Source organism: Pseudorasbora parva, chromosome 13 (genome assembly GCF_024679245.1).
Source record: "Pseudorasbora parva isolate DD20220531a chromosome 13, ASM2467924v1, whole genome shotgun sequence".
NCBI lineage: Eukaryota > Metazoa > Chordata > Actinopteri > Cypriniformes > Gobionidae > Pseudorasbora > Pseudorasbora parva.
Genome location: NC_090184.1, coordinates 40,686,830 through 40,826,415, shown reverse-complemented (window position 1 = coordinate 40,826,415; position 139,586 = coordinate 40,686,830). Strand labels below are relative to the sequence as shown.

Below are 139,586 nucleotides of genomic sequence, written 5' to 3'. Positions count from 1 at the left end.
GCACAGTAATGGCAAAGCACGCCTGTTAAGGTGACTGTGCCTTTGCCAGAGCCTTTGTTTCATATTTCTCATTTTAAAAGTCCAATTCAAGATTTCATTATTCAGAAGAGTGGCCTTCTAACCAGCTGGAGAATTTCAGAAGAAAACCACCGAGCAACCTTCTCCGCTTCAGTACCAAAGGTGCAAATAAACAAAAGCACAGCACTCCGTGAAATCAATCAGGGGAGCCAACAGGTGGCGGCAGTCCAATCCAAAATTTGCATTCAATAGCACAATGAGGAACATAACCTCGGCCTCGTTTTCTAAAGACTCCATTAGCATTTGAGTGAAAGCAGTCATGGGATGACAAGCGCGGCGTTCCCCCATGTGTTTTACCTTATGTGACCGCAATAACTCAACTTCAGACACTTTCACGCTGACGGAATCACACTCAGATGGGAGGCCGTAGCCAATTTAAAGGTGTATCATATGGTTTTATCCATGTTTTACTTCTGAGGAAGTGACTAATACTGTTGAAAAAATGATCAAGACTCATATCAGTGGCCTAGAAACAGCTCTTTTAATGTACGATTAGGTTGTGGAGTATATCCTGCAAATTCATGTAGCAGCTTGCACACCTGCTTCGTGTCATGGCCGCATTGACAATTTTGTCAGTTTTTTTTTTTTTTTTTGTCCTCAAAATGAACTTCCAAAACGTCATTTTAAAGCTAAGCTTGAACCATTGTTATAGTGAAGCTGTAGGGTAGCTGCTTAAAGAAGAGTGATGTTGCTACCTCACAACGGAGAAATGTTGTGTAGCAGTATTTCTGTAAATGTAATAGAATGTAAATTGTGACGCAAATAGTTTGTCATTTTTATCCTATATTTGTTGTTATATATTATATATATATATATATATATATATATATATATATATATATATATATATATATATATATATATATATATATATATATATATATATATATATATATATATATATTTGCTTGGTCATGTCTTTCTGGGTTTTGGTTCTTTTACTATTGTAGCTGTAAGACCTTTGAAACAACTGAAATAAAGTTATATAATGTGGTCAAGTCCTGCCTGGATCTACTTTAGCTGTTTTATGAAAAAATAATTGCACACCTTGCAACGCTGGCAGCCAAAAAGAATCAAGAACATTCCAATACTTTTTTTCTGCAAGAATGTTAGCCAACCGAGAACCATTCCAGAACATTAGCCAAAGTTTTGAGAAAGCACAATACAGACAACAACAACAAAAAAACTTTTTTAAAACGAATACCCATTCACACATCCACACAAACGGCTAAAACACTGTATTATTATTATTATTATTCATGCCAGCAGGGGCGTAGATTATGGGGGGGATGGGGGGAGGTAACCCCCCCCCCCCCCAATATTCAAGTCCATCAGTTACAACCCCCCCAATATTTCAACATGAAAATCACAGTAGATTAAACGAAAAATATGTAGAATTAATTTATTTTGTCACAAAAATCTTGTTCATAATCAAATATGACTGTCATAATAAACCAGACAAAAATACTCCCCCTCCATTGAACCGATTGGTAACACCCAACCAGAGTCGCACCTTCACCAAAACAACGCGAGTGGCGTTTGAATGGGAGAGCCACGGGTTAGCGCCAAAAATGAAGAGAAGCGCTGCACAGCGGACTATAATTGCTGGTCAGAGAGGGATGCAAAAAAATTAAGCTTGTAGCCTACTGAGAATGAGGTATGAGAATATTGTGTAATATCTAAGTACACATGACATCATATATTTAGCTAGCTCATCCATTTCGATGTATTTAGCTATAACTATCAGTAAAAGTTACCAAAACAGCTGTCTGCTTTTCTAGTTCATTTTTCAATAGTGTTTGCAATTATCACTGACAAAAGTATTCACATCGGTGTTTGTTTTCTTCCTAAATCAATCTGACTTTTGAACGAATTGGATGAATGAACGATTTTAGTGGCTCACTCATTTAAACAGTGAATCGCTGCCGCCTACTGGCGGTTTCAATACTTAATGAGTGATTTTATGAGTGCTTATACACAATTTTCATATGATTACGATTTTTTTTATAACAGATTCTAGGTAAATATACCAGCAGGGTAGAAAAGTCAGCAGAGGGAGAGGAGCAGGTGATAAGGTAAAGAAAAACAGCAGATTTGTAAAGTTAGGCTATATATATATATATATATATATATATATATATATATATATATATATATATATATATATATATATATATATATATATTAGGGGTGTAACGGTTCACAAAATTCACGATTCGGTTCGATACGATACACTGGTGTCACGGTTCGGTTCGGTACGGTTCGGTATGTTTTAGATACAGCAAAAAGAAAAAATTGGCAGAAATTACCTTTTTTTATTATTATTTTATTAAAACTAACAAAGTATGATTTTTTGTTGTTGTATGATTTTACCCATCTTCTATGTAGTTACAGGAATCAGACATTAGCTCTTTACATTAGCGTGTACGGTGCGTGTTGCGTTGCGTGTGCGTTGCAGGAGCCCCACACCCTGTAGTGCTTTACATATGCTGCGTTTGCAGTCCGCAACTGATCCGCTGTTGCATATCACAAACACAGCATTTATTCATTATTTTTTTATTTAAAATCCAAAAGTTTTTACTGAACATGCCTCGTCAGAATTCCAATTTTCTTTGTTTACTCTTTAATAGAAGTCAGGTTACGTAGCCTACTACATTTAAACAACATTTTATTAAATTCATTTATTCATATTTATACTTTAGATTTAGCTCACACAAGTGGCAAAACATTTAAACATAGGTTATAGCCTTAAATCACAAACATTTTAAATTAGAAACTTACAGCTATTCAAAAACAGCCGACTCTCGTCTTTTCTTTCGTTTTTACACCCTTTTAAAAGAAATCCTGCAGGTCAAAAAGAACTTTGCTTTTCACCTCCAAAAAAGTACGAGTGCTCTCAATTATGGGCACTTTTTTAACCTAAATGCCAGGTAAGGTGTCGTTTTGTTGCTTTACTTGAGAAAAAAAAAAGCCATGTGTTGACTTTGAAACAAGAGTATATTTTAAATGAGATGCATCTGTGGTGAAATTACTAGATTTTCGCGTCAGTACATGTTTATTTTAATGCGAACAATGTTCTATCACTTTAATGCAGCAACGCAGCGCAGCAAAAAATAGACTCGGTACGAAAACGATCCGTGCACTGCTGCAGACGCAACGCTCCTGGAACAGACTGACGGACAGCACCCGCGTGCAGTTTGAAAGCTGTCATCCGTTAACATGGGTACGGGAAAAAATACGCACCGCACACGCTCTGCAGACGGAGTATGTGTGAAACGGGCGTTAGGTCTCATATCCGCGGCTATAAATGGACCACTCGCCGCGGTGATGTCTTTTGCCATTTGAATAAGTTGGAAATGTCTGTCTAAATGCTGCGGGGATAGTTTGTGGGATATTTTGTGGCTGATTCTCCTTTTAATCGTCTTGTCGGCGTAAAGACAACAAGATCGTCTTGTTGTCGGCTTTGATTGACATGACATGAATTATTACCGCTGCTGTACCATCAGCAAATGCGACATAGCGTTGTTTTTTAATCCATCAATCTTGCCAACACCATCATAGCTTACCAAGAATCCAAAGTTCTCCCAAACACCAGACCTGTTGGTTATTGGAGGATCTTCTATTTCTGGTTTGTTAAACGCAATAGCCATTTTGCCGCGAGCATTCAGCGCGTAGCCTACTGAGTAAGCGAGAACCTGACTGAGCAGCCTAAAACATATTTGGTGTTTTTTTTTTTCTTTCACTTCGGCGGTGTCAGGGGCATTGCCCGTTATGTCGTTTTGGTTATTGGGCTACCTTGTTGAACGCATATTATTATATTTCACACACTTTTTTTATTTTCCAAATCTAATTAATTAGTCCAAGAACCGTTCGGTACATAATGCGTACCGCGTACCGAACCGAAAGCCTCGTACCGAACGGTTCAATACGAATACGCGTATCGTTACACCCCTAATATATATAAGCCAATATAATATAATATAATAGAGAGAGAGAGCGAGAGAGATAAATTATCCAATAACAATACACATAAAAAGATATATATATATATATATAAAATATATATTTTTTTATATATATTTTAAAAAAATACGCAGCACACCAACGTTCAACCCCCCAATATTCGAACCAAATCTACGCCATTGCATGCCAGCCCAGTAGTTGGCAGTAACTTTGTAAAGAAACACCACTTGCCTATAGACTAAACACATAATAATTATGATTTCACCAATTCACAAATTGACGATAATGGTATTGGTTAAAAAAAAAGAATGAAATCATTTTGAATCCCTTTTTCAAAAGTTTGCACTTTCAGGCCACCAAAACAGTTGTTGGTTAAATGAATGGCCAAAACACAAAAATAAATAAATCAGTTTTTAGTTGAAAACAAATATGCCTGAGAATGCATTGCTGACAAAATATATTTTTGCATGACACTACATCCACACCAGTAGGTGTCAGCAGGTCCAAAATGAACACTTATCAAGTACTAAATGCAGGCAAAAACTGCTTTGAACAGTAAATACCAGTTTGTTGGTAAGTGCAACACAGAACATTATTAATCACATTTAAATGTTTAATCTGCATGACCCATGGATCTTCCCCCAAGTTTATCTAGGACATCATTTCTTTCTTCTGTCGTCTTGTGTGGCATTACATTCAGTGTTTCTCACATTAAGCAACTAAAACAAAAAGAGGCAGAATAAAAATTATGTGTTTATGTTTTTTTTTTTTTTTTTTTTATGGCAAGTGCAGAGATTGTCTCATTTCATATACGATGCTGCAAAAAACATTACCCTACACTTTATGCAACAAACTGCAACATACAAAAAATAAGCATATTGTCACAAGAACAAATAAGTTCTATTGAAAATAATAATATAAAACGCATTATTTATTAATGGTATATTTTTTCTATTCACTTGCCAAGCCTCATTGGTTGCTATAAAGTATAGTGTTGGTATAAATCCCAACACCACTGTCAATGAAAATGTATTCTGCAAACCTTCCAAATAATGTTATTAGCTCTTCTTAAAAAAAAAACACAATTTCAGCATAGAGCTCTACAAAATATTTAAAACAAATCATTTCAGATAATAAAATAAATATTGACATCACTAATTAATGCCTTCTTTTTAGAAAATTAATTTATTAAAAGCTATGAAATATCTATGAGTTAAATTGGTGGAATGTATGCTTCTGGAAATACTCCATATGTTGTTTATATGAAAATATATTTTGGAGTCAAACTGTGTCAAGCGTCTCGAGATGACTCATGAACTAATGATTTTCTGAGATTTCCTGTCACCATTGAGTCTGAATCAGAGATGATTGAAAATACTAGTGTTTTAAGTTTTAGAGAAAAGAGACTGCTACGTGTGGATGTTCTTTAAGGTCAGACGTTAGATCAAGTCGTGAACACAACGAAACCAAAGCACGGAGTTATTCCCAAAGCATCACAGCATATAGAAAACAGTGAAGTGCGGTCGCATCCTCTTTTAATCTTGTGTCAGTGTTTTCTCACTAATGGACTGGAGTTCACTGGATGAACTGTTTCATTATAAAACCACAACAAAATGCTTTATTTCCACTTAGGAAGAAGAGATAAGGATTCTTAAAGCTCATATCTCAAGGTCTTCGGGGAAAACAACATTGAAATGTTCTTTATTTCCTAATCGGCACCAATTATCAGTAGCCGCTATCTCAACGATTAGCTGTGTAGCGCCTGTCAGCCTTGAAGCAAAGCCTACGAGGAAAAAAATCAAGATGACGAGAACATTGCTTTTGTGTTAGAAATGAACTCAATAACAGAACTCTGGTCATGTACACCATTAAAATCTGAAGGCTAAATGCTTTATATTACTATATTAATCATTTCATTTTTAAAGGGAATACATGTAGAATTCAGAAATTGGCAGTTAAGTGAACTGCAGCGAAGTCTTGATTTTGTTTTTGGGGTATACTAGAAATGCATTCATGCTTGATTGTTCAAAAAACATTTTTACATCATTACAGCACATATCTGGCTCTCTCTTCCCAGTGGTAAAGACTAGAAGTGATGATCACACCAATATCTCGTCATTTAATTCATGTATTTGCATTATTAAAAATAAAGGTTCTTCTTTGGCAGGGTGTATGGTTCCATGAAGAACCTTTAATATCAAAAGAACCTTTCCATTCTTTAGATTTTAAAATGATTAGGGAAAAAAATGTTCTTTAAAGAACCTTTCACAAAACGTGAAAAACGTTCACTGTGAAAACCCATTTTCCATTCTTCCTGGCACCTTTATTTTTAAGGGTGTGGGTGTAGGTGTGAATAAAACACAATCTGGTAAGTAGCAAATGTATTTTTTATTTTTTTTTATCGTGAGAGTTTGCCTCACTTCCGCCCGCTGCTGTACCCCTCTGTAAAATCCAATAGCTGTTCTTACTAAGACTTTTTAGTAAGCTTTACTTAATGTACAATAATTTGTTGAACTTTCTTAAAACAATTTAGTAATCTGAACTATTTGCATTTTATGCCTGTGTTACTTATAGAAAACCCAAGTAAACTTTACTTGACTGGTTTGAGTACCATCAAACAAGCGGCCGGGCAGGCAAAGTGTTTTTAACGCGGGGCCATTCTGGGAGTACACTTCCTCAGATCACAGACAGAATTAAGTTGACAAAACTCAAATGGTTTAAGTAAGAACAACTTAATAGAATTAAGGCAACGAGTTTGTACAATTGAATTAAGTTAACTGAACAAATGAGTTCTTACGGTGCAACCACCCTCCCCAGTCTGGCTCATATATGCGTTACGAAGCCCCGTCTTACGAAATACTAAATGTGCAATTCATGTATCCCAGCCCTAGTCAAATTCTAAATCTAATTCCACATCTTGTGGGGGGTAGGGAATGGTTACAAGGAGTTAAATTTCTGTGGGAATAATTTAAAGATTCAACTGAAATTCCTACTCATGAATGAGACCCGCTTCCTCAGTTCTGGATTGTGCACACACATTCACGCTCACCTCATGTGTTTGTCCTCAGAGGCTCGGTGGTGTTGCCAGGGTGATCATATCAGCAGTTCCACGTGTAGCTGTGGGAGTTTGAGGAGGCATTGATGATCAAAAGAGCTCTTGAGTGGCAGAAGACTTCATCTGAGTCTGTGTACGCACATCCATCGCCTACAGTGACAGCAAAGATTGATTCTCCGTGTATTGTACATGTTTTGTAGTGATAATTAGAATCTGAGCAGTGACGGCAAACAAGCCGATTCCCCAGCGAAACAACAGCGCAGTATTTACATTTTTACATCAGCCTAAAGTTGCATTTCCAAAATAAACATTACTTTAACTGGCATATTGGCCTTTTGGGCTTAATATAAAATATAAAATACAGGTGCATAAAAATATCTTTTTGCAGATCACATTTGTCATGCAATATTCAACATAAGACACTTCAGTGCAGTGGTTCTCATTTATATTTGCTCTTTGTATTAGGATGGTGCCAACACAGTGCCGATGTTTATTAAATGTAAAGAGAGTTATCATTAAATCAAACACGAAATGCATTAATATTACAGTGAATTGCACAGGATAAACAAAATGCAAAATGACTCACATAGCCAGACTGAGTAAGTAAACCAAATCCATAAACAACAAGTGTGATGTGTCAACCTATCACAGAGAACAAGCACTAAAACTGAAAAAGTATTAGTCATATTTTCCAACATGTTTCTAAACAACAGGGGTATTTTCACCAAAATAACACGCGTGATGGACGCAGGACCTTTTTAACTTCAACACGACACAAACGCTGGAATCCGCTCTCTTAAATGTTGATTTAAATACAGATGACTATAGGTAGCTATATTGTATTTTTTTGTATTTAGCATTATTTTCAATATCCAAATGGGAAGCACTGCTTTTCTGTGGACACTATTTAGAGTCCTCTCAAGGACGCTTTGATTCAAAATGGCTGATTGAATCCACTTACTTGCTGTGATTCTTTGAACACACTTCACAGTAGATAACCCAAAGGGAATGAAAGCTGGACTGCCTGCACAGAGGCCATGAATCACAAAGCAAACATGCCAGGTCTAAATAGGCGGGTCAGCACGGGTTTCACTGAGTTTGTGATTCTCTGTGATTGGTGTAATGCTGTGAGGGGGCGGAGCTTAAGAGGAAACACCTGTTTACCTGCTTCAGGTGAGAGTGTGAGTTGAGGAAACAGCAGAGAAAACAACTGATAGAACTGCCGTGTTTGTTGGATTATTTTTGATATCGGTTGCTCTATTGAGAGGTAACATTTTTCACAGAAATGTCTTATTGTGTTTACATACGCTTTATATGAACTAAAGAAGCTTGTTGTGAAGTTGGTTGTAAAGTCGGACTTTGCTCTTTAAAAGAGCTGAGAAATGAGATCATTGCCTGCTCTGAACTCCATTAACTAGTTTTCTGGCTTATTTAATTTCTTGTGACGCTGAAATGATTATTGCAGACAGTCAATAAGCAAGTGCTCAAAGAAGGCTCACTGAATCAAAAGCTGTCTGATTTCATTGTGTACTGTATTAAACTGTATTCAATGTGAAAGAACTCTCTTCCTCAAAGTTTTAATTACTGTGTTTTATTGGCAGCTACACTTGTTCCTTAAATGATTTATAGACACACTGATACAAATCACAATTTCAGTGCTTTGAGATCTTAACAACTCATTCCTTTTTTTATTAAACTGGTGTTTCATACATTATAATGTTTGAGTCACACTGTACTAAACGCCTTATTTGCCAATCTCTAGAGTGACTTACAGTAAATGACAATAGTGATAGGCGAAAATGTCAGTCAGGCTGGTAAATCAAACTGTGTTTGAGATATCTGGATTCAAAACCACCATCAAAAATATCCAATCACGTTTGCCATCTGTTAGTGCACAATTTCTGTATTGAAATGTTTGTTTGAATTTAGTAAATATTGTGTTAATACATTTTACATAAAAATCTGCATAATGCATTAAACGTTTTTTTTATGAATTTATTTAAATATGATTACTGTTATTCAAATTGTATTTTATATAAAATTATTTTATTTTTATTTTTAATTTTTTTTTATTATATGTATATATAATAATTTAATATATATACACTGTAAAAAAAATTTGTGGTGGTTTTTGTTGGTTTAACTTAAAAAAGTAAGTAACCTGGTTGCCTTAAAATTTTGAGTTTATTGAAATTAAAAATTTGAGTTGATACAATGAAGGAAATTAGTTTAATAAATAGAAACTCAAAATATTTTTGTATCTAAACCACATAAAAAATGTGATAAATCATGAAAATAGCACAATTTGGCATGTTTCACTGCGTCATCAGAAATAACACACACATAATTACCCAATATGCTTACAAAATCTTTTAATAATATTTTAATAAAGGTTGTCGAATCTCAAAAAATGTTCATTGTATTAACTCAAAATTTTAATTTCAATGAACTCAAAATTTTAAGGCAAACAGGTAACTTTTTTTCTAAATAATTTTTTACAGTGTACAATAATATTATTATTATTATTATTACTATTTATTTATTTACACTATAAAAATACATTAAATATATTATTCAGTATTAGTATTGGCCTTTAAAAATATATCTGATATATATTGAAATCAGTATATATTTTAAATATTGTACTTGTAAGTCCATCTGTGGTTACTGACTTCATTTTTCTGTGCCATATTTCTTGGCATTTCTTCTTTACTACTTCAGAGTGATTAATGATTTGTTTTACACCTCTGAATCGAAACTTGAGACTTTCTCATTCGAGTTGCACTAAAATGACATTTGAATTTGCCATAACGGAGACTCTTATCGGAATCATATGACTCACACTTGCAAATGAGGTGTCCAGTCAGTGAGGGACAATGACAAGTCTGTGTTATCTTTTTTTCAGGTTTTCGGTTAGAAGTTGACGTTTGGCTATGAGCAAGTTTTGGATCAACTTCCCCTTACCGCTGGCTGCATTATACATCATTGCAGCGAGTCTAAATCATGCAGGTGTGTGAAATGCTTGTTCTATTCGTTTATTTAAGGGTCTCTTTGAGGGTTTTCTGCATTAAAGGTCACTTTTCTCTTCACTTTGTGTGGGCTGTATCGAGTTTCGACGGCAGTGTGACCATGGTATGCATAAATTAACCCTGCATATTAAGAAGTTCAATGCGCTGGCCTCCCACTCCGCTTTATGCAAATTCAAGCTCTGAATGTTACTGGTGCTGAGTTTCTACTCAAAAGTACGAGATGTAGCGTGCACAAAACAATATTGTTCATTATGTGTGAGCATGAATCGTAATACAGTAAGTGCATTTAAATTATAGTGCATGAAATGCATGATTTTTGACCATATGTCAATGGTATCACAGGGGTCTTACCAGCGGTGTTGCTCAACACATTCATGCTTGGACTGTTTATTCCAGCGGAGAGGAGAGGCGATCCGTAAATCACAGACACTCCCTGCGTTTTGTGTGAAAGTGCATGCTAACAGCAGTGTCATAGTCGTCTGACGGTTCAGTGTCATAGTCTGCCTGTTGATTGGTAACATTACTGTGATTTTGACAGCAGCGGCCTTTGTCGAAGCTTTAAAGGGTCAGTTCACCCTAAAAGGAAAATTCTCACCCTCATGTTGTTCCAAACCCGTAAGACTTTCACTCATCTTCGGAACACAAATGAAGAACTTTCTGATGAAATCTGAGATAATTCTGTCCCTCCACAGCTACGCAACTACCAATTTGTCTCTTCAAAAAGTTTATAAAGAGATAAAACTAATCCATATCAAGTGAGCGGTGTAGTCCGAACAGACTTTATATGATGAACAGATTGAATTCAGGCTTTTATTCACATAAACATTCATCAACTCATTCATTCTCATGTTAAGCAGCACGTTTGAGCTTCAGCGAGAACCAATGAGGTTCATTTTCGTGTTACGCAGCACGTTTGAGCTTCAGCAAGAACCAATGAGGTTCATTCTTGTGTTACGCAGCACGTTTGAGCTTCTGCAAGAACCAATGAGGTTCATTCTCATGTTACGCAGCACGTTTGAGCTTCAGCGAGAACCAATGAGGTTCATTTTCGTGTTACGCAGCACGTTTGAGCTTCAGCAAGAACCAATGAGGTTCATTCTCGTGTTACGCAGCACGTTTGAGCTTCAGCAAGAACCAATGAGGTTCATTCTCGTGTTACGCAGCACGTTTGAGCTTCAGCGAGAACCAATGAGGTTCATTCTCGTGTTACGCAGCACGTTTGAGCTTCAGCAAGAACCAATGAGGTTCATTCTTGTGTTACGCAGCACGTTTGAGCTTCAGCGAGAACCAATGAGGTTCATTCTCGTGTTACGCAGCACGTTTGAGCTTCAGCGAGAACCAATGAGGTTCATTCTCGTGTTACGCAGCACGTTTGAGCTTCAGCAAGAACCAATGAGGTTCATTCTCGTGTTACGCAGCACGTTTGAGCTTCAGCAAGAACCAATGAGGTTCATTCTCGTGTTACGCAGCACGTTTGAGCTTCAGCGAGAACCAATGAGGTTCATTCTCGTGTTACGCAGCACGTTTGAGCTTCTGCAAGAACCAATGAGGTTCATTCTCATGTTACGCAGCACGTTTGAGCTTCAGCAATCTTGAATGTACAGTTTTTATTGAAATATTCTGCTTGGTGCAGTTAATGTAATGCTATGCCATCTGTGGAAAACATTTTCTAGTGATGTATGGCTTGGGTAATTCATCACATGGGAGAAGAAAGTTATTACCGGCCAAATATCCAGAAGCACCGTTCAAGTGCACTTTTAGCATTTTAAAGAGCCGATGGATGGAGTCGGCATCAGTGGAGTGATGCTGTACAGTCCAATTTGCAACAGTCTGTATCATCCTCCTCACAACCAACACTCAGTTCCAACCCACGAGATTGAAGCATGGAAATGGCACCTAGCAGATTTTCTAGCACAGGCAGAATGTGCTAATAAATGGCACTATTAGCGATCAGGGTTCATTATAGAAAATCCTCCTCTTGACCAATTTTTAAAGTGCACATCATGGAAAGCAGGATTGCTTGTGCTCTTTTAAAATGAATGGTGTCGTCACTCCTTCCTCAGACCAGTCATTGGAAATTAAGCTGCAAAAATGGTCCAGAAATCATCACAGTTATGATGTCACAACTATGCACGTTAACACATGAGCACATATCAAAAGGGCTATTCGGTCAGCAACTAGGTCTGTTCTGATTGAATAAATTATGCAAATAATAAAATGCAACAAACCATATATTCTTGAGTAGTAAAGATAGCACACGACTTTAAGCAAACTATTTGAGAACCAAGCAAAACTAAAGTCAATGAAATATCACAAGTTGGATAAAACAGGTGTTTGTAAAATGAATGGTCATTCACCTATTATTCTGTGAATGATATTGATATTGAATGATATTGTGAATGATTATTCTTGAATCATATATTCTCTCTCTCTCTCTCTCTCTCTCTCTCTCTCTCTCTCTCTCTCTCTCTCTCTCTCTCTCTCTCTCTCTCTCTCTCTCTCTCTCTCTCTCTCTCTCAACCTTTAGCTCTTACGTGGGCTATGCAGGTGACGTCCACAGGACCACAGACAGTCAAGAAAGCTCAGGGGGAGAGCTTAACTTTGGGCTGCACGTATACGATGGATGCCACAGATGTCGGAGACCTGGACATTGAGTGGACAGTCGTCAGTCAAGACATGACCCAGAAAGATGAGATGGTGAGAGGACAATGAGAATACAAAATGGATATTAAAGTGGTCATGACATAGATATTTTTATCTTATATGTTGAGGTTCACTTTATAAAGTATTTTGCACACAAAAAAACTAAGAAAACACACACAAAAAAATGTCAGCGACACCATTGTCAAAGCAAAACGACTCAAACGCTGTATTCTGCTGTCACTTTATAATAAAACACTACGGGCCTGTAGACTGAACATGTAATACGCATGCACATGACCTCCCTGTTTTCACAAATTTGTGTTTTTGTACATTACACAGAGATAATACTAATCTATCTTTTTCAAAAACATGCATTTTGAATCCCGTTTCAAAAGACTGCGTTTTCAGGCAACCAAAACGATGTTGTCATGTAGATAAACAGCCCAAAAAAGGTTTCCATTTTTTTGTTGCAAACGGAGCCTGATTCGACCACCGATCTCACAGTCGAATCTTCATGGTTGTTATGAAACGAGGATCATTCCATTTTGGCAATATGGGGGTGCTCAATATTTTAAAGACGTGACACGGCGCTGAGCTTCGACAAAGTGAAGCCCAGCGCCGCACCTTTAAAAGTCGAGCACATTGTTTTCAATGAGTGTACACACACCGGCGGCAGCATTCAGCGCCTGTCCATGGCGACTCAGGGAGTTGTTTAAAATCCTGACGCGCCACAGAGCGCCATTTCAAGGTTTTATATTAAATTTATATTATATTTCCTTCAAATCGTCAGTGTAGATACTTATTTCACCCTGTGCTACAAGATACACTCATCGTGCAGCTCTTCTGTCAGAAGTCGATTCAAAATTGAGCTTGTAATGTGCGCGTCCGGTGCGAGATGCCTGAGTCGCGGCACTGAGCTTCGATTGCGTCCGGTGTGCGACCCCCTTTAGGCACAATCGGCTTAAGAACTTGCATGTAAATGCACTCAAAGTGTTTTTCCTCTATAGGCAGCTATTTTTGAGGTTTATTTATCAAAATGTTCTTTTTAATATATTTGTGTGATGTTCTGTATTTCGATCGCGGCTTTAAAATGTTATGAGAAAATGTTTTACGAATGTATTCACCACATTACATTTTGTTTAAACCTAAATAAGAAAGCCATTGTCAGTTCGTCTGTCAGTTGGCAGGCAGTTTTGGTCGCTTTATTAAATGTTGTTGCTGTGTGCAGTGTGTAAAGAAAAAGATAAATAGCTGACTAATGTCATGCCCCTCCCAACTCCCAACCCATTCACACACACAAAGATGATTCGACGATCAGTCAACCATAGAAAGATTCGACAATTCTGATTCGAATGTGTAAATCCTTAGTCGGGGACACCCCTAGTTTACATTTAAGGGACCTCTTATATGTCAAAAGCTCAAGGAGACATAATTTAAAAATATATATAATATATAATTTTAATATATATTATTATATTTAATATATATAATTTTAATTTAATTTTAAAGTATGTCTCCTTGAGCTTTTGACATATAAGAGGTCCCTTAAATGTAAACTAGGGAATGTAAACTTAAATGTAAAATATATATCTATCCCAAAGCATCACACTGCCTCTGCTGGCTTGCCTTCTTCCCATAGTGCATCTTGGTGCCATGTGTTCCCCAGGAAAGCAAAGCACACGCACCCGTTACCCAAGAAAACGTGATTCATCAGAACAGACCATCTTCAATTGCTCCGTGATCCAGTTCTGATGTGCCCACTGTTGGTACTTTTTGCGGTGGATAGGGGTCAGCGTGGGAACCGTGACTGGTCCATATGTAACGGTAGTCACTGTGAAAGTAAACCTCACTCATCTGTCCTCAAGACTCAAGAGATGCTCTAGTGACTGACGCTAGAGGTTGTAGCCTTTAGCCTCCTTATTAGAGGTTCCGACTCTCATGGCGGCGGACCGGGGTTCAAGTCCTGCATGGAGCGGGTGGTTCAAACAGGAGGGGTTCCACATATACGCAACAAACTGCGATACACACCTTTCTATCATAACCAGCATTAACTTCTTCAGCAATGTGAGCTCCAGCAGCTCATCTGTTTGATTAGACCACATGGGCCAGCCTTCGCTCCCCACGTGCATCAGTCAGCCTTTGCCGTCCATGAGCCTGTCACTGGTTCACCACTGTTCCTTCTTTGGAGCACTTTTGATAGATACTGACCACTGCAGACCAGGAACAGCCCACAAGAGCTGCAGTTTTGGAGATGCTCTGACCCAGTCGTCTGGCCATCACAATTTGGCCCTTGTCAATCTCCCTCAAATCCTAACACTTGCCCATTCTTCCTGCCTCTACCACATCAACTTTGAGGACAAACTGTTCACTTGCTCCCTAATATATCCCGCCCACTAATGGGTGCCGTGATGAAGAGATAATCAGTGTTATTCACTTTACCTGTCAGTGCTCATAATGTTATGCCTGATCAGTGTATATATATGACATAACATAATAGAAAATATAAAAATGAAACAACAATTCAAACAAAAAAGAAAATAAATATAAAAGTTATAAAAACTACAGTAGTACACTGTCAAGCTTATTTTTGGAAGATACTATTTCGGTTTTTCTCCTTTACATGTTAATGTAAAGAAAAGAAAAAAGTTTTCAGTGTACATAAATTAGGTTAAAATAACATCGCTATTACGAGACACTATGGGACATTTGTTACACTGCAAGACCATTTAAAAAGAACTAGTGAAGGAATGAAGGTGATTTTAAAAATGCAAATAATGCATGCTGTGCTGCTTTTCTTGATGTAACATCTGGTGTTTTTGATAAGAATGTAAGAATGTTTTCTCAGCTCCATGGAGATCACAGTCTACACCTGATCAATCGTATATCATCTTGATGGATTTTGTAATTTTCCCAACCTTTCTCTCTCGTCCAAGCTGCTTAACCTCAGGCTTTCCAGGGATGTGTGTGGAGATTTGGAGAAATCTGTGTGTGCGGTGTATTAGAGGCTCCGTCTTAATGACGGCAGGTGGTTAGACCTGTTATATTAGATAAGGCTCACTTGTCCACCATCTCACTGAGCTGGGTTTCTCTCTCTGACTGTCTGACAGATCTTATCCTACACTGGAGGGAAGCAGTATCAGCTAGGAAACCCAGACCTGATGAGTCGCTTCAAGTTCATTGGTGACCCGAGCCGTGGTGACGCTACGGTCACCTTCTCCACCCTCAAGGTCTCGGACACGGCCACATACCAGTGCAAAGTGAAGAAGACCCCCGGTGTCGACTCGAGGAAAGTCACTGTAGTAGTGCTGGGTGAGGACGTGCACATTCTCTGTCTCTGCAGACCAGCTCTGCTACTCTTATCAAGCTGCTGGGTTTCTGTTTTTCCGGTTCTCTTCACCCTAGCATTCCTCGTTCATCCAGACGTTCACAATGACATGAGTGGAATGGCAGGTGGGGCTGACACTTTTTGTTCACGCCCGCCTTCTGTTTTCCTCTGCTAACCTCAGCCCAACCCCTCACCTCCTCTGTCTAGAGACTCAATGTTTTCCACCTTCTGGGAAAACTCTGCTCAGTGCAGTGATCCTTTACAAGCATTCACAACGTGCCCACATCTCTTAAACAGACACACGCAATTTTACTTTCACTTTAGACATAATCGACTGTGTTTATATATGTTAACCTTCTGTGTATTAAAACAGTAAGACTTAGTCCAGTTATCACGTGTGTTTGACAGGCCTTTAGTGCGCACGCTCAGTGCATATAAAACAGTGCATATAAAACAATTTATGAAATGTTTAACCGGCAAGGCTTTAAAACGCATGGAAATAATTAACTTTTGTGATTATGGATAACTATAGTGTTCCATGATTATAACTCTCTGACACCAGCATTTCAAGCGTCGCTAAACACCCCATAACTTTAGTGCATATGATTGGATATTTGCTCATATCAGCGTGTAGACTCTTAGAACACTATTCATAAGTGTGAATTGATCCGTGAATGCCGTACCGAACAGTTCAGTATTATATTGAGAATTGTGGCATCCCTACTTCGTATTAATATTTTGAATTCGTTTTTATTTTTATATTTTCCATTTACATTCTAGTTAGTTTTGATCATTTATAGTTGTGCTTTTAAATTGTATTTATTTATTTTCAATGAATAAATGTTTCCCCAATCATTATTACATATGTGGGTCTTTAGTGACCCGGATCTATAGCACAGATTGATCTTTAACTGCTGCAATAACATAAAGCTCTCCTATGGAGCCCCTAAAGAGACATTTTAAACCGTCTGCGGCACGAGGTATCTTGCGTGATACCCAGGAATTTTGAATATTCCGATCTAATATGATTTATGACCTGTAAGGTTTCCAGAATAATAATCATACACTGTTTGATAATAGGCCAGAGGAGAACTGGCTGAGTCTGGTTTCTCCCGAGGTTTATTTTTCTCCATCATGCCCTGATAGAGTTTTGATTCCTTGCCACTGTCGCCTTTGGCTTGGCCTGCTCAGTTGGGGACACTAGAATTATGATCCAAGTTATTCAACTAAATATACAAATGAACTCAATTCATCACGTCTTATTTCATTCTATAAACTATAATACTGATCTGCCAACATTGTCGCTATATGATAAATTAAAATAAGCTGATAACATCACTGTTTTCTCCAGAACGACTGTACAGCTGAATCATATTTTGTTGCAATATTGTCCTGTTTAACACTGTGAAACTGCTTTGAAATAATCCTCATTGTAAAAGCGCTATATAAATAAAGTTGACCTGAATTGACTTGACATGTTGGAGGAGACGGAAGAAAAAAAAAAATTTTTTCCCGATTTTTTCCCGAACCCCGATGTGTTCGCTCGCAAAAACGTTTGCGCTCCGCAGAGAAACATTGTGTTCGCTCGCAGAGATCTCAAGGTTTTGTGAGTGAACGCAAATTTTCTCAGGGGAACGCACCACCACCACCATGTCCCTTTAGGTGTCCCGTACTCTCCTGATATTTTACTAACAAATACAAAAGAATAAAATCAAACGTATTCGATTTGAACAGATGTTTTTACCCTCATCACTGTCATCATCAGAGCTCATACATTTAACATCTGGCACATATTTGAGATCTCAAACTTATTCTCAAAATCAATTCAAATCAATATTTTGCTTCTTCACCATCGAGTGACAGTGACACTAATATTTGAGCGAGTCCACGATACCACCACAAAACAGGATATGCAATGAGGAAAAAGTGTAGGACTTTTATATAAAAGATATTTGCGCAGGATTACCAGTTATCCAACACAAATTTCTTTAATGGGTGACAATAAAAGTATTCAAATATAGGTATATATACACATTATCTTTTTTTAATCAAATTGGCTACAATGTCTGATCACTGTCAAAAAAAGTAATTTCAGAAAAGGTACACAAATAGTAAAAATACATAAAATACATTACAATAGACAGACAGACAGACATATGGATTATATTACACTATATTGCCCAGGCTTAGTGCAATTATTACTGATGTTGCAGGCTCATAAGAGATCAGTTTGTTTCTGCATCAGCCATGTGATTTTTGTCCATGATTCTGATCGTTTTTCTTGGTTTCTTTCAGTACGACCTTCGCCACCTAAATGCTGGGTGGAAGGTAGCGAGGAGAAGGGCGGAACTGTTTCGCTCCGCTGCAAAACCTCCCAGGGTTCATCACCTCTAAAATATGCATGGACGAAAGAAAGTGGAAACATGCCACCAACCGCAACACAGAGTGAGTCCCCACCCCACACAGCTCTAGTGCAACACTACTCGGTGAATACTTCAAGTGAAAGCTTAATATTTGGTCCCGCTTGAATAACCTGCAGATTCAGGCCTGTGCGTTGTAAAGCCAGCTGCTGCAGAGGAAAACAAAAACATGTTTGAGCCTCATAGCAACCAAACAAGTTTTACTGTGTGTAATCTGCCGTAAATAACGCCGCCGGGCCTTTTGCAATGGCTGCACATTCTGAATGACTCTTTTGTTTGAAGGTCCCCTGACCGGAGAGCTGCTAATCACAAACCACAGCGAGAGCTACACTGGGAAGTACCTTTGTGAGGTCAGCAACGAAGTAGGCGTGGAACGCTGCACATATGCACTTCAAGCACATAACCGTAAGTATAGGTGGATCCTGGAACTATTTCCACAACTAAGACACACTTGACGCATGAATGTCAGTGCATTAGACAACATGTCAAGTGCCATTCATCTGGCATGAAGCAAGAACAGACATTTCACAAAAGAGTAAGTCTGCAAGGTTGTCTAGCTTTCACCAGACCAAGCTTTCCAATACAGAGTCTGCTCTGTATTTTCTACTGCACAAGAGGCCTGATCAATGAGCATAGTTCAAATGAATTTGTACTCAATTCTCAACTTCTCTATCAGTCATTGTGTTAAAAGTCCCGTTCTTCGCGATTCCATCTTTCAAACTTTAGTTAGTGTGTAATTTTTCTGTTAGAGCATAAATAATACCTGTAAAATGATGAAGCTCAAAGTTCAATGCCAAGCGAGATATTTTATTTAACAGAAGTTCCCTTTCAAAGCCTACAGCGAACGGCTGGTTTGGACTACAGCAGGAAGTGCAGGGATGTAATGACGTCACTAGAACCGTTTGTTGACTAACCCTCCGCCCACAAGTACACGCAAAATAGGGGGCGTGGTCTTGTTGCTCTCTCACGTGGAGAAGAGCGCGCATTCAGCGCTTGCATCTCCCCGTTATGGTAAGAGGCGGGACCTTTCTGGGCAAAGTGCGCTAAGCTGCTGTCCAATTACAACACGGGAAGCGCTGGCCCAATCAGAACTCGTTAGGTAATTCTGAAGGAGGGACTTCATAGAACAAGGAAATCATCAGGCCGTTTTTAGGACAGAGGAAACAGCGCTGTACAGATAAGTCAATTGTGTGAAAAATACTGTTTTTTTACACACGAAACATGAAGTCATGTTATTTTGCACACTGTAAACATAATCAAAGCTTTGAAAACACGTGAAGAACGGGACCTTTAAACCTGCCAATAGCGTGCCAATCTCTGATTGGTCCCCACAAATTTTTAACAAATATGAAAAAATAATAATAGAAATATGTACGGTTTCCAGCCTGAGCTGCAGGGCAAAATCAAATCGCTGGGGTTACCCAGTCTATCTGCAAGGACCAGTGTTGGGGAAAGTTACTTGCTTTACATTACTTTTCCGTTAATTTTTCTCACCTGAGCTCGGCTTGTTTGTTTGTTTTTGCTAAACAAATGTTTCCATTTTTTTTGGCAAATGTGAAGACTCTTTCACACCAAAATTGAAATGATAATTAAAAGAATATAATGCAAGTTCTTAAACACTTACTTATAAAAATAAAAATCTAAAGTCATTTTTTGGTTTAACTGATCAGCAGCAAGTACACCGGTCAATAAAGTGATTAAACAAATATTGAACATATTTAATAATTGGAAGTTTGCATAAAATTCTGATTTAGCATTTCACTGATATTAATCATTTTGAGAAATTCTTAAAGCTGCAGTATGTAAGTGTTTGCGCTGTAGCGGTTAATAAACAGAACTGCATGCGTCTTGCAGAAGAACATTGCAGCCGGATCTACTTCTCTCTGTGTATGTCTATGGCGAGTCACGCAGGGACTGTGCTCCTCCGCAGCGGCTCCTACCAGACCGCTCTGAAATAGTCCCAATATAAACACTTATTATATGATTCAGAGTAAGACAAACCCACGGTTTGGAAAATGGATTCATGTTGTACATTGCCATTATACAATTTTTTTTGTACAATTATTTACAAAAGTTTTTACAACTTTTATAAATCTTGAACACAAAAAAAGAGTTACGGACAGCAGCTTTAATCTCACTTAAAGCTGCTGTCCGTAACTCTTTTGTTGTGTTCAAGATTTACAAAAGTTGTAAATAAACTTTTGTAAATAATTTTTTTTTTGCCTGCTTGCATTAAGACTGAACTACAATAACCCTCCTGTTCACGCACAACACCTCGGCACTCAAGATTCTCTCAACATGAGGACAGGAGAGCTGTCCGTCAATACATGGGGGAAACAAAGTAACTTGCGTTATATATTTTGCGTCATTTAACTTGTTGTAAATTTAAAAGTAATGTGTTACTTTACCAGCTACTCAAACTGTTAGTTACTTGATTAACTCGAGTTACCCCCAACACTGGCAACCTGTGCGAAGCCGAGGATTTTTAAAAATGTTTTTGAGTCTCACCGAGGTTGCATTCATTTGATCAAAAATATATATATTCTGTTTTAAAATATTTTAAAACGTAATTTATTCCTGTGATCAAAGCTGTATTTTCAGCATCATTACTCCAGTCTTCAGTGTCACATGATCCTTCAGAAATCATTCTTTGCTTCTATCTATCTGCTGCTTTTTTTAAAGAGAGAAGAAATTCATTTTTTTCTTTTCTTCTTCTTCTACATTTTTATTTGACAGTTAAGACATTTACAATGTTACAAAATATTTATATTTCTAAAGAATCATGTGACACTGAAAAGACTGATGCATTAAATTCAGCTTTGCATCACAGGAATACATTTCAATTTAAAATAAAACAATTGTAATATTTCATAATATTATATATTACCGTTTGTACTGTATTTTTGATTACATCAGGTAAGAAAAAGCCTTGTTGAGCAGAAGAGATTTCTTTCAAAAAACATTAAAACTGGTTTTCAAGGCAGAAAACCCCCAGCTGATTTAAAGATTTTGTGCAACAAAAAAAAAAGACTTAAAAAGTTGTTGAAGAGAAAGGTTCCTAAGACTTTTGAGACATTTTTAATATATTATTTTAAGTGCTTAAGTATCTAAATACTTGAATGCAAGTTATTTGCTCTTTATGCTTATTGAACCACTGGAGAAATGGAGACATCCAGTCATTCTCCTGTGTATGCAGCACATTTCTGTTCAAGGTTCGTATATATTATACTCGGGGTGACTGCAGTAGCATGTTTATGAAGGCCATTATGCAGCATGTGTCCTTACAAAGTAACAAAATATGCACACACAAAAATGCTTTCAAATGAAGTGTGTCTCAGGTTAAGAGTGAGCCATTTCTGCACATAATCTGTTGTCTATCTTTATCGGAATCTTTTTTCTCTAGCAACCAATAAAGCGGGAGTGATTGTGGGAGCTGTGATTGGTGCTTTGCTGCTGCTGCTCCTCCTCCTTTTGCTGATTTGGCTCCTGATTTGCTGTTGCAACAAGCGTCGCTATGAAAAAGAGGTTGCCAATGAGATCAGGTGAGATATATTTAAAAGAATTTATCAAATAGTTACGGATGTAACTGATTATCAAAAAGGAAGAAAATAACAAGTAGGATGGAGACATGGTTCTATGCATCAGTTGTCGATTGTATCTTTAGATGTGGGCGTTGCTTTAAAAAATGGAGGTGGATAAACACGAGAGGCGGAGTTTAAGCGGAATAAATGAGTCCTGCAAACATCACCAGAGAGAAGTCTGTCAATTACAGTGAATGGTCTAGTTATGATATTTAAAAAAAAAAAAAAATTTAAATTAATTAATTAATTAATTAAACTTATATGAATGGTTTACAATAAAATATATACCATGCACTTTGAAAATAGATTTAAAAGCTGACTTTAAAGAGAAATTCCACAGATGTGAGGGAGGCAAAGTCGCAGAGACCAGAATGTCAGTGTAGCTTTAAGTTGGACTCCTTTGACTTGAGCCAGTATGAAAGCACCAATAAACACATTACATAACGACATTAGCAACTTAGTGGGAAGGTTTTCATGGGCATAGTCATAGTACTACAGAATACTATTTTCATTGGATTTTGCAAGCATTTCAGTGGATTTTCACCGCCCAAAACTATTGTTTTTGTTCCTACAATAATTGTGAAACGTAATTATCAAATATAATTTTAACGTTTGAATGGAAATGACGATATTACTGTTTCCGACTTGTAAAAAGTGTTGTACAACTTGTAAACTCAGACATTTCTGTACCATGTGATCGCTGAACCACCTGACCTGGTGTTGATAGTGTTGCCGTAGAAATGCATAATTCCAAGGATGGAGCTCAGAAAAGAACATTGCATGTTGTCATCTAGCAATAATAATAATGACGTGGCATGAAGGCAATGTCTCAACAGTGACATAAGCAGTCTCACATTTCAAGCTCAAAACAAGTTTCCCTTCACCAGCAGAAGTCGCCTGCATTCTTTTAGTGCATTGTTAAAGAATTTCTCACAACAAACCTCATGGGTAAATACCTGGCTGACTAGTCAGCAATACTGGTACCTTGTAATTCATCAACCGCATCCACACCCAGTGTTTATTATACAATACAATTATATAGTACAATTTAATAATTGTAGGGATAGTTCACAAAAAAATGTAAGCTCTTTCATTAATTACTCACTCTCATGTCGTTCCAAACCCATAACACTTTCACTCATTTTCGGAACACAAATGAATATCTTTTTGGTGAAATCTGTGAGATTTCTGTGACTCCATTGACAGCTACGCAACTACCACTTTGACACTTACAAAAGATTGTAAAACTAATTCATATGGATTAAGAGCTTTAGTCCACATTTTCTGAACACACTCAATCTTTATATGATGAACAGATTTAGCTTAATTTAGCTGAAACATGATGAACCTGATGAACTTCACTTGTTAACTTGCAGAAGCTCAAATTGCCTGCGTAACATAGGAGAAATTAGTTTTACGATCGCTTTATGAACTATATTTATATTTATATATATATAATGTATATATACAATTATATATCAATTATATATATATATGTGGCTAACACCATGTGACATTGTTCCTTTCCTCTACCGTGTCTCAGGGTGGATGTCGCACCTCCAGAGAGTCACTCAGGAAGCCGCAACTCCAGCTTCCGTTCTGTAAGGAATTACCACGTCCACCCGGGGATCTATTACACCTCTGTACAGAAAGACGACGTCACACGGGCCGGATCCGGTCGCAGCAGCACCCACACCGAACGCAGCCGGGTCCAAAGGGAAGCCAGTATGCTTGCGTCTGCTTACAGGCCTCCGCTCCCATATGACAGCAAGTACGGATACCCCGTATAACCACTGACATCCTGCCAGGGGACACTGCACTCAAAATATTTAACCCGCTCAAAAGATGCAATACTGTGCAAGACTGTGGCAAGATTTGAGGACTTTAATACTGCACAGGAGAATATTCACATTTGTGAATTCTCTTAATGTTCGGGATAGCTCTTCTAATATATGTGTATAGTTGTGTTTATGTATTTTTGTATAATTGTTTTTTTTTTGTATGAAGTATTTACATAGATGATGGTAATTATGAATATATTAAACTAACAAACCTTTTAATTGTATTATAACTTAAATAAATCCATCCTTTTAAGATTGAAAGTAAAACATTTAAAGTACCATTTAACTGGTTAATGTTTACTATGGCTGTTTTTTTTTTTTTTTCATTTTGATTAATGAATTAGCCTATATAAAAAATATTATTTTATTGTAATGAACCTCTACTTTTCTGTCAGTTCTCCACTATCCTAAAAACGAATGCAATGCATATTATGGTATAAGCAGTGCCACAATGGGTAACAAAGCCAAAAAGCAGAGCGGCTTACAAGAGACAAATTTAATTTACAAACTAATAATAAAATTAAATTTTAAAAAATACAGCCAATGGAATGTGTCTTGTGCCTGATTTACAGTTTTTCCCAGATTTAAAGTCATAGTGCGATTTGAGTTGATTTCACAGTATAATGGCCACAATGACTCTAATTTGCTTAGTTTCAGACTGTTTTAGACTAATTATCCGTGCACGTGATTTTTCTTTATTTTTTTAAATCATATGCCCTTAGTGATGTATATCTGAGTGAAACATCTTCTGAAATGAGGAAATCAAATCTAGGACGCGACTGGACTGGGACTGGAACCAGGACTTTCGTCTTTGCGAATTGATTGGATTGTAGGAAGTACGGTGTTGCTAACTAAATGAGGTAGATCTGAATTGGAATTGGTCAGTTATTTATAGTCCCACACTCCGCCGAGACTCACGTCATGAAGAGAACAGATGCCATATCAAGGGGAGAGAAGGTTAATGTTTTTACAATTGGACAAAAATAGTCATTTTTAACGAATAAATAATTTACAATAAACAGTACAACATTCTGTAAAAAAAATAATAATACATTTTGATTTCATGGTGACTTTAAACAAAATAACCTCCTCTCTCTCTTGCAGTGACATCATCTCTGATGTGTTTTTTTGGCGCGAGGGCGGGGCAACCAGTCACTGACATGAGATCAACCAATAGCAAACCCCAACCATCCAATCAATTACCAATAGTGAAAAGCAAGTCCCGCCCAACATTTTTACTTTAAAGGGGACCTGTTGTGCAAGATTCCCTTGTATAAGGTGTTTGAACACTGATGTGTGTAGCAGCTGGATTTGTACAATGTCTGCACCAAAGAGGCATTACAAGTGTTGTGTTTTGGGGTGTACCAGAGTTTCTGCCATCTGAGTCACTGAGGACATTGTTAGATTTAATTGTCCCAACGAAAATTATTAGGGTCTTATGCGCTTGCGCTGATCATTTTGCACTGGACTGCATCACAAACTAGGGTCTTTTCAATATTGGATTTTCAAAAAAGGTTGATTCTGAAAGATGGGGTAATACCAACGCTTTGTGCGTAAACTTCAGATCCAGGTAAAGTATGCAAGTCGTACCTTGTATCCCGCCATGCTCACCATCTGAGTAATTAATAAACACACATTTATTATGCATCAGATGACTGGACATATGTCTGAACACCACATTTTCAGTGTGGGATAGTCATGTTTTGTTGTTGCAGGTATGCTGGAGCATGAGCTCTCCAAGCTCCGCCCTCTTGAAAGATGGCCGTGATCACCAGCTTATTTGTATTTAAAGGGTCACACAAAAATGCTAAAATTTTAAAATGCTACTTAAATGCTGAGTATTTTAAGCTAAAACTTCACACACACTCTGGGGACATAAGAGACTTATTTTAAATCTTGTAGGGGCATAGGTCCCTGTTAACTTTGATTGCCGGTGTGCCACAAGGATGTGTGCTAAGCCCCCTCCTTTATGTACTGCTCACTAATGATTGTCAAGCTACCCACGAACCAAACATTCTGGTTAAATCTGGCATAGGGCTCATATCAAACAACAGTAAAGCTACATATAGTTCAAAACCTGACAGCGTGTCAGCAGGTCTTAAACATAAAAAACCCAAACATCTAAGACCAAAAAAGACCACTAAAAAGATCACCCACAGTCCAGTAGCTATTAAAGAGGTGGTCGTGGAGAGAGCTACACGTTCCTGGGGGTTACCATCACACAAATAATCTCTCCGGTTTTGAAAAAACTGCAGGTATAGTAGGCAAAGCACAACAACACTAGCCTGACAAGACAGACCCACATCCAGATGTTTGGTCTGGAAACTCACCATTGACAGCTCAATCTGAGAGGCGGGATAAACGGTTGTCTTTCAAACTCCCTCTGCACGTGATAGGATAGCGCTACAACCAACCAGAGCAACGAAGGTGAAGCAGAGCTCGTTGATAGATTAAACATTCACTGTATCCAGTCGGCTAAACTCCGAAGACATCTTCCCTTTTTAAGAATGACTTCAGTGCCGTTCTTTGTTCTTTTCTCAGAGAAAAGCTTAACTCCAAGTCTTCCAGAGTCGCGGTCAGAGCTGATTCGAAAAACTCGGCCGTCGTCATTATGGCCCCGCCCACCGACTATACACGATGTGATTGGCCCGGCAAGAGTTGGGCGATAACAGCTCAGATGGGTATTGAGAGTTGCTAGACGACACTCGTGGGCAGATTAGATTTGCTGCCGCTAGGGTGCGTCTAGATTTCTAGGCTACAACAACGCCTCTACTTTCTGAGAAGGCTAAGGAGATCTAACCTGTTGGTCAAATTCTGTATATGCATTATAGAGAACATATTCACTTATTGTATGACAGCTTGGTATAGCTGTACCAAAGCTGCCAAAAAGCCCTGCAGAAGGTTGTAAAAACAGCACAGGGAATTGTTGGCACTGAACTGACCTCATTTGAGCACCCTTCATAAGGCTCACTGTTTGAAAAGGACCAAAAACATCATGGACATCACTCACCCTTGTCATAACTTGTTTAAGCTCCTCCCATCAGGCAGGCGATTTAGATCAATCAGTTTACGCACAAGCTAAAATTATTATTTTTTTATTTTCCAATGGCAATGACTATGTTAAACTTTCTCTCGCGTCTGACCACTTGTACAATAATGGCTATGTTGGTTACTTAACGGTCTATTAACACTGTATATGGCATTTTGCCAATATTCTAAGCAACTTTAAAGCGGCAGTTTGTAAGTTATGCCTCTTTGTCGCCATTTCTGTTTGAAACCTGCAACTGCAGTTAGTTGTGTAACTTTTATCTGTACATGGTTTGTGCTTTGGCACAGCTCCCCAGCATGGCTTAATCTAATGTTTAGAGTTTGTGTGGCTGTCATTCATTGACCGCACCGGTGTGGATACTTTACACCGGAATCACAGTCTTGGAAGTATGACCAAAATAAGAATTTTCACTGGAAAATGTCATCAGAGTATGTCATTATTACCAAATGAGTAACAGGTCAGTCACTGTTGTTCTGATCAACTGGGGGGGGGGGGGGGGGAAGCATTACTAATAATCATAACAATCCAATTGTCACTGATGATCTTTCTGGATTACAGTCCGCCATCAAAATGATACATTTAAAGGTGCACTATGCAAGTTTCCGCCCACTAGAGGTCGCCAATTCAAAACAAAGGCGTAGTTTTATGACGCCAAGTGTGAGCGCAGTATCTTGGGACATGTGGTCTTCACTTCACAGCCGGTGGAAAACAGGACTCAGGCAGAAATCACGTTCATGGATGCGGTTATTAACGTTACTGTAGTGTAAAGTAGAGCAGGACCGAGTGTTGTGGAGCTGAGGACGGCTGCTAGGAATGATTGTTACACAAACGCACGCCTTGCGAGAAATGGGACTTTTATTATGACGGGAAGGAACACAGTTGCCGGGCGCGCACACTATTTCCCCTTTTCCGGTCATTGGTATGAGGTGATGCAGCTCTTTTTATCATATTAGATACATTTAAGTGTGTTGAAAATTATGTTATGAAAGTTATGACGTTACTCTGTGCGTTCGCTCAGCGGCTGCTGTAACACTTGTTCACACTGCTAAGAGAAAAGCACTTCTGCCAAATAAAACCGGAAACCGAGGCTAACGAAGATATGATGCAATTGACAGGCAACTCCCTCAAACGCTATGCGAAACGTCCCGGTTTTCTCACAATTTACAAATAGTTGGAAACATTTGGGATATTGTAAGTATTCAACTGAACAAGATATATAACACTGGCCTAGTGGTTTTTGGATATTTTACTGCAAAAATACTACACAGTGGACCTTATTTATTCTAATTTGGCTGTAAGAAAAGGCTTAAAATGATCCACCACCTGCAGCATCCTTACATGTGATACTACTACTAGCTAGACTCCTTTTTTAAAGGTGTCATGAACTGGCTTTTTTATTTTTTTAAATACTGTTCTCTGAGGTCAACTAATGATGTTTGTGTGTTTTTTATATTCAAAAACATCATCATTAATAAGTAATAGGCTATTTTCTACACTGGTTTTGAGGCTCTCTCCTGAACGCTGGGTTCTGATGGGTGTGTCACTGGAGACGTAAAGTAAACGCCCACGGCTAGGATTGGATTAGATTAGCATATTTAATGAGCTTCTGCTCCGCTGTCAGTTCAGTTCACATGAAGCTTGGAACATACTCTGCAAGAACAAAGAAATGTGTTCGTTTTCTCGAGGTGGCAAGAACAAGAACAACGTTCGTTCAGCCAAGTACGTTTCATACTTCACAAGAAAAGCAGGTGCCGATCATCTGTGTTTCTCCACGTTAACCACGCCCACTTTAATTGTATGACCAATCACACAATAGTTCTCGGATACCCGCAAGACAAACGTTCTGCTCAGGCGATGTGTCGAGAACAAGCTGCGAGAACTCCCTAATCAGGGCTGTGAGAACAAAATGACATCGTTTTGTCCTCGCAGCCCTGGGAGCGAGAACTTTTTTCTCTGTTCTTGTGGAGTATGTTGCAGCCTTAAGGGAGGGATTGTTTTGAAAGCGGCAACCTGAATGATTCTCTCGACCACATGGCTCATAAACGTCTTTATCAAACAAACACAATGATTTATTTCTCATCCACTCGCGATTGATTTATTTTTTTATTACTCTGGCCTCCCGATCGGTAGATAAGAGCGAACCACACACATAAGCGGACGCCCGCTCTGCAAATATCAAGTCAAGAGAGTGAACAACGCAGATCAAGAAGGAATGCCATTTCACTTTTTAAGATTCATCGGCCTGCCGACAGGATTACGTTTGGTAGCCCGTCTGGAAAACACATAGCCCTGGGACATACATGTCCGATCTGATCGGTTCTGAACCCGAATCGCACAGAACCAACAAATAAGGGATTATTCAGCCTGTGACAACATGCTATATGTTCTATATGTCACCTAAACATAATCAATACAATCTATAACAATGCAATACTATCACATATAAAAACATGTTTTACTCACATAAGTGTGCTGCACCATTACTGCCGGATCCAATATAGAAGGCACAGCATTGTGTTTTAATCTCAATATGTCTGTAAATCCAGCATCGACCTGAGACTTGTTTACAAACGGTTATCTTGCTATCTTCAGCGTGTTTATCACATGTTTAGCTGCACGAGGCGGTGGGCGGGGCTACAGAAGCGCGGTGGGCGGGGCTACAGAAGCAGGCGTACACATTTATCTGTGGAGGCGGTGTTCACTCTTCTAATACGTCATTGATTAGAGAGCCTCATTTTCTGGGCCTGGTGTCTATAAAGCTTTTCGTTTACAAAAAATAAGTTTTTAGCCCTAAAAATTACAGGATATTCTTATATTACCATGACTTTTTATATATCAAAAGCTAAGGGAAAGTTGATTTCTCAATTCATCACCTCTTTAAGTATATAGACATGACGTAAAGACAAACGGCACCATGCTCGAATTTCTTGTTGAAAGCTACCAGTACCACTCAAATTATAACACATTATTACAAGCTTACCGTGGTGAAAAGGTAATGAGAGTTTTAAACACTGGCTGATTATATACTTGTTCAAAAATGGCTTTTGGATAATTTTTAACCACAAAAAAAAAAAAAAGGTCACGCACTGCAGCTTTGATTACTTGTAGCCTACTTTGTTTTATTTTAAATGGACATTTTTCTCTTGAATCTAGATTTTAAATGTACCTTTGGGGTTGTAACAAGCGTAAATAATTTGTGCTAATGACAATAAAGTGCTTGATCATGCTTGAACTTACTTGCACAATAGCAAACCCCAACCATCCAATCAATTCCCTGTGGAAAAAAATTAAAGGGGGGGTGAAATGCTGTTTCATGCATACTGATCTTTTTACACCTTTAAAGACTTGGATTCCCATCCTAAACATAGACAAAGTTTCAAAAACTAATGTTGGACGTTTGATGGAGTATTTCTGTGTTAAAAATACTCCTTCCGGTTTCTCACAAGTTTCGGCGAGTTTTTTTCGAGTATGGGTCTACTTGACGTTAAATAGATCGGAAGGTCCTTGTATGGGCTGTACGGGCTCTTCTCCCGGAAGGGTGCGCACGCGCGTGACTAGAGGGAGAGAGAGGAAATGCACGCTGTAAACAGTCTCTCAGGTGCAGATCCAGTCATCCGTGAACACTTATGTCGCGCCGCGCTCCACTTTATTCCTATGGGTGACGTCGAGCGACTTCAACGCTTCAGCACAGCATTCCGGGAAGGCAGCGCTGCATTTGAACCGATTTGAACGCAGAAATGACGGGAGGCTTCAAGGCATCGCTTCAGTCGCGTCGCAAAGTGGATTTCCACGGTCACTGCTGTCACAGGACTTCACCAAATCATACCAAAGAAGTGTGTTTTTGACAGAGCGGTCCTGCTTTGGAAGATGCCGGTGAGTAAATCAACTTCAAATGTCTCTGCTATTGGCTACCGTCGCATGAGTAAACATCAGTAAACGATACGATCGCGTGCTTCGTCATTCAAATGCGCTAACGGTTACTCCATTGTTGTTCTGTATAACGTTACACTATTCTGACTCTGACGTGCAAAACCGTTTTGCTTGCTACCTCTAAGGTCTAGTCACATACAATAGTCCATAAACCGAATCATGTCCTCATAAACTGCACACAAAGGCCCCTAAATACAGTACATACCACAGAGACGGACATCCTGATGTTGCCGTTTCTCCTGTTCAATTTATTTCAGCCTCAGATTTGATTGTGGATCATTATCTGTATTAGCTGAGATAGATGGGTTTCTCCACGCTTGAGGACGTCACCGTTTTGCCCGCTTGTCATTCTTTAGCTCCGCCCACACGATACGCCTCCAGGCGCTCGGTTTTTTCCGGAAAGACTCGGTACAGCCCATATTTCTTTTATAAATATGATAAAAACTAAAGACTTTTCGGAGATATGAAGGATGCAATACTACTCTATAGGTACTCAAGATTGAAATGAGATTGACTGAAACTGAGTGTTTCACCCCCCCCCCCCCCCCCCCCCCCCCCCCCTTTAAGTCTCGTTTTAGAATCAGTCGCAACTTCCGTTTCATGCACCTTATAAACATTTGGGCTGATTTTAGAGCATTTGTCATGAGTCTCCTGGAAACAAGGGCATGTTTTCTGTGTGAGTTTGGAATGAGTTGAAAAAGTAGTGTTGTGTGATCTTCAGTTGTATAGCCTAGTGATTGATGCCCAGTTTTTCTCTGAAACGATTTACAAAGTCAGCACGTGTTTGATGCATAGTGTTTTAAAATCTGTTCAGATTTTAGATGTCGTGTAATGTATTTCAGCCCAATTTTCAACGCCGACAGGTGTTTTAAAAGCTGTGCGTGTTGTCGTGTTGTGTATTCCAGCCCTAAGTTTACCTCAGACAGTTGATGTAAAATTATTTGCTGTGTAGCCTACTGTATGCCAGCGATTGACTCTTGTGTAATGACATAATATATTAACTTCTAATTCATATTCAATGTTTTTTTTCTGCTGCCATAATTTGGATTATTCTCCAGTTTGCGTGGTGTTGTTTGCATTAGCAAAGCCCTCCGTTTCTAATACAATGTTTTTTTAGTTGCCGGCTAACTGTTTTTCCCTTGTGATGCACCTGCACTGACGAGCGTTCAGTTCAAATCAGCTCTGTGATTTAGAGATGATGAGAAGGAAATTGTTTGCTCTGTTCGATTTGCATCTGCGGGTCAATCAACGCATGGCAGCCTGATGGCAGCGAAAGCATTGTGCAAGAGCGCCCCCCAGCTGCAGTGCACCATCCTCCATGACCTGACCCTCTCGATGCTCTGTTCGGCACCAATCCATTTTTTTCTTTTCCACTTTTCTCACAGAATTGTTTGACTAATAACCGCCGATTATGGGAAAATGGGCCTGGACAAAGGAATGAAAATAAGAAGTGAGGGGGCGAAAGATGAAAAGATATTTGAAATGAAATTAGTGCATTTACACGTTGTGTTTCAGGGACACAGCCTACACAGTGTTTGTCTTTGTTACAGACTGCAGATGAATTTACATTTAATTGCACAAAGTGAACAAGATTTTCATTAGGGATGAAAAATCAATATTCTGGTTCAAAGAAAATAATATCCTTATAGAGAGCAGTAAGATTTTACCTTGCAAACCACCTGCTATATTTTCTGAAGAAAATGTGAGTGAAAAATCATTGCTATTCTGGTTGGTTGCCAGGATGCCATAATACTTAGGTGTTTTGAGTCAAAAAAAAAAAAAAAATGTTTCATCACTTGCAGTTTGGAAAAAAAGGTGCACCAGTCCTTAAAAAAAATTACAGAACACCCTATGGCATGATTTGTGTCATTATTCATGTCTGTAGCACAAATGTTGCAGGATTAGTTACAGAACCTCATATTTCAGATGGACAGTGATTCACAGGGACAATTACATCAAAACTGATCTCAGTCCAGCAGATTGACTCAAGTGCCTTCTGTAAAGAGTGACTCTATCCAATAAGGATATTTAATTTCTGCTCTGATAGATCAGGTTTTATCTCCTAAATGATTGTTTTAATGTTTCATTTCTGTTCTTGAGCATACTTCCATGCAGTAGGTGAAAAAAGTATGTTACAAAAGAAGCATGTCCAAATCCGCAGTATTCATAAGCACGTTACTTCCTGCGAAAATCTGAAGTGTGCATCTGATGGATAGGCCTACTTTACTATCCTGCGGTAGAGGATTTATGAATGGCAGGGAAGCAACACAACCATGATTGTACTTTAGTATGTCTGGATTACATTCATACTACACACCAGGGCCTAAAACTAACAATTTGCCAATGGCCGGTGAGGTGACTAAAGATAATTTACCAGCCATAAATATGTATACCTGTTTTTATAAAAACAAGCAGTAAATGACACCAAAGTGAATTCATGATTCTCTATTCCAATCTCGATACCACAGCTAAAACTACTTTTTCTGGCTATCACCAAATGGACTGGACTGCATTTATATAGCGCTTTTATTCAAAGCGCTTTACATTTTTGCCTCACATTCACCCATTCATACACCGACGGCGATGTCAGCCATGTAAGGCGCCATCCAGCTCGTCGGGAGCAGCTGGGGTTAGGTGTCTTGCTCATGGACACTTCGACACTTGGTCAGGTGGAACCGGGGATTAAACCACCAACCTTCTGGTTTGTAGACAACCTACATGAACCACTGAGCCACTGCCGCCCCCGGACCAAGCTCAGTTTAAAATTGAAGATTGTTCTGGGGAGTCTGCTCTGTATTTTCTACTGCACAAAAGGCATGATCAACGAGCATTATTCACTGTATGGACTGTATGGTTCAAAATGGCTTCCATATATCTGTCCATTGTAGTGAATGCCATGCATGAAAGCGTTAAAAGCAAAAGTACAAATAAATACAATATAACAGATACAACCAATAAGACCACAAGAGGCATGATCAACTGGAAAAGACCCATCGCGTCATCATGTTAAACCCGCCAATAGCGCACCAGGTGGATAAGCCAGTCTGTGATTGGTTCCCACAAAAGTGTAACAGGAGCAGTAGAAATTAATGTACAGGTTTCCAGACTGAGTTGCCGGGCGAAATCAAATCACCGGCAGATCAGGCTGGGTTTACCCAGTCTAAAAACTACTAGCCTATAACTAACAAAAATGTAAAACATTTATTAAAAAAATAAATAAATAAAATTGATCCAGTCTGGTTTTCGAGAATAAAAGGATTAATAATTAAATGGAATCGTAGACAATACTTTGGGGGTCCGCCATTTGGTGTTTGGGACATGAAACTTCAATGGTTCAAAATGGCTTCCAAATATCTGTCCACTGTAGTATACGCCATGCATGAAAGGGTTAAAAGCAAAACCACAAATAAATACAATATAAAAAAGATACAAAAGAAATATAAAGCGCTTTTCAGGTCGGTTCGACAGTAGTTCTCAGGTACAGATTTAATAAAGCTAGCAAAAGTTACTCAGTCAAGAGCAGTGTGTTTTATTCTCTGTGCTCTTGTTTGATTAATGTTCAAAAAAAAAGCAGACAGCCGCAGGAAAATTAGGCTACTTTAAGAGTAAATGCACAGATCTAATATACTGATACTGTACACATGCATTCACTTTCTCAAATGTTTCTCAACAAAACATTTATCAATTTATTGATGTACTTACTGACGTTTGTGTTGTTGCTGTTTGTCCTTCGGGAATGATGTCACTTCCTGGTAGAAAGACATCTGTATGACTGATTTTAGTAAAGGGATTTTTACTCAGAGGGAAACAGACCCACACATGAAAAATCTATAAATGAAATAACAACTGAAATATGTTTGAGCATTAAAAGAGAATAATGAAGGAACTATTTCCTATAGCTGATTTTCCATCAAATATATTTGAGCATAGAAGGAAAGTAATGAGAGAAATGGAATGTATTTTAATAAATAGCTAATACATTTTCATGTTAGAAGTGAACACATCCACAAATTAAGACAGTGAACTTACTTAAAAATAACCCTGTGCTTAGTTTAAAGTTGAAAAAGTTAATTAAAATGAAAGAATATTAATTGACTAATTCATATGATGGAATTCTGTTTGAATCACTTTCCTGTTTATCACTCTTTACACCGTTTTGTATAAAGTGCTATAAAGTAACTTGATTTGTCTTTAAAAAAAAAACATATATAAGACATATATGATAACAGCATGAAAATGTACCATTAATCTTATCTTATCCAAAAGTGACCATATAGCTGTCCAAGTAAATAAATTCTGCATGGTTCTACATGTACAATGGTGATTTATTATTTAATACCCATTACAGCTTCCATGCTTTATGAGATGTTCAGGTGCACAAACAGAATATCGTAGGTTCTCCTGATTATCCGAGGCTTAAATCTGACGGATCTGTGGGTAAAATGTCAGGGTCATGTAAGTATTCTCACTATCAGACAAGAGGCAGAGAAAAACGACTGCTGGGTTACTAAGGAAACGAGAAGATGTTTGGCCCAAGGCAAGGACTGCTGGAGCCTGGAGGTGTTTGAATGATTTCAAGAAAAGGAACAAGAAAGCACCAACGTTCTTCAAGAGCAACGCGCTTACGTGGCCATATTATCACCTGCATATTAAACGTGAATATTCCAATTAAGGTGCGTCGTGAAGGCCAGACGAGCTGTATTTGTCTTGTGAATGAGGTGGACGTCTTTCTCAGGACTCCATCTTCTCATTACGAGTCTCGGTGGCGGTGTGTGTGCTAGTCAAATAAAACCTCTGGGTGCATTAGCACAGGAAGGACGGGTGAAGAAGGCAAAGCAGTTTGTCCACCACAGAATTTGGCTTGGATTTACATTGAGCACATCTGAATAATTTTACAAAATGATTTCATAATGACAACAGGAGGTTTGCGCAGGTGCCTTTCAACATATGGCAAAGGAACAAGGATTAATATAGGACATACTAAAATCTCAGCCTTGTTATAAAATTATGTCCGGTGTAGGAAAATTGGCATCTTCGCCCTTTAAATACGATTAAAAATGAGCTAAACATATTGCTTAGTTGTGCTTGGAGTTATTTGTGATCAATCAGTTGCCTCAAAGTTAAGAAATGTAAAGTTTCATTAAGTTATTTTTTAATTAAACATTTTAATTGCTCTGATCTTGAAATATTTGAGTAAGCTAATTCATACATTTTTAAATTTTCAAACTGCATTGATTTGAACCTTCAGCACATTAAAGTCCATCATGGAATGTTCTTTTTTTCTTTCTTTTTTGACTGGAGAAAGAAAGAGATGAAAATTTTGAATGAGTTGAGGGTGAGTTCATTATTAGGAAATATACATTTTGAAGTGAACTAATCCTGCTCCTGGCGGGCTACCCTCCTGCAGATTCCAGTTCCAAACCTGCTCCGACACACCATATCAAGCAGCCCTGAACACCATGATTACCTGCTTCAGCCTTCAGGTGTGTTTGATTCAGGTTGGAGCTCAAATCTGCAGGGTGGTCGCCCTCCAGGACCAGGGTCGGACACTCCTGCTTCAAGGGATGTCGATCAGTGGTCCTCAAACCTGTCCTGGAGGACCCCCAGCCCTGTCTCTCTATATCTGACACACCCATTTCAGATCTTGCAGTCTCTACTAATGAGCTCAAGAGTTGAATCAGTTAGATGAGGGAGACATACAAAATGTGCAGGGCTGGAGCTCCTCCACCACTGATGTAGATCCTGCAGAAATAGGACATTAATACTGTATGTGCAACAAACATATACAGCTATTAAAACTTCCCACCTTTTTGGCCACAACTGTGTGAATCATTTAACACAGTCACTCTGAGGTTCACTGTAAGAGAGACAGATTTGTTTTGTTTCCCCCATCTCAGAAAAGAACTTGTCGCCCCTAATAACGCTCACTAACTGGACTGTACAAATGCTGTAATCATCAACGTAAACACAGATTGTTGTTAGCAAATGAAATTGTGTCTGACAACATAAAGCTTTGCATAAAAAAGGAAATAAATCTTGATGAATGAATACTGAAGCAGAAATATTCCCTTCAGCCTCTAATAGCTATTTGAATTGTACCGCAATGTCTGGTCAGCTTAGAGGATAGAATGACTAGTCATGCTTCTGTGCCATAAAAAACACTGCTTTAAATATGGTTATGGTCAGCATATGGAAATTGCCCTTCAAAACTGGTGTATAAAAATCACTTGTCTATTGTTAAGATTTTTCAGCACCAACCATAGCAAATCAGCTTCAATTTTCTTCCTAAAAAAATTACTTCGGAAAATAAAAAATAACCATGACAACAGAACATCTTTTCCTGGTATTTTATCCCCTAAATGCACGAGGAGCTCAAGCAGTGACCATGAGGGAAAATATTTGAGACCTGCGAAATAAGGTACTGAAATGTTCTTTTTGAAGGAAATGTGACTGACTGTATGTGTGTGCATGTTCACAGGGACAATGTGTGTGTTTATGTTGAATGTATCAATGTTGTGTTAAATGTAAATTCTACTTTTTTTCTTATTTGATTAAATTAAAGCACACAAATGTGACCCTGGAGCACAAAACAAGTCGCACGGCATATTTGTGCAAAAAGCTGATATTGATCTTGAGTGCTTTGGTATCTTTACTGTTTGTGACCAGTGTTATTCTGATTATGTATGGTATATTTTGGATAGGCTCAGGATTTCTATATTTTTTGTCATTTTGTTGTCTTTTAATTTGTAATTCTTTAAAAAAAAAAAAAATTATGAGTGATTCGGCTTTAACCTTTTATTTCATTGAGCTGCCAACATTTATCATTTTTATTTTTCAGGTTCAAATTTTTAAAAACGTATGTGCTCATATTGATTCATGCATCAGTGTTGTCTCATGTTTCTCCAAAAATTCCTTTGAAGAAATAAAAAAACAAATGAGTGAGTAGTTTTAATCCAGTAAGAGAGCTATAAAACGAGCAGCAGACTTTGGTATATTTTAGTATATACATACATACATATATACATACACATTATATAATGTATATATATAAGAACCAGCATTAACTTCTTGAGTAATTTGAGCTACAGTAGCTCGTCTGTTTAATTAGACCATACGGGCCAGCCTTCGCTCCCCACGTGCATCAATGAGCCTTGGCCGCCCATGACCCTGTGGACGGTTCACCGCTGTTCCTTCCTTGGAGCACTTTTGATAGATACTGACCACTGCAGACCGTGAAAAACAAGAGCTACAGTTTTGGAGATGCTCTGACCCAGTCATCTAGCAATCATAATTTGGCCTGTGTTGCTAAAAACAAAATGTTCACTTGCTGCCTAATATATCCCGCCCACTGGTGCTGTGATGAAGAGAGTTATATATATATATATATATATATATATATATATATATATATATATATATATATATATATATATATATATATACATTACTAGTATTTATTAAGGTTTTGAATAAGCTTTTATTTTTATATTTTCAGTTTTCCAGTATTTATTTTATTTTATTTAAGTTAACCTAACATTTATATTTTATTTGATTTTAGCTTTATTTCAATTAACTTTTTTTTTTTTTTTTTTTATAAATTTTACTTAACAAGAAATACACTGTTTGACTTATTTTCTATAGCTCCAGAAGGTCTTTTTAGGAGAAACATCTACTTGAGAATGTAATCTCATTGAAGATATTTTAAAGAGATCTCCTTTTCTTTCCTATGTTGAGACCATCAGTCTGGCCATCGATCATGCTGTCGTCTGTGGACAAACTCGCGGCCTGGCTGCTGACCGGCTTCTTGGCAATTCTAACCATCTTCTTCAACATGTACTTGCTTCTGGTCAACCACAGAAGCTACCAGAAGAAGCACAAGCTCAACCCTGCCGACTTCATCATCACGGCCATCGCTCTGGCCAGCATCTCCCAGCAGGTTCTCACTTACTTATGGCAGACGATGGATATTATTGACACCGTGTGCCGAATCAGCTTGACAGGGGCCATCCTGCTGGTGCTCATCTTCAGCATGAAGCTCATCATATTCTGGAGCACGGCGTTCCTGACCTTTTACTATGGCACAAAGCTGGTGATGGAGCCCGTCCACTGCTACACACGCATCCAGGAGGCCATCGTCAAGCACGTCCACACGGCCCTGGCAGTGATCTTCGTGAGCGGCTTCGCCAATTGCATTCCCCTGCTGAGCGTTCTCACTTATTACAACGGCACCACCCACGGATTGGGCGACTGCGGGTCCATCATGCCCACCGATACGACCGGACTCGCCTACGTCTTCTATTACGTCATCATCTCTGACATCATTCCAGGCATCATAATGGTCAAATGCAGCATCTCGATCTCATACCACCTGGCGAAACATCTTCTGGACATGAAGGCCAGCTCCAACGGTGCCCACGGGCCCAAGTTAGGCACGCAGATGCGGGTCATAAAGATGACCCTGAGCCTGGTGATCGTGTACATTTGCTTTGTGGCCGTGGACATCTACACACAGATGACGGTGGTGCTGATGAGGAAGAACACACTCGCACTGACCATTCTCTTCGCCAGCATCTACACCACGGTCAGCGCGTTTGTGCTGGTTTACGGGAAAAAGAGCTACTGGAAGGAACTGATCGCCTCCTATAACCTCTTCTTAGATGAGTACCCTTGTTTCAGCCGCATGAAGGTCGAAGAGGTCGTGCACGAGCATGAGCACAGCCACGGGCACTAACCGGAGTTAAGGCCCGTTCACACCAAGGATGATAACTGTAACAACAAAGATATTGTTTTTTTTTTTTATTCTAGATATTAAAGAATGACAGAGTCCACAACTGCAGCGATGGCACAGAGAAACCTTGACTGCATATCAGAATCTATCCTGCTTTACGAGCTTGAGCATTTAAAGGGAAGCTATTATGTAAAAATCACTTTTACATGGTGTTTGAATATAAATGTGTTGGCAGTGTATGTACACCACCACCCTATGATGGTAAAAAATCCACCCACTCCTTTTTTTTTCATCCCCATAAATCATAAGCATAGACTATTAAAAAAAAATATGAACGTAGTGTCCGTGACGTCACTCATAGGGTTCTGAAGTGCAGTTTTGAAGAGTAAAGTAGTGACGAGCTGAGCGTTGCACGCCGATCGAGCATCAGAAAACAGAAAATGGGCAAAGGGGAGGGACATAGAGACAGAGCGTATTTAGGCTACGCCCACCCCGGGGGGAAAACAATCCAACGCTCTCCATTGACTTTTTATTGCGTGAGGCTACCTCCGTGTCATTTCGGACTTATTACAAAAAGCAGAACCATTTCTAAAAGATGATATGTGACAAGGTGTACAGCAAACAAGCTAAAAAACACATACCTACGTTTTTATAAGCTGTCGACCCCAAAAAACGAGCATTTAAGGAGATAAAAGTGGACACAGACAATAAGATGTGAAGCTTCAACAGGAAGAATAGGTCAATTTTGGGATCCTGACACTCAGTATGGCTACGTGTGCAGTAAACATGTTGTCAAATATCCAAATGTCAGTTTTATATATGATATTTCCTGTTGCTGATTACTTTCCCCTCAGTGTAGTTCTCAGTGTAATGTAGCATCTTGCGCTCTGTCTTAATTGCCTGTATTCACTTTTAGGTCTTTAAACACTAGTTTTTTTGGGTCCACAGCTTATAAAAACTTCTGGGTTTTTGGTTCTGGGTTCTTTAGCTTGTTTTCTGTACACCTTGTCACATATCAGCTTTTAAACATTGTTAGATTTTTTTAAATAAGTCAGAAATGATAAGGAGGTCTCTTCCCGCAATAGAAAGTCAATGGAGACGATTGGTTTGTAAGTCACTTCCATATTGGCTTCAAGAGAAACTGCGGGAGGTTGCCGCTTGATCATAAGCAGTGTCTCAGAACAAGCTGTTTGCAGATTCCTGGTAAAGTGATGTCACATTTCACAGGCCCCGCCCACGAGTGTTGATTGACACTGCCGTTGTCATGACACCGTATTAGCATAGACCCCGCCCTCAGAGAGCAGTACAGTCCGTCATGTTTATCTCCGCCTGAGAATTTAACAGCAGCACTCAAGAAATGTGTTTTTAATAAAGCTACTAAAGTTCATTCAGCCAAGAGCAGTGAGTTATTTTCTGTTGATCTTTTGTTATTTCATTCATATTAACAGCAGATATTGCAGTAGGTCCTGTATATTACACTGCTTTCAAATGGTAAATGGTAAATGGACTGCATTTATATAGCGCTTTCAATAGACCCTATGGCCATCGAAAGCACTTTACATGTTGCCTCACATTCACCCATCCATACACTCATTCATACACCGACGGCGGTGTCTGCCATGCAAGGCGCCATCCAGCTCGTCGGGAGCGGTTTGGGGTTAGGTGTCTTGCTCATGGACACCTCGACACTTGGTCAGGTGGAACCGGGGATCGAACCACCAACCTTCCGGTTTGTAGACAACCTACATGAACCTTTCACTTTAGTAACATTACACAGATCTAATATACACACCACACAGGATTTCTGTATTGCTGCATAAGTGCACAGACTAACCAACTGTTTTCATGTGAACTTTGTGTGTTTCTGGCATAACCTTGTGTGCCTTTGACAATTTAATGGCAATAACACATGAAAGAGAACTAGACAAGTTTAATAGCCTACTTACAGACGCGCTGCCATCCAGCTCTCTGTGATGATGAAGAACTGCAATGTCACGAGCATGTCTATGATAGAGATGACCATCAAAACAAACAGATATCATGTTTCAGTTTTCATTCACGTGAAGGCTCTGCCCTCTTGGGCCAGCAGCTCATTTGCATTTAAAGGAGACACAGAAAACAGCTCATTTTCTCAAACCCCAAAATTGGCATTTTCAAAATGGTATATTAAATGATCTGTCAGGAATTTTGATCTGAAACTTCAGAGACACTCTTTTTTATATTAAATTTTGTAAAAAGGGACATACAAAACTGCAGCATGCTTAGAATAGCTAACCATGTGTGTGTTTCCCGTACACCAACGCTGAACCGCCATAGTACAATGCATTATTGAAGAAATCAACTAGCTAATCACGACCGATTCCTATGGAAACTTGTTTCCGCCACAGAATATAATATTTTAAAATATAATTACAAGTTTTTCTCTCACAATTGTGAGTTTATCTAATATACTAATTACTAATATAATCATATAAACGTGTCTTTGCAAGTTATAAAGTCAGAATTTCTTGAAATTGCGAGCTTATATCTCGCATCTCTGACTTTATATCTAGCAACTGCATGTTATAGTCAGAATTGCAAGATTAAACACAATTTTGAGAAAAATATTGCAAATGCGACTATCACACAATTCTGACTTTATATATTAATTCTGCTATTTTCACAGAATTACAAGTTTATATTTTACAATTCTGAGTTTATTACTCGCAATTGCAATATAAATAGTCAGAACTTTGAGATAAAAAGTAACATTAACGATTGTGATAAAGATAGTTCTAAAAATTGTTCTAAATATAAAGGAATAACAGTCAACACCACGACTATAGCGATAACATCACAAACAATACCTTTGGAAACACTTTTTAACGACAAAAACATTGACATACTGTCCATGTCCAGAAAGGGAATAAACACATCATTAAAGTAGTCCATATGTGACATCAGTGGGTTAATTAGAATCTCTTGAAGCATCGAAAATACATTTTAGTCCAAAAATAACTAAATCTACGACTTCATTCAGCATTATCTTCTCTTCCTGGTTTGTTTTCAATCCATAGAAAAAAGATTCAAATGGTAATGAATCAGCGGATTGATTCATGATTCGGATCGCATGTCAAACTGCCAAACTGCTGAAATCTCGTGACATTGGCAACCCGAATCATGAATCAATCCACTGATTCATGACCGTTTAAATCTTTATTTGAGGTTTGAAAACAAACTAGAAGAGAAGACAATGCTGAATAAAGTCGTAGCTTTTGTTATTTTTGGACCAAAATGTATTTTCGATGCTTCAAGAGATTCTAATTAGCCCACTGATGTCTCATATGGACTACTCTGATGATGTGTTTATTCCCTTTCTGGACATGGACAGTATAGTGTGCATACACTTCGATATGCTCTCAGACTAAAAATAACATCTTAAACTGTGTCCTGAAGATGAATGGAGGTCTTACGGGTGTGGAACGACATTAGGGGGAGTCATTAATGACATTAATTTCATTTTTGGGTGAACTGACCCTTTAATAAAACAACAAAAGAGAGAAAACCCTTCACTGCTCTTGAATAAAAAATATTTAAAAAAAAAAACTTTAATACAGTAGTTTTTAACTCGTTTCCTATGGCTCAAACAGTAGAGCATGGCTCTAGCAATGCCAAGGTCATGGGTTCGATTCCCAGGGAGAGCAAGAATTGACAAAAATGTAAAATGTGTACCTTGAATGCAATGTAAGTCGCTTTGGATAAAAGCATCTGTCAAATGCATAAATGTAAACGTAAATGTACTGTACATCTCTGAGTTGTCAATGTAAATCTTTATATATTTATTTATTTTATATTATACAATACACTAGGAATGTGTACAAGGGATTTTTTAAGTTAAGTTTTAAGTTTAAGTAAGGTTTTTCAAGTCTTTTAAGTAAAATAAAGAAAGAGTATTGCATTATAAACATCTCCTCTTTCTGTTCCTGTCGCATAAGAATAGAATAGCAAAAAACCGAACCGAAAACCGTGGTTAAAAACCGAGGTTTGTATTGAACCGTGGACTATCTGTTTTGTTGCATCCCTATTCTATATATTAAAGAATAGCAGAATCCATACCTCAAGAGAAACATTGACAGCCAATCAGAATCCTGCTTCACGAGCACGAGCATTTAAAGCGGAAAACGACAAAACTTTAGCGAGCTTAGAATAAACAGCACAGTATATGGTCCTCTGATGTGGATATTGTAATAATTTTCTCTATAGCGATCATTCCTGGTGTGAAAGAGCATTTAGAAATGTTATAGAACCTCGTGTAGCTTTTTGCTATTTTAAGAACTTAGTCACCTGAGATGTGCGATTTTATAGCTCACATTCTTTGAGGTCTGAGCAGCATGAGATATTTTTGTATACATTGTGTTGCCACGAAAGTTTGCACAATCCTTCTGCTCTACTAGTCCTTGGAGATTCATGTTAACACAACTTGTCAAAGGTTGACATGAATAAAGTATAAAAACATTCATTCCTTTGCCTTTTGTGTAAAGAAACTCTTTTGTGGACTGAAGCATGCTGCAACGTCTTCTTTCAAAGTGTATAGCATTTCACTGAACATTTCTTCCTTTTTTTTCTGTTAAAAAAAAAAGCATCACAGCAGTTACAATAGTTAGACAGACTGATTCATGAAGCTCATTACAGCACAGAAACATCCATGCTATTTTCTAGACTTGTTGACCGAGACTGTGGGTTGTATTTGCATTATTACTATTAAAAAGACCTCATGGAATAAATTGTGGGTTCATAATTACACTAATTTCTGCCAAGCAAAGCCAGCATTTGAAGTACTGGATGCACTCACGTACGCACACACACACACACCAAAAAATTAAATAAAAAACAATCAGTTTTATATCTGATGTGCAGAAAAGAATGACTATAAAAGAGTAAATACAAAACAACAGACAAAGTCTGAATGTCAATGTCATTGAATGTCATATAACAAAATATCAATGCATTTTTGGTGGAATGTTTTTCTTTAAAGGTGCTATTTTTCTTTAAACTAAATGCCACTTACCACTAATGCTTTGACATTTAAACATTTTAAGTGTGGCGCAAGTGTTTAAATACTAAAACAAGTAATACTAAATTGAATACATTCTATCTATCATAAATATAGAATATTTTTGGATGTATTTAATCCAATTATAGTAAAAATAGCAATTTTGTGGTATTTTATTGCACTTATACAAAGTTTTCCATTTTAATATATTTTAAAATGTAATTTGTGATGGACTGAATCTTAAATGATCCTTCAGAGATCATTCTAATATGCTGGTTCGGAGCTCAAAAAGAAAACAATTCTTACTATCAATTATGAAAACCATATTTTTCTTAAGGATTCTTTGATTAATAGAAAGAGCAGCATTTGTCTTTAATGTCACTTTTGATTAAATTTAATGCATCCTTGCTGAATAAAAGTATTAATTTCTTTTTTCTTTTTTTATTAATAATAATTATGGAGTCTGGGCCAATTCCACCTCTCGTCATTGACATTACTGGCCATACGACATTACCTGAGGGACCACATTTGAATGAATGTTATAATTTGTTATAATTTTGTCCAACGTGAACATGCTTCTAAACATCCAGCATCTGTTAAACATTTTAGGTCTTATAGAAGACAGACATTATTAAAGGGTTAGTTCTCCCACAAAATGAAAACTCTGTCATTAATTCCTCGCCCTCATGTCGTTCCAAACCCGTAAGACCTTCGTTCATCTTCAGAACACAGATGAAGATATTTCTGATGAAATCTGAGAGCTCTCTGACCCCTCCATACACGGCAATTTAATTAACACTTTCAAGGTCCATAAAGTTATTCTGCCCTCACACTCACTCTCTTCCCAAAGTTAGACAGATAGATAAACTCCTTCAACTCGTAGGCTTGTGGGAGAATGCTGCTTTATTTCACACCACGATGTTGAAACGGAGTGAAACTACAGAAAGGAGATGTAAATAATGGAGCTGCTTAACGTTAGTTATCTCCAACAACAAAACACTAATATAAATTAATTGTATATAGTTCTTAAATGTCTAAAATTCTGCAATGCACAGCTTTAATATAATACACTGAATACAAATGAATCATGAACTTGCTTTCTACTGAGGATCATAAGATGAAGGGCTGCTTTCTTCTGTGTTGAACTAACTTTAGCTGATGCAATTAACTGAATTTAACTGTCTAGGAATGTTACCATGGCAACAATTTTTTAAAGAAAGCTACATAGGCATTTGCCTGGTCCTACCAGACTCTCGTACATTTCATTTGTACAGAGAGACTGGCCACTCTCCATTGACAAGCGTTAACTTCCTTGAAGGCCGGTACTCTGTTGAAGATTAAAACTATTTGCTCTTCCCAGAGCCGCTCTGGATCTGCCATAACCAATCGCTAACGTTTGGTCGTGACTCATGACCAAACTATTGCACATCATCAACGTCAGCGCTCTCAGCCACTCCCTCTGTTTCAATGACTGGACCGGTTCAAATATGACCGGAGAAAACCAGAGAATATACCGCAATCCCAGACGGAGTACTGAAGGAATATGAAAATTGAGCAGAAGTATGTAGGAGGCCGGAGCCAGGCCAATAGGCCAATGTCACACTTCCTGCTTCGGGAACGGAGCAGGGAATCAGAACTTCCGGTCATTTCTAGCAACAATAAAAACAATGGCAGCCTCCGCCCGCAGTCGGATTCAATAGCAAACACTAAATAGAGCCTTTTCACAGACCGTGATGATGCGTTTGAACTGTCATCAATATTGTAAATCCTGCAATCCTTGTACTATGTGTACTATGTACATTTATAATTCTAATACTTTGTATTATGTACCTTTTGCACCAAATTACAAAAAAAATTACTGAAAGGGTTAGTCCTGTCAGTTCTGAAAATGAAAATCCTGTCAATAATTACTTACCCTAATGTCGTTCGATACTTCATCCGTCGTTCGACACTTCATCGAACAGATGAAGATATTTTTGTTGAAATCCGATGGCTCAGAAAGGCCTTCATTGACACCAATGTCATTTCCTCTCTCAAGACCCATAAAGGCACTAAAGACGTTACAAAGCCCATCTCACTAATGTGGTTCTACGATAATTTTATGAAGTGACGAGAAGTTTCGAACAGTTATGAATCAGTGTATCAATTCATGAATCGATACGCTGACTCATAACTTTCGAAACTTTATTTTGAAATCGCCCATCACTATATAAGTCGTTATTTCGGTTTTTTTTGCGCACAATAACTATTCTCGTTGCTTTATAAAATGATTAGGACCACATTAGTGAGATGGGCTTTGTAACGTCTTTAGTGCCTTTATGGGTCTTGAGAGAGGAAATGACATTGGTGTCAATGAAGGCCTTTCTGAGCCATCGGATTTCAACACTAATATCTTCATTTGTGTTCTGAAGACGAACAGATGTTTTATGGGTGTCGAACAACATTAGGGTAAGGAATTATTGACAGAATATTAATTTTTAGGTGAGCTAACACTTGAACTACTGTTTCTAATTCAGTGTCTATGAGAATGTTGGGAAAAATCGTTTTCTCTTTTCACTGCCGTTATATTTGCTCTTTTTGAAAGTTGTGAAATCATTATCGTGGCATTTTTCATTTGCTATTTAAGCAAATGGGGAACCCAAAAATATATTCAATGTATTCTCTCATTCAACGCTATAAAAGTTGACCTAGTTATGGCGACGACTTCTCTGAAAAACAGGTAAAAAAGGGTCTATAAATGATCTATAGGACAAAGGCAGTAAAAATTTAAAATCATCCGTGTCCCACTATGATGATTATCACAGAATTATTTTTGCTTATTTTGTTAGTTTTTTTGCACACAAAAAGCATTCTTGTGGCTTCATACCACAAAGGTTTATTACACGGCGCTGTGAAATACTTGATTCTGATTGGTCAATCGCGCATTCCAGCGGTACGTTATTTCCAGATAACACCCGCTCATACGGGTACTACGAGTTAACTTGACCGGTACTACTTCTATGCTTAACGCTGGTGCCATCTTGTGGCTTAAGCAGCCGTGGGTTACAATGGAAGACTTCAAGGCAGGTGTCCTTTATAATGTTTTTAATATAGATCTTTTTCTTACACAAACGCATCGATTCGAATCAGAAGACTCTATTAACCCATCGGTGTCGTGTGGAGCACGTTATTTGACAGACAGCTGCATTTTTTATGGACTTCAGACACCACTACAACAACTGCTTGGATTAACGTTAGCCTGGACTTTTTAAATATAACTCAGATTGTATTTGTCTGAAAGAGGAATGTCATATACACCTACGATAACTTGAGGGTGAGTAAATCATAGGCTTGGTTTCATTTTTGGGTGAACTAACCCTTTCAGCATTTATTTTCAACATTTAGCAAGGGCATATGGCAAATCTTCAGCAATAGATAAAGGCTTAAAGCACTGTTTTTCTTCGCGGAAGCTTTGCATAAGAGCTAATAAAATATTTAATCTCAAGACAATATTTTGTGTCTAATAATTATTTATTTGAGACTAGTAGCCGTGTAATAAGCGGGATAATGTACACCCAGCCGGTTGTTACCGCAGAATAAACCCCGACAGAGTGATCAGGACCCCGACGCGAAGCGGACATTATCCCTTACTTAACCACTGGAGTCACATGGATGATTTTAACTATGTTTTTTCACTACTGTTCTGGGCCTTGAAAGTGTTCATTAAATTGCTGTTAATGGAGGGGTCAGAGAGCTCTCAAACTTCATCAAAAATATCTTCATTTGTGTTCCAAAGATGAACGAATGTCTTACAGGTTTGAAACGACATGAGGGTGAGGAATTAATAACAGAATTTTGGGTGAACTATACCTTTAAGCTAATGATATAAATATATAAAGGTTATTATCTCCGTTTTCTCAGATTGAAAAACCAAGGATCTCCTGTTCTGAAGGCTGATTTAAAGTGGTGTTACCATGGAGACATCCATCAGTGGAATGTAAGATTAAAGGCTATTTAGCAGTCAATCATTTTACAGGCTTATACAGAGACTATGGCGTTCAAGAATCGAGTAACAAGCATTCATCCAGAAGTGCACAGCACGTATTTAAGATTTATTCTGGCATCAAAAACGAACATCAGAAAATCATATTCAACAAAATGAAATAAAAAATTTGAAATAAAAGCCACACGATTTGCCTGTCTAGAGGATACTTGACTTTGTGTGTCTTGTATCATGCAGCACAACAGAGAGAAGTATCCTTTAAAAAAAAAAAAAAAAAAAAAGAGTGATACCTTCTTCCCAGGCGAGATGATTCCCCCTGTAATCTCCAGCCTGAGGGACGGAGAGGTGCTTTGATCTGCCGCTGCGTCCACTCACACTCACAACCTCCATTTCTGGCCGCTAAGAGAGAACAGATGTCTTGTGTATAATGTCATCCTGGGGCACCTTAAACTCACTAGAGAAGCAGTCATTACCTTCTGGACAGGGCTCTGGTGACTTGAGAAGAATTTGACAATGTAAATAAAAATATTTGGGACTTTTTATTCAAGCAAAAGGATACAGTGGACCATTACGTATTTGACACTCACCGCTGTGTTTAATCACATTCTTGCCTTCACAAGTGCATTGCAGTGTGCTCATTTAAAGAAATATATATAAATATTGTTGTCAATAATGGGTTATAAAAAGTGAAACACACAGACACACACACAGACACAGACACACACACACCTGAAGCAATGGGCGGCCTTTTTTTTGGTCTGTAGAGAAGTTTGTCCGTTTAGGGCTACTGTAGAAACATGGCGGTGCAAAATGGCGACTTCACTGTAAGTGGACCCGCGGTGTGTGTAGATAGAAATAGCTCATTCTAAGGTAATACAAACATAACGGCTCATTATGTAAGGTCTTTATACACCACTCAAAACAAAGTTATGTATATCATATTGCATTTCTGTCAATAGATCCTCATAAATATTACACACTGCACCTTTAAGTTGATTCTGAATACTGATTTTTTTTGTGTTGTTTCTTGTATAAATCAAGGATTAGAAGTAAGTGTGGACAAGGACAACTACGTTTTTAATAGGAATTTGTATTTTATATGCCTATTGAAAGATAAGAAAACTAATTTTCAACGTGATTATTTGAAAAACATGAAAATTTGATTACACCAACAAATATAAAAAGATTTCTTACATTTTTAAATTTAAATAAAACAAGTTTCAGAGAATCTCAAACTGGCAAGTTTAAAAAGAAATAAAATAAAGATTTATTTAGACTAAAGGGTGTTTTAACCTAAATGTATTAAACTAAACTACATTAGTGAAAAAAATAGTAAACACTGATTCAAGGTTTTTTTTGGCACTTTTATTCAAACTGGAGTGCAAAAAATCTCAAATAACAGTTTCTGATTGGTTGCAGGTGGCAAAACGATAGTTTGACTGCAAAAATATAAATAATTTACCTTAAAAACACATGCAGTTACTAAACTGAAAAGTGTTTGAATGTTGAAATGATCCAGGCCGGCATCCCAGTGTATTTTCCGTTCAGAATGAAACAAATGAAAATGAAAAAAAAAACTAACATTCATTCAAATCTAATTTAAATTACAGTTTCAAGTTTAAATAATATTGTCAAGAAAAGAAAAAAATCTACATTTGCACCTAAAATCCCTTTATAAAAATATTGTTCTGGTTTCCCTGGATTTTCTAACATATTTGTTCTGATAATTTCATGGATTAATACCGAATGTACAAAACGTTTCATTCAGAAAGAGAATTTCCCATGTGCACATCAATTACATATTTCCGCATTTGGGAAAAAAAAATCTTAAAATACAAAACTATGCAAGTTTTATGCAAATTACATTACTATAAAGAACCATTACAAACAACATTAATGCCATGTAGTTTATACCCAGTGGACTTTAACTGTGCAGACAAAAAAGGTCCTGCTATTCTGATGTTCATACGTATAAGCAAAAACCTTTACAGTTAATAATTTACACATCGAAAGTTGCAGCTGCATTCTATGAAAATGGAAGAGATGCATTTTGAATCACAAAATAAAAATCATCTAAACATCTGTTTCAAATAAAGAAATTTAAAAAAACATCATGAGCAAAAGTTACAGTATACAAATACAGCTTTCCAATACAGTGCACATACTACGGAAGTGATATTCTGACTTAAGGTACATGCCTTACAAAAAAAACCTTAAATCTGACTTAGTGATCGCAAACCTTCCTAGCTCATAGAGGAGTATATGTTGCTCCAAACCAGGGCTGTCCCAAGCACCTATGCAAGATATTAGGAAGCATTCCTGAATTCATGACTGATCTGCTTTTTTGTGATCATGACAAGACATTTTATAAAACTTGCATTATTTATACTGCATTTTCTACCACCAAATTTAGTTTGTAGGCTCTCTTAAATGTTCAGAGTTTTTCATACAAATGTAGCACAATCAGTCTTTTCTTATTTATTGGTTCAAGAAGTTTAACTTGAAATGGCATGAACGCACAACTCCATAATTATGAGCAATGTGCAAAGTGAATATGTGCACCGAGGAAGTAAAAACTTCAATAACTTTAAATATCTCTATGTGTAAGGCACAGCTACAGGTCTAGAATAAACTAATAAATCCAGTGATGTGAAGTCGATTTGAACATCCAACAAACAAACCAACCTTTGGTCACGTTCCTGTCCAGCAGTGATGAATAAATACACACTAGAGGTTCATTTCCAAATAAAAAAAAATAGCATTTTATCACGATGAAACTGCTATTTTGCTACAAAAAAGGTAATGATAACCTTAAATCAGAAATCATCAGAAGATTCCAGACCATGACAAAAACATCTCTCAGCTCAGAATATCGTAAAATGGGAGCAAGTACCGTTCAGAAGTTTTTCTCCAAAAGTCGAATCGCAGTAATTTGAGACACGGTACCGTGGGCGTCAGGAGAACCGGAGTGTCTTTATTGCGTATTGCTCTCATATGTGGGAAACATGGACTTGCGTGTTTTGGGTGGCGGCGGCGGAGGCTTGATTTCAGCTTTCATCGGCAAAGGAGGCATGAACTATGGATGAAATAAAAGAGGAAAAGCTTATTATGAAAATTAGCATGTTTATAGCTAATGATAATTATCAAAATTCAGATTATTGAACCTGATTTACATACAGATAAATAACTCAACAATGCAAGTAACCGTGTTTACAAGACCAGGTGTTTAAAAAAAAAAAATTGGACGTCAAAGTAAACATCCATGTATTTCACTGTTTATTATGCGAGTTGTGATGTTAAATAAAGCATTAATAACCCCAGAGAATTTAAAAATGTCAGCTGTAAACTTGCCTCCTAAACTCTCCTCTTGTATTTAAAGTTTCTACAACTTCACCACATGTCCATTGGCTGCATGAGATGAGAACACTTTTTTAATCCATTTTATTGCCAAAGTTTTGTGACGCCTGCCTTTACATGCACATGAACTTTAATGACATCCCATTCTTAATCTGTAGGGTTTAATATGGAGTTGGACCACTCTTTCAGCTATAACGGCTTCAACTCTTCTGGGAACGTTTTCCACAAGGTTTAGTTTAATTACATTTTTGACCATTCTTCTAGAAGAGCATCTGTGAGGTCAGGCACTAATGTTGGATGAGAAGGCCTGGCTCGCAGTCTCTGCTCTTAATTCATCCCAAAAGTGTTCTATCGGGTTGAGATCAGGACTCTCAGGTGTAGGTGAGTCAAGTTCCTTTACTAACTCACTCATCCATGTCTTTATAAACCTTGCTTTGTGCACTGGTGCGCAGTCATGTTGGAAGAGGAAGAGGCCATCCCCAAAGTTGGAATCTTGAAATTGTCCAAAATGTCTTGTTATGCTTAAGCATTAAGAGTTCCTTTCACTGGAACTAAGGGGACAAGCCCAACTCCTGGAAAACAACCCCACACCATAATCCCTCCTCCACGAAACTTTACACTTGGCACAATGCAGTCATACAAGTACCGTTCTTCAGGCAACTAATCTGAAGGCCACACAAAGTGTGGAGGTCTGTAGCTATTGACTCTGGACAAAGTTGGTGACTTCTGCGTACTGTGACCCTCACCATGTGCTGACCCTGCTCTGTGATTTTACGTGGTCTACCCCTTTGTGACTGAGTTGCTGTTGTTTCCAAATAATTCCACTTTGTTATAATACCACTAACAGTTGACTGTGGAATATTTAGAAGTGAGGAAATGTAATAATGCCACGTCTTACCTCAGAAGTAGAGTTATAGATGCTCTCGCTCTCATGAGGGTGTTTCTTGGGTGGCATTGGTGGAGGGGTGTTTGTGATGTCAGATGTACTGAAGTCACTCTCACTCGGGAGACACGTGTAACCTACGGGAAGGTGATCAATGTGAGATGTATTCATGTTTATACAGATGTGCTGTGTGCTGGATCCATGTGTTTGATCATGATGATTGATCTGTGTATTCACAGATCAATTACCTTACATGCCTGTTTGAATTTTGTTTAAAATAAAAAAAAAAATAAATAAATAAAAAAATTTTTTTGATTGATATATAAATCACATTTACATTTGTGTAATTCAGTTATACTTAATATTAGGTAGCGGCACTGTAAATAGAATCTAGTTGCTTTTTACAGGGTTTCAATTGCCTCTATCGCTATTTGCACAAGCCAAGTGTAAATAGCTAGTGTAAATATTTTCTTAGCAATAATTGCTTTTTACACTGTGTTAATAGCAACTAGATTATATTTATACCTATATAAATAGCAAATACATGCAATTTATACTTTGTTTTGACAGATACATACTATTTGCACCTCAGTATTGTTGTACAGTAACACGATGCAAATGATTCTAAATGATTAACAAAATTATAAATGGATGATGGATGGGGAGATGTATGTATATATATATATATATATATATATATATATATATATATATATATATATATATATATATATATATATATATATATATATAATAGAAAACAGTTAAATTGTAATAATATTTCACAACATTATAGTTTTTACTGTATTTCTGACAAATAAATGCAGTCTTATTTTTTAACATTACTTTAGAGGCACCATGGTATAGAGATATTAGCAGACAGTAATACCATAATGCCTTGACGTGTATTTATTTTCAGATTTATGCACCATGGTAAAAAAAAAAAAACACAGATCAAATAAAAGCCTACAATCTCCGCTAGTGTCAGGTGTGTGTGTGTGTGTGTGTGTGTGTGTGTGTGTGTGTGTGTGTGTGTGTGTGTGTGTGTGTGTGTGTGTGTGTGTGTGTGTGTGTGTGTGTGTGTGTGTGTGTGTGTGTGTGTGTTCACTCACTCGAGCTGCGAGGTGTGCGCGGTGTGGCAGGCAGAGGGCTGAGTGGGTTGTGTAAACTCAAATTTGATGATTCTCCATGAAACAGCGACAGCGTGAGTCTCCGGTCCCCTATCGTCAGACTTTTCGGCCTTGGCTGCTTCTCTGGAGGAATCTGCCACCACACAGACACAGAGACAGCTCATAAAATGAATCATATCACCAAATATTACATTAGTCTACTATTCTACAGTTTATCCCACTCAATCATTTGATTTCACTATGAAATGATACAAATCAATGTCAAACAGATTGTGATCATGTTAACATCAGTCATCACATCAAGGGCCGGATTTACTAAACACTGCAAATTAGCAAAAAAGCACTGATGGGAGTGGAAAGTTCTGCACGTGATCTACTGATGACACTTGAATTAAAGAACACGGATGCAGCCGGATCATATACATAATGACCAATGCAATCAACCAAGTTTAGCATCTTGTTTAAGACGTGCTTTATTTGGTCAGTAAATGGCACAAACTACAGAAAATTGACAAGCGCAAATCATAGCAAATCACCTTGCATGATTCATTTAAATCCTCCTATAAATGTTGCGTCTGAAAGGGAAACTCCTACAAATGCATATGCAGTAAGATAACAGTCCATGCCTTTCAGAGCTAATTTGTCTTTAGTAAATCCTGACAGTAGTTTTTTAACACCAAAATAGGATTTGAGCTGGTGCGAGCTGTTAGTAAATGTGGCCCAGCTCACTGACAGCCATGAACAGAAGAATTAATACAAAAGCTCCCAGCACCTCGTCTGCGTCAGCGGGTCGCTCCAGTAAGACCTGAGACTTGCTCATGCTCCATTCCTTCCTGTTCTTCTTACTTATCCGATTATCTTCCTCTGATCGGGACAGAACAGAAACCCTGCTGTTGCTCATGCGGGAGAGCAGCGAACTGAGAGAGAGAGAGACAATCAGATTGAAATATATTTGCGCACCTGTACAAATCCTCAGAGAATGTTGCCATGTATTATGCATTTGTGGATTCTGGTTATGTTTTCATTTAGTAATCCGGTCTAGAAACACATTTGACTACAAGTAAGCCACTCATGGGTTGAATGGCGGAGAAGCAGAAACCTCCAAATAGCAACCTAATGTAAAACTTCAATGTACATTTTTCAGATCTTTGTCTTATTCTCCCAGCTGCCTGTCTTGGTAATTGCTACTTCTATATGATATGAGCACTTCATTGGCATTTCAATAAAAGCACATCTGCTAATAACAGAAATATAAATGATAAAACATGTATAAATGGATATTTATGGAAGTTCAGTGAATCAAAGATGTTTTTCAGACAAAATATATTATGCTTCTGACTAACATGAAAAAGTCACAATTCAACAGTACAAACATTAAATTCTGAAATTTTAACACATTTTTCAAACTCTTCTCAACGCATCACTTTTGTCATGAGCAAGTTTATTCTAAAACTTTGTTTATATCCATTTAAAATTACTGACATTAAATTAATATTACAGATATCCGTACATGGCATGCAGGGAATAAAAATGTAACACTTTATTTGCGATGGTGCACTTTAGATGTTCTACTAATTATAAGTAAGTTTGCAACATGTCAACTAACTCTCATTAGAGTATTAGTAGACTGTCTGCTTTATATTTGCTGACACTTTATTTTGATAGTCTGCCAACAGATATTTTACTGGTTATATATACACAGTGTTAGTAACTTTGCAATGTCTTCATGTCAACTTATTCTGCTAACCTGAAACAGTCTACTAACAGTTTAGTACAGTCTAATAATAATAATAATAATAACAACAATTTGTTACATATATATAGCGCTTTTCAAGGCACTCAAAGCACTTTACATTGAAGGGGGGAATCTCCTCCTCCTCCTCAGTCTAACAATACTCTAAAGAGAGTTAGTTGGCATGTAGTTGCAAAGCTACTTGTAGTTAGTAGAATGACTAAAGTAGACCACAGAAATAAAGTGTTATGAAAAATTATTATTATTATTATTATGAATTATTAATAGTAATAATAACAAAATAAATAAATAAATTATATATATATATATATATATATATATATATATATATTTATTTATTTATTTATTTATTTTTTATGTTTTTTTTTTTTGGGGGGTCCACGCCATGTGTGGGGTTCCATAGAACATACTATTTCACTAAAAAGCCAGTTTTAAATGCTGCAAGCTAATTAAGCCATAGCAACATTATAAAGTAAATTATGAATAATATACGATATTCACTGTAACTGTCAGATGTAACAAACTAGTGAAAAGTGTTTTTAAAGGTTAACATTATGTCATCATCATCTAAATGTAACAATAGGGGAAATAAACATGCAATTAAATATCTAATCAGCCAATACCAACCAATAGAAATAAAATAAAATTACAAATAAACCTCTCATGCAAAAAAAAACATGCAAAAATATATCTAGGACAGAAAACTTGTAATGTCAGATGTAAAGTCAACCTATATGAAACAGTCTTTGCTTTGCGATCGAAATGCATAATAATTGATGTGAAAGCTTCAACAGCTAAAACAAGCTATGAAGAGTGAAGGAAAATTGTCATAAAAACTAAATTATTGACTGCTTTGGCACAAAAAAACACATTGACTAGCATTATAAGTGGCCCTCAAGAAAAAATAATGAATACGAATTAATCGGATGACAACAAATTATGGATAACGTAAGGGGAAAGAAAAACAGAAACTGCACTTTTCATGTTCTTTCTGCCTAGGCATCATTCATCCGCAATGATTTTCCAGAAAGAAAACATTTACAGGCAAGTACGAAGAACAGATAAGAATGACTAATTTAGAATCATTTCATCTGCAAATACTCGAGTGGAAAGCAAGCTGACCAGTGAAAAGACAGATGGATTAGATTTTTTCCGGATTTTAGCCTAGATTTATTTATTTTTTAATCTAAATTATTGGGTAATTAATGGTAATTAAAGACTTGATTAATGAAAATCCACTTATCCAGAACTTAAAAGATCCAATTAAACATGGAGGTTAAACCAGATTAATGTCATGTTTGTCCACTAGCAGAGGCGTAATTACATGAGAAACTGAATCATTCCGTGACCTTTCCGTGACCACAGGAACTCTGTCCTGCGACAAATTAGCCCTCAGAGCGCCTCTGAAAATGAGGGAGATTACTTCTAGGAAGGAGAGAATACTGACTCCTGGGATGCAGGTCTGGAGGAGTTTCCGTCGGAGGAGCCTGAGCCGCTGGAGTGTCCGGAGGAGGCGTTTGAGATGGTGGACATCCGTCTGAGCGTGGAGGACATGATGTACGGCATCACCACCGACCCGACGCGACTCTTCTTCTTTTCTGTCAGAGAGGAGGGCTGGGAATACAGATACAAACTCATGACTTGAATCCCGCTGACCTCTATAGTAACTCAATAAAATGAGACTAACCTGAAGCCTAACTCTTAAAGTGCCACTATTATGAATATTCCCTTTCAAGCAGTGTGTAATACAGTTAGTCTCCGGCAAACTCGCGTTATTAGTCTTACTGAAATACTTCTGCTCATCAGCTGTGGGCCACCATTACATAAAACAGTCTATTAATGCAGATTGTCTGTCGTTCTTACTACTTTGAGTAAAGATAACGGATGGAGTTCTACAAACGTTTGTTACATCAGTCATTTACGTTAGTGCTCAGCAAACGTATGCACTGTTACTGATACAGTTCCCACTTGTGCACCGCAATAAATTAGAAACACACACATTGGCTTGTTGATGGACGTACACTTAACGCTGATGGTGCATCTCAATGTACCTCAAACTGAGCATCTCATAATGTACCTATCACTGAGGAAAGTCCCACTCAAGCTCGATCTCCCAGACACACACTCACATCTGTTTGCCTTTTCTCTTACAGAGAGTGATTAATGAGAAGGAACCTGGAAGTTTTAGGAGAACTCTCCACTGGTCAAGCTAACTCCCTGCTGTCTGGCTGAAATTTAACATCTTCACTTCACTTTCTACAAGACTCACACAACAGAAGCACAAAAGCACCAACCCTTCTTTCATCATCACTGTTGCACAAGAAATAATCACACCCACTGAGTTGAACAACTTGCGTGTTTGCTCTCCTTTTCCCCCAAGCCCTGCTACAGTGTGTAGTACGAAGGGCAGTGTGCAATTGGTTGGTTGATGGTAGTCTGTGTATGTACTGCAGGTTTTGTGTGTTTGCACGCACATGTGTAACTGTGTATGTACGGTATGTTTTATCTTACTTGTATTTAAAAAGTAGACGCTGTACTGTATGTGGCAGACAAAACACAACAGACTGGGCATTCTGGCCAATCAGAGCAGAGTAGCTCGTGGAAAGGAGGGATTTAGAGAGATGTGCAATGTATATTATGAGAAAATTAAATAGTTTTTTTACCTTTGATGCATGTAAATGATCTATCAATGGAGATATCCGTTAGCAAATGTAAGTCACCTCATTAAATGTGAAGGATGTCATTTCTTCCCACCCAGTAAGATTTTATAGGAACACTTAAGTTTAGGGTCTAATTCTCACTATTAGCTAGTTGTTTATTAACATGCATATTACTAGGTTATTGGCTGTTTATTAGTACTTATAAAGCACATAATCTGCATATTGTACGTTCCTTAAAGGGATAGTTCACCTAAAAAGGAAAATTAGCCAATGATTTACTCACCCTCAAGTCATCCTAGGTGTACATGACAGTCTTCTTTCAGACGAATAAAATTTTAGTAATATAAAAAAATTCCTGGCTAATCCACGCTTTATAATGGCAGGGATTGTTCCATTAAAATGCCTCTGTCCATCAAACAATGTGCTCCACACAGCTCCGGGAGGTTAATAAATGTATTTAGAAGTTATGCGTATGTGTAAAAAAATATCCATTTTTAAATCTTTATAAAGTAACGTTTCGGCCAATCGCCTTCCACATTCAGTTTATGGAAAAAGTGTTGAAAGGTCCTCTGCAATTCAAAGGCTTACAGTAACGCTTGTCAGACGTCATGTACACATCTTGAACTACGAGAAGGCACTTTCAACACTTTTCCATGGGAGGCGATCAGCAGGAACTTTAATTAAAAAAGTTTTAAATATGGATATTTTTCACACACATAAACAGATTTGCTTCAGAAGTTCTTTATTAAACCCCCAGAGCTGTGTGGAGCACGCTATTTGATGGACAGAGGCATTTTTATGGACTTCAAAAACAGATCAACAATGACTGGCATTATAAAGCTTGGATTAGCTTTATAATGGATTAGCTTTTTTAATACAACTCTGATTGTATTAGTCTGAAAGACGAATATATGATATGTGGAGAAGGTGAGTAAATCATGGGCTAATTTTCATTTTTGGGTGAACTATCCCTGTAATCCTACCCAATACCTAAACTTAACAACTCCCTTACTAACTATTAGTAAGAAGTAATTAGGATTTTATTGGGCAATAGTCATAGAATGACTAAGGTACAGTAATAGCATGCTTCTGCACAAATCATCACATGATTTGAGTGTGAATGAGAGTGAGAGAATCATCCTATAATTCATGTATTTAAGGAAAAAGATAAGGGACGAGTTATGTGTCATCTAATAAGAATTGCTTAATTTTAGGTAATTTGGATGGCAAAAGGAATTTTAACATCAGAACAATGATATACTTCACCTTTAAGCTATTTTTTTTTCTTTTTCGGGATCAACCTTGAAGTGTACAAAAAGAAAACAATATTTTAAAGAGTCTAGAAAGTGCAGATATTACTATGTTTGTGGGGACCAAATAAACCTGCAAATATAGTAAAAACCTGGCATGCAAAGACATTTCAAAGCAGATTGTCTTCTCTAGTGCATCCTACTGTCCGACAAAAATGAACCTTGTTGTCTTTGCTGATTTCAAAACTCCTTCAAAGTAATCGTTAGACAATATCCAGTAGGAATTATTTCCAACCCAGAAACAGCAAACTCTCGATCTGGCTCATATTCATCAGACTCACTAAAGTAATGACACCATAGAGTTTCTCCACTTTCACACGCAGGTCCTGGAAGCAGGTGACGATTCTGTTATGGAGGGGTTTGAGCTGCTCTGTGGATTTCTCTCCATGGATCCGAATCCCCTCATCAAGCAATGGGACCTGAGATGGAACAGATATTAAAGCATTTTCAACACTAAAAATTGAACACTGTATTTCAGTATCTGATTTCACTACAAAACATACAGTGCAACAGCACAAATGTGTCAAGATTGTGCAACACAAATTTGCAGATATAATCTGTTAAACGTAAATTGTCAACTTTGCATTACCATATAGATGGTTTCAAATCTAACAGAAATGTAGATTTAGATTTAAAAATAAGTTATTTTGAATAATCTTTTGGTTTGCATCTCAGACACAAAGAAACAAATAAAATAAGATTACCTTCGTTAAAGTAATTTAATCCATTTGATTATCCAAAATATTTAAATATATATTATCATGTGGTTATTAAATGTACCTTAGCATAGCATTCAAAAGTTTTGGCTCAATGGGATTTTTTTTATTTTAAGAAATGATTAGTTAAATTTTTTCAGACAAATAAAATAGGAGTTATATTAAAACATTCCTGGCTAATCCAAGCTTTGTAATAGCAGTATTGTTGCTCTGTGTTTAAAGTCCATAAAAAATGCATCTGTCCGTCAAATAACGTGCTCCACACAGCTTTGGGGGGTTAATAAAGGCCTTCTGTAGCGAATCAATGCGTTTGTGTAAGAAAAATATCCATATTAAAAGCTTTATAACGTAAAGTTACAGTTCCTGTGTTCCAGTGGAAAAGTGTTGAAAGTGCCTTCTCCCAGTTCAAGATGCTTACGCTACATCTGACAAGCGTTACTGGTAGCGTAAGCATTTTGAACTGCAGAAGCACTTTCAACACCTTTTCCAGAAATTGAACACAGAAGGCAATCAGCCTTAGCTTTACTTTATAAAGTTTTAAATATGGATATTTTTCTTACAGAAACACATTGCTTCGCTTCATAAGGCCTTTATTAACCCCCCGAAGCCGTGTGGAGCACATTATTTGATGCATTTTTTATGGACTTCAAAAACAGAGCAAAAATTACTGCTATTATAAAGTTTGGATTAGCAAGGACTTTTTTATTTAACTCTGATTGTATTCATCTGAAAGAAGAATGTCATACACCTAGGATGACTTAAGGGTGAGTAAATCATTGGCTAATTTTCATTTTTGGGTGAACTGTCCCTTTAAATTGATCCAAAATGACAGTAAACATTTTTTTATAATATTACAAAAGATTTGCATTTCAAAATAAATGCTGTTGTTTTGAACTTTCTATTCATCAAATGATCACAGTTTCCACACAAATATTAAGTAGCACAAATGTTTTACTGTATTTTAAACAAATAAATGTTTTTTATGGCGTTGGTGAAAATATGAGAATTCTTCCAAAAACATGAAAAAAACACATACGAACATTAATGTAACATTTAGGTAATATAACTTATGTATATTTATAATAAGCTTAAGTATCACCTTACCCTAAACCTAAGCATTAGAATTTTTTTTTACTTTTGAACAGTACAGTATAAGCCTTTTTTTAAAGGGGGGTGAAATGCTTTTTACACTGTTAAAGACTTGGATTCCCATCCTAAACATAGACAAAGTTTCAAAAAGTTGGACGTTTGATGGAGTATTTCTGTGTCAAAAATACTCCTTCTGGTTTCTCACAAGTTTCGGAGAGTTTTTTTCGAGTATGGGTCGGCTTGACGTCGACAGAGCGGAAGGTCCTTGTATGGGCCGTACGGGCTCTTCTCCCGGTAGGGTGCGCACGCGCGTGACTGAGGCGAAAGAGCAAATGCACGCCCATAAACACTGCTCTCAAGGTGCAGATTCACTCGTCCATGCAACACTTCTGTCGCGCCGCGCTCCACTTTATTCCTATAGGTTACATCAAGTGACTTCAACGCTTCAGCACAGCATTCCGGGATCGCAGCGCTGCATTTGAACCGATTTGAATGCAGAAATTATGGGAAACGTCACAACATCACGCTTCAGTCGCGTCGCAAAAGTGGATCTCCACAGTCACTGCTGTCACAAGACATCACGAAATCAACAGTTACCAAAGAAGTGTGTTTTTGACGGAGCGGTCCCAGCGATAAAGGTTCGGTCCTGCTTTGGAAGCAGGCGGTGAGTAAAACTGCTTCAAATGTCTGTTGTTGGCTATCGTCACGTAAGTAAACATCAGTAAACAACACGATCGTGTATAACGTTAGTGAATTTATCAGTGGAGCATGCGATCTATAGTGTGTGTTTAAATACATTTGTTTAGCTGACCAATATAGGTATCAATTTGTTTATTGTAAAACCACCCAAACATAAACCTAGCGTTCTCACAAAGCGTGCTTCGTCATTCAAATGCACTAACGGTTACTCCATTGTTGTTCTATGTATAACGTTACACTAGTCTGACGTGCAAAACCATTTTGCTTGCTACGGCTAATGTTTAGTCGCATACAATAGTCCATAAACCGAATCATGTCCTCATAAACTGCGAGTAAACACACACAAATGTTGACAGGCCACTACAGTACATACCACAGAGACGGACGTCCTGCTGCTGCTGTTTCTCCTGTTCAATTTATTTCAGCCTCCGAATGATTCTGGATCATATCTGTATTAGTTGAATCTGATTGATAGCCATGGTTTATTTAGGGTAGCGTTTTCTTCTCCACGCTTGAGGACGTCACCTCTTTGTGTGCGCTCGTCATTCTTTAGTTTCGCCCACTCGATACGCCTCCAGTCGCTCGTTTTTTTTCCAGAAAGACTCGGTACAGCCCATATTTCTTTTATAAATATAATAAAACTAAAGACTTTTCGGAGATATGAAGGATGCAATACTACTCTATAGGTACTCAAGATTGACATGAGATTGACTGAAAAGAGTGTTTCACCTCCCCTTTAATGAATCTACTGTGATATACAGAGCATGGTATATGGTCATATCTCCCACTCCTATGTGAATGATCTGAGCATTGTGTGAATGATTAAACACGATACAGATCTGCAAAAGTCTCACCTGCAATGCGATCAGGTGTTTTAAGACTTCAATGCGTTCCAGGTGGTCTGGGTTTTTCTTCATGTAGGCCTCTGTGAAAAACGCCTAAGGGTGTGAAACAAAAAATTTCAATTATGATCAGCCAGTGCTCCAGCAGACCAAACGCATCGAGACACACATCAATTTTTCATATCTAGCCAGGAGAAAAGGTTCAGAACAACTCTTGAGCACATCTGACTGATGCAGCTGAGTATTATCAGGGTGTTGGCTTGATTTCTTTTGGTTAAAAATTAATAGATTCAAAAATACACATCCCAAACTTTTATTGGGCTCAGGTGCAGGACAAGAAGAAGACAATCATAGAAGCAAGGAGAATAAAGGCAGGGTAGGCAATCTGTTCCAGAACTTTTTTTGGTATGCTGGTTGAAAGTCTCTTCACATCCTGATAGCAATCACTAAGTTAATTGGTCTGAATGTGTGTATATATATATATATATATATATATATATATATATATATATATATATATATATATATATATATATATATATATATATATATATATTCCATACATCTCACACAGACATCACACGTCATCAGCGCGTTTCATACTATGCAGAGATAGACGGACGTCAGTCTCAGAGCAACAAACCGAAACAGCAGCCGCCTTTTACAGTTCCTTGTGAACCAAAACAACCAGCTTATGCTGCATTCACACTGCTATGGTGGAGCCGTTGCTTAGCATATCTGCTCTTTACTAGAGTACCCTCAGTGATTTGATTCTGGAACCGGGCCTGGGTCAGAACTCTTTACGTTTATGTTCATGATTATTGTAACGTTATGTCCTATGAGATAGGATGTAGTTTAACGCAATCTTGTGATGCTTTTGTTTGCTCCCTGCTGCACGTGTTCATGTGTTTTGAAAGGGCTGTGGCTTTGGCCACGAGTCTGCTCAGAAAGGAGGGTGGGATCTTATGCTTTCAAAGCTAGCTCGCCTTTGCTAGACTCTCAGAAAATTAGCCTCTATTCTCTACCCTACCTTTAATAGAAGCAGCAGAACAGAAGATAGACTGACCTTCTCATAGTTGGAAAAGCCGCCCATGACAGCCGGGTCCACGATTCCATTGAGCATCATGGAGAGCGGGTGCACAGGGAGAGAGCGGTCACACGCCTGCTGCTGTACCAGATTACTAAGCTTCTCATTGGCCAGCTCCATGGTTTCTATGGCGTTGTCTAAAGGGCTGATCTCTTCCTACAAATGTGGGACAAAATGGAAAGATAAGATCTGATTATAACCCTACCGGTTTTTGAAAGAAATTAATACTTTTATTCAGCAAGGATGGTTTAAATTGATAAAAAATGACAGTAAAGTCGTTTAAACAAATATTTAAAATAAATACTGTTCTTTTGAACTTTTTATTTAATCAAAGATCCCCCCCAAAAAAAATCACGGTTACCACAAAATATATTAGAATGATTTCTGAAGGATCGTGTGATACTGAAGGCTGGAGTAAAATTATAGAATACAGACACAGCCGGATCATTTCCATAATGGCCAACACAATCTACTAGTTAGCGTCTGGTTTTAGGGGCGATAAATAATGGCGCAAATGCCAGTAAATTGACAAGCACAAATCTTAGTAAATCACCTTGCAGGATTCATTTAAACACTCTCCTCCCATAAATTTTGCGTCTGAAATGGAAACTCCAACAAATGCATGTGCAATAAGGTCAGGCGCAAAAATAACCATCTATGCTTTTTCAGCGCTAATTTTTCACTAAGTGTCTTTAGTAAATACTGACAGGTTTTTTTTAACAACAAAATAGGGTTTGCGCTGGTGCTAGCTGTTATCTGGCCCTAAATCGGTATTGTGTCTAAACGCTTTTTTGGGACAAATTAAATTCAGCATTGCAAGCTTTGTAATCACAAGAATATTACATTTTAAAATGTATTCAAACAGAAAACAGTTATTTAATAAAATTGAGCAAAACTTTATTTAAAATAGTCCACTTTAGGGAATCTCTATTTAAATAACCCTAACCATAACTAACTAACTAAAGTATTATTAAACTTTAATAGATTGTAAGTAGACTGTTAGGTTAGGGTCTGGGTTAGAAGACTAAGCTGACATACTTGCTAACATACTTTAAACTCAAACAGGCCGTTCATCAGCTGATTAAAAGTTTAAGACCATAGCCATAAAAAGGTCAAATCTGCACAAAAATATGTCTTTCATGTCATTGTCCTTCAAGCAGTCATACTGTCAAGATCACCTGATGGCAAAGGCAAAAAGGCTTTCTCTCTTTGAATGTGGCAAGATTGTTGAGCTGCACAAGCAAGGCCTTTTGCAACGCACCATCACTGCTGAGGTTGAGCGCACTAAAACAGTCATTTTACATTTCTCAAAAAATCCTGAGAGTTATGGGACAAAAAAGTCAAGTGGTAGACCCAAAAAGATTTCACCTGCACTGAAACGCAGGATCCGACGGGTTGTCGGTGAAGACACAGGCCGATCCTTAACCCAAATTAAGGCCCTTACTGATGCTGACTCCAGCCCAATAACCATAAGACGGCATCTGCTAGAGAAGGGCTTCAAGAACACAAAACGTCTTCAAAGGCCACGTCTCTTTCCACGACACTAACTTGCCCATTTAGAATTTGCAATGGAGTACCAAACATGGGACATTGAAAAGTGGAAGAAAGTTTTATTCTCTGACGAGAACATTTTTAACCTGGACGGTCCTGATGGCTTCCAACGTTACTGGCATGACAAGTGATGACATGTGAATCCCACCTGAGATTTTCTCTATGCGGCACAGTGGAGGAGGCTCCATCATGATCTGGGGTGCTTTTTCCTTCAATGGGAAAATGGAGCTTCAGGTTGTGCAGGGGCGTCAAATGGCGACTGGCTATGTGGATCTGTTGCAGCGGGCATCCCTCTTGACCGAGGGCCTCTGTCTGTGCGGTAATGACTGGGTCTTTCAACAGGACAACGCTGCAATTCACAAAGCCCGTCTGACGAAGGACTTCTTCCAGGAGAATAACGTTGCTCTTTTGGACCATCCTGCGCATATTAAGAACATTTGGGGATGGATGGCAAGGGAAGTTTACAAAAATGGACGTCAGTTCCAGACCGTGGATGCCCTTCGTGAAGCCATCTTCACCACATGGAGCAACGTTCCCACCAGCCTCCTGGAAACAGTCGCATCAAGCATGCCGAAACGAGTTTTTGAAGTGATCAACAAGAACGGTGGGGCTACTCACTACTGAGTCCTTTTTTGACACTTTTAGTACTGTTGTGTGTTTATTTTGGGCTATGGTCTTAAACTTTTGATAAGCTGATGAACCGCCTGTTTCAGTTTAAATGCAGTTTTCAATAAATTGCCTACTCTCTATTTTTTGTCTCTTGCTCCTGTTTCTTCTTTTGGCATTTTAAAGCAGCACTGACAACCCGGTTATGATCCACAAGTGCGAAATGTGTAAAACTTGCAAGGCCTGGTCTTAAGATTTTGTTCAGGAATGTAAATGTAGCCTTGGTGAGAAAAAGACCCCAAACTTCTGAACATTATGCTTATGAGAATGACATGAAATGGCATATCTTCAGGCCGGAACGACAAAGACTTGTAAAAGGGCTATTTTAATCTATGCCAGTATACAATATCCTAGCAACAGTACAGCAGTACACACGCATCACATTTTCTTGAGTAAAAATCTACTTGGTTGATATTTCATCAGCAGAAACATTACTTGAAAAAAATGATTACAATTTGATGAAAGACTTTAAAAACTGCAACATGCACTGATGAATTCCACACATTAAGGGGCATTATGGCATGGCATTGTCATGTTGTTGTTTCTTCATAATTAGCTATTTATTCAGTAAACAATAAAAGAGTATTTCGAGTCGCTCACCACAGACATGGATTTCACTTCAAACCACTTGAGGATTCCTGGAAAGCGGTATGCCGTAATAAAGGTGGTCCTTTCGATCCACATAGTCTGTGAGGTAGAAGGTAGAAAAGCACATTTACTCAGAGGGGTTTCCAAGATATGAAGCTTAATCAACTCCATTTATGAATAATTAAAACTGAATTACAGGTTCTCGTACCACATAGAAACATAGTGAAATATTTCACAGTATTACAACATTCAAAATCATTGGCAATAAAGGCAATTTTTAGTGTTGGTAAGAGGCAACTTTCTTTTAAAACTGTGATAAGTAATTAATCTCAGCCTTTTTAGACGACCCTTTTTCAAAGTCTTGATTTTGGCGTCTACTAGAATAAGTTTTCATGCTTGAATGTTCCAAAAGTTTGTCAGTAACGCTCTGTTTATTTCCTGTCTGTATGAAGCCCCCTCCTTCCAAAAAAGCTCTAACTGGTCGGCTGGACCAGTGTGCGGTGATTGGTCGGCTGGACCAGTGTGCGGTGATTGGTCGGCTGGACCAGTGTGCTGTGATTGGTCAACCATTTCGATCGTCTTTGGCAAATGTTACGTCCCTTATTACAGTGAGTTTCACCACACTACTAATTCACCCAGGCTTTGCACTCTTTTTTTGCGTATACATTTAAATAATGGGAATTTTTTAAAATAGGAATATTGTAATGTGTTCGTTCCCGGAAGAAAACCCAATCGACCGCAACATTACATGCAAAACAAATAATGTAAAAAAGCATAATAGGAGCCCTTTAAATGAGTGCTTTCTGATTTCATTTGTGATTATCAGATATTCCGTTTTTTTTATTTATAATTTCATAGAGATTGAATTTTTTAGGCCAAGTAAATATCGTAATAATGAGCATAAGCTAAAACTACAAATATTTGTGTTCACTTTTCCTACATTTTTTATTTGGTCTTACTTCCAAGAAACATAAAAAGAGAGCAGCTCTTTACAAAACATGAGTGCAAAATAAAAAGTAGAGTCATTTCACTGCCAAGTCAAAGACAACAAAATAACACTGTGATGTCTTTGAACTGTTCCTTTATCATGTCATTCATTTTAATGATACTTTCAGACTCAGATATAATTTCAGACACAAATTTCAGGTTTGCCATGACTGTTGGATCTCTGCATTCTTTTTCCTGGTTGCAAGTCACAAAGAATCTTGATGAAAACCATTCACTTACTCGTGGGGTTTGAGCTTGACACCTCAAACTGAAGCTTGCTTAACAGTTTTGACAAGCTAAAACATGTATAAATGTCAACAATGTTTAAATAAAAATTTCAGTAATTTAATCTGACCTTATCGGTCAGCCTTTAGTGGCTGAATATTCATTTAATGTTTGCAACTTACAGCAAACTCGTTGTCAGGATCTTTTTCTCCTTTCCTAAATGGTCTTGAATACTGGAACGTATCCACCTCGTTTGTCCTGTAGTAACTGAAAACAACAAAAGGTAAAAAAGATCTATAACAGCATTATTTACAATAATTTTGATATGTGACATAGGCGTTGATTCATACTTGAGGATTTGTTCAGGAAGTCCCTTGTCCTTGAAATGTGAAGGTAAGTTTAGGACAGGCTTCACTGTAAAACACTGAATATCTGTGGAGAATTGATTAAGGCAAGAAAACAGTTCACGTTCACAAAACAAAGCCTTTAGACACAAAGATTTAATATGAGGCACATACAATACCATTAAAAAAAAGTTATGTCTTTGAAAACACTTGCTCACCAAGGCTGCATTTTTTATTTGATCAAAAATACAGTAAAAACAGCAATATTGTGACATGTTATTACAATTTAAAAGTTTCTATTTTAACATATTGTAACATTTAAATTATTCCTGTGATGCAAAATCCTGCGATCCTTCAGAAATCCTTCTAATATTATGATTTGATGCTCAAGAAACATTTATGATTATTATCAATATTGAAATCACATTTCTTTCAGGATTCTTTGAGGAATAGATAGTTTTAAAGAACAATTTATTTGAAGTGGAAATCAATGTTTGTAACATTATACATATATTTACTGTCACTTCTGATCAGTTTAATGTATCCCTGATGAATAAATGTAAACAAAAACTGACCGTAAATGTCCTAATATTACTATTTTTAATTTAACAATTTTATATAAAAAAAAACACAAAAAAAACAAATATTATAATGCTACTGAATTTGGCCTTTAACTTGCTGGGTTAAAGGTCAAGGATACGTTGACCAGGTGAGTTACAGATGTTGTCACCAGGGGGCGATGTGCTGGTCATCTTCACTGCGTTGGGAAACTGAGACATCAGCTTTAGGCTAAAGTCCTCCAGCCACTCATACTCTTTACCACGAAAAATGAACATTTTGTTCTGTTTGAAACAGGCAGAGTAAAAATTGATGCATCAGATCATGTGGTCAGTTTATACTGTCTTCAACTTTTAGCTATCAATCATCCTCCCCCTGAGGAGGAAAATAACATGATGAAATATTATGAAATATGATATTAAACATTTTCTAAAACACTTTTATAAATATAGACATTTTTCTAAAGTGACAATGTCCAACAGCGACGATTGAAGGGTTAGTTCACCCAAAAATTAAAACCATGCCATAATTTACTCACCCTCAAGCCATCCTAGGTGTCCTAGGTGTCCATCCTATATGACGTTCTTCTTTCAGCCAAACACAATCAAATATATATTAAAACATATAGGGTGGGTTGCACCAACAAGGATTAACTTTAAATCTAGATTAAATCAAGGTTTATCTTATAATTCTGTTGCACCAAACTTTAAACTTTGTTTAAAAATAAGCAGGCTTAAATTTAAACCATGACTTTAATCCTGGATTTATTTTCATAATAAACCTGGATTAACTATAATCTTGTTGCTCCATAACTTTAATCTCAGATTAAAATTTCAGTTAGGGATTAAATTTAAACTTGCTACTCTCTAGCACTTTAAAAATACAGAGGACATTTTACAAGTTTATTTCCTTTATCAGCGAGAGCTCCTTATGTCAGAGAGAGTGTTTCTGGTGTTCAATAAAGAAGGAAATTTAATGTTAGTATTGTTGCTGTCAGTGGCTCATCATGACGGCGAAAATTAATGGAGGTTTTAATCGCAGGTTAAATACTGCTAATCCCAGATTTGTTAATCTTGGTTTAAAATTAAGTGGTGCAACACAATTAGATTTAAATTAAAGCCTAGAACAACAAATCCAAGATTAGCTCTAAACTGAGCTTAATTTAATCCTTGTTGGTGCAACCCACCCATAATGTCTCTTCTGAGCTTCATAATGGAAGTGAATGGTACCTTAGATTTTGAATCCCAAAAAAGTACATTTATCCATCCTAAACAAATTATCCACACTGTTTCAGGGGTTTAATAAAGACCTTTTGAAGCAAATTGACCATGCATTTTTGTAAGAAAAATATCAATATTTATAACTTTGTTAACTATGGTAATGGACATACGTGAGTCTTGATCCAGCGGAAGAGTGACCTCTGACCCGATGTATGATGATGTATTGATGAACGTCGAAGCGAAGAGCAAAACAAACACCAGTTACAAATTTTTAAAGAGAATTGTGGGAGGAGCTTGAGTTTGTTGCTCAGCCCTATTTGTTTGAACTGTAAGGGGCGTGCATAAACTCTCACTGAAGTTTACGTTACTCCTATCCTATGTAATGCGTCGGGTCAGCGGTCACTCTAAAGCCGGAACTCAAATAGCGTATTACCAATGATTATAGTTTATAAATATGAATATTTTTCTTAAAAAACACATAGCTTTGCTTAAGAAGGCCTTTATTAACCCTCTGCAGTTGTATGGATTACTTTTATGATGGAAGGATGTGCTTTTTTGGGCTTTAAAATCGAATGGCTCGTATCTATAGAGCGGTGCGGTTCAGTACAGTTCAGTACACAATTTTTGTCATTGCCATTGTCAGAAGTTGTGAATGGTAACCTAATTCCGCTAATACCACTTTTTGGCACCCTTCCATTGGGGTACCAAGCACAGCAGTCCAGTATTAAAGGGTGGCGCTAGACTTACTGCAGACCGCTGATTGGTTGAGAATTGTCACTTGTGCATGCTTTGACTGTGTTTTTCCTTGCAGACTGCAGCCTTTGCTCAAACAAAACTTACCTCATTCTTGCCATTGGAAACAAGTCGGACCAGGGTTTACGGTCCCGAATCGTACTGTACTGAACTGAACTGTACCGCCAGGTGGAAATGAGCCATAAGGTAACATTCACTCCCATTATAAAGCTTAGAAGCTTTATATATTACTCTGGTTGTGTTTAGCTGAAAGAAGAAAGTCACACCTAGGATGGCTTGAGTGTGAATAAATTAGGGGATCATTTTCATTTTCATTTCAACTCTTTAAAGCATGTAAAAAAAAATACAAATATAAATGTTGTTGTTGTTTCCTTAATAGTGTAAATAATGTATATTTATGTAACCTCAAAGATGTGCATGATTAACTACAACATGAATTTACTTTTTTTTAAACTGTTAAACAGAATACCACTGCCATCAACGTACTAGTGCAACGTGCTGGTCTTTCTCTATTCAAGTGCTTTTCAGGGCTTGATATCTGGCATGCAGAACCAACAATAACCGCACAAAGCCTGTCATTTCATTAGATGTCTAAGAGGTTCTTGTATCTGTAAAAGTATGGCACCAGGGTTTCCAAACCCCTGACTGTGAAAACAAAAGTATTATTTTCTTGTTAAAACCCAATTACTCTGAGAGCTCTTTGGGGAGAGCTGCAATCAAAATATCTGTTTTCCTTTGGCAATGCTTGATGCTGAAATGCCAAACATTGAGCCGACCCTGCCAGCATGTTTGTGTCACTGTTTAATCCATACTTCACAGATTTCACACCACATAAACAACAGAAAATTAGACATTTGAACATCAAATGGAAGAATAATTCACCAAGTTGTCATTCGCAAATCGTATTTATCCCATATTAAAGTCATTAAAACAGGCAAAATTGGGCTGCGGCAGCAAAATGTACTCACCCTGAGGAAGGAGGGGAAACCCTGACCGTAGTATCCCACTGCGAAATATTCGGGCTGAGGTCTCATAGCATGCATTATGTTCTCGTAATACTGTGCCTGCTGTTTCTGTGTACAAAACAAAAACAATTTTAACATTTGAATTAGCATTTAAGGCATGCATAAAAAAGGAATATTTCAGCTGAAAATGAAAGCACTGTCATTATTCGCTCACCCTTCCTTTAAACATAGAAGGAGAATTGTATGCGTTCACGCTGCACTTGTTCATACAATGAACATGAATGAGATCATAATACTTATGAACTACATTGCAATTTTTGTGAAGCGCTTTGAGTGAGAATTTTTTTTATATTATTGCCCATATTCATCTATTTTTGACCATTCTGATGATTGCAAAAAAACTGCTAATTAATCTACAAATGCGTAACTTGTTTGACCCCTATTGCACTTAACAATAAGGCTTTAGTCAACTTCTATCACTTCTAACGATTGTTAATAAAAAGGCTTTAAACAACTTCAATTACTGTTATCTGCTCCTATAGTGCCTTTGATCAAAGCACTTAACCCCTGGTCCTTTCAATACTTGGAGAGACGAACGATTATGATCCATTTAGTAGCTTATTTTAAGGTTAATAATAATCAAGGTCATAGTAGTCATTTTAAAAAATGCTCAAATTGTTGCTTTTAATACCATACCACTTTTAATTGTGGAAGCCTACGTGGCCGCTGTCTAACACGGAAGAACTGCCGATCATTTTGAATGCTGTTAAATAATTTCACCTATTTTCTAAGCTGTACAACAGCCTGTAATTCAATCCTATATATTTAATCATAAATTTGTGTAAATTTGTCTATCTGCCTTTGACCTCACAGACCATGTGGTTCTTTAATCATTAAATATGGAACTGCAGTTTTTCCTCCCACCTCGTATTGTTTCCATCACAAAAGTTTTGCGACTGAACGGCAAGTGTGTTGGGTGAACGCAAAAGTTTTGAGAGAGAACGCAAAATTACTGAAATATAATTTTTCCAACCATCTCAGTTCTCATGTGCCTTTTGAGAGTTATCTGTGTTTTATTCACACTAGGAATGTAATATATCTAAGCCGTATGTACTACACAGTGTTGATACTGTTAACTAAAGCTAAAACTAATTAAAACTATTCAGTCATTGAAATAAATATGAGATAAGAAATAGAATATAAATACTAAATTTGGATTTTTTTCTAGGCATCTAACAAAATAAGTAAGTTTAACTTGAATTATTAAAATGACTATAAAATGACTAAATTTGAAAGGCATAATATTATGAGCACTGACAGGTGAAGTGAATAACACTGATTATCTCTTCATCATGGCACCTGTTAGTGGACGGGATATATTAGGCAGCAAGTGAACATTTGGTCCTCAAAATTGATGTGGTAGAGGCAGGAAAAATGTGCTAGTGTTAGGATTTGAGCGAGTTTGACAAGGGCCAAATTGTGATGGCTAGAGGACTGGGTCAGAGCATCTTCAAAACTGCAGCTCTTGTGGTCACTCAAAGTGGTCCATGGGCTGCTTTGGCAGCAAAAGGGGGACCAACACAATCATAATGTTTTGCCTGATCTGTGTATTTACTACACAGTGCTGTTATTGTTAACTAAAGTTAAAACTATTCATCTTTTCAATAATATTTGAAATAAGTAAGTTTAAGTAGAGTTATTAAAATTACTATCTGAAATAAAAAATAAAGCTAAACAGAATCTTTTTATTATTATTATAAAAACTGGAAAAGCACAAAATGACTAAAACTTACCCTGAAATAATTAAATAAACTGTTAAGATAAAAATAAAAGGTAATTAAAATGATTAATATACTAATATTGCATAAAACAACATACATATGGTGGCTTTATGGTGTTGTTATTTGTAATTTTGGAGCATTGCAGTTCCCTTTGAACATATGGAAAAAAATTGCAGCCTGAACATTCAACTAAATATCTCATTTTACATTCCAGCGATAAAGAATAAATAAAATTGGTTGAGAAATGACATGAGTAAATGATGACAGAATTTTTTTTAAAGTGTTCTACATTCTTAAGTTTTGGTATTTGTTACTAAATGACTAAATAAAATACAATTTTCCAGTCTAAATGGCAAAAATTGTCCCAATTTACCTCAAATTCACCCTAACTAATGTACGGCACATTGCACTACGGGACGGTGAAGTAATCAGCAGTTGTCCACCCAATTCAAGCAAACTTCTCTGATCAAATTGAAGTCAGCTGCCAAGTGAGAACTTCACAGAGCCAAAGGCAGAGGAGAGCGTGTAACTGCTACAGTAGCTGTTATCGCACCAGTTTCCTTCCTCCTCTTGCTTGCAAATTGCCATGCTTATTTCCTGTGCTGAGTGACGGCTGCTAACCAGCCAACAGGGTTATGGATTGCCAACCCAGAATGTGAATAAATAAGAAGTGAGTGAATCAAGACGAGCTCAAGGTTTTGTCTCGCTTTAACGTGTGTACATCTCTACAGACAGAAGCTCGGGGGAAGGTTTGTTTGCGGCATTACCTTCAGATCACATTAACAGAGAAACAAGAGGAAATTCTGTCGCATCTGTCTTACCAGCAGTTGACTGAGCTCTATGAAATCAAACATTTGGTTTTCATGAAGTTTAACAAGCTGTTTGGCCATCTCGATGGCCTTCTCCCACATCTGTGGAGAAAGAGCAAACAAAAAATAAATGAGAAAGTGTGTTGATGGCAACATATCCGCTTTTCTGTGGTCATTCTTACTTCTTTAAGGAACAGTGTTGCAACTTTCAAACCAATACCAAGACTTTCTTCATAAAAGATCAAAAAAATACATGTTGTCCATTCCCATGGAGCGCTTTATTATGAGTCTTCTGAAGCCAATTCAATCAATATGTGTGAGGGACTGAATTTTTTAAAACATTACACATTGTGACATGAAATATAGTGCAAGAGTCAATCCATTGTCACTGCATGCATCGCATGGACATAAAAAAAGCATATCACTGTATGTATTCTTCAAATTTTGTCCTATTGTGGAGTCATAAAGGAGTAGGGCTGCACGATTTTGAAAAAACATATTGAGATATTTGGTTTTTCTGCGATATAAATATTATTTTACTAGATTATTTGAATAGCTCTATTTGAAAATAATAAATCATTCTATAATGTTACAAAATATTATATTTCAAATAAATACTGTTTCTTTCTATTCATCAAATAAACATTTTTCATCATGGTTCCCATAAAAATGTAAAGCAGTTTTCAGCATTGATTACAATCAGAAATGTTTCTTGAGCAGCAAATCATTATATTATGGATTTCTGAACAATCTTACAGACCATATGGTAAAAATCAACCTGAAATTATTGACATGAAGTATTTATTTTTTATTTTTTACAGCTAAACTACCCTAAAAACTGTGTGAATAGCATGTAAAGGTCATTAAATGAAAGCATTTTCATTAGGTTTAGATGTACATACTCTGCCCTTGTCCAGATTGCACATGATTTCCTGGAAAAGTCTTTCCTTTAGCTCTTGTTGCGTCCAGCCCCGAGCTCCGTCCTGTGGGATCAGGTGGGGCGCACACGGCTTGTCGGACCACTAGAAAGAGATTGCACAATTCAGTCATGATAAATCGCACTGATCTTCTAAATCACGCAACTTTAACCAGCCCACTGCAAGAGCAATACAGTTCTTAGTGCAGACATTTTTATGCAAATAGACTAAGGTAAGCAGAATAATACAATTTTGGGGAGTGACAGACTAAATGGTTGGCTTTCATAAAGAGTTGACTTTGATTAGTTTTTAACAGGTGATATTTTCAGGTAATCGGATCCGCTTGGTCAAAAAACAGAACAAAGGTCCTGTTATTTCCAAAATCTACTGACATCCTAATCATTGGATAATATAAAATAATTCAAACTTTTTTTTTTTTGTGCAAATTGTGAATACATGTGAATGTGTCAAATTTCATAAAAGGGTTATTCTTATTTCACCTAAAAATGTATTTCTGTCATTAATAACTAATTTTCACTCCAAACCTGTAAGATTTTGTTCGTTTTCAGAACACAAATGAGAGGGCAACGCGATGAAAGAGCAGACATTGGTGTGTTAATGCACATTGGAGATTCATATTTTGTAAATAGAGTGAAAATGTATGTTTGTTTGTGCAAACAAAGCACTCTCGATACTTCATAAAATTGAGGTTTACCACTGGAGTCACATGGATTACTTTTATGATGTTTTTACCTCTTTTCTGGGGTATGAAAGTGATAGTTGCGTAGCTGTCAATGGAGGGACAGAAATATCTCATCTCATCAAAAAAGATCTTCATTTGTGTTCCAAAGATGAATAAAAGTCTTAATCAGCGTTTAGAAATCAGCGATTTTAACCAGAACACGGACTGTGCCCATGCGTCGCCTATCAATGACATGGAAATTACCATGGTAACACCAAAATCGCTTCAATATATTGCGTGTTTAATTGGACAGGTGAGCAACAGTTTGGATAGTACATTCATCAACAGAAAACAAATGATTGTTATATAGATCAACACAGTTTTACAGTCTTATTGTTGAAATCTTGTTTTCTTGATTTACTGTCGTTTTACCATGTCTAATATTGATCTAGATAACTGCAGTGTGAACAAGTGTCTCATAGTAGACACCAAATGAACACACAGTAGCATTATAACACAACTTTCATTATAACACACTCAAATGTATCTAATAAGATTAAACAGCGCTGCGTTACCCCACATACACATGACCAGAAGAAGTGGAAGCACTCGTCTGCCGCAGAACAAAAGCTCAGCGAAATCAAGGCTTCATCAAGCTTTGTTTTCAGTAAGCGACCTCTAGCGGTGAAAAATTACATATTGTGGCTTTAAACAACCTCAAATACTTAAATATTTAGACTTAATACTTATTTTCAAATATTTCGGTTACACTTTATTTGAACGTGTCATTGCTACAGTGTAATATATATTTAAGTACTGATTAATATTAACTACATGTACTTACAATAGGGTCAGGGTTTGGTTTAGTTGCATGTAATTAGACACAATTTACTATTTATTACTATGAGAAGTACATGTAACATATGTAACAAGGACACTGTAAAATAAAGTGTAACAAAAAATATTTAGAAATTGGTTGAAAATGTTCTGTTCTTTATTACTGTTCTACAGTTCTTAGCATAGCTGTGACCTTCTGCACTTTATTTTACTACCATTTTATTGTGTATGGTTTAATTGTATTTAAACGTTTGTGCTTCTTTTTGTCATTTGAAGAGTGAAACTTTATTTAACTTGCTATTTAGAGAAGCAAGCACTGCTTAATTTGCTTCATATTACTACATATTCTGATAGTTTCAACGGTGTTATTTCTTGTTTGAGGGAAGAAAAATTATTGTATTGTAAATTATTGCTGCATGTAAATGAAAACACCCACTCTGAAAGTTAACAAATTACTCTTTACATAGAAGAGATATAAAGGTTCCTTGAAGACGTAATGTTCCAGAAAATCTCCTTGATCAATTACCAAAGAACCATGCCAATATTAGAGATGCCAAGATTTTTTATCAAAGGGATAAAATGTTGTGTTGATGAGTACACGCTCCTGAAAGTTACAAAATAAAACTAAACAAAAATGTTCTGGTACAAGTCAAAGGCAACTTGTGATCAACTAAAGAGTATGTTGAACCAAAGCATTTAAATAAGAGTAATTTCTTGACAATTAAAAGTTATAGAGCTCACTGAATCATTCTCAGACTTAATGCTGACAACAATGGAACATTTGGGAGAGAACTGTCAGAAGACTTAATTCTTTACACAAAAGAGGACAGTAGTACAAGAGGATTAGCCAAGAATATATCCTTGAAACAATCAGGCCTTCACTCTAAGCTTTCATTTTTGTGTGAATGAGTGATTTTTTTGTTTGTTTTTTTGTTAAGAAGGAGTAGGAGAAATGCCAAGCAAGTTTCTCAGAGTTGGCAAAAGCTGTCAGGAGAGTGACTGTTTTATCTCACACAGTAAGACGCAAACGTGCAGGAGTGAAATGTTGTTGTCGGCACAGGAACCTACTGTAGCTAAAGCACAAGAAACTTATTTAGTCTTTTCCAAGGCCCAAAGCAGCATACTTAAAGTTTTGGAGAGCTTACTACACACTAAAATATTATACATTTGTCAAATTGAATCAATTGTGTGCTCTTTTTTGCAACTATCCATTTAAGCAAACTTGGCTAATTTACTTATTTTACGGACACTGATTACATTTTTCTCTGTTTTTAATAAGTAAATGTTTAATACATTTAAATTTAATAATCTTTCCATTAAATGCAACAGTATGGAAGCTTGTTTCCATCACAGAATAAAAAAATAAATAAGGTAATAGCAAAATTCTAACTTTAAAGTCAAATTCTGATATAAAGTTGCAATTGCGAGTTATAAAGTCAGAATTGCGTGATATAAACTCACAATTGTGAGAAAAAAGTCACAATTATCTTTTAAAATATCTTCTGTGGCCGAAACAAGCTTCCATAAAATAGTGATTATTTAGAAATAGAAAAAAAAGATGTTCAGACGGGGTGTACTTTTCATTTATGGCATATGCATAAATTTCGTGTTAATTTCGTCAGACGAGATGAAATATGTTCATCAGCAACACAAAACTACATGAGCAAGAAAACAGTTGCCAACTGTTGCGCATTTTGCGTGAGTCACACGCTTTCAAGCTCTGACTCACACTCTCACTCTGGCAAAGTAAATCTCACACCAAATTTGCAAAAAAATTATACAAAATTAAAACAATAAATAGCTTTTTTGGCGCACTTAATGCAGCATGACAGTTAAAGCCAGAGCCGTTGAATAACAGAGTTGTGACATGCGTTCATCTCCCGGCGGGGCGCGCACGATCACATAATAAAAACTATTTATGCAATACTTATGGTCCATTAATGAACACTATTTTTCTTTTTCTTTTCTAATATATTTATTATTTATATTACTATTAGTGTACTGATTAAGGTTAAATAAGAGAATTCCAATGCAAGTAATCAAATTTAGAATCATTTTGTGGCTGGAAATATAATAATTTTCATGTATATATTTCAATATATACCTGGGACCCAGAAAAAAAACGTTTTCGAATTTTGGATTTTTTCATGTAATTAGATTGTTTAGAATATAAGAAACAAATGGACACATTATTTTTTTGGAAAATTATATTGTATTCATCTGTTATGATATGTTCTCTGTAGTTGACACCAGGACTCAGTCAAAATTTAATTAAATGAAATTGCATGTATAGGCAAAAACAATGGGATTTGTGAAAAACAAAAAAACTATTTGTGTGAAAAACTATTTGACTGAAATGGTATTAGAAATAATCTCAAAAATAATAATTGTAAAAAAGACTAAAAAAATTAACAAAAACTTGACTAAGATATATTGAGTTTTCTTTTGACTAAAACCAGACTAAAATGACTTTATAAAAAAGATATGTGAATGACTAAATATGACTAAAACTAACAAGGACATGTAGCACAAGACTAAGACTAAATTAAAAATAGGTGACAAAATCAACACTACATCTATCTAACCATAACCGTAACCAGCACAAAGCTAATCATTTTTTCGTCCAAACCTCCAACAGTTCAGCATGCAGCAGCAGGGTGTAGGCAGCCTCTGTGTAATTCTCACAGGCCAGATGTAGATCACGTAACTTGTACAAATATCTAATGAAAGACCACAAAACATTCAGATTCATACATGAGTCAACAAGCCAATAACTTTCAATCATCTGGCACACTTACCGGATATAAATATCCTCCCTTTTCTTTTCTTTGTAAAAGTTCTGTGGATATGAGAAAGAAGATACTCGTTGTATTTTACAAAAGTCTTTAAACATATTTTATTCCTGATTAAACATACGCTATATGTAAGGAACAATGTGAAGTGGAGTGGTTGTTACACCTCGGGTGTGTAATATTTGGTCAATTATTGAGTCAATTATTCCGCTTATACTAAGGTTACCACTCCTCTTGGCTAGCACACCATTTGTCAGGCTTGCATTTTATGGCAAAAAACATGGAAATGATTTGTCATTTTTATCCTATTGTTAAAGCTACACTGTGTGATATTTTCCCCCATCTAGCGGTGAAAAGGTATATGAATATTAGTTTCTGTTCCTCTCAATTCTGATTTCGTTTTCAATCCTACGGTGGCCGATTTAGTCCAAGATTAACATGGCAATCCCCCTCTTCACATTCGACACGGTGCCATCGAGTGTTAAAACGTGAAAGGCGAAGCTTGAATTTACGGGTATGTCCCTCTTTGGCTAATGTACTTTCAAGATGGAGGGGCAACATGGCGACCGGCATTCGAACCCCTCACCTGTATGTATTTTCAATGGCATATTATAAACTTACGAGAATACTTTATAACTTGAAAGAAGTAAATATACATTAATGAGCATATATATATTTTGAAAGAACTAAGTGTTTTTAGCTAAGAATAAACTAAAAAAGTTACACAGTGTAGCTTTAACTATATTTATTTTCTTGGTGAGTGTTGTTGTGGGTTTTGATTCTTTTGCTGTAAAACGCTGTAAGAACCTTTAAAATAGCTGAAATAATTAGGCGGCGTGATATGGAACTGTAGTGCGCTCGAGACCTGCCTTGAACTACCTTTGCTGTGCGTTTCCCTGAAAATAATTGCACACCTTAGGATATTGGTCAACCAGTCAGATTCAAGAAACTACATACTAAGATAACTACATTTTTAGAAAAAAAGGTTCAATGGGGTTCTGTATAGAACTAAATTTTGAAGAGCGCTTTATGCCAAAAAGGTTCTGTTATAAGGAGAAAAGTCTTTCATGTTTGCAAAAAACGTTCATGTTTAAAAGGTAATTTTGTTTTTGTGATTAAGTTCATAAAATAAAAAATGTATTAAAACACAGTTAATTAATTCATAATAAATCCATAAATGATCTAATGATGGGAACCCCTAAAAGGTTCTATATATGAAGTTGCTACATGTACTTACTGCAGTAATAACAGTAAATTATGCATAATTGCAAGTAACTAACTCTAAACCAAGCCCTAACCCTAACTGTAACTCTATAGTAAGTATGCAGTTAATTAATTTTACTCAGTACTTATTTGAGTAGGTACAATGTAACTATGTCACTAATAGTGTACAGCAAGACTTTCTTAAAATGATGATGCACGTGGCAACTTTTTGAGTTCGCACGGTCCTTTTCTCACCAGGACGTTGACAGTGCAGCTCATGCGGAGCTCAGGGCTCTCGTCGTGGTTGATGGTGCGGTAGGCCAGCAGGTTCTCCAGCAGACTACTTAAGAGCAGAGCCAACTCCTCACCAGGCTGACACAAATACCGATGCCGCCGACAGCGTTCCAAAAGTCTGGACACAACAAAAACGCACACATAGAGACAGTCACACAGGCACAGAAACCACAGGAAAGAAGAGAATCACAAGGCAATCAAAAAAATGGGATGTGTGGCAGCACATCTTAAAAATAAAGGCTCCAAAAGAGGATTTTCACAGTGACGCCAGCACAAGTGGATGACGCCAAATACAGGTGTAAACAGGGTCTAAAACATTTTGAGCCTGTCCACTTTTGACCACTTCTAGAGGTAGTCAAAAACGCATTTTAAAAAACTGCAGCTCTCAGTGTGTTTTCCGTTGTCTCCGGGCACATTCATATGTAAATATGCAAGATTATTTTTGTCCATTAGATCGAAAGATCTGAAAAAGATAACACATATACCCGCCCATAGACACTCCCCTCGAAGAAATCAGGACAGAAGTGGTAGAACGTGGACAGAAGTGGTAGAACGTGAACAAAAGAGACAGATTAAAGGAGGTGTAAACAGGTATGCGTCTCCCTCGTCTATTTGTGAACCGATCGACCAAAATGCATCTTAATACCAGGTGTAAACAGGGCCTAAGTGTATAAAGGGAAAGAAAGATCTCACATTTTTTCCAGCAGAATCTTGTATTGTTCATCACCGCGACCTCCTTCGACTTCCTGGTCCAGTTTTGTGATTAGCTCATTCTCAAACTGCAAAGCACATAAATGCTTCATCAAATTTCTGACCATCAAGTAACTGATCTGAATGCTCTTCATGGTCAGCCACTTTAATAGAGAACACACAGCTGATTTCAATAGAAACAATCATTAGCATTAGAAGTTTAGATACGCATCAATATGTAATCCAATTAGTTACTTTTTAGGAAGTAACTTTAAAAAGTAACTTTCCCCAATACTGATTTTTTTTTACTACAAATTTTTAAGATGCACCTCTTTTTTCCCAGTTGGTCTTTCTAAAGAAAACACTTTTGAAAGAGACGACTAGAGCTAAATGAGATCTCAAAATTGTCACTGAGCTGTCTCAAACTATTTTTTATGTACAAATGTATTTTTTCAATGTCTGGAGTACCTCACATGGAGATACACATTTTAGAAAGACCCCCGAGACTTCTTGACTGTTGTCATCCTTTATCTAACCACACATAATAATCTTAACGAGTTAATGACTATTTATCAATATTATAAAAATAAAAAAAATTATAATTATTGTGGATGTCCCACTTTGGATACAAGATATAAGAAATCATTTTCAGAGTTCAATTAAATGCTAATATAATATTTTGCAGGCCCCTCTAATCAAATAGTAATCTTATTGCAGTTTGTTCTGAGGTATATTGTATTGATGAGTAAAAGAATTATGTTGAAGCATCTGATTTACACCCCTAATTAGCATATTAAATACAGGCATATAAAGCTTAAAAAATTCAGGCACACATAATTCTGGTAACGTTTTAAAACAAGGTTCTATACATTAACATTAGTTAATGCAATAGCTAAAATTAATAATTTATTTATCTTGGTTAATGTTAATACATTTTTAACATTTCAAGCAGTACAACAACAAAGCAATGTATTATGAACAAACGTCTATTAGCAATTATGCTGTTAAACTTTACTTTTTAAGTCATTAAACCTAATGCATTAACACGTTAACAAATCTAACTACATTGTAAATGATCACTTTTTATAATTAAATTAATCTGTATTTTAATTGATAGATATTTCTGCACTGAATAAAAACGACAGCACCTTATAAGGAAGAATTATTTAGCTGTCTAGCGTACCTATGATGTCTACTTAATATGCTGCCTAGGTAGACAAATATTTGAACAGGGTTTTGAACAGAAGTTCTTAAAGTAAAGCTGGCACAAAAACAACCCTTACCTTCTGAAAGGTGTGGTTTGAGCTAAAATTGTGTTCACACTGCATCATGTCAAAGAAGATGGGGATGGTGGCTTTCCTCAGGTCAGGCTCAGGCACTAAAGTGGCTTCCAGGATCGGCCCCACCATTGCAGGGATGAACTTCATCTTCTCAGGGCCTGGAAGTGACACATACATTCAATGATGTCCCAAAACAAAATGTTCTGTTCAATTTGTATATGCAATATGTCAATATGCACTTTGCCTCGGCAATTATAGACAAACAGTACAGAAGTGATTTTATAGCCTGACGTCGTCATACTCAATTCTAATCAGAATATGAGTCTGATACAGCTCCATTGTAATTATGGGGCGTGTTTCAACCGAACCAGGAAAGACATCAATTGTACAGACCTACAACCAATCAGAGCAACGAAGCGACGCATTACGTTAGTTGTCAAATGTCAACACAACTTAATTGCACTGTGTTGCCAAGTCTGCGGTTTTCCCAAGGGTTGTTTTCCATGTCCACGGGTTGAAGCTACCTCAATTATGTGATATAAAACCCAGAAATGCAAATTTTAGCAGGCAACCGTGCCAAGATAACACGCATTTTACCACCCAAAATGTCATTTTTTCCCGGAGAACAACCCAGAGAAGCTATTGTTTTGGGCTAGTAGTTGGCTTGCGTGGCTTGCGTGTGCACGCATGCACATCTTTGTGGGTGTTGTAAAAAAAATGATTTGAAGATACACAAAGTACTTACCAACATGATGATAATTTCTGAGAGAAATAGTGAAGGTAAATGCATATACGAACAAGTTCTCCATTTAGGATTTAAACAAATGCAACCCAATCCCCTTTGATGACGTGGATGATTACCTTACTATTTATCATCTGTCCGTCATCGTCTAAAGCACGCCCTGATAATTTCATTGGTCCAAACAGTTTCTGTTCGGGCATAATTTCTCCTCTATGGATCAAGTCCAGACCGAACTGCCCGAGCTCAAATATTGTGGGCGGGGCTGAGTTCGGCTGGCATCCAGGCATGTGATTTTACTCTCTACATTCTAAAAAATCTTGGGTTATTTTTTCTACCCAAATCCTGGGTTGAGCCTTTTGGGTCATTTTTGGGTGTTTTTTTTTCAGTTTTGGGTAGTATATGTGTTTTCCCAGATTCTAGGTCAGATGTAACAACCCAGTGTTTGGGTAGTTTTTGTTTACCCATGATCCTGGGTCAGATGCAGGGTGTGGTCTGAAGTTAGAAGTTCCCCAGCTGAACATGATGCAATCCATTACGGTGGAAATTACAAACGGAATTACTACTAAATGTTTATTTTTTTTACTTCTAATACTTGTTAAACAAACTTAAATGTAGACAATATGTATTTAGAAACTACATTAAATATGCTATCCTGTAAAATATGATCAAAAATAAAGAAATTACCATGCAAGCAAGTTGTTTTGACAGTATTTAAAAAAATGTTTAGAGGATTAAGTTAATCCGTAAACATTAATTCATGTAATAAGTTAAAAAGAAAATCTAGTATTATAGTAAAAATTAACAAACCAATTATGATGGGTTAAATATGGGTTGTTTTTAACGCAGTTTTTTAGAGTGTAAAAGGCAATTTGAACAAAAAGAGAGTCCTTAAGAACATTCTGCAATACACATGCAACAATGCAACATTCTCTATACACTTGAAGCTCTGTCTCTAACAGATAAGAGGAACAGGAAAAAGGTTTTACCAAGATTCTGCCACATGTCTCCCAGCTTAAAGCCGATGCTTTTCCGCATGTCTCCATACCTGTTTATATTTTTAGGAATATAATTTACTCAAGTTTAATTGATTTCAGCCTTTAAAAAACAACAAATTAACACAAATATAGACAGAACAATGTCTCTAACTCACTTGTTGAGAATCTTGTCTCGTTTTTCAAGTGAGAAGGACTCCAGCTGCAAGGACTTGTGGGTAAGGAAGGCAACAATCAGGTGAAAGTAATTGTTCCAAAGCTATTGAGAAAAACAAAAGAAAGCCATCACTGCAAAACAATTTCCTGAGTACAATGGACATAAAAAATATATAACAATGTGGCAAAGATTTAAAAAATTCTGTGACTCCAAAACATCTGTGAAGAGTACACATATCCTGCATTTCAGACAAATGGCCCTGATAAAATGCTGGTCTTATTATCATTTAGATTCCTGAAAAATGAAAGCATTACTTTAAAAAACAGTACCAAAACATACCACGGTATTACTAGGTTTAAGACATGCTCCATGGAAATATCAGTTTTCTTATACGCATATTGTAGAGGACATATACTGTATGCATACATATGCATATATAATAAAATAACATATATGCATATAAGATTACTATGATATTATCATGGTACATTTTAACAAAACATAGAAATATGTATATGCATAGGGTATGTAATCAAAAAAAAGTAAAGGTTTTAACAAGCTGCACAATTTTAAGTATCATTTATATCTGCACAAACAGTACAGGATAAGTTTAATATTTATGAACAGTAGCAACTGCACTTACAAACAGGGTATTTACTGAGGAAAATCTTTATTTAATATTTCATTGTTTCATGGTACAGAATTGTCCTCATTCTACCACTGCAAACCCAGAGCTAGAAATCCACTCGGACACTGCTTTTAAATTATCCTTGTGTTGGGTTACATATCACGGATGAGTAAGGCATAGTCACGCTTTGATTATTTAAACAAATTAGTTTGTATTGATATACTGTAATGCAATTGCTTTTTTAATTGCCTGAGGTCTTATGGGGTGAAATACTTTGGATGCACAGGGTGTAGGATGACTGGTAACCAAGCAACAGAAAGTTTAACTGTTCGAGTTATTTTTCAGCAGCCGTATACATGATATTTCCCAAATGTCTAAAGTGCAGGAGGCTTCCCGTGGGTGCAAAATAAGCAAGATAATCACAAATGAGCATCATAAAAACATGTTACCATCAGAAAGTTTTCATACGTTTCGTAGAAATGCCCTAACATTATCCTGGAAAATTGCACACTTGCAGAGATGCATGCATAGATATTCAGAGCACTCAAATGATAAAACCTGTGGTCAAATCACGACAGCAGAAGGGTTAGTTCACCCAAAAATTATAATTCTGTCATTAATTCCTCACCCTCATGTCGTTCCAAACTCGTAAGACCTCTGTTCATCTTCTTGTCACTTCATAAAATTAAGGTTGAACCATTGGAGTCACATGGACTATTTTAACTATGTCTTTCCTACCTTTCTGTCCCTTGAAAGTGTTAATTAAATTTGTATTCACACATTTGTATTCTGAAGATGAATGGAGGTCTTATGGGTTTGGAACGACATGAGTGTGAGGAATTGATGACAGAATTGACATTTTGGGGTGAAGTAACCCTTTAATATGTTTTTTTTTTTTTTGTCTCTAGTTTTATTTGAATGTTTGTCAAGTTTTATGCAGAAAAAAAATGCTAAAATATGAATTCATATTAAAGAGAAGACAGTGAAACAGTGCTTTGCTGAACTTACACATTGTGTGGTTTGCTTTTGAATCCAATAGATTGCATGGCAACAAAACAATCAATTCTGATCCTGTAAAAGATCAGCTTCAGCTACTGATAACTGGTCCTGTTTAAAGATCTAGAACACATTTAAATGAGTTTAAGAGACAACTGAGAAAATATTTAAATGACTAAAATGTGTATTTTCTAGTAGAAACAGAAATCACAGTCTGGACAATTATGTCCACTCTGTCAGATGCCATTTTGATTGCTACAAAAGCTTGTGGGATATCATTGGGACTGAAGGATCTATGCTGCATTCAAAAACAACCAACAATAAGTAGGCAGCAGGTCTTAGCAGGCAGGATGTTGTGCAAACATCAGATTTGGACGTGCCTTAATGCCTTTATGCCTCTATATACTGCTTTTGAAGGCAGCGTTTTTCAAATTAGCGATTCAGTCGTGCTGTTTTTAGGACTGGGAAGGAAGTACGAGTTGTGAAAATCACAGTATGTAAGTAAAATGAACTCTCATCTCAGAAGATTAAAGAAAAAAATATTCCTCTTGACACAGGTCTTTTAACTACAGACAACATTCATTATGTTCTTATTCAACACGCTATTACAGTTCATTAAAGCTTCTTCCATTAATGACTTTTTTAGTTTTACATACTTGAAAAGATAAGCAATTCCATTTCATTTTAAATAATTCCTGCAAAAGGCATGTTTACACAGATTTTACACAACATTTTTAGTATATATTTCACATTCTATTTGAACTTGAACCTAAAACAAAAAAGTGGAAACATATTTCATTCATTTATTTATTTTTTAAATACCACTGACAAAACACAAATTGTGTCTGTAACCTATCAGTCAATAACTAGACTATTGAAGCCTCACTACAAGACTCAATCTTTTGTGAATCAAATTACACAGTTTTTTAATTGATCTATACTATCATTCAAAAGTTTGGGGTTTGTGTTATTTTTTATGTTTTTAAAGGGATCCTATAATGCAATTTTTATATAAGTTAATATGATAATTTAGTGTCTAAATGAAAACTTTGTATTACACTTATATTAAAAATTCTGATTGGTATTGTAAGAAAACACTCATTTTACCTGGTCAAAAACAGCTCTGTTTTTACCAAGCCATTTCAGTGTATACAGCTTTAAATGATAAATGACACCGCCCCTCTGTTCTGTGGGCCAGTGTGTGGAGTCATTGCCCTAGATCACAGTAGTGGCAAAAGAATGGCTACACGAGTCTCTGAGGACCCATCTGTGCAACTCGATTTGAACCAGAGTCGGACCCGGGACAAGATGACAGCTCCAACGAAATTCGACATTTAAGGCTAAACAGGACGTTTCTGAATGGTTGGTTAACGTAATGTCGCTTTGATCCTTCTTTATGTACTGGCAGGGTAATGTTAGCACGAATGCTATGTGTTTACTGATGTTTAAGTTAGTTCATTGACAGATTGATGTTACACCTAATGTCACCTTTTTTTCTGTTAATGTCGGTTTGTCAGTGATGTGTAATGTTATCTATGCATTGTAATAACGGTTACACAATGATTTTTTATTTTTTTTACAGAATCAGACACCGTTATAAACCATCTACATAATTAAGCTTAGTGTTACCATGTCCACGTTAACTTTAAAACCAGCGTACACGGTTTGTAATAACACAATAACCATAACGCATTGTTCATTATAAACGTGGGATTATGAATTACAGTATATTGAGAACGTCATACACAGTAAGCATGCCGTAATTTAACTTACCCTGTAAACTTTAGTCACATTCATTGTGAAGTGTGCGTTTAAAACAACACTCACTTCTTCTGGAGGTGCAGCAGGAACACAAAGAGCTGGTACCGATCTTTATTCAGGAGCAGCTTCTTAGCAAAACCTGCCTTATACTGACCCTTGGTTATAAAGTGGTCTGTTGAGAAATGCTTTTGCATTTGAAATGCGGTTAGCGCAGACATAAAAGCATCGATGAAAACCAAACTCAGCAACTGCGTCTTCAGCGGTTCGGATTTAGGAACATCAGAATGACTGCTGTGTTAATTACTACACCTAAGAACAGAACACCACAATCGCTTAGATGCCATTCTGCTCCAGAGTGGCGGACTACGACGACGACAGCTTGAGCTCGCTCAGGGGGGGTCTGAGATGAAACGTTGCTTGTTAATCAACAGTCATGGGAGGGGTGTCCAACTGTGTGACGGCCGAATGGCTCGATTTTAGACAGGGGAAAACATATAAGGAGATTTTTTTAAAAACCTCTGGATGGATTTTATCATTATAGGCACTGCCAACACACATGTTCATACAATCACAAATTGTTAAAGTGCATGTACCATTATATGACCCATTTAAAAGAAGTCTCACACTCACCAAGACTCTATGGGCCCTATTTTGACGATCTGAGCTCATGGTCTGAAGCACATGATGCAGATGCACTTAGGTCGTGTCCGAATCCACTTTTGCTAGTTTAACAATGGAAAAAGCAGTCTGCGCGGCAGGCGCTTGGTCTAAAAGGGTTGTACCTTGTCTCTTAATGAGTCATGGGTGTGTTTTGGGTGTAAAAAGGAATAAACCAATCAGAGTCTCATCTCCCATTCCCTTTAAAAGCCAGCTGCACTTGCACCATGGCAGATTCACTATTTACATGGTGGAATATAGACATCCTCAAGCTGACAAGTCAGTTTAAATACATGTGTGTATTGCAACAATTGGTTAAATAAGTAGCCAATTTCATTCATCATTACTGCAAATAAGTAATTCTGCTACATACAATGACTGTCCATTATGACATGTAAACATTTTTATATTTATGTAATCCTTTTATTTGTAATACTTGGCATGTTTGTGGGCTGCTGCATGTTGTGCACCCACCAATAGACACATATTACTAACATGCTCTTTAAATAACACAAAATATACTGCGCTATTGACTTTAGACCAGGTTTTTGTTGGTCAATGGTGCCTCACAATAGGAACGTTTTGATATTTAAAAAACGTCGCTCTGGACGTGAAAATGACACACAGCAAAAAAAAACTGCATCACATTGCTCCAGTTGTATGATAGTATTTGTATCAAAAAAACATTAAAAACCCCTGTGATATTGTGAAATATTATTACAATTGTTTTCTATTTGAAAAGAAATATTTATCATCATAATTTTTTTTTAATCAATTTGTTTTTATTTTAGGTCCCACTTTATATTAGGTGGCCTTACCTACTATGCACTTACATCAAAAAAGAAGTACAATGTACTTATGGTGTTCTTTTGCTGATATTAAGGTGTGATACGTGTAAAGTAAGGGACAGGTGTGGTGGGATGGGTAAGTTTAAGGGTCGGTTAAGGTGTAAGGGAAGTGTCAATAGTGTAATTATAAATGTAACTACAAAAATTAACTACAGATATAATTACATGGCGATATTTTTCAAAATGTAAGTACAATGTAAAAATATGTATGTACAAAATAAGTGCATTGTGTCAAATGATTAAATGTTAGGACATAGTAGTTAAGGCCACTTAATATAAAGTGGGTGCATTTTTTATCATCATACATTTATATCGAATAGAAAGTTAAAAGCACAGCATTTATTTGATATAAAAATCTTCTGTAACATTACACGTCTTTACTGACATTTTTTAACGAAATTAATCATTCCTTACTGAATAAAAGTGTTGTTTTTTTAATGACCAAAACTGAATGATTTAGAAGAGTCACTTGTTCTGTCATCAGACCACACTGTCACACACGTCTTTCTCCTACAATATACAGTTGTTTCTGGGGAAACCATGGTCGTTTGCACAACCAGAAACACTATTGCATTTCCGGCAGTATAATCTTGGTCTTGCCTGAAGCATAATTGTGTACTTGAAACCCCTTTACAAGACCATTTCAAACTGACCTGTAAGTGGAAGTGAGCGGAGTCCAGGAAATACTTGTTGAGAACATCAGAGTACTGGTCTATCGCCCGCAGAAAGACTTTCATTTGGAGAAGATTCAGGATCATCCAGTCGGGCGGAAACACATTGCCCATCAGGTTTTTGAACATGATAAAAGTCTCCATTAGAAAATCCTGGTGGGGAGACAACAAAAAACATAAATTAATTATGTTAAGAGCATGTACAGTGGCAAGAAAAAGCATGTGAACCCCATTGCAGAATCCGTGACAATAATTTTAAAGGAGCACACCGACCTTTTGGGACCTTTTTATTCACTGTATCCCACAGTGTTAGATAAGTCCATACCAGTGGCGATTTCTTTAAGACTGCAAGGGAAGCTCGGCTTCCCTTATAATGTCACAAAATTAATGGTCAAATATGTACTATTGTATTAACATTTTATTGACTAAAAATGCGTTAGAAAACGTTCATCTCAAAGACGAGTTTGTTCAGAATCAGTTACATAAAGCAGGTCGGCTGACTCGATTCCTTCTCATACATTCCCGCAGCGTCACAGTGCATTTCCCTATTGAAGCCCAGCATCCATTGACTTCAATGGGGCTGCTTTAAACGTTTTTTTTCAGCGCTTTGAAACTAGACGGTCATTGGATAAACACTGCGATTAGGTCCCGCCCACGGACGCTCAGCATCTCTGGGGGTGAATAGGGAGTGGGCTGGCCCGGACTCTGAGCTTCTGCGTGATGATTGGAGGGTCTGTCGAAAGACTGCATCTCCTTTTGACTGACAGCGATTCTGTACTATAAGGAATCACTGAAGCTAGCCTATTCGCGCTCAGTCCCATCGCGGATTTCTCAAGTTCAGTCGAAATAAAAACTGCTGCAACCTATTTCTTTGATATTTGCTTGGCGAAATTGCTTGATTTTCATCATACATTTCACACAATTATACACCACATTCCTTGTTGCATGTTTAAAGAGTTTAATATTTTTTTATAGCTCTGCTGGCCATTGAGACACTGGTCAAGTCACTTGAAAAGACTCCTAGTTGGTACGACAGGGTCACAGACCATTTTCTTGAAAAGGAACGTAGGGCAGAATTTACTTTTAAATAAATAGAAAATTTTATGATGTAGGCCAAAAATGAGCTTCCCCCCTCTGACAGACCAGTAGCCGCCACTGGTCCATACATACCATTTTTATCTCTGTGCGTGCATTCACTTTCTGTCTGACGCTTCCACCGCTAGCCTAGCTTAGCACAAAGACTGGAGATAAACAGCTCCATCTAGCCTGCTGGTCAATAAGTGACAAAATAACACCAAGATTTTCCTCTTTACATGTTGTGATGTGTATAGTTACAATGTATCCTAAGATCGATAGAAAATTAAAAGTCGCTATTTTTTAGATCAATATGATTAGGAACTATACTCTCATTCCTGCATAGTATGGGGTAACCAAAGGACCCAACCAGGACCTGTCCTGGCCATCCTGCTTGGTTTTTGATCGTGATGAAAATAATTTTCCATTGGGTCATTAAATCGACCGGCAGTCGAGTAGTTGCAGTGTCGGCACACCTGACGCGCAAGATGCATCTGATTTGCATTAGTGTAACCCATCCTCCTACCCACGCGTAATGCACTCTAGAAAGTAACGGGTCCCAAAAAGTCGATGTGTTCCTTGAACAAAACAAGAGAGATCATACAAAATTCAAGTTATTTTTTATTTAGTACTGTCCTGAACAAGATATTTTACATAAAATAGATTTGCATATAGTCCGAGACAAAAATAAATAAATAGCTGAATTATTATTTTTTTAAATACCCTGTTCAAAAGTTTACAAACCCTTTATTGTAATAATGTGTTGTTACCTGGATGATCAATGATAAAAAAAAATGTTTTGTGATGGTTGTTCTTGAGTCCCTTGCTTGTCCTGAGCAGGTAAACTGCCTCCAAAATCCTCCAGATCGTAAAATGATTCAGTTTTTCAACATCTTTTGCATATTTAAACCCTTTCCAGCAGTGACTGTATGAATTTGAGAAAATATCCATCTTTTCATACTCAGGACGACTGTGGGACTCAAACACAACTACAAAAAAAGGTTTACATTTTTTTTTACTGATGCTCCAGAAGGAAATGTGTTGTATTAAAAGCTGGGGGTGAAAACCTTTGAACATGTCCATATTTTTCTTATTTTGTTTAAATATTATTATTCATTTAGTATTGCCCTTCAGAAGCAACAGAAGATACTTACATGTTTCCCAGAAGACAAATTAAGCACAATTTACCTAGATCTCCAAATTCAAAAAGTGGCCACCTCCCCAGACAGTTTGAAAAGATGGATGTCTAGATCATAGTCACTGCTGGAAAGGATTCAAATATTCAAAAGATACTGAAAAACTGGAGACTTTGCAGGACCTGGAGGATTTTTCTGAAGAACTATGGCCAGTTTAACTGGTCAGGACAAACAAGGGACTCAAGAAACATAAAAACAGTCATTTATCATCCAGGAAACAACACAGTATTAACGCTTCCTTCACATGCTATCAGAAATGTCCTACTTCCCACTTCAGAAGTCGTGATTACAAGCTCAACGCATTCAAATTTTGCCTTGCAAGGGCGTCCATGTCTAATTTTTATACTAGGAAACTAGTATTTACAATAATTCCGATAGCACGTGCAAGGCAGCATAAGAATCAAGGGTTCATAAACTTTTGAATGGGGTCATTTTTAGATATCTGAATGGGGTATCTTTTTTGTAAAATATCATGAAATATGTTATAAAAAATAACATGCATTTTGTATTGCATATGATTCCTCTTATTTGGTTAAAATTATTCACATTTTCACAGATTCTGCAAGGGGTTCACATACTTTTTCTTGCCTCTGTATGTTCATGTCAGGGAATTCTTCGATTAGACCCAGACCGTACTGTATATGACAGGGCAGGAAAAACAGATGCTAATCTGAAGCCGCGCTTTGAACACGCTTATTTCGTTCTGCTATTAAACCCTGACTCACTTCGACTGGCGACAGGGAACAGAGCCACATGCGTCGCATCATTCAGCTGTGCAAAAGGTGGATTATTTATAACTTAACTCTCGGAGCACAGAAGGCTCTTCCTGCATCTGTGATGATGGATGACTCCTGTGGAGAGAGCGGGAGACTTACGATAATGTCCTGTCTGGTTTTGAAGGTGCTGATGTATTGTGCGTAATGTGCGTCTTCCATTTGTTTCAGAATAGCGGTCATGCATGCCAGATAGTGGCCCTGTGTCCAGAGGAAGAGAAGGAATAATCAATAACTTTACATGTGCTGCCCACACTGCTGAGAAAACTCATAGCCGAGAGCCAGGGAAAAGAAATAAACAAGTTAAGTTCAGTGGTGCAGACTGCTGTTGTTATGAGTTTCAGCAGGTGTGTGTGTGTGTGTGTGTGTGTGTGTGTGTGTGTGTGTGTGTGTGTGTGTGTGTGTGTGTGTGTGTGTGTGTGTGTGTGTGTGTGTGTGTGTGTGTGTGTGTGTGTGGGCTTCAAAATAACACCGGCTTCGGCAGGAAGGTAAGCCGATTTATCTCTGCTAAATCTTTCTAGAAGGCTCCATTTTGTGGCATTCTTGTGTCTTACTATGAAGGGAGAGTCCAAGCTCAGGTTGATGACCGTACGGTTGACCCTCCGCAAGAGACGGTCCACGATTAACTTCACATGACCGGACGTGGGACCCTGAAAACATAAAAAGGTGAATGAGATGCATTGAAGGATAGTTAAATGAGTGATGACTGAATCCAGAAACCACTCACTCTCTGATGAAATAACCTTAAATGACCTTATTTTGGAAATTTGCAATGCAACTGCTCCAGCAAAGAGCTGCTCACAAGTCACAAGAGTTTGACCTGAAATGTCTGCCGGTCTCAAATACATATCAACTGAAATGTCAACCCATCTTGAATGTGCTGTCATATCAACAAGCCAGTGAAATGCATAATGGTTGAAAGATCAGCCTGTCTGCATTCATACTAAAAGTCACTCAGTCTCAAGCAGTCAGATACTTCACTATGAAGTAGCCACCAAAGCTGCCTTCCTTTGATCAAAAAAACAGTGAAAACGGTAATACTGTGAAATATTGTTACTATTTTTGTCATCAGTGTCACATGATCCTAATATGATTCTAATATGCTGATTTTTTGCTCAAGAAAGGAGTCTTATTGTTATTAATGTTGAAAACAGTTGTGTTGCTTGATATTGTGGTGGTAAAGTACAATTTATTTAAAAAACTGAAATCTTTTGTAACATTATAAATGTCTTAACTGTCACTTTTAAATAGATTTAATACAGTGCATCAGTGTTGAATAAAAGTATTAAATTCATTGATCTTGCACATCCATTTGTATGTCTTGCTAACTAAAACGTCAGGTTTCCTGTGATGTGTTCTACATTATCTTGGAATCAATAAAATATGCAGCAGCATTATACAGATGGACAAGAACTGAACATCTTTACTTTGTCAAAGCTGAGAAAACGGCCAGTGATTATCTCTGAATCATCTGTAACAATGTGTTTAAAAAAATACACCATCAGTAATGTTTTGCATATATCATTGTTTCCAGCTAATACATGAATTCATAGACTTACATTTTTTATAACTTATAGTTTGTGGGTCAGTACATTTTAATTACTGGACTTAGTAGTCTTACTGCACTAATACTGTCAAATACACACAAGGTTAAAATATATAAACACAGTCGGTTATGTCTAAAGTGAAAGTAAAATCGCGTGGGTCTGTATATGAGATGTGAGCAAGTCTTAGCAGTGCAGTCTAGTGTGAACACTTGTTGTCCTTAAAGGGACAGTTCACCTCTAAAATTATGTTTAATAAACAGAGGAAAAAAATCACTCACTGCTCTTGAATAATGTACATACAGTAGCTTTCAATCAATGTATGTTGTATATTGAAGACTGTGTAGTTTTAATTTTAGCCTACATTTATTAATTCAATTTCATACTTAAATGCTACTGTACATCTGAGCTGCCACTGTAAATCTTTATATAGGGCCTATATATTTATTTTATATTATACAATACACCAGGAATGTGTACAAGGTTTTTTTTTAAGTAGAGTTAAGTTTAAGTAAGGTTTTTCCAAGTCTTTTAAGTAACATAATAAAAGAGTATTGCAATAAAAGTTGCTTTCAGTTCTGTCGCCTAAGAATAGAATAGCAAAAAAAACCGAACCGAACCGAAAACCGTGGTTAAAAATCAAGGTTACTTTCAGTTCCTGCCTGTGGACTAACTGTATTGTTGCACCCCTATATATATGCATTGCATCGTCAATTTATAATATTACTGCATATGGCTACATTTTTGTCACTGAATACAAGCAGTCAGATATATTAACTGCTTTTTATTTTATCTGCTCCAAAAAAAGTGTACTTTTTGAATGTAGCAGACATCAATCACAGCTTGAGTCTGAACACAGCAGATGACAGGACCTTTTAGAACTAGCAAACACTAGTAAATACTAAAAGCACATAAAACTGTCAAGTAGTGTACTAAGTTAAAGAAACGCTTGCACACGCATGCAGCCTCGCACACGCACACGCATGCAGCCTTGCACACACTTTCACACGCACACACCTTGTAGACACGCACGCACGCACGCATCCTTGCAAACGCATGCGGCATTGCAAAAACACACGCTTATATGCACACAACCTTGCACACATACACGCATGCAGCTCTCCACACTCATAAGCCTGCACATACAAGCATGCAGCGTTGCAGATACACACGCACACAGCCCTGCACACACACACATGCATCATCGCACGCACACGCCTTTTTTATCACTCGCTTTTTGTTTTGCAAGTGCGTGTGACGAATGATGTCAGAGAAACTTCAGTTGGCTATAATCGAATATGTTCTATCACTGCATCGATGCAACGATTAATTTCAACACCCTAGGGAACATGTTAACAGAGATCCATTTCAGTGGACTGCTTAAACCCTTGCACCAACTTTTGGAAATTGCAAAAAGCGAGCCAATTTGTTTGGTGCCTGCAGTTTTGCTCGGCTCAGATGCTCTGAGCCTGAGGCTGAGATAAGGTTCCTCATAACTGGCAGATGTTGTAAGGGACCTTCTACCAAATCACTCACAATGTTTTTGCTGTCCAGCATGTCCAGTACAGTGCTCAGCAGCTGCACACAGGCCTCAAGATCAGGCTTGTTGGAGTGATCGTCCAGTTGTCCACTTAACTGATCTGTAATCAGGGGCAACAGAACATCTCTGCAGTCTGCAAGGACAACAGAGAATATAAGGGGTTTGGGGTGACACACAGCTTGTGCACTACGCATTTAGTGTGATGTCGATGAGAAAAATTATATGCTGTGTCAAGTCCTACCTGGTTGTTTGAACAGGTTACTCTCGACAATTTTCACCAGACAGCCAAGCTTCTGCCTCACCATCTGAAAATCTGGGATGCTCTCGATGAACTTAGCCAGTTGAACACTGAGAGAGAGAGAGAGAGAGAGAGAGAGAGAGAGAGAGAGAGAGAGAGAGAGAGAGAGAGAGAGAGAGAGAGAGAGAGAGAGAGAGAGAGAGAGAGAGAGAGAGAGAGAGAGAGAGAGAGAGAGAGAGAGAGAGAGAGAGAGAGAGAGATAAACAGAATATAAACAGTTAATTAATAACGGTACAGAAAATGAAAGTCGGAGAGGATTTATATATATTTTGGACAAGAAAAGAGAGAACTGAAATAAAAAAATTTAGAGTGTGAACATCTGAGATACACTAATTTGTCTAACCTAGTCTTCAAAAATGGGATGGTTACAAGCTTGTTTGAGACGTCAACTAATTTACCACAAGATCTACAGCGCCAAACACATTCTGTCAGTGATAATGGTAGAAAAACAATTATATTTTAAAGCTTAAAAATAAGAAACTTACAGTTTGTTTTTCTACACTGAGCCCATTTATTTTGCGGTGTGTCGATATATACTATGGTCATATTAACATCTAATGTTTCCACCAGAAATACTCAAGCTATTTATTTACATTCACGTGTGTTTTACTGTTATGATTTATGCTTTTAAAAACTTGTAAAAAATGTTTAAAATGTTTAAAAAAGTGTTTTCACAGCAATGAAGTCTTTACCTGAGCTCTACGGCATCAAAGACCTTTTGCAATTCATTGATGATGGTGGGAAGATATTTCAAGATTGCTCCCTGTGAGAAAAACAGATAACTCATTCCTGTCATCCTCCAGTCTTCAATGTCACGTGATCCTTCAGAAACTGTTCTAATATGCTGATTTGCTGCTCAAAAATCATTTCTGAATCTCATCAATGTTGAAAAAGGTCCTTAATACTTATGAGAAAACCGTGATCAATTTTTTTCAAGGATTTTCTGATCAATAGAACAGCAATTATTTGAAATAGAATTCTTTTGTAACTGAATAAGGGTATACTTTTCTACTTTTCATTCACATAAAGGTATTAAAGACCAAAAACTTTTAAACACTAGTGTAAATCTTTATTTGTGGCTTTTACAAATGGCTATTATGTTTTACAAATTATATCTGTGGACATTTCTTCTAAATATTGATATCCATGTAGTGAAACCTGCCTTTATCTTAACTCCTTCATCCAGAGGTCTGTCCATTAGATTGCTGATTGACAGAAATAAGGTCCGAATGGAGTCCAGAAACTGCCCCGCATCTTCACTTTTCCCATAAAACCTGACAAACAAATATTTTTTTTGTAAAGAACATGTTAGTGATACCATCTATCTGTCTGTCCATCTATTCATCCATGTGTCCATCCATCCGTTCATCCATCCATCCGTCCCTCCATCCATCCATCCATCCATCCATCCATCCGTCCGTCCGTCCAAACCTTTTTCCATCTACCAGTCTGTCAAGCTATCTGTAAGTCCACCCATCCATCCATCCATCAGTCCATCCGCTTTTTTCATTTGCATTGTCAGATGAAGGACAAGTTCAATCAGGCCCTCTTTTTGAGAGGAAATAAGGGCCGGTACCCACCTTAAATAGAGAATTCTACATATCTGTCCGTCTGTCTGTCTGTCTGTCAGTCCGTCCATCTATATATCATCTATCATCTATCTGTCCATCCATCCATCCATCCGTCTGTCCGTCCGCCCATCCAGACACTGAGTAAACATGCTGCACATGGATGTATGTAATCTTATTATGCAGTAAAGCAGGCTTAGCTTTGAACCAATGCTCTTGATTGAATTGCCTTTTTGAGCTCAAGATTGAGGTTCAATTATGTTTGTACATATATGGAAGCGGGTGGTTTCTAAAGTGTCATTTTTACTGCTGCTTTTTTCATTTGCATTGTCAGATGAAGGACAAGTTCAATCAGGCCCTCTTTTTGAGAGGAAATAAGGGCCGGTACCCACCTCAAATAGAGAATTCTACATATCTGTCCATCTATCTATCTGTCTGTCTGTCTGTCTGTCAGTCCGTCCATCTATATATCATCTATCATCTATCTGTCCATCCGTCCATCCATCCATCCATCCATCCATCCATCCATCCGTCCGTCCGTCCATCTATCTGTCTGTCTGTCTGTCTGTCTGTCAGTCCGTTCATCTATATATCATCTATCATCTATCTGTCCATCCGTCCATCCATCCATCCATCCATCCATCCATCCATCCATCCGTCCGTCCGTCCATCTGTCTGTCTGTCCGTCCGCCCATCCAGACACAGAGTAAACATGCTGCACATGGATGTATGTAATCTTATTATGCAGTAAAGCAGGCTTAGCTTTGAACCAATGCTCTTGATTGAATTGCCTTTTTGAGCTCAAGATTGAGGTTCAATTATGTTTGTACATATATGGAAGCGGGTGGTTTCTAAAGTGTCATTTTTACTGCTGCTTTTTCCATTTGCATTGTCAGATGAAGGACAAGTTCAATCAGGCCCTCTTTTTGAGAGGAAATAAGGGCCGGTACCCACCTCAAATAGAGAATCCGAGACTGCACGATGAAACGAAAAAGATATTTGAAGGCTTTCAAGGCAGCGTACAGTCGCTCTGTATGAGCCGGGTTCTCGGCATGGCCCACAAAATAATTCAACACTTTGGTCAACTTCCTGTGAAAAGACAAGGCAAACTGAGGCAATTACAGCACGCTTGCAAATAAATCTAGATCACAACCGAGAGCGTCACTGGACAGGTGTATATAGAGAACAGGTGAGAGAAGAAGAGAGTGTTAGTGTGAGTTGGCAGAGTGAGAATTAAATGTGAACAAAAATGGCCAAGTTATATTAACACACATGAACTGTGACACAAAGGGCAGCGGAATCCAAACAAGACAGAAACTCTTACTGATACGCCAGAGTAGCACTGAAGTGTTTGCTAATGTAGGTCTCCAAAACAGGGTTGAAATGTTGAAACTTTACATCGCCAATCAGTGAGATGATGAAAACCTGGACAAATAAAGCATTATAATCGCATTATAGTCACATTATAATCATATTATAATCGTATGACTTTAATCAAGTTCAAATTTATTTTCTTAATAAAAAATTATATGTATATTTCATCAAATTAAAGTAACTGCTTCTGAAAAACTTCCTTTTGTACTTATGCAACCAAGATCGAGTTGGCAGGAACAAATAGTAATAACCAACTTGATTTTTATATTTTCTGACATGATGCACAACCTTAAAGGACTATGAGGCTCAAATGTCACTCTCCATCCCATATGTAATGAAATATAATAAAACAGTGGTTAATAAAAAATAACCACCCAAAAGAAATAATGGTTTTCAAGTATGCATCATATGCTGGAGAAATCTGACCTGTCTATCTGTGAGGGGGAAGACATCCCACGTGCAGATGGCCATATGGCATGTTATGGTGTTAAGGTTACTCATACGAATAACTAATGAAAACGCAATGACTCGGCAGAAGTGGCAGAGCACTCTTTACACAGTCATAAAGATGCATACAGTCTTTATACAACATAACTTTCGTGCAATTATTTGGTCCAAACATGATTTGAAGTATCACAATGAGAACACAAATTAAATACTTGTTCAGATCCCAGACCACAAGAGTGAGTAACAGTAAAAGTGTCGCTCTTTCAGAACAAGCTTCCCACACTATGACTTTTGCACTCAAAAAAAAATGAAGCCTTATTTCAAGATTTAAGCATTTCAATTAATAGTAATAATCCTTACATATAATTCAATTCTTACATTTTATCATAAAAAAAACTAGGGCTTAATAAAAAATAAAAAAATAAAAAAAACTTTTTGTATAAATCTTAAATTAAATTAATTTTATTCAACTTCTGAATACAAATCCTAGTTTTCTTATACTTAATTCTTAATATGAATAATATGTAAGGATTATTGAATTCAATTTGATGAAATATTATTAACTGACATCTTGAAGAAGAAAAAAAAGGCTTAAACATATTTTTGAGTGCACGTTTACTGTTACTCATACTTGGGGTTAGAGATCTAAATAAGTATTAAACTTTGAACAAGTATTAAACTATTCAGGATACTTCATACTTACACTCACGTGGCATGTTGGGACCATTGCACAAATTGGCACGAGAGTTTACATTCAATTTCTTGGATTATTTCCAGGTTTTCCATTACTGGAAAAACTCCAGAACAGAAGCACAGCTTGGCAACTAGTGTATCTCTGAAGAACGAGTTAAATGATCAATACTTGCCAAGGCATTGAAAACTAGTGTATCATAGGTTTCTTCCTCGGAGGTCTCCATCATGATATTAAAGAGAGCATCTAGCGTGTCCTGCAGGAACTAGAGAAACACACAACAAAAACTTTAGATCATAAAGCGGCATTTTGCAGAAGGCCAAGTGTTGTGTTTTCTCAAAACCTTACTTTAATAATCTCCCCTCCATCTACTTCCATCAGTTTCTGAAGAATTTCTTCAAGTTTCTCAGTGTTTGATCTCCAGTTGAGAAGCCCCAGAAGGTCAACTGAGTCAGAGGAAATTAAAAAACTTTTAGAAATCCACCTACTGCAAGACCTTTGCGGTCTCGTACAGTTACATACTGCGAGATTTTAGCCCAAAATCAAACTTTTGTCATTATCCATTTTCCTCTCATTTGTTGTTCCAAATCATATGATCACAACATATAATCTTTGCTTTAAGATGCTCGTTGTTTCAGCTTAATGGATACATGGCACTGAATAACTGCATTATTTGCTTAGAACTGTGTCTTTCTGTTATATGACCATTACTTTGAGACAATCACCTCTGATAACAGATTACTCTACTCTTAATTGTAACCTTGAAACATGCATCTTCTGTGAAGCTGCATATAACAACATTATATGCTGTGACATGATATGATAAACATGATATGTATTATGAAAAGCACACAACAAATAAATCTGAAAAGGTAATGTTAGGGCTCCAGGCTGGAGGAAAATATATAAGTTAATTTAATAATAAAAATGACTATTGTTTTGCATTGTTTTTTAATAAGTGCATTTACTAATTATATTACATGTTTGTTTATTGAAAATATAACAATAAAGCACTGAGCTGGAATTGATACGCAGGAAAATCTAACTTTTACCAACAAGAGTAATGTGCAAAAAACACATTTTTATAGATAAAATGTAAATATTCTACTCTTATTAACCATTGAGCTTCTATAGTATCACACTGAACTGACAAGAGCTTCAGTGATGATATAAGGTAGGGCTGTGACGGACGCAAGTTTTTTACCACCGCGGTGGTCTAGGGCTTTGCCCTAGATTTGCTCTCAAGATTTAGGAAAATAAAGAAGAGAGTTCATGTCCAGTAGAATAAAATGGAGTAAGCCTATTGTTAAATTTATGGAAAATTGGGTAATCAGATCGCAAAACACAAAGCTTAAATTTGGCTCACCTCACAAAGTCTACCCCTCTCAATTGGAATGAATGTTATGTTAATATTAATGTTATGGTAAAAAAAAAACTGCCACCGTCACAGCCCTAGTAAAAGGAGCACTCTTTATGTTTTCTGTGTAATTCAGTCACAATTCAAAGAAAAGGTTTAGTTTTTCATGAGACTGTGACTTCCTACTTTTTCCATATATTAGGAAAGGGGAGTGGAAAGGGCTAATAAGACAAATAAGTGATCCTTTGCCGCCAACTACTGGTTATAGTGATTATTTAATCTTAATAGTCTTTTTTGTAATAAAAGTGCTTGTTTGCTAGCCTAGAAATCAAGACACACCTAAGCGACAGCAAATGTAATTTGCAGCTAGGGTCGTCTAGCAATCACATCGTGTATAGAGTCAGTGAGTGGGTTTAAAGGGATCCCCTGGTGTTGAGACTTGTATGGCTTAATATAACATAAATGATGTCTCTTACTGAATTATGTAGTAGAAAACCCATGAAAGATCTACGTTATTTTAAAAATCGATTTTATATTTGGACCATGGGCGGCGCCATTTTGTTTGCGTTCTAGGTTGATGACGTAGATTGGTTGAACTCCTCAATCAGCTGGCGTTACCCGTAGCTATTTTTACCACAACGCAACTCGAAAATTGTTTCAGAGTTAAACAAAACCAATGAATTGCTTTGTAATTGTACTTAAAACACACTCAAACATACATGTGCACACAAACTCACCTACACAAGTCACAAACAGATCGGCGGCCGGGCACACACACTGACAGACTGCGTTGTCTCAATCGAGATGTTGGGCTGCTCAGTCTCCACGACAGGGGCTGAATCCGAAATCGACCCCCTATACCTTGAAATAGGGCATTATTTGAAGGGACGGCCATTTGTAGTGTTGTCCGACATCATAGTGGACATGTTCGAGTGCAGTCATTCAGTCTCACGTTGCACCGCAGTGTACAGCCGATTTACAACAGCTGTCCGACTTCACGCACCCAAACATACATGTGGACACAAACTCTCTCGCTCACACAGACTCACACACACCCCAACAGATCGGCGCGAACACACACACACACACACACACACATGAGGCGCGAACAGATCGGCGCGAACACACACGCACTGCGTGCGCGCATACATCACTATTCCTGTGTTGATATCATAGATAGACTGTTGATATGCAGTAGATTAACTGTAATGCCTAATGTAACCAGCAGAGGGAAATATCTAGGTAGGATGATGGGATAAGTTAACGTGAGGAAGAGAGGCGATGTTTTGGTGATGATGCATGGGATTGGTTTGTGCATTAAAGTTTGAGCACGCTCAGTGAATTAACCTCAATCTTTAAACTTTCACTTTTAAGACACAAATTACTTTCGCTAGTTTTGTTCACTAATACAACTTGAAGGAGTGAATGAAGACGATCGAGTGCGTGAAGTCGGACAGCTGTTGTGTGTAAATCGGCTGTACACTCGTTATTGCGGTGAACGTGAGACTGAATGAGTGCACTCGAACATGTCCCTATGGTGTCGGACAACACTACAAATGGCCGTCCCTTCAAATAATGCCCTATTTCAGGGTATAGGGGGTCGATTTCGGATTCAGCCCCTGTCGTGGAGACTGAGCAGCCCAACATCTCGATTGAGACAACGCAGTCTGTCAGGTGTGTGTGCCCGCCCGCCGATCTGTTTGTGACTTGTGTAGGTGAGTTTGTGTGCACATGTATGTTTGAGTGTGTTTTAAGTACAATTACAAAGCAATTCATTGGTTTTGTTTAACTCTGAAACAATTTTCGAGTTGCGTTGTGGTAAAAATAGCTACGGGTAACGCCAGCTGATTGAGGAGTTCAACCAATCTACGTCATCAACCTAGAACACAAACAATATGGCGCCGCCCATGGTCCAAATATAAAATCGATTTTTTAAAATAACGTAGATCTTTCATGGGTTTTCTACTACATAATTCAGTAAGAGACATCATTTATGTTATATTAAGCCATACAAGTCTCAACACCAGGGGATCCCTTTAACATAATGATGGCAGAGTTGTGACGGTTTCGCGTGAATTTCCTGCTACTTCCCTGCTAACAAAGAACAACCCTAAAGTCATTCTTAAAAAAGGAAGATGCGTTCAGAGTTTTGCTGACCAGATACAGCAAAAGTTTAAAGGGGTGATGAACTGAGAAATCAACTTTCCCTTGAGCTTTTGATATATAAAAGGTCATGGTAATATAAGAATATCCTATAAGTTTCAGAGCTGCTTCCTTGTTAGTCAAAGAAAAGCTTTTATAGACACCAGGCCCTAGAAACGATCGTGTGCGCATCTTGACGTCATCTGTTGCGACGAAACACCGCCTCTACAGAATAATAAGCACGTGTTATTCAGTAGCCCCGCCCACCAACTTATGGAGCTGTTCGGATCACGCTGGTCAGCAGCAATAAACATGCCGAAGAAGATAGCAAGATATGGTGGAAGAACACAGTCGCTGCATAAGCTTTCTTTGGATCCTAATATTTTAGGAATGTGTGAAACTTTTTAATGAAGATTCAGCTCACGAGGGGAAGACATTATATGACTGTTTGCTTCATTTCACTGTGGAATCGTTTATAAACAAGCCTCAGGTCGATGCTGGATTTGCATAGCCTGACAAGCCAGATCCACATCAAGATGTTTGGTCTGGAAACTCACCATTGACAGCTCAATCTGTGGGGCGGGATAAACGGTTGTCTTTCAAACTCCCTCTGCACGCGATAGGATAGCGCTACACCAACCAGAGCAACGAAGGTGAAGCAGAGCTCGCTTGATGATTAAACATTCGCCGTATCCGGTCGGCTAAACTCCGAACACATCTTCCCCTTTTAAAAATGACTTCAGTGCCGTTCTTTGTTCTTTTCTCAGAGAAAAGCTTAACTCCAAGTCTTCCAGAGTCGCGGTCAGAGCTGATTCTCAAATAGTAAAATAATATTCCTTTCTTGATCTGGCAAATGATTCGCGCTTATATCCACCAATTGGGTGGGCCAAGTAATACAACAATAATATTCCAAACAATCATGTGTGGATGAGAAATAAATCATTGTGTTTGTTTGATAAAGATGTTTACAAGCCCTGTGGTCTGGAGAATCATTTCGGTTGCCGCTTTCAAAAAAATCCCTCCCTCATGTAAACTGAACTGACAGCGGAGCTGAAGCTTATTAAATATGCAAATCGTATCCTAGCCGTGGGCGTTTACTTTAAGTCTCCAGTGCGGCACGCCCGTCAGAACCCAGCGTTCAGGAGAGAGCCTCAAAACCAGTGTAGAAAATAGCCTATTACTTATTAATGATGATGTTTTTTTAATATAAAAACCACACGAACGTCATTAGCTGACCTCAGACAACAGCATAAAAAAATACAAAAGCCAGTTCATGACACCTTTAATCTATCAACTACCTCTGCTGGTGGGAAAACACATGGGACTCAGCCACAAGCCGCTTGTGATCGTCTCACTACCGATAACGTTCTGGTTGGTTGTAGCGATATCCCCCCCTCGGATTGAGCCCTGCCAATGGTGAGTTTCCAGACCAAACATCTTGATGTTTGTCTGGCTTGTCAGGCTACTGGTTTGCCAAGTGTTTACAAATTAGTTTTACAAATCATCACATTAAAAATAAATAATATTAAAATTGGATAATATTTAGAGCTTTGAAAAGTGCTTGAATTTCACATCCCATCATTTCACATCAGCGCTGTTTGATCTGATATTTGTGGATCATAACAGAGAATTCTGTGCCGAACGCTTCCCACTAGATTTCACAGTATCGATGTTATTAATTCTGTGTTGAATTCAAAAGCTCTCTCCCTGGATCTCCCAGCGCTGTGTAGTAACAGTTTTCCGTGACAAGACCGGCCCATGTATGAGCTCGCGCTGCGGTGCCTATTATTGCTCCGAGCTGATAAACGGTCTGGTTCCGTTCCGCTTTCGTTTCGTTTGCCGTTTGATGTTTCTCATATGTAACAGAAATGGCAGCTCTTATCAGTTGGGCACTGGGGCGGTCGCACCCGTGTGACCTCTAACAAAATGTTGTCATACCAGCAGGAAAAAAGGTTGCAGTCTGGAGCCCTGAAAAGTGTGTAAAAACAGTTTCCTATCTACGTTTAATATGCAGAGACATTAATATGACAGAATTGTCATTTTAAGGTGAAATATTGTGGAAATATTTAAATTAAAAATATAATAAATGACTGCCCTATTGCTGCTGAGTTTACAGAAAGATATACCGTTTTGAGTAAGCTTAGTAGAGCAGGTGAGGGTGGCGATCTGGAAGCTGTCTTTGGTGACGGGAATGAGGCCGGCATGATGGAAGGATTTCCCCGTCTGTCTCTCTTTCTCTTCCACTTCAGAATACGACCCCGGCAGAGTCAAATACGTCTTGGCATCGTCAGTTTTCTTCACATCCACCTGTAGGTACAGAAGATGAACATGTAGTGGCACTGCATGTTTGAGACATTATTGTCCGGTTGAACAGTAAGGCCACATGACATGGAACAACAATAGATACTGCAAGTATAAAGGGAAGTTCAGAAAGGTTTGAAGAGACCCGAAGGTTACATGCTAAAATTTGTTTAACTGACTGAAATGATTCCAGCAAAGAAAGTACACTACTTTTCAAAATTGTTGTGACATAATAAATGTTTTATTTGAAAGACATTAATACATTTATTCAGCAAGAATGCCTTCAGTTGATCAAAAGACAGTACAGATATGTATAATGTTTCAAAAGATTTATATTGAAAAAAAAACTTATGATCTTTTCACATATTGAGTATTGTTTTACAAACTGGTCATTATCCAGCATAACTACTCTTAAAATCATTGCATCTCTATTTAAGAAAGCCATAAAAACTTTTGATAAGACATTGTCATTTCACCATTTTGATATCTAAGAGAAACATACATTTTTAAGCTTTGACCATTTCAAAAATTTCAAGTATGCTTGTTTGGTATATAAAGTAATACATAATCTTGCCCCCCTCCTCCCCCTCAAAATCCCCCGAGACGGGCCGCTGTAAAAGGGAACTGTGTGATGCCATTTAGGCAAACCACTTTTGGACAAAACGTTTGTCAATAATGGGCGGTTAACTCTGAAATAGCTTGCCCTTTCAATTAGAGTGTCCTACAATCAACACCTTTAAATCTCACTTAAAACCGTGGCTTCTGGAAAACCAGAGATGTACTCACTTTTAACTGTCACGCATTTCTCACCTATACACTTTCACTGTTAAATTGAATGCAGTATAGAGGTGGATGAACAATGTTTTGTCAATGTATAAATATCACTATTGTGTGTATCTTTTAAATTATAGTGAATAAATGTTGTATGATTGTTGGCTGTCTTTATGTTAGTCAAATGTTACCTGCCTAGAGACGGCAGATAAAAATTTGTTATCTTTACCAATTCTGGCATATGTACATGGTGTATTTTTTATGCAACAATGTTCATGAATATGCATGGTCCCCATCAAATAAACTAATAAATAAATGTTTTTCTTTTAAATGCTCTAAAATTATCACAGTTTTCTCAAAAGTATAAAGTAGCAGAAAGCTGTTTTCAACACTGATAATAATTTTAAAAGTTTCTTGATCCACTAATCATCATATTAGAATGATTTCTGAAGGATCATGTGACACTGAAGACTGGAGCAATGATGCGGAAAATTCAGCTTTGATAACAGGACTCAATTACATATTAAAAAATATATATTCAAATAAAATCTTTATCTATTGGAATACTATTTCACAAAAGTCTGTTTTTACTGTGTTTTTCTGCATCAAAGAAATCCAGTCTTGGTGAGTATAAGAGAAAATATTCGTAAAAAAATAAAATTTGCTGAAATTTCAAGGCATCTCTTCAACAATATATTTGTTTTTACTAAAGTAGATATGGAGGAAATGGTTCATCTAAAACAAGATGAGAACATCACAAGATGGTAAATAATGACAGAATTTTAAATTCTACATAATTCCCCTAATGGAATATTCTGGTTCAAAGCAAGTGAAGCTCAATCAACAAAACTTGTAGCATAATGTTGATACATTGTCAACAACAAAAAAACTTTGAAACAGTTTCCCCTTGTTTTATTTAAAGGGCAGAATTGTAGAGCTTTTAATTCTATAAAATCACTTGCATTAATTATTTTCCAAAACTTATTAGTCTTAATTGAGCTGTAAAGTTGTTCTCTTTATCATGGCAAACAAGGTGCACAATTGGATATGTCGCACAGAAAAGGTAAGTGAGTTCATTAAGCCCTTATCTAGCGATTCAGGTGCTCCAAATAGCAATTAAACATATTAAAGTATCTTTATTTGTACTCTTTCTAAGAGGAGTACCTTTCCTTTGTCCATGAAAAATGCAGTTTCTCTGCTCGTTTCTCAGCGGTGCTTCCCTTCAAATTTGCCATCATTTTAAATCTCGGCATTCCAACTCTGCGAATTCTTGATGGCATGAGTCTGAACCAATAAAAGGTGATTTTCAAACTCATACTGATCTGAACTCTCTTATTGACACATCTGTAGTGTGCACACAAAGACGCCTCAGACAGTGTGCGAGCCCCACTCATATACACAGAGCTGGCAAGAATTCACGCAAAAACATTATCTGTTGCGTCCTAAGTGAAAGTTTGGTTAACTGTTGCGGAAAAACTAATATGTAGCATTATATTAAATACATGCAATACAGTAGGTCTTAATATATAGGCTGTCTGTTTTATGAATGTTAATCAAACAATTGTGGTATAACAGGGGAGAAAAATTATATATATTTTTCCTATTGATATTTGGGTTTGACTTGCTGTGTACCAAATTTGGTGTTATTACTAGGGATTTTAAGGTTGACAGGTGATTTAATTTGGATTTATATGCAGTAATCAATATTATGCCACAAGTTCTATGGATTAAACTTAATTTGCAATGAACCAGGAACATTTCTTTAAGACGCCCACCTTGTAGACAATGAGATCGTGTTTTCCATCTGGGAGCGTGGTGCCATCCGACTTCATCAGGCGGACAAAAGCCATGCCAAAAGGCTTCTCAGACTTATCTCTGGCTACAGAAATGCAAGCAGACACATTTTCAACATTAAAACTTAACTATTCAGTAGTGCGGAGGTTCTCAACCTGGGGTCAGCAAAAATGCTAATGGTTTTAAGTGAGATGTCTATGATCTTATTTATTCTTTTTTTTTATGTTTTTCAGGCATAATATTTAGCCTCATGTTGGACTTTCATACAAAATATGCAGGTTTTCTTGCACATATATAAAAGTGAAATGTATGCTACAAACATGACCTGGACAAAAAGGTTGTGAACCTCTGCAGAAATTCAATAATGAAACAGAAAAAAGAGAACAGATACCCCAGTGTACAGTCTACAGTTCTTGCAACCTCAATGTCATGCCCTATAAGGACTCACAATCTTGAGAAGATCTGTGTCTAAAGGTAAGCCTCAGGTGACATCGACACACATCCTCAATAGGAATGGCCACCTGACGGACAGAAAAGAACGAGTGAATAAAAACCCAGGTGAAGCTCTTAAGTCCCTTTTACATGACCCATGTGAAGGGCTTCAACACACCTCTTAACACAAGCGTCAGGAGTTCAATTGACCCTGACATGAAAAGCATTGCTGACAGTGTCATAGAAGGGCAATTTTCTTGCTAGGCACCATAAAAGTGGCTGGTGTACACAGTGAAAATAGTGCAAGGAAATGAAAGTGGTAACATATCTGAGCTTAAAATAAGAATAAAATCCTGACGGTCACTTTAATACATTGCAGAAAGAATATAAAGAAAACATACTCTCTCTGATGTCATGACATGCTTTGACATTGTGTGTGTTTGCATGCAAAACAATGTACCAGATTATTTTGCCAGGATATTACAGCATTCCGACCATTCTGACCTACTGTAAATAGTGCCAACTCTTTTTGGTAACAATTTACAATAAAGTCTCAGTAGTTAATGCATAAGATAGCATGAATAAAGCAATATATTTTTGAAGGCATTTAATAATCTTCATTAATGTTAATTAGTAAAATAGAATTGTTTGTTGTTTTTTTGTTCACAGTGCGTTAATTGAAGTTAACAAATAAATCTTTTGATTTAAAAAGATTATTAATAAATGCTAAAATTTACATTAAATAAGATGAATAAATGCTGTTCATTGTTTGAAATGCTGTTCAAAAATAACAGTTCATGTTTAATCACTCTAGTTAACTAATAGGAACAAATTAAACCATATTATAAAGCGATACAAGCAAGTTGGGTGCCGATATATGTTAAAGAGAAGAACATGTTGAAATTAATGTGCAGGTTATTTTTACTCATTAAAATATTTTAAAACAGAAATTTTAATTTGTGATTTTTTTACAATTAAAACATATGATTGGCCTTATGGGAAGTGCTTGAAAAAAATAAAGTGAATTTTTAGATAAAAAAATGTCAATGTTCATGCAAAAATGCATTAGCAAAGAGGTTTAATAAAAATAATGAAATAAATGAATAAAACGTGCAACTTCAGTTGCACAAAGAATCAGTCGCTCTTTCCATCTTGTTTTTATATTTGACTGCGGCTCCAAAAGTTGCAATTGCAGGTTACAACGCTTGAATATGCTACATGCAAAATAAAGTGAGGTTGTGCTGTAGATTAATGCTTTGTATTGGAGAATAATGGCGCGAGACATATGAAAGGGCCTTTAGCTTCAAAACTTTAAAAAAAAAACTAAACCCAGATGCCTTTGTTTTCATCCTGATGTTTGTACCTTAACCGTCTCATTCCAGCAGGGCTGCTTGACTTGATAGTAGATGACAGACTTGTATTCAGTGATCCCTTCATAACCAGCACCAGGAAACATGGCTTTCTGAAGAGAGATTGGGGATGTAAAAAAAAAACAAGATCTACTGGAAGAAAATAGTTTTTCTTTTCACATACAGTAAGTGGTGTGCTGCAGAAAAATTCAACATTAACAAGACCAGAAGTTGGCAGTGCACAGCTTGAGTTGAAGGAAATCGTGTGGCATAATGTGCAGTATATAAAATGACAACAAGACTGAATGCAAGATTAAATCTCATAAAAAGGGAAGATCTTTTTAGGAAAAATGTTTCAGGATGAATTTCTTGTATTTTTCGGTGTTCACAAGTGTAGACAGGACACGCATATATGTGCATTACAGCTCAAAATAGCATTTGGCGAGAAAAGCACTGTAAAAAGCTTTCTGTGCTGTGTGTTTGGACATTTAAAGACAGCAGCCGTTTCATAAAGTAGAAAGATCTGCGAGCTGTTTTTATGCCAGCAACAGTTCTGCTGTCAAAACACAGAGATAAAGGGGGCGGATGAGCTATGCATGCTAAATAGTTCAAGCAAAAACTGTTAGTCAATTTAAACGAGAAGAACGAAGGACAATGGAACCAAAGAAAGCGTTTTTTTCACACCATTCATATTAAAATGCCTTTGATGGCATTTCCTAAAAAGTTGTGCCATGTTAATCCAATATATATATATATATATATATATATATATATAGTTAATATTTAATGTTATGGGATTTCTTTACCTCCATGGGATTTCCTTCTTCGTCCACCACGCTCATTATAACTTCTACGTTTTTGGGGGTCTTCTTCTTGCCACGATCAAATTCTCCTTGTAGCAGTGTAACATATATATCATTCCTTACATAACCTGTAGAAACACAAAATAGTTGCACTGAACTGAACTGTACATAAAGACTGACTAATGGTCACCAGAAAATCTGGGTGAAGAGACGAGTGCAAATGGATTCACTAAAGTGGGTTAGAAAGGCTTTAATAGCACTACATTTAAGAAGATGATGTTACAGTCTGAAAGATGTACAGACCAACCTGGCAGGATAATTTCAGGAAAGCCCATTTTCCTGACTATAGCTGTTGTGCGATCCACAAAATGAGGGTAATCTTTTTTAACCTGGAACACATCTCCAGGGAGCAGCTTTAGGGTCACAAACAAACCTGAAAGCAAAAATATGCTGTTATAAGGTCGGACAGGTCTCATCAGTCAACAAACTCCAGCCCTGAGGGGGCAGATTCTCTCAACAGAAGCTAAACCATCTCAGAATCAATTACCAGACAGACAGAATGACAGACCGAACAACAGACAGAGACAGACTGAAATACAGACAGAACGAACGACAGACAGGTCGAAGATCGATTCTCTCAACACAAACTAAATCATCTCAGAATCAATTACCAGACAGAACGAACAACAGGCCAAGAGACAGATAGTCCAAATGACAGACCGAGAGACAGAAAGACAGACAAATCGAAGATTGATTCTTTCAACACAAACTAAATCTTCTCTGAACCAATTACCAGACAGACCAAAAGACAGGCCGAGATACAGACAGTCCAAATGAAAGACAGATCAAAATACAGAAAGACCGAACGACAGACAGAAGACCGATTTTCAACACAGACTACATCTCAGATTTAATTGACAGACAGACAGACAGACAGACAGACAGACAGACAGACAGATAGACAGATAGACAGATAGACAGATAGACAGATAGATAGATAGATAGATAGATAGATAGATAGATAGATAGATAGATAGATAGATAGATAGATAGATAGATAGATAGATAGATAGATAGATAGATAGATAGATAGCCATGTGCAACTGAGATGTACATGTATGCTGAAATTAACAGACAGGATATTTTTACACAATATTTGCTCAAAATTCACTTAAATATTGTAAACAGACATTTTAATGTATTTAGTCTCCATGTAAAACAGTTTATTATTGACTTTATCAAAGTGATCCTGTTTTCATCCACTCAAACTTTCCAAACATTCGACTATCATGCAACCATCAAGAAACTTCAACAAGGTCACAATTGTCGCCAGAGACATAAACACAAGACCAAAGATACATTTTTGGTCTATTGGTCTGGATTCACCCTGTCCTTTGTGGTTGACCTCTCGCGTTGCGATGACCTTGTTGAAGACGGCAACGAGTGGCTCGTTCTCGCCAATGACACGAGACGGGATGAGAGGAGACATGATTAGCTGTCTCTGACGAATGTACGTTTCCATGGCAATCCTAGGAAAAGAGAGTCCAAGAGGACAAGGACAAAATTGAAGGAAATAGCAAAATATAGCCTAGGGGTAACAGTGTATGATGGACTCTGCCCAACATAAACAACAAAGCATGAAGAACAACAACAACAAAAAATAATAATACAAAGAGAAACTACCATAATGCAAATAAAGGATATTTTAATCTCAAAAAGGAACCACTCACTGTTGAAAAGGGATGAAATACTGCTTATCATCATCATCAATTTTCCCATGGGCAATATCTGTAATATCCATGACTGTAAACACAAAGAACAGGAGGCTAGAGCTGATCTAAACCGCAGATACATTACATTTAATTAAAACATTCTATATTGTTCACATCCCTTATAAGAAAGAAATAACCTGATGTATTCGGAGCCACTCGTTGGCAAACTGTCTCATTTGTTCTTCCTGCAATTCTTTGAATGTTTCAATACTGATAAAAGATTCATTTTGAGTCTATAGAAACCTCAATATCAAATTTTGATTTGGAAGCTTGAATACCACCAAATGAACATACTCTAAATCATCTTCAACATTAAGAGTTTATTAAATCTAAGAAAAACATGATCTGTAATCATGATTCTACTAATAACTGCTTTTTCTGAAAAGCTCATGTTTTATAGGTCTCTAATTATGTACCACCAACAATGAAAAATGGAGAGACATGATCAAAAAAAAGTTACTCAGGTGTTGTCTGTGCGCAGGTTTAAGAAAGCCACAGGATGAATGTAATGAGACAGTGACGCAATATGTCTTTGAGCTTACGGTAAAAATTGCTTCAATTTTCTTCTTGAAAAATACAATGCAGGCATTCAACCTGATGTTATTGTCTACAGTGAGTCAGCAGCAAAAAAGAGGTCAAAACACTTGACACAATGTCCTTTTAAAACAAAAAGAAACTATTTTCTGCCAATGTGGTTCGCCTGTAGGTTTGCTAACACATCTGTTCACAACGTAATCATTTCATAAGGCATGGTTGAGCTAGACCAACAAGGAAAAATTATAATTGTCTCATTGGGTCTGAAATATGGTAAACACTATAAGCTGCGGGATGTGAAACATCACGCACACTTAACTGTGGAGAAGTTTTTTTTTTCAAAAGCAAATCAGCAATGCAGATGTCTTTTGCTCAGTTATTTGACATAATGCGCGGCAGTTCTGAAAGTGTTAAAATCAGGCGTCTTATCATCAAAATACTGAAGAAAAACTGATTCTTGTGATTCTCTTGATGCAATTAAACCCTTGTTCACACACACACAACATCTGTAGATCTATTACCACACAAAATGAAGTTTGCACCCCTCAAGATCATGAAAACAAAAAAGTACACTAGCAGTAATGCTCTCATAATTGAAGCAGCCATGACAGCTGAAGATCTTAAAAGCAGAAATGTGACGTTTGTATTGTTGTTTCTAAAGCACTTGTAGTCAGAAGAACAAAATGTGTGTTATTTGAGCTGTAAAGCTGTACCAGTCGTTCTGTCGAGGTGGAAGATACTTAGCTGTTTGGTAAACAAAGGCAGAAATCAATATTTTTGCAGCTCTGTTCCGGAATGCTACTGGCACAGAAATCACTTGAGATGTAACTTGTGGAGAGTTCTGTGCATTCGTTTTAATGGTAGGTTGGGTTTCATTACATTAACTTCCATCGCATTTTTTCCTACTATGGAAATCAGTGTCAACTGTCTGGTTACTAACAGTGCTCAAAGTGGCCAGGTACGCACCGGTACACAGTCCCGCACTTCTCTATTTGAATCTGTGGTGTACCCTTACTTTTTCTTGCGTACTGGCATTTCTCACACGTTGCCGGCTGACCACCCATATGAAATATAGAGGCAGACTATTACCGGTAACTAATTGTATACATCACACGTTCTTTTATAAGCTGTACAAGCTCAACAGATCAATTATCTGTGCAATATGACTGTGACTGAAACCCAATTGTTTAGTTTTGCACGAGTGCCGTGCGAATCACCGTATGCTCGTTCACCAGCGCCATTCAAAAATGTAATAAGATTTGTGTGAGCTCTTTCTATCGTGTTGCTGATGATAAAATGTGCAACCCATTTGAATTCCATTGAAGAAAGTCAAACATGATCAAAAACAGCCACTAAAAAGAATGATGAAAAGAGGAGAAAAAAATCATCCTGCACCAACATCAGCTTTTTAACAGCGTGACCACTTTTTATTACGTACTATAGTATTTGCTGTGGTAAATTTTGACTAATTTGTTGTTAAATGTATAATCTGGTAGGGGAATTGAATTTTCATTACATTCCAACTCAATTGTGGCATGTTGTAGGTTTATTTCTAAATGTGTATAACAAATGCTATAAATAAAAAATAAAAATAAAAGTTGTAATAATTTTTTTTACTGTAATTTTATCCGTACTGTAACAAATGCAACCAATAACTCTTTCCCCAGCAGAGCTTAAAAAAAAATTGACAGTCACCGCTAGGGTTTTTGACCATTTTCACAAAAATGTAATAGCCCATAGAATATGTTGTTATCTGAGCATGCAATATATCAAAAAAAAGAGAATCTATCATCTTCTTTAAAAACGAAAAAAAACTTTTTTCTAGCTTCATGCATTCCTTTTTTATCAACACTTAAATATGGGTAAGTTTCATTAAAAAAGCAACATTTTGAAGAAAAAGCTGAGAACATCACGTTTTTGTGAAAGACTGTTTCCAGATCAGATTCAGAGTGATGATCAAACACAGATGGAGGAGATCGAGTCCATAAACACTCCTAATGCTTGCATAGTCCACACTTCAAACAGTAACATTGGGCAATTTTGATTTATATGATGTTTAAAAGTGGGATAAGTGTTATATAAAAAACGTTTTAGAAAAAAGCCAATCAGCAGGTAAGGGGCGTGTCTATGGTGAGACGAGAGGCCCAGTGCACGTCATTATTCAAAACACAAGAGTCACACAGGACGGACATTAGCCAAGAAAGAACTAATATATGCTGGATTTATGCTTTTGCTTTTGCGTTTTTGTAATGGAAGGGGTGACTTTTTCATTGACTATTCAACCTGGATTAGTTACACACAGATTCTGCCACAGTCGTTGCCTGGGTTACGTATGTGTGGGGCGGAGCTATCAATATAGGGCCGAGACCCTTTTTGGGGGTAGGGGCGTGTTTGTTTTGGTGATTTGAAATAACAACAACGGTTACCAGATAGCACTTACCCCACCTTTAATGTTAATAATTACATTATTTTGCATATGCATTTTTTTTTTTTTGTCCTTCCTCGCATGTGTTTTGATCAGGAGATTCAGTACTCATTCAGAAGATGCGTAATAGCGTCCCTTAGCATCAAACAGTGAAAACACGGAAAATTCTATGTTTGGTGGGGAAGCATTTTCTCACGAATAACAGGAAATTCTGTGTTTGGCGGGGAAAGAGTTAAACAATTACAAGAACCGTTACTTTTAATAATGAGGCCAAGTACAAGTTAAAACGAGCTTTAAAGTCTGGGCCTTATTGCCTGAACCAAACCATAGCTTTCAGATATTCTATCCAGCTCCACGTTATAAATGCACTCGGACCCATCTGTTCACCCATGGCCATGCTGGTCTGAAAACCAGGTGTGTTCAGGCGCATTGTTGGTGCGTTGCTATTTTGAGGTACTAAAAATGACTGCACCATTGACCAACAAACACCTGGTCTAAAGTCAACAGTATTTTTTGTGTTATTTAAAGAGAGTGTAATATGCGCACAACACACATACACTCTGCTTATAACACACAGGGACACACAGCAGCACACAAACATGCCAAATATAAAAAATAAAAGGATTCCTCTCTGGAGAAGCATTCAGTCTTTTCGCTCTCGCAAATTCCTCCATGTAATTAGCGAATCTGCCATGGTGCAAGTGCAGCTGGCTTTTAAAAGGAATGGGAGATGAGACTGATTGGTGTATTGCTTGTTATGCCCAAAACACACGCATGACTCATTAAGAGACAAGGTACAACCCTTTTGGACCAAGCGCCTGCATGCCGGGACGACCATTTTTTCCTTCCTTAAACTAGCAAAAGTGGATTTCATGCACCTGTGCTAGCGTTTCAGACCATGAGCTCAGATCATTAAAATAGGGCCCCTAATTTTATGGTTCAATTCTTACTATGAACTAATTTGCTTATTAGCATGTATATTACTAGGATACTGGCTGCCAAATAGTACTTATAAAACACAAATCAGTCCCTTATTCTGCATGAAATACTACCTTACTAACTTTTAATAAGATGTAATTAGCAGTTAATTGAGGCAAAATTCATAGTTAATAGTGAATGTGTTCCCCAGTGTTCCTGAAACTTTTACGCACAAATAGTTCGACTTCCCATGCCACTTTGTAAACAAGAGATTGTGTTAACTATAGGCTACTTTATTGCAATTATGTTATCAAACAACTTTGCATGTGTGGACAAAAATAAATAAACAAACAAACAAATAAATAAACCTCACGAGGAAGCATGCCCTGGGACCCTGTTGAACAGATCACACTTCAACCCCATAATGTTCAAACCAAAACTACGCCCTTGCAACCGAAGAAGACAACCAATCCAATACAAATTCTCATGATACTAAACAAATTCTAAATATGTATTATGAAATGAAGAGAAGATCCAGGAAAGCTCTGGATGTTCTACAGCTATACCCTCTATGAATAATAAAGAACCTAAAGATCTAGAACCTGCTACTCCAAACGGCCTCCTCAGCCCGGCCGTGTGTTTCTTTCCGTCCTTCAGCTCCATGCAGCCCACACGGATGATCTGACACACCAGGAAGACGCGCTGTCTGATGAGGTCACTGCTGCTCAGATCCTGGACACAAGGACGTCACAGAAGAACAACAGCGATTAACACTTTAAAACAATCCAATGCTCTTTTAAAATAATTCTTTGATTTTCTGTTCAAAGGTAAGGGGTCTGAACGCTTGCTTGTTTGTGACAGTCAAGATTTGCATTATTACAATATATATATATTGTAATAATGCAAATCTTGACTGGCACAAACAAGCAAGCGTTCAGACCCCAAAATATTGTGATGCATGTTAATTTATATATATATATATATATATATATATATATATATATATATATATATATATATATATATATATATATATATATATATATAGCATAGAAATCTAGACGCACCTTAGCGGCAGCAAATTTAATCTGCCCGCAAGTGTCGTCTAGCAACTCTCAATACCCTTTTGAGCTGTAATCGCCTAACTCTTGCCGGGTTAATCACGTCGTGTATAGAGTCGGTGGGCGGGGCCATAATGACGACGGCCGATTTGCGTTTGCGTGCTTCTAGTAAAGACAGAAACTGGCGAACGGCGGTCATTCGAATCAGCTTTGACCGCGACTCCGGAAGACTTGGAGTTAAGCTTTTCTCTGAGAAAAGAACGGCACTAAAGTCATTCTTAAAAAGGGAAGATGTGTTCGGGGTTTTGCTGACCGGATACGGCGAATGTTTAATCTATCAACAAGCTCTGCTTCACCTTCGTTGCTCTGGTTGGTTGTAGCGCTATCCTATCGCGTGCAGAGGGAGTTTGAAAGACAAGCGTTTATCCCGCCCCTCAGACTGAGCTGTCTATGGTGAGTTTCCAGACCAAACATCTTGATGTGGGTCTGGCTTGTCAGGCTAATATATATTATTAGGCTTGTCAGGCAAATATATATATATATATATATTATATATATTATATATATATATATATATATATATATATATATATATATATATATATATATATATATATAGAAATCACTCTGATATGAGGATTTGCTGCTCAAGAAACATTTCTGATTATTATTAATGTAAAAAAGAAAAATTAACAAAAATTTTATATATATATATATATATATATATATATATATATATATATATATATATATATATATATATATATATATATATATATATATATATATATATATATATATATATACTCATCAAAGAATCCTAAACTAACATGTATCACAATATTTTGTTAATTTTTCTTTTTTACATTAATAATAATCAGAAATGTTTCTTGAGCAGCAAATCCTCATATCAGAGTGATTTCTGAAGGATCATGTGACACTGAAGACTGGGGTAATGAAGCTTAATCATGTAAATGCAGCTTGCAGTTTTGATCATGTAAATGATACTTTACAATATATTCAAAGAGACAAAGAGTTTTCAAATTCTAATAACACTCCACAATATTACTGTATTTTTAAAAAAAATACAGTAATACCAACCCCAAAGTTTTTACCAGTAGTCAAAAAAAAACTTTTCTTTTAAATCTGTTACCGTGAAGAGTGCAGGAAGGTTGTTGAGTTTTTCGATCTCTTTCGGCATGCCTGTGCTGTCCCACCGCACCAGGAAGTTTTCACTGAAAGGACAAGAAAAAATATATCAAAAATATTTCAAGTTCAAACAACATTTACTAACCAAACTAGGTCTGTGAAGAAAATATTGTCTTTATATGACAAGCTAAAGCTATTGACATTTAGCTTTATAAGTGGACCTCAACAAAGCGATTGAAATATTAAATATAAACCATCCTGAATATTCCCCTTTGTTAAGGTCCATAATGCTAAATGTCATTTTAATATGACCATTATCCACCCTCACCAAAAACCCAATGCTTTCGCAATAGGCCAGTTTAAGTTTGGCTTAAATAAACTCTTTTAATGGACTCTGGATGCTTCTGGAGTTCTTGTCCAGTATTTTCATAGCACAATATACCCTTTTAATTCAAAATGTCAAGGAAAATTTGATGATTCATCATACAAGCTCTTAAATATAAAAGAGAACCACGCTGACTATGTGTTTTATATATCTTTTTTTTAACGATTTTTTCATCTCAATGGAAGAAAAAAAACATGTTATTCATTGTCCAATTCGTGCCATAATATTTTCACCACTGAAACCCACACAAGCACACTAGCTGCTCGTTGTGGAATATACTGGTGTATTTCAGCTTTTAAAGACCTAAAACTTGGCCAAGCATTCACATATTTCAGACAGAAGTCCATATGACGTGGACAGTCTATACTTTTTTCTTTCTGCTTTTTAAAAAAACAAAAAACAAACAAAAGGAAGAGACAGACTCACCTAATAAATTCAGACTTGTCAGGATCATATAACGACATGAAGAGTTCTGCGTCCTCGCCGATGTTGCATACAAAGTTTTTGAGATTCATTAGGAGGCTATACGTGTGCACGCCGCTGAAGAGGGCCTGACGCCGTTTCTCCAGGTTCTGAAGCCGCATCTACCGAAAAACAACAGAGAAAATGTATGTCTGGGCACAGAAGCAGTTACGTATAAACAGCAGTGCTGAAATACATGGTGCTAGCAATGCCAAGGTCATGGGTTTGATTACCAGGAAATGCATGAGCTGATAAAATGTACACCTGAATGCAACTGATAAAAGCCTCTGGTCAAAAGCATACAATGTAAAATTTTGCAATTTAAATGTTACCTTCGAAGACGCGGGAGAGGCAAGTCAAATAATGATTAAAAAAAACAGATCTCGCAGCAAACGAAAAACATAAATATTCATAAAAAATTTGAATTCATATTTAATTATTAAAAAGCAAGGTTTTATCACCACACCGATATAATTAACTGAATGAATGATGACTACGGGGATTATTCAAGAATCAAGAAATGTACACTGTTGTACTCCATGAGGAAAAACTGCCATATATACATTTTTAATATCATCTCATAATTTAGCAGCAGGTTTATTAGGCTGTTGTTACTTTAAGACCTGATGCGTTTTCTTTCTCAACTTTTTACTTAAAGGAAGTGTATCTAAGATTGTGGCCAAAAATAATACTGCAATCACTTTCAAATGACTATAGAGCGGGCTATGCCCTCTCCCCCTCCCCCCTGACTCGAGGTTGCCAGATAGGCTGTAGGAGGCTGTTTTTCTTTAGCAGTCCATTTGTATCCTTCCTAATTAGATTCATTTAGCTATTTCCATGAATTTACATTGCAATTCAATTTGATTCAATTCATTTTAATTATTCTTCAAATCCAAATCCAATTTTGCAAGTCAATGTGCTAATTCTGGACCCATGTGTTCATCATGCCACTTGAAAGTAAATATTACTTTAACCAGTGTGTGTATGTGTGTGTGTGTGTGTGTGTGTGTGTATATATAATATTAATATAAGATGGATGGATGGATGGATGGATGGATGGATGGATGGATGGATGGATGGATGGATGGATGGATGGATGGATGGATGGATGGATGGATGGATGGATGGATGGATGGATGGATGGATGGATGGATGGATGGATGGATGGATGGATGGATGGATGGATGGATGGATGGATGGATGGATGGATAGATAGATAGATAGATAGATAGATAGATAGATAGATAGATAGATAGATAGATAGATAGATATAGATCTAAACAGAGCAGAAGCATGTGTTTTACCTTCTCCTCCTGTATCCTCTCATCAATACTGAGGGATGCGGTCTCGTGAGCCCTGAACAGACTGACCGTGCTGGTGAGTTCGGGGTCTAATGTGTTTCCGGCTTCATCACGCACCACTAAATCAAGACCCAGAATCCTGTGCAACAGCCACAGTCATAATTTACCACACAAGAGTACTGACACATCCCTACTGTATTATAATTATTAGTTATAAACAGACATTATACAGACATTCAAGTCCTCAAAAGATCTGTTTGGTGAAACAACATGAGGTTTGGGAAGCGGCATCGCACCTGTTCCCATAGTCGATTTTCGCTGTGACTTTCTTCCTCAGCTCCACAAGTTCGTCGTTGGGAAGCGTGCCGGACACAATCTGCGAGCGGTACTCGATCAGACTGTAGGCCATCTGCTGAACGTTCCGGAACAGCGTAGTCTTGTTGTTCTGGTATGTAGACGAACAAGTGATTTTAAAAAATTATATCACAGCTTACAAAACACTATGGATGGGATTTGTCTTTGTTGAACAAACAAATCATGGTAATCTCTGTGTTGAGCTGAAACGGACAATTAGTTGAACTCAAACAAACCGCAAATAAATCACAGATAGGTTCACGTACCACGTAAAGCTTGTGCCATATTTGTGTCCATTCTCGTAGCGTGGTGCCAAGCTCCTGAACCAAGGGCAAATCCGTGGGAACGACAGTCTCTTGTTCTCTGTACATCAACAGAAGGTTAAAAAAACAAAAACATGATTCAGTCAGCTTCTCAGATAATCAAATAAAAATGTATTTTGCAGTTATTCAAACCTGGGAGACCAAGGCACTGGTTTTAATCATGTATTTTTTTCTTTAACTTTTAAAATGTCTAGGAAGCCATCGTTATAAAAAGTATTTAATTCAAGACAATTTGCATCAGGGTTTAATTTGCAAAATTGCAACGCTGGGCATTTTGGTTGAAGAATGTATTTTTTCTACAGGGGTTTTTAAACTTTATGATGCCAGGGACCCCCAAATATGATGAACCTTTTATGAGGGACCCCCCTTCCTAAAATTAATCTATATATTTGTATGTGTGAAAAAAACATTTAAACTGTTAGATAAATAGTAAATAGACATTATAAATACAACATATTGTTTCCAAACTTAAATTGGCTATGTATAATGTTGGACATAAACCTGAAGAAGAACATTTTTCAATAAAACAATTACTTAAGAAACTTTCACAATAAATGTATGCAAGCAGCTTGCTTGCTGCATTAAGAATATTGCCTTACAACCCCAGTGAGTGAGCAAAATAAAGGGGACTATAGTGAGAGATACTCACTGGAAAGAAACAAAGCAAACATATACAATTCTGGAAAGTTTGTATACACCAATAAAGGAGAGAAGCATTTAGAACCGAAACAGTTAGAATGTTTGGAAGACTTTAACCATTTTTCCTTTATCTTTTTAGTCTCTGAAATTGTCTTGGGACCCCTTAGAACCTTCTGGGGGACCCCAATTTGAAAACCCCTGCACTAAGTGATAGTTTTCAATTCAAAACACAAGTCAACATATTGAATAATATATCTCAATCAGTGAGGATACAGTTATGACAAGTTAAAAAAATGTACATAAATATGAATTAAACAATTTAATAAATATTCAAATGAAAGCATATTTGTATATATAAATTATGCATTTTAATACTATTTATTTTACATTTTGTGTTTACATAATATATGTGTGTGTACTGTGTATAATTATGTATATTTTAATACACACATGTATATGTTAAAGAAATATTTGCATGTTTATACTGTATTTATATAATGTATATTATATAAACATAAATATTAATTTTAGAAATAAATATAACACGTTGTTCTTAAATACATACATTATACACAGTAAATATTTTTTTTAAACAAAATTATTTTCGATGTGATTAATCATGATTAATAATTTGACAGCCCAGTGTCCATTGTTTTAAATTTATATACATGACATGCATGTTCAAAATTCCAGGGCAGCCAAGTTTTATTTAATTACTTTATTCAAACATATAGGTCCAAGCCTTTTTCAGAAAGCTGGAAGGCTAAGAGAGTGAGTGAGGAGCAGAGCATTCCTCTGCCTGAAATATTCTTACGCCTCACCGACCTCACATAAACTTCCCTCAAAATGCATATTTATAGTCCTAAATTGACCTCAATACAAGTCCTCCTAGTAATCTTTGGTGTGCTTATCTCAGCACACTTATCGTATACACTAAACACTTACATTAGGTTTCATCAAAATCATTTAGTATAATTTATATATTATTTATTAAATATGCTGTACACATTTCTGTAACAAACTGCTCTCATTTACGCACACACGTTTAGTCATAGAATATTTGTTTAATTCCTTTGACTAAACATGTTGAGAATTGAAAAAAACAAAAATCATATAGTTCAATCACTTACTTAGAAGATTGTTAAATTTGGTCCAAAACAGTCAGCAACGCAGTGACCATGTTGTGTGACTTTGGCATGCTAGGAGATTCAAAATATGTTTTCTTGCCAAATGTGTTGCTATGATACATTTCAGAGCATTTTCACCCATATTTATGAATCATGCATTATTTAAGTGCCGTGAACAAATGTACAGTGGGTGATTGAGAGTAAACGAGAAAACTGCAAGCCTGCGGTGGATGACAGGAACTGCAGGCTTTTCTGACAGCACATGGTTAATTAAGTGATAGGTGATAGACAATTTGTCACTAATGAATTATAGAGCATAATTAACATATGATCTGCCTCTTACCCCGTTCCCTCAACTTTCGCTTCTTTCAGATGAATATAGTTGGCAGGGAAAATGCCCTTTGAAATAAGACAAAGAAGCATTTGTGAGAACCCACGCAATTCATTCCGCCTGCTGCAGAATGTCAGGTAATGATTAGATTGTCATTTTATCAGTAGGATGATAATTATCCCAACACCTTTTGTGATTTCTGTCGTAGTGTGTATCCTCGGTACCACCCTGGGAGAAGGAGGGAGAAAAAAAGAAAAGATCTTTAAGACAGATGATGGCACATGGCAGATGCTGTTCTGTATTATTTATATAACGGAATAAGGCAGATGTTCTGTTCGTTCAGAGTTAATATCACAAGCGAATATATTGAAAGAAGAGTAGTTGTAAATAACAAAATCAGGTTTTAGATTCTTATATCAATCATATTTACAAGAAAGACTCATTTTTCATAATTGCTCTGTCTCATCTTTAACACACGGCTTTCAAAGTTGTGGGAGTGTAAATTAAATAATAAATGGTGGAAGCTGATTATTGATAATGGTATTATAATAAAGTATCATTGTGAATGTTGATTTTACAATTATTGTGTGCTGTTGAACAAGAATATCTATAAAGCTTGCAAGAAAATACATATTTAGCAGTTTAAAAGGAGACAGACTCACACTAAATTAACCATCATTCTTTTTTGCAGTACAAGAATGCTATAATACACAGACAACGCATCAAATGTGCGCATAATGCACACTGCTTTCCTGTTCGTTTTGTTGTTGTCTTTTTCAGAAGAAAAAAAAGGAAATTGGCCAATGTGTCCCCTTTTAAACAGACAAAAATCACTTGCACTGCCCCACTGTTTTCAACATTATAATAATAAGAAATGTTTTTGATCAGCAAATCATCATATTAGAATGATCATGTGACACTGAAGACTGGAGTAAGGATCCCCCCTTTTAAAAAAAAAAGACCCCCTCTAAAGGGGTAATTCACCCAAAAAAGAAAATTCTGTCCTTAATTCCTTAATCATTCATTCCAAAACCGTAAGATCTTCAACATTTTAATAATTAAATTATTAAAGGTGCACTATGCAACTTTCTGTCCGCTGGAGGGTGCCTATTAAAAACAAATGTGTAGTTTGATGACGCAAAGCTTGAGCGAAGTATCTTGGGACATGTGGTCTTCACCTCACAGCCGGTGGAAGACAGGACTCGGGCAGAAATCACATTCATGCATGCGGTTATTAACGTTACTGTAGTGTAAAGCAGAGCAGGACCGAGTGTTGTGGAGCTGAGCACGACCACTGGAGTGATTGTTAAACAAATACCCGCCTCGCAAATACCGGGACTTTTATTATGACGGGACGGGACACATTCGCCGGGCGCCTGGACTGATCCGGTTATGATTATGAGGTAATGGAGCTCTGTTTATCATATTAGATACATTTAAGTGCGTTTACTTGTTCACACTGCTAAGAGTAAAGCGCTCCTGCCAAGTAAAACCCGAAACCGAGGGCAGCGCAGATATGACGCAATTGACAGGCGACTTCCTCAAACGCTATGCTGAAACATCCCGGTCCTTAGTTAAAATAGCAATTTTCTCACAATTTACAAATAGTTGGAAACATATGAGATATTGTAGGTACTCAACTGAACAAAATATATAACACCGGCCTAGTGGTTTTTGGATATTTTACTGCAAAAATACTACATAGTGCACCTTTAATTAAATCACTGTCTATGGAGGGCTCAGAGAGCTCTCAGATTTCATAAAAAATATCTTCATTTGTGTTTAGAAGATGAACTAAGGTCTTACGGGTTTGGAACGACATGAGGATGAACCCTTAATGACGCTTAAATGTCAGAGATAGAAAGTGGTCAATGAAATTAAACTGCTACATAGTGTAAAATTCGATCCCTTTAAATCCTCAAAGCAAATATGGTAGTTAATTTGTGCGTTGCGGGGCAATGTGTGAAGTCCATTCATTCAAACTTCTCTCAAAGCTTCAACAGAACTGTGATACCCCAGATTACGTGTTCAGTGCAAGTGTGAACACGCAATCAGAAAGTGTAGGTGGACATGACAAGACACGCTGGAACTCAACACTCACCTTCAAACGTCTCAAGTATGTGTACCGTGTCCCCCACCTGAAGACTCAGCTCTGGCTCTCCTTTGGCATCATAGTTATAGATAGCTGAAATTTAGACAAGAGGGTGTCACAGACTGCACAGAGCAAAGAGGAAAAAAAGGGAAAAAACAACAACAAGGCTGCTGTCTGTCCTGTGAACGAGGGGGGAAAATGACAGCGCACCAACTGTTGCGCAAGTTCTTAAGTGGAAAGTTCTCAAGATCTGCAGGGAAACAGCCACTTGACATGTCTGACGTCTATCAGTATGACTCAGTTCTTCAAACGAACGTCAAACGCAACTCAAACTCCCAGTGAGATTGCAAAATATATATATATATATTTTTAGAAGATAATGCAAGTTGATTTTTCCCCTAAAAACATGCCATCATGATGCAAGGACGTTGCTTTGAGGTTGATAGTGTGTTCTGAGTGGATCTACTGGTTAAAAGAGCACACATCAAGGGCAAGATTTAATAAACGTGGCAAATCAGCACGAGAGCTCAGAATAGCGCTTGAGAGTGAAGTGAGTGATTATAAACGCATTAAATGGGTAGGGTAAAGTCATGTCGATTCACAATACGTAATTAATTCCAAAATTAATGCTTCCAGATGGTGCAATCCTTGATGGCATTCAGACTGAGGGTTTTGGCTGTAGTGCTTTTTTGCGGGAGGAAAAAAAACTAAATAAATGATCAAATTTGTTCTGAAAAATTACTGATTATTAAACTTTTAAAGCGCAATTTCGTTTAACTGTACGAGCTATATAACAGAGCTGGAGTTTGTATTATTTTCTGCACTTTTTCTTACAAATTATCATGATGCTTTTAGTATATTTTTGTCCATTTTGGGTATTCTTGCTTATAAATAAATGTTCACATTTTTATTAGTCTATTGCCTAGCCTGACAAGCCAGACCCACATTAAGATGTTGGGTCTGGGAACTCACCATTGGCCAGAATATTTCCAGCTCTCAAGTCTATGGAGAGTTGCTAGACGACACTTAATGTAAATTAGATTTGCTGTAGCTAGGGTGCTTTCAGATTTCTAGGCTATCCATTACCTTTTGTTAATTTTTATTTTATTTTAATTTTCAACCTATTTTGGGGTTAACTTTTTGACCTAGAGCTGAGTTGCCAAAATGACTCAAACTGGGTTGTTTTTACCTCACTGCTTTTTAGAGTGTATTGTAAATTTAAATAAATCACATAAATGTACTGCATGTATTTTTTACAATAAATGGCTGTAAAGTAAACTGAAGAATTACAGTATTGCTGGTGAGTCTGCTGCCAGTATTTTACAATAAAATAAAATAAAATAAATACTGGAAAATACTATATTTGATGTGTACAGTAATTAGCTGTAAAACAATTTCACAATATTCATACCATAGAATTACAGATTGGTGGAGACTCTGCTGCCAGTATATTACCGTTATTTAACACAGAAATATTTACAGTGTATGCAAAAAAGGTAATAAAGATAAATTACTTTAAAAGGCACAGGGCTTTATCACACAAACACAGATTCAACACAAGTGCACTCGCCCATTTGTGCACGCAACACATTGGGGTGAAAACAAGGTGCGTTCATGTGCATTGTTGGCACTGCTATTTTGAGGCAACTGAAAACAGTATTTTTTGTGTTATTTAAAGGATGCATTAATAATATGCACCTATAGGCGGGTGTACAATCTGTGTACACTCTGCTTATTACACACACAGGTACACGCAGCAGCACACAAAAAATGTTAAATATAAAAAATAAAAGGAGTCCTATCTGGAGATGGGTTCAGTCTTTCCGCTCGCAAATTCTGCCATATGAATATTGAATCGGCCATGCAAAGGGAATAGGAGATGAGAATCTGATTGGTTTATTGCACGTTACACTCAAAACACACCAAAGGCGCATTAAGAGCTAATTCAACCCTTGTGGACCATGCATCTGGCGTGCCGACTGTTTTTTCCGTCATTAAACTAGCAAAAGTGAATTCGGGCCCTAAGTGTACCTGTGCCATGCGCTTCAGACCATGAGCTCAGATTGTTAATATAGTATATGCCAGAGGTCACTAATAACAGGTGTAGCATGATGACGTGGAGAACGAGCGTAGAATCATGAGAGTTGTCGTCTTCACCTCCACAGCCGATGGAAAGCAATCCAGGCTCATGCAGAAATCATTATCATGTATTAAAGTTGTATTAACGTCACTGAGGTATGAAGCAGGTCAGGTGCTGTTGCTCCTTTCATTTTGTTGCTTATGATTATTTTATGGTTAAAGTCAAGTCTAGTCTACCTCCTTCTTCCCTGAACTTGAACTTTGTTACAGCTACGTTTGATCACTTAAATTCACATACTCAAACATGTCACTTTATCTGACGAATTCAATATGTGGGGTGACGCAGCGCTGTTTTTCTTGGTTAAAGCAATCATACTAAAAATACATTTGAGTGTGTTGAAAGGTATGTTAGATAGTTACTCTGTGAGTGCGTTCACCCAGCGGCTGGTATGAGAGACGTGTTCCACACTGCAATAAGCCTAAGCTAGATCGATATTAGAATATCATATTAATAAAAGCTGGATGACCTGTGTTGCTTAATGGCATGGAATTAATTTTTTAAAAAGTATATGCTGGAAAAAAAACGCTGTATTACTGTTACCACAAATAAAGCTCTTTCTGATTATGCCATGATAGCCACTTGACAAAATAGTGTTGTCTCTGAGGCATGGTACAAACATGTTACTCACGGCAAATGATTCAAGCAATCAGACTAAGTGAGCGTATTGAGCTATATGACAGTGAGTTTTCTGCCAACAAATGCATCCAAAAAGTTTCTGACCTGTCTAATAAAATACATAATATAAAGCATATTTGGTGTTTACATGGTTTCTATGAAAACAAAATTGGAAATCGATGGTGAGGAGGATGACATTGACAGGCGATGCAATGACACGGACCGCTACAGTGGTTAAAATAGCTGATTGCTCTGGATTTAAACATTGTTGGAAACATCAAGTCAACTAAATATATAACACTGTTTTAGTGTTTTTTGGATATTTTAATATGTGCCTTTAACTATACTATATTATAAGAATAACTATTTTATTCCTTTCATTTTTTAATTGATTTATAAAAGACTTTATTATGATTTGATGATTAATTCCTGATTTATCCTCAACCGCAAAAGATACAGTTTGGGTCCTTCAGAGTCAGCAACAGTAATAGTGCTGCTTGCCTTAGCAAAATAAGGCAATTTCACCATACTGTAGTGTAGGAGATATAACAGAGACAACAGTGTAATATACTTGAATGCAATATTTGCTTCCACAAACAGCATCTGAAATGTTTGGCACTGTACAAGTGCCGATTCACGGGATGTAAATGTAAGGAGGCTCTGAGTGCTTTCCTCATACTAGTAGTAACATTTTTGGGCTGTTGAACTGCAGATGAACCTGTGAGTGCATGTCTGCACTACCAGGCCTGAGTTTCCCTCCCTCTTGAATGCTGAAGGACACTTAGTGGGAGTGCAAAATTTCCTTGTGCCATGCATCTGCCTCCACACTGCTTTCCATCTGCTAAATACATACAAAAATTACAGTATGTGCATACAAAGATGAAATCTAGGAAAGTGTAGCACACTAACACAACTCTGTTTGCTTTGCAACATCATCTGTATTGTATAAGCGCTGTATAAATACGGGTTAACTGACTTGACTAACATCCTCATTTCCCATACACATATTAAATTACATTAAAGAAACAGAGGCATGGCAAAGCATTCACTGAAACATGATTGGCTTATACTAGCTGTGGAGATTAATCAGTTGTTAACCGATTTAACCAAACTGGGTAACACTTTAGAATAATGATCATTAGTTAACATTAGTTAATGTATTAACTAACATGATCTAACCATGAGCACAGCAGTACATTTGTTACTGTATTTGTTCATCTTAGTTTGAACATTAAAGGGATACTTCACCATTTTTTCATATTAAACGATGTTATTCTCTTAACTAAGACGAGTTGATACATACCTCTCTCGTCTGAGTGCGTGCACTTAATCTCTCTGACGCGTGGTGATGATCTGATAGCATTTAGCTTAGCCCACTAAGCCCAGTTCACTCACTTTGGTACCAAACAGAGATCAAGTTAGAAGCGACCAAACACCTCCACGTTTTCCTTATTTAAATACAGTTACACGAATGGTTGAACGATCAAGTATGGTGACATAAAATAAAACGTGCCGCTTTTCTAAGCGGATTAAAAAGGAGAACTATAATGTATGGCGGAATAGCACATCTGGGAGTACTTCGACTCGGCGCAGTAAAAAGTCCCGGCTGAAAAATCCTCCCTCACATCTCCTCCTCTCTCTCTCATTATTTCTGTCAATAGGGGTTGGATGTTTCAGCCGGGACTTTTTAACTGTGCAGATTTTGAATAATACCCGACATTTATTGTTGATAAATTAAAAACAGCCTTGGTGAGCATATGAGATTTATATTATATATATATACACACACACACACAGTACAGGCCAAAAGTTTGGACATTACTATTTGTATTATTTTTGAAAGAAGAAGATTCTGAATTTCAGGATCATTACTCCAGTCTTCAGTGTCACATGATCCTTCAGAAATAATTCTAATATGACGATTTATTATGAGTGTTGAAAACAATTCTGCTGCCTAATATATTTGACAAATAAAAGGTTCAAAAGAACTGCATTTATTCAAAATAAAAACATATTTTCAAATAATATAAATCTCCTTTACTATTTTTTTATCAATTTAACACATCCTTGCTGAATAAAATTATTGATTATTTTAAAAAAATAAATAACTAGTGTATATTGTTGTTACAAAAGATTTCTATTTTTAAAACATTTGCTTCTTTTTTTCTTTTTTCTTACTTTTTATTCATCAAAGTATTATAAAAAGTATCACAGGTTATGAAAAAATATTAAGCAGCAGAACTGTTTGAAACTTTGAAAATGAATCATCATATCAGAATGATCTCTGAAGGATCATGTGACACTGAAGACTGGAGGAATGATCCTGAAAATTCAGCTTTGCATCACAGAAATAAATGATCATTTAAAGTATAATAAATTGAAAACCAATTATTTTAAATTGTAATAATATATCACTATATTAATTTTTTTCTGTATTTTAAATGCAGGCTTGATGAGCAGAAGAAAATTCTTTCATAAATATTACAAATAGTAATGTGTCCAAACTTTTGGTCTGTACTGTGTGTGTGTATGTGTGTGTGTGTGTGTGTGTGTGTGTGTGTGTGTGTGTGTGTGTGTGTGTGTGTGTGTGTGTGTGTGTGTGTGTGTGTGTGTGTGTGTGTGTGTGTATATATATATACACACACACACACACACACATTTCTGCTTAAATCTCATAGCAGATGCATTTAACAATACAAAAAATACAGGTTAAAAGAATGTTATTTTTCAATGCCACACTATCTACAGCGAGCTGACACTCAGCCCAAGGGAGAATGGCTCAGGCCTTGTTCAGGCATGCACATTGTTCAGTTCAAATAAAGACTCGTAGATAAACCGAAAAGCTTGAGGCTACGTTTCATAACATGCTTTCACTAGTGCACTGCAGATCTCAAGCACACTCAACTGATAAATTTTCCTGCATCTTTTTCACGGCAAAGAAATATGAAGCAACTTCTTTCGGTTTAATCTACGGTTAAGTTTGTATAGAACAATTTTTTTGCGACCTGACATTCTTTGCACAGTGGAAAAAAAGAAACCGCGGCACCATATCTGATAACTTCCACAACTCATAAAATCAGCATATAAACTTCAGACCGGTTTGCTCAGACTAATCATTTATAATACAGGTGCAACTTCCTGTCCACACCCAGACAAATCTAGACCTCAGAGGAGTGTCAAACACAAAGGAGAATTTCACCACCCCAGGCTACATTCAGTATGACGAAAATATCATTTAATTCATATTAAGAATTTTTATCACTTAAAAAAGCTGCCACATTCTAGGCAAAACAGACAATGCTTCAGTTCACACACTAGGCACCATTTGAGCGTGTGATTTGTTGTTTGGGCCAAATGGGCCATAGAGGTGTCACAGTGTTGAGGCCTGGTGCATGCTGGGATGTGGGCTGTGCTAACAGGCTCCATTCTGACCGGGCTTTGTGTTGGGTCGTCTATGACATCACTGGCAAGCAAGTCACAGACTAGCACACTGCCATTTGTCATTTTGCCATAAGCCCTCATTTTTATGTTCTTTTCTCAAGTGCCACGATGAACAGAGCTATTTCAGAGAGCAGATGTGTGATGGCTCTTTACAAGGGCAGTGAAAATAATGCCTTGTGGTTACAGTGACATGCAAAAAAAGTGCCAAAGTCATGGTGTAAAAACAGCTATGAGTGTGATTAGATTTCAGAAGCTACAAAAATACTGGTTACATATCATTTCGATGGTCAACTTTAGACATTTTACTAACTAGAACTAACTTCATATCAGCTAACTATCATTAGAGTATTAGTAGAATGTTAAGTTAGGCTATGGGTAAGTAGAATAAATTGTAGTGGCAAAGTTATTTATGGTCAGTAGTATGTTTATTGGAGGAGCAGATATTGGAATATTAACAGATATTAAGCAGACAGTACTAATATTCTAATGACTGCTAATTGACAAAAATGTACTGCTGATTAAAATGCTACATGGGATTACAGTTTTGGATGGTGGTGTTGGTAACACAAAGCACAGGACAATGGTGACACCTGAATAAAAATATGATTCTGAAGATGAAAATACAGAACAATTTTGGCTGAACTATACACAATACAGACTGTCACTATCTATGGTACATACTGTTGAATTTTTTATTGCGATATATTGCGATACGATATATTGTTATACCACTAGTTTAAACCATTCTGTGAAATTATTTGTTTAAAAAAAAGTCTATTATTTTTATTTAATTTTTAAGAGTGCAAATTGTTTCATAGTAAATACTACACCAAATACTACATATATCAAACAGATCCTCCCGATTTTTAAAATAGCCAATAGCGTTTAGTTTATATCACAGCTCACCCAGAGCCATTGATCTGAGTAAAGCTGTAGTTTCCTCCCAAACTCTAACCGTTTCTCCTCCTGATCTCCTCCATATTGCTTTAAAATACAGCATTCTGTGCAGAACGCGAGACCAGACTTCATTCGGCCCAATGAATCGTTCCCTATCCCCTATATAGTGCCCTATGTGCCATAGTACCATGTAGAAAATAACAAATGTGTGAATAAATGGCCAATTTTAGCAGCATCTTCAGCTTCTATTTATAGAGTAGGGGGCGGGGCTTCAGTTTCTACAGAGCTTTTGATTGGACAGAAAATCTCATGAGAAGCTGCAGTGCAGAGTGATGTCATTAAAATCTTTGATCCTTATTGGTGGAAGTGAGAGACTGTATGTTTTGAATGCTCTTAATCTTTTAAACGAGAATTGTGTCATTGTTTTGGAGCACACTAGCTTATAGATAACAGTAAGGATAACATATTCACACTAAAAACCATAAAACTTCATGGGGTCAAAGTCCGTGGGCAGGAAACCGGTCCAAGCATGAACCAGATTGCTTGATGTCTGACCAACAGATTACATATCCCTTAAGAACGTTCCACCACAACAATCGCTCCTGTGTGAGTTAAACTGGCCAGCTGACCGCTCTTGGCATAAACACTAAATACAGTATTGCATCAGAGAAACAGAATAATACATGAGCAACCACCAGGGTCAGAAATGAACCAGCACTCAGGGGGAAATAAAGCCAACAAAGTGGTCCAAATATTAAAATTTGCTCTAAATCTGTAATATATTCCAGACCTGTATAGTTAAGAGTTTAATGTGGGTGTAGTGCCTCTGCAGAAAAAAAATGTCAAAAATATATTGGCCCTACACTTTTGAACAGTAGTATAAAAAATAAACAAAATGTAATCCTGAAAATCATATATTCAGGCCAGTATGTCGAAACACTACACAATCCGATTCAAACCATTATCAAACTTATATTTCTTATACACTGACTGTTCTAATAAAAAAAATAAAAAAAAATAATATATATATATGATACAGCTGCAAATAAGTATTTGAACACATGTCTATCAGCTAGAATTCTGACCCTCAAAGACCTGTTAGTCTGCCTTTAAAATGTCCACCTCCACTCCATTTATTATCCTAAATTAGATGCACCTGTTTGAGGTCGTTAGCTGCATAAAGACACCTGTCCACCCCATACAGTCAGTAAGAATCCAACTACTAACATAGCCAAGACCAAAGAGCTGTCCAAAGACACTAGAGACAAAATTGTACACCTCCACAAGGCTGGAAACGGCTACGGGGAAATTGCCAAGCAGCTTGGTGAAAAAGGTCCACTGTTGGAGCAATTATTAGAAAATGGAAGAAGCTAAACATGACTGTCAATCTCCCTCGGACTGGGGCTCCATGCAAGACCTCACATCGTGGGGTCTCAATGATCCTAAGAAAGGTGAGAAATCAGCCCAGAACTACACAGGAGGAGCTGAAAAGAGCTGGGAGTTTCCCAAGGTTACTATTGGTAATACACTAAGACGTCATGGTTTGAAATCATGCATGACACGGAAGGTTCCCCTGCTTAAACCAGCACATGTCCAAGCCCGTCTTAAGTTTGCCAATGACCATTTGGATGATCCAGAGGAGTCATGGGAGAAAGTCATGTAGTCAGTTGAGACCAAAATAGAACATTTTGGTCATAATTCCACTAAACGTGTTTGGAGGAAGAAGAATGATGAGTACCATCCCAAGAACACCATCCCTACTGTGAAGCATGGGGGTGGTAGCATCATGCTTTGGTGGTGTTATTCTGCACATGGGACAGGGCAACTGCACTGTATTAAGAAGAGGATGACCGGGGCCATGTATTGCGAGATTTTGGGGAACAACCTCCTCCCCCCAGTTAGAGCATGGGTGGGAAGATGATGGTTAATCATAGAAGATGGGTCGAGGCTTCCAACATGACAATGACCCAAGGAACCAGAGGAGCCAGAAACCTGACTGATCTAGAGAAGATCTGTGTGGAGGAGTGGGCTAAAATCCCTCCTGCAGTGTGTGCAAACCTGGTGAAAAACTACAGGAAACGTTTGACCTCTGTAATTGCAAACAAATGCTACTGTACCAAATATTAGCAATGATTTTCTCAAGTGTTCAAATACTTATTTGCAGCTGTATCATACAAATAAATAGTTTTAAAAAAAAATCATACATTGTGATTTCTGGATTTATTCATTTTTTAGATTATGTCTCTTACTGTGGACATGCACCTACAATGACATTTTCAGACCCCTCCATGATTTCTAAGTGGGAGAACTTACAAAATAGCAGGGTGTTCAAATAATTATTTTCCTCACTATATATACTGGTATATATACACACAGTGCCCTCCACAATTATTGGCACCCCTGTGTAAGATGTGGTCGTGAACTTCTAAAAATTCTCCTTTTTTTAAACAACATAAAACCTAAATGCAAAAAAAGAGAAAAATCCAACCTTTCATTTAAGTACATTACTTTACTGGTAAAAAAAAAATTAAAATAATAATCATATATTTAGAAGAAGAAAAAAAAACTTGAGAGCATGTGTCCCATAATTCTTGGCACCCCTAACAATTCCTCTGAAAATTTTAATTAATTTTTTCCTAAATATATTTTCTGTAGTTGCTAAAGTTGTTCAGGGTATATAAACTTTTAATTAGTAATTCATGACTTCCTGCTTCCCTGGGGAATAAATATGACGTGACACAGAGGCCTAATTCTCTTACCCATTTGTCAACATGGCAAAGACAAGAGAACACACCATTCGAGTAAGGTAGATGTGTGTCGACCTTCATAAGTCATGCCATGGCTACAAGAAAATAGCCACTCGCCTTGTCCGTATCTACAGTCAGAGGAATCATTAAGAAGTTTAAAACAACTGGAACAGTGATAAACAAGGCTGGAAGAGGTCCCAAGTTTATCTTGCCACAACGCACAGTGAGGAGGATGGTAAGAGAAGTAAAAAAATAAAAAATATCCTCACTGTCACAGAATTGCCTCAACGAGTGCCATCTCGGGTTCATAAAGTCTCCAAAACAACCATCAGACACTCTCTACATGCCAACAAGCTGTTTGGGAGGCGTGTAAGGAAAAAGCCTTTTCTCACTAACACACACAAACGTAAACGTCTGGAGTTTGATAAGCGGTACTGGGACTTCAACTGGGATTGTGTGCTTTGGTCAGATGAGACTAAGATTGAGCTTTTTGGCAACAAACACTTTAAGTGGGTCTGCCGTAAAACAAAAGATTAATATGCCGAAAAGCACCTTATGCCCACCTTGAATTATGGTGGAGGATCTGTGATGCTGTGGGCCTGTTTCTCTTCCAAAGGCCCTGGGAACCTTGTAGGGTGCATGGCATTATGAACGCTTTGAGCTAGCAGGACATTTTAAATAAAGACCTGATGGCCTCTGCCAGAAAGCTGAAGATGGGTCGTCATCAGCTGGATAATGATCCAAAACGTGGCAAAATCTGCACAAAAATGGTTCAGCAGTCACAAACTCAAGGCCCTCCCATGGCCATCTCAGTCCCCAGACCTCAACCCATCGAAAACCTGCGGAGCGAGCTAAAGAGGAGAGTGCATAAGAGAGGACCCATGACACTAAATTCTAGAAAGAAGAATAGTCAAAGATCTCTCTCTCTCTGTGTTCTCCAATTTTGTGAAATGTTATAGGAGGAGATTAAGTGTGTGTGTGTGGGGGGGGGGGGGTACATCAGTACATCATTACTAAATAATGTACTGAAATGAAAGGTTGGATTTTTCTCTTTTTTTGCATTTGGGTTCTATGTTTAAAAAGTATATGACCACATCTTAAACAGGGGTGCCAATAATTGTGGAGGGCACTGTATATATATATATATATATATATATATATTATTATTGGAGAGCGAGCGAGCTTAAATCCCCCGCCTCTAGCTGGTGCATTAAACATTAAATATTAAATTTACTCTCTCTGTAAACATGGTAGCTATCAGATGTGTTCTTAATGACTGTGTCAGGCAAGTGTTGTTGGATGTGTAGATAATATAAAGTGTTTTTTTTTTTGTGGAAAGCACAAACCATGAAGTAAACAGAGAGGCTTTTCTGCATTTGAAGTTGATTTAATTTCATAGGTAAGATCTATTATTAATTACTATACTAATTACTGTACTATACTAAATACTATTATACTAATTGTCCTGAGATTTTAAGTCATTTCAAATAAAGCATGTGACGTATATTGTATGATTGGGAAAAATAAACGCAACTCCATGAAGATGCAGTTGAAAAATCAATTCCATGGAGCAAATGTTGCCCCTGAACGAAAAAAGTATGTGCAAATTGCAAGTGCACAAAATTAAACTGCACAAGTTCCAGATTTGAGTATAGCATGTTAACTGACCACAAATGTATGCAAATGTCCTTTATTGTTGTTTGTTGCGTGATAAGGGCATTTGCAAAACAATCCAGCAACTCTATATGTCATTGAGCAATGTGAGATCAAGAGTTCCTTCTGGTTGGTTTTATGGGTGTGTTAACCTGAGCTCATGTGCACAGATTAATGTGGCTGGAAGGGAAATGCTGTTTATGACTGATCACTGTAACTGTGGCCGCTCTGTTGCTGTATTTATTGTAATTGTATTGTCATGTCAAACCTCCAGGAACAACATTCACTGTACATAAACAATGAATGAAACAAACTTCACTAAAATTAACATGTTGTTTGTGACCCAATGAGACATCCATCCAATCTTCTGTAACAAAATGTAAACAACTCTACGCCCTTTTGCTATATTATACCATCTGAGTAGCTTGTGTGTAAATTACTTGACAACTTTTCACACAGGTATCAGAAGCGCGTGTGTGTTCAGGTAAAGGTGCGGCTGAACGGTCCTCAAACTCCAAAGCAAGTTTCCAGAGTGAAACATTGATTAAAACCCAACAAAAGCGCGTTGAAAGTCACTCACCCACTCCGTATTTCTCTCTTTTAGTGGGAATCCAGAGCGTCATGGCAGGAAAACTTGAGAGAAGTTAAATAAATCATATGAACAATAATAGTGTTGTGTAGTTGCAGGGCTGCAGTGGTCCGCTCATCACAGTTCCGGTGTTACGCAAAGAACCGCTCGCTGCGCGCGTGTGTGACGCGCCCTCGGGCTTGCGCGCACTCACTCTCTCACACATGCAGAGACAGAATTATTTCAAATCTAAAAGTTTATTTATTGATTAATATAAAAAAAACATTAAACATAAACACTGCTAATGATACTAAATGCTAAAAAAAAATAGAATAAATAAAAAACTAAAAGTCGTAAGAACATAACGTCAGTGTCTTAGTTGTGGTTACGGGTAAGGATAAGGCACGACTTAGTTGTGATGG

General features: G+C 37.1%; 3 protein-coding genes across 6 annotated transcripts; 2 read left to right on the top strand and 1 right to left on the bottom strand.

Annotated features, from left to right (window-relative positions):
• The first annotated feature begins 1,611 nt into the window (after window positions 1–1,611).
• vsig8b (V-set and immunoglobulin domain containing 8b) lies at window positions 1,612–24,463 on the top strand. Of its 4 annotated transcripts, XM_067412774.1 has the most exons (10): window positions 1,612–1,735; window positions 2,092–2,153; window positions 7,110–7,229; window positions 10,002–10,105; window positions 12,653–12,822; window positions 15,876–16,077; window positions 18,389–18,538; window positions 18,796–18,918; window positions 21,917–22,055; window positions 23,638–24,463. In XM_067412774.1, the coding sequence occupies exons 4-10, from the start codon at window positions 10,030–10,032 to the stop codon at window positions 23,882–23,884; spliced, it is 1,107 nt and encodes a 368-aa protein (XP_067268875.1). In that variant the 5' UTR covers window positions 1,612–1,735; window positions 2,092–2,153; window positions 7,110–7,229; window positions 10,002–10,029; the 3' UTR covers window positions 23,885–24,463. The 4 variants fall into 4 exon arrangements, with proteins under 4 accessions (XP_067268875.1, XP_067268876.1, XP_067268877.1 ...); XM_067412775.1 differs by lacking the exon at window positions 7,110–7,229; XM_067412776.1 differs by lacking the exons at window positions 2,092–2,153; window positions 7,110–7,229 and having other exon boundaries at window positions 1,653–1,735.
• Window positions 24,464–38,667: 14,204 nt separating this feature from the next.
• On the top strand, window positions 38,668–39,645 carry tas2r202 (taste receptor, type 2, member 202). The gene has a single exon (XM_067412839.1). The coding sequence runs from the start codon at window positions 38,671–38,673 to the stop codon at window positions 39,643–39,645; it is 975 nt and encodes a 324-aa protein (XP_067268940.1). The 5' UTR covers window positions 38,668–38,670.
• An 11,378-nt stretch (window positions 39,646–51,023) lies between these two features.
• On the bottom strand, window positions 51,024–139,330 carry dock5 (dedicator of cytokinesis 5). Its single transcript, XM_067414430.1, has 51 exons — window positions 139,177–139,330; window positions 127,113–127,196; window positions 125,199–125,239; window positions 125,024–125,079; window positions 122,858–122,954; window positions 122,534–122,682; window positions 122,241–122,376; window positions 120,901–121,058; window positions 120,094–120,175; window positions 118,482–118,611; window positions 113,961–114,033; window positions 113,617–113,759; window positions 112,538–112,663; window positions 112,234–112,358; window positions 111,442–111,540; window positions 110,095–110,167; window positions 109,628–109,731; window positions 106,907–107,087; window positions 101,630–101,727; window positions 101,457–101,546; window positions 100,094–100,194; window positions 99,724–99,858; window positions 98,360–98,475; window positions 97,894–97,960; window positions 97,145–97,251; window positions 96,900–97,036; window positions 94,374–94,469; window positions 93,922–94,020; window positions 90,759–90,929; window positions 85,217–85,317; window positions 85,053–85,111; window positions 83,328–83,482; window positions 82,048–82,133; window positions 81,316–81,472; window positions 79,864–79,904; window positions 79,695–79,785; window positions 75,532–75,651; window positions 74,642–74,731; window positions 72,043–72,147; window positions 69,244–69,385; window positions 68,550–68,631; window positions 68,382–68,466; window positions 67,000–67,086; window positions 64,162–64,338; window positions 63,108–63,191; window positions 60,031–60,168; window positions 57,227–57,393; window positions 54,799–54,943; window positions 54,009–54,159; window positions 52,912–53,033; window positions 51,024–51,732 (listed from the first exon to the last, which is right to left on the bottom strand). The coding sequence occupies exons 1-51, from the start codon at window positions 139,217–139,219 to the stop codon at window positions 51,631–51,633; spliced, it is 5,604 nt and encodes a 1,867-aa protein (XP_067270531.1). The 5' UTR covers window positions 139,220–139,330; the 3' UTR covers window positions 51,024–51,630.
• Between the last annotated feature and the right edge of the window lie 256 nt (window positions 139,331–139,586).

Bases quoted from the DNA above. Each gene is read 5' to 3' on its own strand.
- vsig8b (XM_067412775.1), top strand. From the start codon at position 10,030: ATGAGCAAGTTTTGGATCAACTTCCCCTTACCGCTGGCTGCATTATAC. The intron at 18,919-21,916 runs GTAAGTATAGGT...TTTTTTCTCTAG, and splicing joins TGCACTTCAAGCACATAACC to CAACCAATAAAGCGGGAGTG. The intron at 22,056-23,637 runs GTGAGATATATT...ACCGTGTCTCAG, and splicing joins GAGGTTGCCAATGAGATCAG to GGTGGATGTCGCACCTCCAG.
- tas2r202 (XM_067412839.1), top strand. From the start codon at position 38,671: ATGCTGTCGTCTGTGGACAAACTCGCGGCCTGGCTGCTGACCGGCTTC.
- dock5 (XM_067414430.1), bottom strand. From the start codon at position 139,219: ATGACGCTCTGGATTCCCACTAAAAGAGAGAAATACGGAGTGG. The intron at 82,134-83,327 runs GTAAGGGTTGTT...TGTGCTTTGCAG, and splicing joins CAAACCACACCTTTCAGAAG to TTTGAGAATGAGCTAATCAC. The intron at 54,944-57,226 runs GTCAGTATTCTC...TCTCTCTCTCAG, and splicing joins TCCAGACCTGCATCCCAGGA to TTCGCTGCTCTCCCGCATGA.